Source organism: Chiloscyllium plagiosum, unplaced genomic scaffold, assembly GCF_037043375.1.
Source record: "Chiloscyllium plagiosum isolate Xiang-an unplaced genomic scaffold, Cpla_swu_hap1 HiC_scaffold_39, whole genome shotgun sequence".
In the NCBI taxonomy this organism is placed as follows: domain Eukaryota; kingdom Metazoa; phylum Chordata; class Chondrichthyes; order Orectolobiformes; family Hemiscylliidae; genus Chiloscyllium; species Chiloscyllium plagiosum.
In genome coordinates, this window is record NW_028270177.1 from 14,129,151 (window position 1) to 14,273,329 (window position 144,179).

General features: G+C 41.7%; 3 protein-coding genes across 8 annotated transcripts; 2 read left to right on the plus strand and 1 right to left on the minus strand.

The window, feature by feature from the left end:
* The first annotated feature begins 1,603 nt into the window (after nucleotides 1-1,603).
* Nucleotides 1,604-17,724, plus strand: det1 (DET1 partner of COP1 E3 ubiquitin ligase). 4 transcript variants are annotated; one of them, XM_043677299.2, is made up of 5 exons: nucleotides 1,604-1,696; nucleotides 4,136-5,322; nucleotides 12,303-12,493; nucleotides 14,808-14,999; nucleotides 16,573-17,724. In XM_043677299.2, exons 2-5 carry the CDS (start codon nucleotides 4,237-4,239, stop codon nucleotides 16,760-16,762), a joined length of 1,659 nt encoding a protein of 552 aa, XP_043533234.1. In that variant the 5' UTR covers nucleotides 1,604-1,696; nucleotides 4,136-4,236; the 3' UTR covers nucleotides 16,763-17,724. The 4 variants fall into 4 exon arrangements, with proteins under 4 accessions (XP_043533234.1, XP_043533235.1, XP_087837259.1 ...); XM_043677300.2 differs by having other exon boundaries at nucleotides 1,612-1,696; nucleotides 4,186-5,322; XM_087981133.1 differs by lacking the exon at nucleotides 1,604-1,696 and adding an exon at nucleotides 1,756-1,889.
* An 11,309-nt stretch (nucleotides 17,725-29,033) lies between these two features.
* On the minus strand, nucleotides 29,034-52,923 carry mrps11 (mitochondrial ribosomal protein S11). Of its 2 annotated transcripts, XM_043677301.2 has the most exons (7): nucleotides 52,776-52,923; nucleotides 46,081-46,209; nucleotides 43,411-43,509; nucleotides 38,783-38,912; nucleotides 34,047-34,112; nucleotides 30,242-30,389; nucleotides 29,034-29,259 (listed from the first exon to the last, which is right to left on the minus strand). In XM_043677301.2, the coding sequence occupies exons 1-6, from the start codon at nucleotides 52,841-52,843 to the stop codon at nucleotides 30,282-30,284; spliced, it is 600 nt and encodes a 199-aa protein (XP_043533236.1). In that variant the 5' UTR covers nucleotides 52,844-52,923; the 3' UTR covers nucleotides 29,034-29,259; nucleotides 30,242-30,281. The 2 variants fall into 2 exon arrangements, with proteins under 2 accessions (XP_043533236.1, XP_087837565.1); XM_087981439.1 differs by having other exon boundaries at nucleotides 29,034-30,389; nucleotides 52,776-52,922.
* A 434-nt stretch (nucleotides 52,924-53,357) lies between these two features.
* On the plus strand, nucleotides 53,358-71,033 carry mrpl46 (mitochondrial ribosomal protein L46). Of its 2 annotated transcripts, none has more exons than XM_043677302.2 (4): nucleotides 53,358-53,606; nucleotides 60,209-60,407; nucleotides 62,067-62,243; nucleotides 70,709-71,033. In XM_043677302.2, the coding sequence occupies exons 1-4, from the start codon at nucleotides 53,373-53,375 to the stop codon at nucleotides 70,969-70,971; spliced, it is 873 nt and encodes a 290-aa protein (XP_043533237.1). In that variant the 5' UTR covers nucleotides 53,358-53,372; the 3' UTR covers nucleotides 70,972-71,033. The 2 variants fall into 2 exon arrangements, with proteins under 2 accessions (XP_043533237.1, XP_043533239.1); XM_043677304.2 differs by having other exon boundaries at nucleotides 62,067-62,240.
* Nucleotides 71,034-144,179: the final 73,146 nt, after the last annotated feature.

Below are 144,179 nucleotides of genomic sequence, written 5' to 3' on the forward strand. Positions count from 1 at the left end.
CCCCTCCCACTCTGCCGAGGATATGGAGGTGCTGGGCCTCCTCCACCGCCGCTCCCTCACCACCAGACGCCTGGAGGAAGAACGCCTCATCTTCCGCCTCGGAACACTTCAACCCCAGGGCATCAATGTGGATTTCAACAGTTTCCTCATTTCCCCTTCCCCCACCTCATCCTAGCTTCTAACCTCCAGCAACTCGATCCCCTGACCTGTCCGGACTTGTCCGACCTGCCCAGCTCCTTTTCCACCTATCCACTCCACCCTCTCCTCCCTGACCTATCACCTTCATCTCCTTCCCCACTGACCTATTGTACTCTATGCCACTCTCTCCCCACCCCCACCCTCCTCTAGCTTATCTCTCCACGCTTCAGGCTCTCTGCCTTTATTCCTGATGAAGGGCTTTTGCCCGAAACGTCGATTTTGCCTGTCCTCGGATGCTGCCTGAATTGCTGTGCTCTTCCAGCACCACTGATCCACTTCTCAGATCCAGATGTGACCGCCTTAGGACCTTTTATGAGTTTGTGTAATAAATAGCAAGAAATGGTCTGATCAAGGTAACCAATATTACACAGTATGTTTTTGACAGACCCCATTTCAGCATCACATTTACATGGTGACAAACAGCTCAGGCCCTATTTACAAAGTTTCTGATAAGGCAAACCTTATAGCACATGGAAGTGTAGGATCTCAACATGTTTACTGACCAGTGAAAATAGATTCGCAGTTGGTAGTAGTAGAGAGGTCTCTAGCTGGTTTTCTTCTTGAATTGGTATTCTTGCAAATTATAGAGTCATAAAGTCATAGAAATGTACAGCACAGAAACAGACCCTTCAGTCCAACTCATCCTTGTTGATCAGATATCCTCAATTGCGATCTAGTTCCATTTGCCAGCACTTGGCCCAAATCCCTCTAAACCCTTCCTATTCATATCCAGATACCTTTTAAATGTACCATCCTACACCTCTTCCTCTGGCAGCTCATTCGATATACATAATACCCATTGCGTGGAAACATTGTCCCTTAGGTCCCTTTTAAGTCTTTGCCCTCTCACCCTAAACCTATGCCCTCTCGTTCTGGACTCCCCACCCCAGGGAAAAAAACCTTATCTACTTACCCTATCCATGCCCCTCATGATTTTATAAACCTCTATAAGGTCACCCCTCAGCCTCTGATGCTCCAGGGAAAACATCCCCATCCATCCCAGGCAACATCCTTGTAAAATCCTTTGACAATACGTATCTTTTTTCTTTTATCAACTATTTGAGGAGAGAAATTTGAGCAGGATTCCATGAGAACTTTCTTCCCTCAAGTCCCAGTTGTATGTGATCTGCCATCATTTGACATCGCCAATGACGCACTGTAGTTACTAGCAAAGTATAATATCGTATACCCCAGTGTTTCGAGTGAGGAAAGGAGAAAAGTGCGGTAAAGGTGAAAACTAAGATGCATTGATTTATTCTGGATCCTAAATTATGGGTGTTGGGAGGAGTCCAGCAGCCTGTCAACAGCAAAGTGGGGAGAGGGGCTGGGGCTCCCTCTAAAGGCAGAGAGGGGAAGGTGCAGGGTGAAAGTGTCCGGAAGGGGGAGAGTGAAAACACGGTGCATTGTGGGATAGGCCGCCCGGCGCTGGATGACTCTCTCCCCAGGGGCCGCCGCGGTGCTGTCGGAGCAGGCCCGGGCCTTGCACCGTGTGGATGAGGTGAGTGAGTGACGGAGGGAGGGACGGACGGTTGAAGTAAATGAGTGGGGTAAGTAAGTAAGTAATGCCCTGACGGCAGACATTCGGCTGTGGGATCCATCAGCCTGGGCTCCCGTGTTGGGAGGCCCCATGGAGGAGTGGAGCTGGCCATGTGTGAGCATCATTGATTGTGTGGTGGCTGTTCACTCTCTGTGTAAGACAGTTAATGTTTATTCGCCTTTATTAATCCTTGCCTCACTGGTTTGGCAGCCGAAAACCTACTTGTATCTGACCATTTCTGAATGGTCAAAGTGTTACAATTGAAGATTTGCTGCTCATTTGTGGGGATAAAAAGAAGAGTTGATGCACTGGTAATGTCCCTACCTCTGGGTCAGGAGGTCCAGGTTCAAGTCTTTTCTTGCCAAGTGATGTGTCAGAACGCATCTGAATGGGTCCTTTCAACAATGTGTATATTTTCTCTTTCACCTGCCCTAGATTGGTACAGGCAGATACAGAAGGGGAGTTTTAGAAAAACACATGAATATGCAAGGAATGGCGGGAGATGGAGCAAGGCCAGGCAGAAGGGATTAGTTTAATTTGGCATCATTGAGTCATACAGCATGGACACAGACCTTTTTGTCCAATCAGTCCACGTGGAACACAATTCCAAACTAAACTTGTCTGATCTGCTTTGTCCTGGCCCATATCCTTCCTTATCTTTCCTATTCATATATTTATCCAAATGTCTTTTAAACGTTGTTATTGTACCTACATCCACCACTTCCTCAGGAAGTTCATTCCATATACTAACCACTGATGTATCTGTGCTATACAGGTCTCTATTCTAGATAAAAACCCAGTGACTACTTGGCTGGAGAGGTCCATGAATTTGGTGCACCTTTTTCTCTCATACACTCACATCAACAGAACTGGTTGTGAATCTACCCAAAAGGCCATTCACATGCTGACTTTTGCAATCTTTGGATAAGCTTCTGTTTTGACTTTTCTGCCAAATAGACTGAGTTATAGCATCTCTAGCACAGAGTTAAATTCAATGCTTTGAGGTGTGGGAAAAAGGAAAGGAATAGAAGAAAATCTACTAAAAGGAAATCCAAGTTTCAAATCAGGTAATCACACATAGGCTGAGATGTTTCAGTTGGGGTAGTTGGACTTCGTTCATGGAGATTATTTCAAATAAAGGTAGCTAATATAGTGTTGACTTGGCAAAACTCCCTTAAATTTGTTTAGTGTGGGAGATGCATCTCCTGTAATATTCTTAGTTAATCGTCTGTTTCCTGAGAGTCTACTTCTTGATACAATAGGAAGGGTGTTGTTTGAAGAAAAAGGTGGGCCACTTATTCTAGTCAGATTAAAGGCCATTGGTTGTCTTGATAGGAAGCGATTCAAAGTAATGACTGGGAAAATTGACAATATGTTGGATGTAAGACAACAGCAACACAATGGAGTAGAAGGACTAGGTTGTTTCAAAGGATATTTTAACTTGATGCCACCACTAGTGTTGGACTGTACCCCCTGTACTCATGTATTACACTGTTCAAAATGCGGAATGAGTCCATGTTAAGGAGGACATCATTTGTATTGGTCTTTTTGTTTTTAAATTTCAACTGGGAAAAGTGCAAAATGTCCATACCTGCACACATAGCAATTTATTAAACGCTGGATCCTCAAAATGGTTGCAGTCCAAAGGAGGCCATTCTGTTCATAATCTCTCTCCAAGAACATTTCAGTTAGTCCCACTTCTTTTTTCCCTGTAGTCTTGCATTTTTTTAACAAATAATTATTTAATGTCCTTTTAAAATTCATAATTGAATCTGTTCCCACCAATTCTTAAGCTGTGCATTCCAGATCTGAATCACTCACTGGCTAAAAAATGTTTATCTTTGGTTCTTTTGCCAATCACTTCAAATTGGTGTTCTCTGGTTCTTGATCCTTTTGGATATGGGGTCAGTTTCTTATCAGCTGTTCTGTCTAGATCCCAGTCCCCAAACAATGACTTTCCTACTCCTTGGATGTTGACTGACCTGCTTTGCTTTTCCAGCTTCACGCCTATTAGCTCTGGCTTCCAGCATCTGCAGTCCTTACTGTCTTCCTGTCTAGATCCCTCATGTTTTTAAACATCTCAAACAAATCTCCCCTCAACTTTCTCTAATACGGAACAGCCTGGCTCCTGTAATCTATCCTTATAACTGCAGAGCCTCATCACTGGAACAATATTATTTCTGTGCCCTCTCTAATGAATCAAGCAAAACGTGGACAAGTACTCATTGGATAAATAACTGACAATAATTCAGAGAGAATCCTGCTTATTTATATTTCTTTTTCTTGATATTTTGAGTACTGATTCTGCTTTTCAATATTTTGTGTGCTGGTGCAGAGACAACTTGTGGTTCTGAAGAAGGGTCACTGGACTCAAAATATTAATTTTGTTTCTTTCTACAGATGCTGCCAGACTTGCTGAGTTTCTCCAGCAATTTCTGTTTTTGTTTCAGATTTCCAGCATTCACAGTTCTTTGTTTTACAACATGTGGTGATGGCTGAGAATGGATGATGATGAACCTACCATCAAACCTCGTCACATCGAGAATCAGAATGTTGTTTACCGTCTGGAGCGCCGGAGAATCTATTCAGGCAGGTCTGGAGCTCACTGGTACATGGTGCGTTGCCTGCATCAGAACGTGTTTCCCAACTTCACTGTTGTTAACGTAGAAAAGCCACCGTGTTTCCTGCGCAAGTTCTCTCCTGATGGCCGCTATTTCATTGCGTTTTCCCTGGACCAGACCTCGTTGGAGATCTATGAGTACCAGGGCTGTCAGGCAGCTGAGGACCTCCTTCAGGGCTACGATGGGGAGATCATGCTGAATGGCGCTAATGACTTGCAGTCCATTAACATCCGCGGCAAACTGTTTGAGCGTTTCTTTGTCCTGCTGCATGTCACTAGTGTAGCGTCGAATGGGGAGCACCTGAATCGTGAGTGCAGCTTGTTTACTGATGATTGCCGGTATGTCATTGTTGGCTCTGCTGCTTACCTTCCTGAGGAGCCTCATCCTCTCTTCTTTGATGTTTACCGAAACAACGAGTCTGTTACACCAAACCCTCGCTCTCCGTTGGAAGATTACTCTCTGCACATCATTGACCTGCACACAGGGAGTCTTTGTGACACAAGGACCTTTAAGTGCGACAAGGTCATTCTCTCACACAACCAAGGGCTTTACCTGTATAAGAATATCTTGGCTATTCTCTCTGTGCAACATCAGACCATTCATGTGTTCCAAGTTACCCCAGAAGGAACTTTCATTGATGTTCGAACCATTGGGCGCTTCTGTTATGAAGATGACCTCCTAACTGTTTCAGCTGTGTATCCTGAAGTGCAGGGTGATGCGCAAAATGCCCCATCGCGCCCCTTTAAGGAAAAAACACTGAACTCTTTAAAGCATCGGCTGCTGGTATACCTGTGGCAAAGGGCAGAGAGTGATGGAGGCGCTGCTGCTAAGCGACGTTTCTTTCAGTATTTCGACCAGTTGCAGCAACTACGCATGTGGAAGATGCAGCTTCTGGATGAGAACCACCTCCTGATCAAATACACGAGCGAGGATGTGGTGACCCTGCGGGTCACTGACCCCTCTCAGGTACAGACCACTGGTGAATGGGTTACAGGCTTTAAGTGCTTCAGTATGGTGAGGTTAATGGTGGTGGAATGATACAAACTGGTGCTACACAGGTGTTGGTTGTGATGCCGGGTGAGGAAAGCATAGTAATGATTCCTCCCTTTTTTTTGTCTATTACAGGAAAGCCTAAAATATGTAGGCAAGTTTTATTATGTATATCTTCAGAAAAACTGGAGTCCAACCCTGATTTCACTGACTGTAGGGAGGGAGGTAATTTCTGCAAAGAGAAGTTGTTTTGGAGTAATATTGTTCAAATATTAATCGGTGTATTACTAAACCTGATAGGAAGGATTCAGAGGTGTTTTGTTTCAACTTTTGAGGCGCATTACCAGAATCCTGTAGAACCGTTGATGCTGCAGCGTGTTGTGGATAATTAGCCTCCTGCCTCAGAGATTAAAATTGTTTATTCTTGATCATGTCTTCAGGTTTCTGTCAGCCTCTTTCCGTTCTCTAGCCTGCTCCGAGTTTATTGAAAGTGTTCCACGCTGGGAAAATGTAAGAGATTGTTCGAAATCTAGTGTAAAGTTTGAGTTCAGCCTGTAAAGTGTTACCTTTTCCTAATTTCATGCCTTCTGCTACAATGTACATCTGTGTAAGGATCAGATTGCCCTTGGAAGTGAGGTCACTTGCAATTGAAAAGCCTGCCAAAATTTACTGTTGAGTCTCCTTTTGAAAATGGACACGTGGGCAAGATTTCAGAGGTCATTTAAACAGTAGCCCAGCTGAAGTAATGCTTCTGGTAAAGAGCTTGGGGGAGAAAGAAATCTAAATCACCCCTAATATTTTCTTGATCTTTCTTTATCAGTGTCACTGGGCTAGTAATTCAGAACTCCAGCCTGTCCCTGTGGGAGACTTCAGTGTCTATTTTGAAGACTTGGAAGCACCACTACTGACTACCCATGTCCCCCAGGCAGAAGATGGTAGCACAGTGATATACAATCAGGAGGGCCATTGACTCCAAGCCCCATGAAGGCTCATGACATCAGGCCAAACATGGGCAAGGGCACCTGCTGATTATACCATATAGCTCCAGCTGATGAATTAGTACTCCTCCATGTTGAACAACACTTAGAGGAAGTACTGAGAATGGCTACTTTGCAGATTGTACTTTGGATAGAGGAGAATGGCTCAGTAGCACCAGCTTGATCAAGCTGGTTAAGTCCTAAAGAACATAGCTGCTAAACTGGGTATGCAGCAAATTATGAGGGTGCCACAAAATACTTAACCTCACCTTCATCAAACTGCCTCCCGTGGCTGAATTTTTCATGACAGTAACAGTAGGTTTGACTACCGCACAGACCTGTGGACATTAAGTTCCATCTTCACATTGAAGGTACTGTCCATTGTGTTGTGTGGTAATCTTACCATGCTTAATGAGAAAGAATTCTAAAAGATCCATCAACTTGAGTGGGTATCCGTGAGGTGCTTTGGCCAGCGGGCAGCAACAGATTGTACTCGAGCACCATCTACAACTTCCTGGTCCAACATTATCTCCCATCCTACCATCACTGTCAAGCCAAGAGGTCAACCCAAGTTCAGTGATGAGTGCAGGTGGGCTTGCTAGGAGCAGTGCAAAAGTGGGTACTGCAGATGCTGGAGATTAGAGTCAAGATTAGAGTGGTGTTGGAAAAGCACAACAGGTCAGGCAGCATCCGAGGAGCAGAAAAATCAATGTTTCGGGCCAAAGCCCTTCATCAGAAAACCTTCTAAGATGCTAAGGGCAGTGCTAGGTTTACCTAATAATGAGGTGACCTCCAGGTAACGTCACAGAATGGGACTACTTGTGTGACAAACAGGATAAGCAAGAAATGATTGACAGAGTTAAGCAACTCCGGTGCCAAAAGATCATATGTAAATTCTGCAGCCCACCCACATCCAGTCGTGAATGGTGGGCTGCAGAACTCACCAACTCACTACAGGAGGATGCTTCACAAATATCCCCATCTTCCACGATGGAAGAACTCAGCATATCAGTGCACAGATGAAGCAAAAGCACTTGCAACAAACCTCAACCGGAAATGCTTTTTGGATGATCATTTTGGTCTGCGTGTGTGGTTCCAGCATCACGGGTGTCAGTCTTCAGCTAAGCCATTTCACCCCATGTGATATTAAGAAATGGCTGAAGGCACTGGATTAGATTACTTACAGTGTGGAAACAGGCCCTTCGGCCCAACAAGTCCACACCGACCCGCCGAAGCGCAACCCACCCATACCCCTACATTTACCCCTTTAACCTAACACTACGGGCAATTTAGCATGGCCAATTCACCTGACCCGCACATCTTTGTGACTGTGGGAGGAAACCAGAGCACCCGGAGGAAACCCACGCAGACACGGGGAGAATGTGCAAACTCCACACAGTCAGTCGCCTGAGTCGGGAATTGAACCCGGGTCTCTGGCGCTGTGAGGCAGCAGTGCTAACCACTGCGCCACCGTGCCGCCCACTGCAAAGGATATGGGATAAAGCTACTGGAGTATGTACTGATAGAATAGATGAGGGGAAGCTAATGGACATGATGTATTTGGACTTCCAGAGAGCCTTTAAAAAAAGTCCACCATAATAGATTATTGTGCAAAATCAAAGCATATGGACTTGTTGATAACATACTTGGATGGGTTGAGAATTGGTTAGCTGACAAGGATACTGAATCGGAATAAATGGTTTGTTTTTGGAGAGGAAGGCAGTGACTAGTGGGGTACTGCAATGATGTGTGCTATTCATAATATGTATCAACAATCTGAATGAAGGAATCGAGCAATATGTCCGATTTGATGACACAAAACTAGGGGGCCTGTGGGTGGAGAGGATGAAATGAAGAGTCTTTGGGGTAATTTAGCCAAGTTGAATAAATGAACAGATATATGGCAGGTGTAATAAAATGTGCATGTGAAGTTGTACACTGTATGAAAAATAAAATGCCAGTTTATTCTTTAAGTGGTAAGAGATTGGGGATGGCTGATGTACAAAAAGAACAGAGTTACAGACCTTGTACATCAGTCATTGAAAGCAGGCATGCAGATGCAGCAAATAGGAAAGCAAATAATAGCATTCTTTACAAGAGGGTTTGAGTATAGGTGCAAGGAAGTTTTACTGCAGCTGTACGGGACTTTGGTGACACTGCATCAGGAACGTTGTATGCTTTTCTGTGAGATAAGTTTCTTCACTTCGAGGGTGGTGAATCAGTGGAATTCTCTACCCTGTGGAAGGCTGTGGAGGTGAAATCACCGAGTATATTTAAAACAAAAAGATCTTTAAACACGTAAAAATGTGTAGAGGTTATGGGAAGAGTGGGAGAATGGCATTGTGATAGAAGATTAGCCATAATCATTTTGAATGACGAAACAGGCATGATGGACTGAAGGACCTAATGTTGCTGCTATTTTCTACGTTTCTGTACTTAGCACAAAGGAAGCTGGCTGTAGTTCTTGGAGGTCAGCCATCTGAATTCCCAAGAATCTGCGGGTGTTTCTCAGGATCATGTCCTAGGCCTAACTCCAGAATTAGAGAGCATAGATTTAGGGTGAGAGGGGAAAGATATAAAAGAGACCTAAGGGACAGCTTTTTCATGCAGAGGGTGGTACGTGTATGGAAGTACAAGGCAGTTACAGTCTCCACCTCGAGAGAATCCAACTATCACCATGACATTCAATGCTATTACTGTCACTGAATGCCAACTATTAATATCTGGAGGTTACCATTAACTAGAAACTGAACTGCACTAGCCATATAAATACTGTGGCTACAAGAATAGGTCAGAGCTAGGAATACTGCAGCAAATAACTCATCTCCTGACACCCTAAAGACTGTCCTCCATCTACAAAGCATAAGTCAGGGGTCTGATAGAATGGTCCCCATTACCTGGATAAGCTTCAGTACCACTCAAACTTGACACTCCAGGATAAAACAGCTGTTTAATTGGCACTATGTCCACAAATATTTACTCCCACTACCACCAAAGCACAGTAGCAGCAGTGTGATCAATTGACAAAATGCACTGCAGCAATTCGCCAAGGCTGCTTAAACAAATCCTGAAACCACTGATATCTGGAAGGACAAGGGTGGCTGATACGTTGGAACATCATCACCTGCAAGTTCAACTCGACAGTGACTCAACAGTCTGACTTGGCAATTTCTCACTGTTTCTTTAATGTTGCTGGGTCAAAATTCTGGAAGGCACTTTCTCAGCTGGATTGTGGGGGTTCCGAGAACAAGTTGACTCCATGGTTCAAGAAAGCAGCTCTCCACCAGCTTCACATGGGCAGTAAATGTTGGCACAATCAACAATGAGATATACTGCTGTAACTCGGCAAACCATGCCAGCACTTTCCTGACCTCTACACCTTGAAGAATAAGTACAGTAGATGTGTGTGAATCCTGCCCCTTGCAAGTTCCCTGACCAAGCATTATGACTTGGAACTATCACTGTTCCTTTAGTGTCACTGGGTCATTTGTCCTAGAACTTTCTCCCTAACAATAGAGTGGATGCCCTACACAGAGAATGCAGCGGTTCAAGGTGTTGGACCATCACTACCTTCTTAAGTGAAATTAGGTTTGGGCAATAATTGGCTTTATTTTGCTGTGCACTTCCTGTGAAACAGCTACAAAACACATAAAATGGCATGGTAAAATCACTTGGGCTCCTATGGCTGAAGTGTGAGTTTAGATCTTTTTTATAATTCAGTTATTGGATGTGGGCAAAATTGACTAAGCCAATATTTACCATTCATCCCTACTTACCCTTGAGATGGTGGTGGTGAGCTGCTGCAATCCATTTGCTGTAGGTAAACCCACAATGTCATTCTGGAGGGAGTTACAGGATTTTGACTCGGCAGCAGTGAAGGAACGGCAATATATTTCCAAGAAAATATGGCATGTGGTTTGGAGGGGCCATTGCAGATGTTGTTGTTTTCATGTCTTTCTAGTTTGGTAGTAGTTAATTTTGGAAGGTGATGTAGAAGGAGCCTTGGTGAATGGTTGATTCTCTGATTGGGTCAGGTTTACGCTGTGTTACCATCCAGATTTGGTAGTCTTAATTTAGTGTTGAATTCTGAGGTAAACATTTAACCTCACGCTTGCCCTCCAGCAGGTTTGTTCACTTCTATTTCCATACATTGCTTGTCTGTTCCCCTACCCTGAACTCTTGAAACCCTTGTATATGTCTTCGACTCTTAAAGATTCTGCTGTTTCAATACCATCACCACAGGCTGTAGTAATAAGCATGAGATCTATCTAAACCTAACAGGAGTCTCTGTTATTACGTTGGTTTTAATTTGTTCATCACCTTTTCCCCACAGTAGTTATCTTAAAATCCTTGCTTTTCACTACAAGCTCCTAGAATCCTAAAACCCTCCCCATATAGACTTTTCCTCTGATTCTGGCTTTCTATTCATACTCAATATCACTTAACTATTGATGTTTGCAGTTTCAATTACATTGGCCCTTCCTAAGGTTCTTTATCGCTCCGTCCTGCTTTCTGCCATCATAAATCTTCTCAAAGCCGACTGGTAGCTCTGCATGTAAACTTTCCACTTCATCATGCCATCTCTAATTTCCTCCTATCCCCAGCACTCATCTGTGTAGCACCTTGGACAGTTGGGTCAGTATCCATTGGTGCTTTAAAAAAAAGAGGTGATTTTATTGAAATCCTACTGAACAAGGTAGTTAAAGGAAGAATGTTTCCCCTTTTGAGAGAGACTAGAAATGGGATGTAATTTAAAAATGATGGGTTTCTCATTCGAGATGGAGATGAGAATTCATTTCTCTCTGAATGTTGTTTGAACTCCTTTCCAGAGAACAAACAGCGTAGAGAGATCCTTGACTAACAAAGGAGACATGGATATTGGGGATTGACAGAAATGTGGAGTTGAGGTTATAATCACAGTTGCCATGATCTTATTGAATCTCAAAGTGAGCTAGAGGCTAAATGGCCTAGTCCTGATCCCTACTTTGTTTCTTTGGATGTGCTGATCACGAAATGATGCACAACACAAACTCAAGTTGTTGCTCACCTGTGAACACTTTCTAGGTTTTTGCTGGTGTGAAATCCTGGAAGAGGGAAATAAAAGCTGGTTTGTAATGGGGGAAATTATTGCATTTTAAAAGCAACACATTGAAATGGTTGCTTGCGGTGAACTGAATTGCTTCCACACCTACATCCCAGTTGGCTGGTTTGCAACGCAGAGTGACGCCAGCAGTATGGGTTCAATTCCTGCACTGGCTGAGGTTACCTTGATGAAGAAGAAGAAGAATTTGATTTATTGTCATGTGTACTCAAGTACAGAAATAGCGAAAAGATTATAATGTCGCCTCTCACAGCACCATCTTAGATACAAAGTACCTCGGTATAAATCTCAAATACAAAATAAAGAATTTTTAAAATGTTATATTATCTTACAGTGATTCATAGTATAAGTCAGAAAATAAGCAATAACGTTAAAAGGTTAAACATTATAGGCAGATAAACCGATTACAGAGACACTTTACTTTGCAGTAGGTTAACGCTGGGGGCTTCCATACACTGTCTGCCTGGGCTAGCAAGCTGCTGACTGCCCACACCGGTCCCCAATCCAACAACCATCCTGCTCCACTCTGAGCCTCAAAAGGACCGTCCTTCTCAACCTCTTCCCGTCACCTGAGGTGTGGTGATCCTCCTGTTACACCACCGTCAGTTGTCTCTCAGTGAGAGAGGAGCCTTAAAGTCTGATAACACTACGGTAACTCTACCTTCCCTCTTCCTCCACCTGACTGCACCTGACAATGTTTCTGCTCCTGGTCTGTTTTCATTCTTGGAGCAGATTTTGCACGCCACCAGCTGTGACAGTTTCCTCCAGACCAACTCTGGCATTAATAATTGACTATCTGCAAATGATCATTGATTTGTACCTGGCTGACCTCACATTAACTTTTCCTCTTTGTCCTGTTCTCCTTCTGTTCCCCATAGCCGTCATTCTTTGTCGTATACAATATGGTGACCACTCGGGTTCTGGCTGTTTTTGAGAACACTTGTGATGAGCTTTTACAACTATTTGAAAATTTTTGCGATCTCTATCGGAACGCCACACTGCACAGTGAGGCCGTGCAGTTTCCCTGCTCAGCATCCAGCAATAACTTTGCCAGACAGATTCAGCGAAGGTGAGTCAGCCTGTTGTTGACTGGTTTTTATAATTCACTTGCTGACTATTTATTGTCCTGAGGAAGGCTAACTGCCAGCAACATGTTCTGAGTTCACTTTGGAGAAATTCCCTGATTTTTGCCTGTTGGTGTTTCTCAGGTGAATTCCATAACCTGAAATTGCTGGAAATCTGAAGTTAAAACAGAAAATGCAAAAAATAGATCATTGGGCAATCTGGATCTGTGAAGGGAAGAAGCACGCCATTATTCCTTTTGGTGTGTATCCTTTATTGGAACCTCTCCTCGCTTGTATTCTCCCCCAGCAGACACCACCTTGCATGCACAATTCACAATACAATACAGTGAATTTATGTACGGCACAAAGTTCCGATTGATACAGTGCTGCACTGCAGCAATGCTCTGATGCTGGATAGCTGAGGCTGCGATAGGTAGATGGAGGTGGGGGTACTGGTGATAGGCCGGAGAGGAGGGTGGAGCGGATAGGTGGGAAGGAAGATGGACAGGTAGCACAGGTCATGAGGGTGGTGCCAGGTTGGGAGGGAGAAGTTGGGGGGGGGGGGAGGGGAAATGAGGAAACTGCTGAAACCCACATTGATGCCCTCTGGTTGGAGGGTCCCAGTGTAGAAGAGGAGAAAATTGGTTACAATGAGTTTCACTGTGATAAACAAATGAAAGGTAACGTGGGACAGAGACCAGTGTTGAGTTGAGGAAGTAAACTTTCCAAGATTTGTGATAGAATACCTCGGATAAACTATTACGGTTTTGTTACTTGTAGCATCATTTTGTTTTGATGTTGCACCTGAAAGAAAATGGGCATTCTTTTTTTAACTATGTATAACTGAACATGTTCTAGATGTTAATGGGGTAAGGTTTGTTTCAGTCCCCTGTATGGATGAAGCTAGCGCTGAGGTATTCAGCAGCATAGGGGACATCTTTCAGAACATGATTGACCTGTTCCTTCTCCTTCTGGGAGATTGAGTGCGCTAGGTAGAAGCATACAAGTTAGAAGTAGTAAGATTATATGTGATCTGTTAGTGAGATACTGCTCTGTTGGAGAACCGCAGTTAATAGGCAAGGCAGAGAGTAGGGAGAAGATAGGTAATGTGCTCTCTTGATTAAGATGGTGTCAAAACACCAAAGAAGAGGAAATACTGCTGGTGTCTTGGCAAACGTTCTTAGCTCAACAATAATTGCCAACTCTATATGGATCTATTCTTGGAGATTTGATCAGATGACAATTCATCTGTTATTATACTCCAAAAATAAATGGCCTGTGTTTCTTGCCAATATTTTTCTTTCCTCATTTGGGTTTTTTTTAAATTAGAAATTGTTTCTGATAGTCAGCAAACGATTTGATTTAATGTGATAGTCTTTCAGCTAACTCCACTTATTCCATGTATGGCAGATTTATGTGACACTGCAGTCTACTTCATAGTTCATGGCTTTACACATTCATTGTATAAATAGCAACTCACTGGACATGGGACACTGTCATGGTAACAAACCTTCGAGATAGTTGCCATATTGAGCAGTTCTATGATTTTTGTATGCTTGCATGTGCATATATAAGGGTAGCATATTTGTGAATGCCTGAGAAAAGAAAAATACTGCGGATGCTGGAAGTAAGAAACAAGCACAGAAAGAGCTGGAGAAACTCTGATCTGGCAGCACCTGTGAAGAAAGAAGTAAAGGTTAACGTTTCGAGTCTGGTATGACTTCAGAAAGCAACACCTTCTTCTGAGGAGTCATACAGGACTCGAAACGTTAACTTTATTTCCGTCTCCACAGATGTTGTCAGACCTCCTGAGTTTCCCTAGCATTTTAGTTTGAGCTTGAAAGTTTGTGACATTTGCGATGTGAACTTGTACATTGGAGATTAATCATCCATTCTGGGAGGATTGTTGATAATATTAACTGTTCATAATTTATCTGCTGGTTATGGGATATTGTCTGCACAGTACGATTTGAAACATTTGCCTACACAAGACCATCTTTTGTACATAAAAGCAATTTGATGATTGTGCAAGTGCTTGAAGGGTATAGCAATGATGCAATGCAGTACTGTGTATTCTCATTTCCTCCTTTCTTAATCCTTACAGTAATGTAGCTGCTTTGACTGCTTTTTCTGTGGTAGTAATCAGACTTAACAAATAGAAACATATTTCCATCAAATTCTCAGCACTAGAGAGTTCATATGCTTAATTTTGCTCCGTGCTCATTATGTAAGTCCATAGCCTGTGTCAAAGAGGAGACAAGATTCTTAGAGTTGATTTGGACATTGCGGCACCTGATTCCAATTGTCTTTCATTTGTAGGTTTAAAGACACTATCGTGAATGCCAAGTATGGGGGTCACACGGAGGCTGTGAGGCGACTCCTTGGGCAGTTGCCTATCAGTGCACAGTCTTACAGCAGCAGTCCATACCTTGATCTCTCATTGTTTAGCTATGATGACAAGTGGGTGTCCGTCATGGAACGGCCCAAGACTTGTGGTGATCATCCTATCAGGTAATGTAAACCATTGCTGTTGGCTTAGGGGGAGCATCTGTTTAAATTTCTGTTCCCTGGTTGGATGTTGCATGGGCAAATGCAGTTTTCACTTTTTCCACGGTACGATTTTAACTATTTCAAGTCCATATATTCTGTGGCAAGTTACATGAAGTATGGCTTCTACGTATGGATTCGTTCTCATAAAATTTGGTAGTTTGTTTATTTCAACCCATTGTGTCTGTACTACCTCTGAATGAGTCAACCACTTGATTTTATTCAATTATCCTTTTCTCATGCCCTTTTAGATTTTTCTTCTAATATTTCACCACTACTTTTGAAAAGGTAATTGGTCTGAATCATTCAAAGGTATCTGATTTATCAAATTCAAAGTCACAACATACAGCATTAGCTGAAGGAAAGATAAGATGGTTTTCTCAGGTTTAAAGTGGCTTACTGCAGAGAAGTAAAAGGGATTAGAGCTGCTGCAGATCTGGTTTTTCTTGTAGTTTGGCTAGCTTCTCACTGTCTTATTCACAGTCCAGCCTGTTCATGTACCTGCCAAACCAATCTCAGTTGTTGGCAGCAGATGACCTTTGTCATCGATTTTGTTTTTTCTTTATTAATTTAACCTACTTTTCTAATCAACCTATTCAGAGATTAGATTAGATTAGATTCCTTACAGTGTGGAAACAGGTTCTTCAGCCCAACAAGTCCACACCGACCCTCCGAAGAGTAACCTACCCAGACCCATTTCCCTCTGACTAATGCACCTAACACTGTGGGCAATTTAGCATGGCCAGTTCACCTGACCTGCACATCTTTGGACTGTGGGAGGAAACTGGAGCACCCGGAGGAAGCCCACAGGCACAGGGAGAATGTGCAAACAGACAGTCGCCCAAGGCTGGAATCGAACCTGTGTTATTAGACATCACTTGGACAGGTGGGATTTGAACCCAGGGCTCTCAATCCAGGGGTAGAGACACTACCAATGAGCCACAAGAGGGTCTCAAACTTGACTCTGATGGGACTTGAACTCGCAACCTTTGAATAACAACTCTTTAGCAGTCCAACGTGCTCTCCATTGTGCCACAGAGCTCACCTTTGTCATTGACAACTGGCCCCTAATTCATACCAATCAGCTTCACTTGTGAACATTCCCTCAGCTCCAGTGTGATTTCACGTTGCTGGAAGCCACAGTTACACAACAGGGTTCACAATAGGTATCAGATTATTTGCTTTCAAAACATGCAGCTGTCCTTGAAAATCTCTGCTTTTCAGAACAGTTCTTTTCATTTCAGTCCATTTTAAAGAACACAGAAATAAAAAGACACTGTCCTTATCAGTTGTAGCATCACTAACTCCATACAGTTCAGGAAAAGAAGCTAGAATTTTCTGGTCTATATAGTACAGTACAACGCTGGATGGAACAATTGATCATTTATTACAATTTATGTCCTCCTGGGGGACAGTAAGTTTATTACATTCCAGCTCCATTTATAACTGAACTCTCAACCATGACTGCAACATTTCGAGCATTGTATTGCTAACCTGTTGCTGATGTTTACAAAGAAACTTTTTTTTTTGTTTTCAGATTTTATGCTCGTGATTCAGGTCTGCTGAAGTTTAAAATCCAAGCAGGGCTCCTGGGACGGCCAATTAACCACACAGTGCGACGCCTAGTGGCTTTCACCTTTCACCCTTTTGAGCCATTTGCTATATCAGTGCAGAGGACTAATGCAGAGTATGTGGTTAGTTTTCATATGCGACACACGTGTGTATGATGACAGTGCAATTGGAAGCACTTGTGCTGCTTGGATTTACTGTGGACCATTATGGCCTATCATGAAGGGATCCTAACAAACCTTTGAAATTGCCAAAGGTGGAGTTTTGAACTTTGGTCAAGAGTGGGATTATCCTTGGATTAAAATTATATTCAGACCTCCTATTCATCTTTGGTATCTGACCTGCTACACGATCTTTAATGCAGCACTTGTCTCGGCTAAGAAAGTAAACCTTTTTGTACATTTTATCTCTGTTATCCCAATGCATCTATTATTCATTTTTATTTTGTCATATTTTAAATGCTAAAACAATGACATTTAACTAGTTAACTGCCAGCTGGAAAATGGTGGACTTGGTGCAATAAACTCTGTTTGTAGTTTTGCCATTTGGGGAAGGAAGTTTCATTTTAATTTGGGAACTGTGGATGAATGAGTTTTGTTGGTGATCCTGAGGCAGTGAATGGGATTTTGAGAATGCTGGTAAATTGGAAATAACAACAGAAAATGCTGGAAATAGAAAGCTTTTCAGTTCAGTTTTGAAAAAGAGGAAGTTCAGATGCATGACCTTGTATTGGATGCTTCCAAATATTGGGTTGGTCCTTCAAAGTTACATCCTGATCTTTATTTCCAGCAGTTTTGTTTTTGCTCTCAGTATTTGGTAAGTGAAACTGGCTGTAAACTACCAGCTCTGACCAATTTAAGGTACTGTAGTTTTTTATTTCATCAGTGATGTGAATTTACTGAATCAGAATTAATTTTATTTGGAAATGTCCTGAGTACACTTCAACTCTTCAATTTTTGTGGATAAGAATTATTGTATAATCAATTTCTAATTTTACAAATGAAATGGTACATGGGCTTTAAATTTATTTTTTCATATGAATGCTACATTTGGAAACACCTTTGTATGTATGAACTTGTCACATCAACTGCCAAACTTATTAGAAAATGGTGTGTTTGGTCTTCTGTTCTTTTATTTCATTTATCACAGTGTACATGATGTGGAGGTGCCAGTGTTGGACTGGGATGAACAAAGTCAGAAGTCACACGAAACCAGGTTATAGTCCAACAGGTTTATTTAAAATCACAAGCTTTCGGAGCGCTGCTGCTGCTTTGGTCTGGTGAGGTGGAGGGAAGTACACAGACGCAAAATATGTAGGTGGAGAAACTTGATCTCTGTGTCAATATGCAAGATACATTACAGAAATGGGTCAGGCACTTTAAATGGTATCAGTTATGTAAACAATACTAGAAACCATTAGGTCATTAGTGTACTCTCTTCATTCTTTTTTAATTTCACCATGAAAAACATCACTAATAACTGATTAACTGGTCATTCGGACATTCCTGTTGATGGGAGCTTGTGTGCAAATTGGCTGCTACTATTCTTGCATTACAACAGTGACTATACTTCAGAAATACTCTCTTGGCTGCAAAGCACTTTGTGATGACCCGAGGATGTGGTAGATGCTACGTAAATCAAACTTCTTTCTTTCCACTTTGTAATTGGCATTGAGCAATACCTGGTTACCTAGAGAAGTGATGCTTGGTTAATATTGCCCCTTTGTGCCCATTGAATGAGATAATCAATTTAAATTCGCAATTAGGGTACTTTTGTTCTTTGGTCCATGCTTAATATGAATTGGATTGACCTTGTGTTCATTAACTTGTGATGTTTAGATCATCATAATCCAGCTCCTGTTACCCCTAGGGGTAGATGTTACCCCTAATTCTTTAACTGACAGGCTTACTCATGGGTACAAGTGGCTCATGTGACAAAAGGAGAAACCACAACTATTCTTATTCTTCTGTGGGATGTGGCAATGCCAGTGTTGTTGGCCACCCCTTAGTGGCTCTTGAGAAGATTCTTCAGAGGTCAGGTAAGAGTCAATTACATGACTGTGGGTTTAGAGTTGTCTGTAGACTGGACCAGAGGAGGATGGTAGACTTCTTTCCCTGAAGGACATTAGTGGCCCAGATGGGATGTTATAACAGTCTGATAGTTGTCATGGTCACCATCCACATTCCAAATTTATTGACTGAGTTCATAATCCACCTCGTGCCTTGTGGATTTGAACCCATACCCACTGAGCATTAACCTAGACATCTAGGTTAGCTGTCCAGTCACACCACCACTTTATCATTAGAAAGAGGGACAATACTCCTCAAATTTTGGGTCTGATATATGAATTAAAACACTAGCTATCCTGTGAATATGAACCTGTCCTAATCAGTGTGCTGCTATTAGTTGTAGTGCTCTGATGCACATCATACCACTTCTCTTATATCCATCCTGTTTCCTGCCATGTCTCCATATCCTTTAACAATGACTGGGAAGGGTTCCAGCTTCAGAAAGAAAATTTGAAACCCGGAAGCACGATATGAGAGAGTCAAATTTTTTTTTAACACCATGATTAATGCAAAGTCTGAGGTCTGAAATGAATGAAACATCCATATCCCATAGTGGATTTGCACGTTAAGATTGAATGTGAAAGGTTAAAAATATCAAAATATAAAAAGGCAAATTACTATTTGCAGATTATTTGCAGAAAGGCAGATTATTTTTTGAAGTTAGTTGGGTTGCTTTGGAAATTACAATTAATGCCTATTGCTGGTTCGAGAAGTGAATATAATACATACAGGTGTCCCCCACTATCCGAAAGTAGAGTGTTCCTGTGAAACCTTTCATAAGCCAAAATGGCGTAAATTGAAGAAGCAATTACCATTAGTTTACATGGAATAAACTTTTGGCCGTTCCCAGACCCAAAAGATAACCCACCAAATAACACACAAAACCTAAAGTAACATTAACATAGTAAAAGCAGGAATATGATAAATGATAGCCTGTACAGTAAAAAAATGAGAGTTATAGAGATGTACAGCACAGAAACAGAACCTTCGGTCCAACTCTTCCATGCCAACCAGATATCCCAACCTCATTTAGTCCCATTTGCCAGTACTTGGCTCATATCCCTCCAAACCCTTCCAGATACTTTTAAATGTTGCAATTGTACTAGCTTCCACCAATTCCTCTGGCAGCTCATTCCGTGCACGCACCACCCTCTGCCTGAAAAAGTTGCCCCATAAGTCCCTTTTATATCTTTCCCCCTAAATCTATGCGCCCTAGTCTGGACTCCCCTACCCCAGGGAAAAGACTGTCTATTCAATTCAACCCAAACTCTGGGTCAGGCACGTGGATGACACCTTTGTAATCATTAAAAACACAGAAATAGAGAGCACACACCGGATCATCAACGCCACACTCACAGGAATCTGATTCACTAGAGAGGAAGAAAAGGACAACCAACTCCCATTCCTCAACGTGATGGTACAGAGAACATCGAACGGAGAATTCACCACAAGGGTATACAGGAAAGCCACACACACAGACCAAGTCCTAAACTACGAAAGCAACCACCCCAACACACAAAAGAAGTTGCATCAAGATACTATTCAAAAGGGCCTCAACACACTGCAGTACACCAGAACTGCAAAAAGAGGAAGAAGAACACCTCTACAATGTATTCGCCAAAAACGGATACCCGCACAATTTCATCAACAGATGCCTAAGGGAAAGACAACGGAATGAGGACATGCCGCAATCCAAAGGACTAGCCATACTACCAGACATCAAGAGCATTTCCGAACTGACAGCCAGACTACTGCGACCCCTAGGACTCATAACAGCGCACAAACCAACAGCCACTCTCAGACAACAACTCACCAGAACGAAGGACCCAATACCCAGCATGAGCAAAACCAATGTAGTGTATGAAATCCCATGCAAGGACTGCACAAAACACTACATAGGACAAACAGGAAGTCAGCTAACGATCCGCATCCATGAACACCAACTAGCCACAAAACGGCACGACCAGCTATCCTTAGTAGCCACACACGCAGATGACAAGCAACATGGGTTCAACTGGGACAACACAACTATTATAGGACAAGCCAAACAGAGAACAGCCAGGGAATTCCTAGAGGCATGGCACTCATCCACAGATTCAGTCAATAAGCACATCGACCTGGACCCAATATACCGGCCACTGCAACGGACAGCTGGAACTGACAACCAGAAGCGGCAGATTCAAACCACTACAAATGCCGGAGGAAAGATCACAGAAGCGCTTCACAGGAGGCTCCCAAGCACTGAGGATGTCACCTAGACAGGGGACGAAACGTCTGCAACACAAATTTCCAGCTCGACGAACAGAACCACAACAACACTGTCTATTTATCTTATCCATGCCCCTTATGATTTTATAAACCTGTATAAGGTCACTCCTCAGTCTTCGATGCTCCAGAGAAAATAGCCCCAGTCTATTCAGCCTCTCTCTGTAGCTCAAATCCTCCAACCCTGGCAACATCCATGTAAATCTTGTCTGAATCCTTTCAAGTTTCACAACGTTCTTCCAGTAGGAAGGTAACCAGAATTGCATGCAGTATTCCAAAAGTGGCCGAACTGGTATGTACAGTGTAGTTTTACTCACTAGAATCGGGAAGACAGCGAGCACACTGGAAGGCTAAGAGATGGTGATGATGATGGTATGTTAGGCTGAATTGTTGGAGGTTGGGGTTGTGTGAGGTACAGGAGACTGGAGTGTAGGAGAGAGAGGAAGAGGGTCATCTATTAACACTTCCGGGCAAGGTGTTTGGCGACGCCACTTTCTGTGCGTGCTTTTTCGTAAAAGCGAAAATCTTTTTGGTTGGCAGAAACACTACTAATGTAGGCATTTCATAAAAGCAAATTGGCGTAAAGTGAACGTTTGAAAAGCAGGGGATACCTATACTCGGGTACTGATTTGTATAGGCCAGGTAGCTGGTTCCAGTTCTGGTCTGGCCTTAAAGAAGAAATGTACATGATCTTTTATATACAACAGTCATCCATGACAGAAAAGGCCATTGTAATTCATGATATTAATTCTCCAGTTCAATAACTCCATAGTTTTAAACCTTCACGATTGCTTTTTCCTTGCCAAAATGCAGTTGGGATTCCTGTGAAAATTGCTGATACTGTCTATTTCCACTGTGTCCTTGGACATTGTTCCACACATTCAGCATCTTCCGTATGAAGTAGTTGCTCTGCTGACCTCTTTGGCTCGGATCAGTGTCCCTCTTGGAAAGTTTGTGCCTGTTTCAAATGATAAGGCTTTTTTGAGTTTTTTTCTTCAAAATGAATTGTGTCATGGCAAAGGGAAAGAGAAAACAGTGACAGCAGTTCTCGTGTCAACTGAGGACTTAAAAGAATGATGAAAGATTCTGTTTGGATGACAGACTTAATCGAATCTAATGATCTGAGTGACTAGCTAGATAGCACTTGCTTTTTTTCTCCTGAAGTCAGTGGCCTATTAATAGCTTTACCTTGACAATGCAGAGACATTTAATAGAGGTTGTCAAAAGTATTTATATGCTTCAAATTGTAATGAGAAAAAAAGAAACAACAGATATTGTCACAAAAACCTGGGATCTGGAAAGAGAACAGCAAGGATAACATTTTGGCCAGAGGTTTGTCCCCTTCCAGCTGTCAGAGGTTGCAGGAACGTGTGGTGTTTTACACGGATTGTTTTCATCCTGCTGGAACTGTTGCCATGGTTTTGTGAGAGCAGCATGTCTGGTGACAGTAGAGGAAGGAAGAGATTTGCAATACCAGCAGTTGCGAATGTGGAAATATAAAATTTAATGAAGCCATTGTGTTCCCCAGTGAAGCCTTGGTATGAGCCACTGGCGAAGAAATTTAATGCTGTTAGCTTTAAATGTCATATTGGATTACCTCCTCATCCTTGTGGAATAATTCCTCCTGGAGAAGCTGGCATAGATGAGTGATAGCAGTCCTGTGACATCATTTGCCATCTTCAACATTGTAAGGAGGCATCGGCTATTGTGTCTACAATCGTGTGCCAATGCTTGACATGGTGCTACCCTGTACTGCTTAACTTGCTGCAGCTTCTGCTGTATTTTAAGCATTTTGCCCAGTGTTTTAGCTCATATTAAGGAAGTTAATTTTAGGCCCCCTGCACACTTAAGCTTCCCCTATCCATGAAGCCTCCTGGTCCTGGGAGCAGCATGAGATTTTGCTTTCCTCCGTAACTCTTCTCAAAGTTTGACAATTGAAACAAATTCTGCTTTGTTACTGTGACTTCCTTTGAAGTAAAAATTACATTTAGCAAACTGTAGAATCTACTGCAAAGGAGGGGGATATCGATTATTTAAAGTCTGTCTTCCTGTTAACTCTTCAACTGGAGCTATCTCTCAAATATCCTGTAACAGTGACTGGAGATAAATTTAGCGTTTGAAGAGAAAGGTCTTTCATCGAGGAGGTGCTGATCGTGTAATAACGCATAAATGTGAATAAATCCCTGCCACCTGGCCAAGTGTATCCCAGAACTTTGTGGGAGGCTAAAGAAATAATTACTGGGTCCCTTGCTGAGATGTTTGCATCATTGATAACCACGGAAGAGGTGCTGAAAGACTGGAAGGAAGCTAATGTGCCATTACTGAAGAAAGATGGTAAGGAAAAGCCAAGGACCTATAGACCAGTGAGCCTGACATCAGTGGCGGACAAGTTGTTGGAGGGATTCTGAGGCACAAGATTTACCTGTACCTGTATTTGGAAAGGCAAGGACTGATTAGGGATAATGGAATGGCATTGTGCATGGGAAATTGTGTCTCACGAACTGGATTGAGTTTATTGAAGAAATGATGAAGATTGTTGAAGCAGTGTGGTAGATGTGTATATAGACTTTAGCAATATGTTCGAGAAGGGTCTGCATGGTAGACTGGTTAATAAGGTTAGATCACGTCAGATCCAGGGAGAGCTAGCCATTTGAATATAAAATTGGCTTGAAGGTCAGAGACAGGTGGTGGTGGAGGGTTGCTTTTGTACTGAAAACTTGTGACCAGTGGTGTGCCACAAGGATCAGTGTTAAGTCCACTGCTTTTTGTCATTTATATAAATTATTTGGATGTGAGTATGGGAGGAATGGTCAGTAAGTTCGCAGATGACACTATGGTGGTGTCATGAACAGTGAAGAGAGTTTAGCGCAGAGTACAAATGGGCTTTGATCACTTGGACCAGTAGGCTGAGGAGTGGAAAATGAAGTTTAACTTGGATAAATGTGAGGTGTTGCATTTTGGTAAGGCAAATCAGGGCAGGATGTGTAGACATAATGGTAGGATCCTGGGGAGTATGCTGAACAAAGAAACCTTGGGAGAATCTGTGGTTTCTGACAGGCCTTCTGACTGTTCTGAGAGATCAGGTATGTTTGCTCCTGCCCTGTTGGTGAGGTAACAGCTTTCAGGTGATCCACATTTGTTCAGGACTGTATCAACTACCCGAACTTTGTTCGTCACTGCACCAAACCTGCCTCAAAACAGTACAGGGCCATTTCCAACATTATGGCACTAAACTTTGTCCCCTGAATTAAATTATCTCTCTTGCTTAAAGGAGTTGGCCTTCCTGCTGCCGTTTAATCCTCATCCTCTGGAAACATCAGGTTTGATCTAGTGCGGAGTCTTCTCCCCATCAGCATCTCTGCTGGAGCTATCCCCGTTATTAATTTCACTAGGACAGATCTTTTTTGTGTCCATAGTCAGATATTGTCAGTGGTGTCCAGGAAGTTTAAAACCAAAATGGACTTTTCTAGGGAGGCACCACCGGTGGAGTTTCAAGGCATCGGTATTAGCCATTTGGCTTCCTGAATGGTTTTCTAACTTGTACTGCACGCACTAAGTAGAGTGGCCCATTGCTGAATTCTACCAGAAGCTATGGGTGGCACTGCCTTGTCTTCCTTTAGTAGCCCTAGCAGGGGTTTGTGATCTGTTGTTATGACAAATTCCCATCTGTAAAAGGTACTTTTGGAATTTCCTCACACCAATGATGACCGCCAAATCTTCCTTCTTTATCTGGAGATATTTGCTTTCTGCGTCAACCGAAGGCCAGGAAGCATACACTCTTGCTATTGGGCCACCAGTGAGCCAACATTACCCTAATACCATAAGGAGAGGCATCACATGTCAGCACCACCTCTTGCTTCGGATTGTGGTGAGCTAATACCTTAGATGATAATAGCTGCCCTTTCACTTTTCTAAAGGCTACTTTGACCAAATACCGTAAGACATAGGAGCAGAAATTAGGCCATTCAGTCCCTTAGGTCTGATTTCACCATTAAATCATGGCTGATAAGTGTCTCAAACCCTTTCTCCCGCTGAATCCCTGTAACCCTTGATACTCAACAACCTATCTATTCTCAGTCTTAAATATTCTCAATGACTTGGCCTCCACAGCCTTCTGATTCACCACTCTGACTGAAGAGGTTTTCTCCTTATCTCTGATCTCTTTTTAAAAGGTCTTGCCTTCACTTTAAGGCTTTGCCCTCGGGTCCTAGTCTCTCCTACCAATGGAAACATTTTCCCAATATCTATTCTGTCCAGGCCATTCAGTATTCTGTATGTTTCAATTAGATCTTCCCTCATCCTTCCAAACCCCATCGAATTTAGACCCAGAGTCTTCAAATGTTAAGCTTTTCATTCCTGGGATCATTCTCATGAACTTCCTCTGAACACGCTCCAGGGCCAATACATCCTTCCTGAGATATGGGGTCCAAACTGCACACAACACTCCAAATGTATTTCTTGGCTACGTGACCATTTCCAAGGCTGACCCTTTCTCAATACCAAGTATACAGATGCTAAGATGGAGGCCAGGTTACATATGAATTTTGCGTAGTAATTCACTAACCAAGTAAAGACCTAAACTCCGGTACAGGCATGGGAGCCAGGACACCTTTGATCACCCTCACTTTCTCTTCCAACAGGTGTAATCCACTTTTGTCAAGACTGTAACCTGAGTATGTCGCTCGAGGTGGCAGAAACACACATTTTCCCCTTTTAATTATGTATGCTGACCTAGGTGAAACATTTAAGCACCACACCCAAGTTCTCCAAGTGCTCTTTATTTGTCTATCCTGTTATTAGTATATCATCCAGATAAATGGCACCCTGGGGTAGCTGTTGTAAAATGTTCTCCATGGTCCGCTGGAAAAGGTTGCAGGCTGATGATACCCTAAATGGCAGTCTTGTGTATAGATATAAACCCTTAAGGGTATTAATTGTGTACACCTAGGACTCCTCATCTGGTCGCGATTGCAGGTAGGCGTGGCTCATGTCCAGCTTTGTGAAGGACAGACCCTTCCCCAATTTTGCGTATAAGTCCTCTATGCGAGGGATTGGGTATTTATCCAGCTGCAGGAAGGGGTTTACCATTTACTTAAAATCTCCACAAATGTAAACTCAGCAGTCAGGCTTCACAGTCGGTACGGCTTGTGCTGCCCTTTCTGCAAACTGCACTTGTTTGATGATTTCTTCACTCTTATCATTTCTGCATCTACTTTTGCCTGCAAGGCAAATGGCATTGGGTAGGCCTTGCAACATCTTGGAATTGCTTCTTGGTCAACAAGTGCCTTTGGTCCCTTTCTTAGGCCCAAGCCTTTCCTGAAAAACTGTTCTACTATGACTTCACTGAGGCAGCCATTTTTTAATTGAAAAATGTTGAGTCTTTACCAATTCTGCCCCAGTAGGCTTCAGCTCAAGACTTTTACTACCAGCAGTGTTAGCTGCACCAACTGATCCTCATAGGAGACCAGAACCAAAAGTTGTACCTGTAATCTATAATGGTTCCCCAGTATATACTCTTAGCCTGGCTGATGTCTTGTGCAAACCTAATGGTTGGAATCCTGACTGAATCTTTTAAAGACAGATTCTGCAACCACAGATACAGCTGCGCTGGTATTCCTCCATGGAAACAGGGTAACCATTCACCAAACATTAATTTTTAGCAGTTCAAATTTAATTGTTCCAACCCATGTGTAGAGGTAGAGGGACTTGTGGGATCAGTACTCCCCTAGATACTGATCTACAAGTTTTCTTCCTCAAGTCAGGCCTTGTAGGACTCCTTTGCTGTCTTGAGTCTGCATGCAGGCAGCAGCTAGAATAGCTTGCCGGACAAGATCCTTAAGGACGTTTTAGCCTCTTGGCTGAGGCTTGGCTTTGTTGTGGGGTTTGCTGTGGATTGGCCTACATGATATGCCCTGCGTTAGGCTCTGCGATTGCCTCCACTCAAGTGGTGTTCCGCAAGCTCAGTCAGACAGGAGAGGGAATCCACTTCCATTGGGGTGTCATGTAGCTCCCATCTCCATTTACTGCATTTTCTAACAACAAAGCCAGTCGTAGTGCTTGTTTGAAGTCCAGCTGAGCTCAGCTAGCAGGTGTTTCTGTACAGTTACATCATTGATCTGCATGCCAAATGGTATCTCAGCATCTGATTCAGGGTGAACCCAAAAATCACATGCCTCTGCAAGTCATCTCAACCTCGTCAATAAACCAATATACATTCCTCCCAGCTCTCTAACAGCTTACTAAAACCGATAGCATCTCAGACTTAGAGGAGGTTTGGAGTCATAATATTCCTTAACCTTAACCAACTCTTGGAAGGTTTTACTGTCTGGTGCCTCTGGGAACCATAAGCCCCTTATAATCCAAAATGCTGCAGGTCTGCATGCAGTCAGAAGGATTGATGCTTTTAATCTTCCCCAGTGTCATTTGCCCTGGAAAACACAAATTGCATCCTTTTCACATACTGGACTCTGTTTGCAATGGCAGGGTCAAACGAGTTAGGCTTCCCAAATAACCGCATGATGCCAGAAATGCTGACCCCAACTCCAAGATGACTGTTGCAAGCAAATATTCTTCAGGCAGGTACTGTTTTCTCCCATTGCCACCGAAATAACTTCAGAGAGGCTAGTATTCTGTCACCATGTCACTTTATTTATTTGTGTACAGTACACTGGCTGTGGCCAGCCAGCTCAGTCAGTCCCCTGAACTGAGGAGATTTTAAATTTCCTGGTTATATATATTTTCTTTTCAGTCTTGAACTGAGGAGATTGTAATCTCCTGGTTAATTTTTTTTTCCACATTACAGCATTAGTTTGTGTGAAGAAAACAGAGAAATCAAAGAAAAAAAGTAACAGAGCACAGTTGGTCTATCAAGGAAAACCACCAATGCTGGGAATCTGAAATAGAAGGATACTCACTTTAAAATTTGTGGTACTCGTTTGCGAAATGGGAACTATAAGTATGTTAAAAGCTCATTGACCACAAAGCACCTCCTTTAGTGGATGGACTGGCTGTAAAAATAAAAACTACTCTGCAGTTTTGAGCATCAAGTACTCAAGTACAGTCTGCATAACAAGAGCTGAAAGGTACTTTAATTATAAGGGAATAGACTGGATGGAAAGCTCTAAGTGCACTTTGCTGTCTCAGTAAATTGATCCTCACCCTTCTTTTCTTTCCCTTTTAAAGGCAAATACATGTTCTGAGGGGATCCAGAATATAAAATACAAAGGATTCAGCGAATGAGTTTGTTGTTCTGACTATTAAGCCACTGATTGTAAACTTTGCAGTGAACGTTTCAAAAATGAGTGCTAATTATGCAGGCATAATGCTAAATGAAAAAAGCATGGTACAAACACCAAACACAATGGCTGCTGTGACATTGTTCTTCAGAACCTAATAATGTGAATATCTCTGAACAATTACAATTGCCAGACTACTTTTATAAAGCAGCTGATGATAGAAGTTTTCAAGAACAGTGGAGTTGGGAAGAGGATTGTTTACTTCATCCCTCAGGGGCTGTAGTTTATTTTATTCTTTCAGAAGTGTGGGTGTCACTGTTTGGACTGGAAGTTTGTGCTTATCTCAGATTGTCTTTGGGAAAAGTGCTGCTGAGCTTCTTTCTTGCACTGCTGCAATTCATCTGATGTATGTATACCCTGGGATAGGAATTCTTTGATTTTGATGCTGTGACAGTGATCGAACAGCACTGTCTTTCCAGTCAGCATGGTGAGAGACTCGGAAGGGCTGATCTGTTACATACTGGACGGTATTTCCCCTTTACCAACATCATCGGTTTATTGCTGCTGGGATGATACTGATGTTCTGGTTAAAGTTCAGTTACGTGTGGTCTGACTTTTCATCACAAAGTTCCTCTAATTATGTTTGTGCAGCAGTGCACAAGTTACCACAGAATGAAGTCTGCGTTGTGCCTTCTAAGCTTAAATATACCCATGCGTTTTAACAGGAACATTGTGAACCAAAGTTCAAATCATTTCACGTAGGCCTGTGAAAGCCAATAATACAGAATATTAACCCAAATTATTGCATTTTAAAACTGGAAAATTAACTCTAAGGAAAATAACTCTCAAGAGAAGCTGAGTCTTGGAGAAGAGCAAAATCAACATTTATTCTATTGTTAAATTGGCAATCCAGTCAGACAATCAGCACAGACATCTAGTAGTTTTTGGAACATAATTGCAATAAAAATGTTTTCATCCAGTCTAGTACTAAACAGTAGGTAGCCGTCTGTGGACTTTTCTGCAGCTCGTTTAGGGTCTGGATTAAAAACAGAATAGGCTGGAAATATTCAACAGATCAAACAGCATCTGTGAAGGTGAAAGCAAAGTTAACGTTTCAGGTCACTGACATTTCATAAAAACATTTGTCTGGATACAGCACAGTCTGCAGCAACCACCAGCAAAGAGACCTAAATCAATATAAATTTAAGATCAGCAATTTGGCCCCAACTCTCCTTTGCTTCATTTGAAACAGAACCTAAACTAATCTGCAATTGAAATCATTGTCTGACAGTGATTTAGGTGCTGGAGGAAATGTTCATTAATGTCTTTAATGTATTCATGAAGCTTTTGCTTATAAGTAGCAAATTTGCTGAGTTGGAATGAATCTATGCATTCAGCAGCTCCCCTGCTGAATGCAAAGATGGGCTTTAATTAATATTAAAGGTATTTGATGAACAATAAGCCATTCATACTACACCCTGAAATCAATAAGAATGATGTTGCTCTGAGCTGAATTAGTTCCTCTTACTATTCAAATTGTGCTGGGAGCATATTGGTCATTAACAAATTAGAGCAGAACACACGTACAGGATAGTTAGCTGCAACCAGACTGTTGGATGCACCTTATTTTAATCCATTTCCACGAAACTTGAATTGGTCTCATTTTTTTTCTCTTCAAATTATGAGGAAGTTATAATAGCAACCACTGTTGTTAAAAGGGCTTTGTCACTTTAGTTTTCAGATTTGCCATGAAAGAAATACTGGCCAGCGATTAAACCGGCATCTACAGAATAGAAGAACAGTTGGATGGCTCCAATTTTTTGACATACTTTATGACTACACTTTTGTGATTCCTTTTCTGTGCATTGAGTGGTTAGAGCTGAGGAACCACACACTTTTTTTCTCTTAAGAGCTGTCAATTCAAATACATATAATTGAAACCTATTTCCTCAAGGTTTACACAGGCTTTATTGCTATATTTGCCCTCAAGTAACAGGTTAACTTGAACCCTTAACATCTGGTTATTTTGAACTTGATGACTCTGGGACATCTAGGAACAAATAATTACTTCTATTGATGCCTCTTTATCAATTGCATATTGTGAAGCTTCACATTCTGCGGGCTTTCCGTGGTCGGCAGCCATTGTGAGGAATTGGCGTGTTGTCTGTGAGTGAAACCACCTGGAGGCCACCCATGCTTAATCCTTTTATGGCAGACTGCAATGACAAATGACAGGAGGAAATCAGGAAAACAACACAAAGTAGTGCATTCAGATCCTCAAACATATTTTAAAAATATGAACATCTTATCTAAAACAATGAACTAAGTTTCCTGATAATTCAGTGAGTTGATATGATCAATAGCTCTTCCTCAAAGATCCAAAGTTCTAATCCCTTCTTGAGATGGCAGTAGGAACACTAAATGGATTTTGGTTCCCCTGAACTAGGAAATGAAAGAAAAACCACCAGTTTATACCTCTTGAACAAGATCCAGTGATCTCTACTGGGAAGTTTATATGAGGTTATGTCAGGAGCCTCATTCCTGATGAAGGGCTGTTACTCGTAACGTTGATTCTCCTGCTTCTCGGATGCTGCCTGACCAGCTGTACTTTTCCAGCACTACATTCTCGACTTATGTCAGGAGCAGTCATAATCAAATGTGACGCTCACCAAAACTGTCGCAGGTTGCACTCAGTGTCCCAGTTTCACAATGAAGAGTAAATGTATGTGATGAATTAAAGGGTGAAAATGAGGTCTGCAGATGCTGGAAATCAGAGTCAAGATTAGAGTTGTGCTGGAAAAGCACAGCAGGTCAGGCAGCATCCAGGAAGCAGGAAAATCAACGTTTCGGGCAAAAGCCCTTCATCAGGACTGACCAATTGAAAGATGTGGAACTGTACCCTAGTTAGAGTTTGTGTCTTCAGGATAGGAGAGAGTATTAGATGGGGAGAAGTGTACAAATGAACACAACACAATACCAATTAACAATGAAATGTGGAGTAGCATCAATGAGTAAATCATTAGAGAAGTAACAATCGGTCAAGAGTTAATATCAATGAGAAATGGAGGAGCAGTAACTTAGTGTCTTATTGTTAGACTGATCTCATTAAACTATTAACAAAAGACCCAGGTCAAATCTCACCATGGCAGATGAAATTTGAATTTAGTAAAAGTCTAGAATTAAGAGACTACTGATGGTCATGAAGCTATTGTCAATTGTTGGAAAAACTTACTTGCTTCACTAAATTCCTTTAGAGAATTGTTTTCCTTATCTTGTCTGGCCTACATGTGACTCCAGGCCTACATGTGACTCCAGACCCACAGCAATCTGGTTGACACTTAACTGCCCTCTGGGCAAATAGGGATGGACAATAAATGCTGATCTAGCCACTAACATCCCAGGAATGAACAATAACATTAAAGACACAGCAGCAGCAGCAGCAATCGGAGACAGAATAACGACCATTGAATCGTATCAGAGGTAAGAGTTAACATAACTAGGGTCCACTCGTTCCGCACAGGCCACTGAGATGCCATAGATCAACAATACATTTAGGGTCATGTACCATGCCATGTGGTTTCCTCTACCTCATCCTCAACCACTGTTGGACCTGGCACTGCAGATAGGAATATAATAATTATAGATTCAATCCTGTATCTTGATTACTTGGTAAAACTCCACCTATACTTATATGTGGGACAGAGATCAAGCAAGATGACCACAGTGATTCACAGCCTCAAATTGACATTAACTGATATTAACAATCCAAATATTGCATTATATGATGGACAGTTATATGATAGATATGACACATTCCATAGTGTATATGATGTGAAGACCATCGAACATTTGAAATAATTTTAACTTTGCTTACTTATGCATGGGAATTAATATTCCCTGGAAGAGAATATACTGCACAGGATTCATTTCAAATCCTCTCCCAGCTTTTTGTCCTTTTACACCACAGACAAAAATACAGGAAAATCAAGGTCCATAAATCTAGCTGCAGTTATACATCTGAATAGTCTTCCTCCTCAATTTTTCTTTCTGTCACAGTCTTAATGTTCTCATGCCAACACACCCACAGGGAATTTGATAAACACTTGGAGAAAAATATTAAAAGATAATTGCAATTATAAATACAAATCCCTAAAGCAGAACAAGCATTGGCATAACCATGATGGGCTAAATAGCCTCCTCCTGCACTGAAATTTCTATAATACACAAAGAGCAAACTCCAGTAATTATCCCAATCAGTTATACGAGCAAGCGAGAGAAAATCAAGTGTTTAAAGGATTAAAGCCAGAAGGAGAGGCTAAAACTCAGCGTGGAGACTAACAGCAATGAGACAGCCTAATGTCATCAGCATATGCAACATCAGATCTGGTTTTCCAAATAAATATCCCCTGAGATTAATTTGCTAAGAATTAATCTCTGGGATAATACTAATGAATAACTGTTTGTGTGCAGAATTCTGAGAAGCTATCTGAGAGATGCAAAGAGCAATCAGGAAACAGGCTTGTTGAGCCAAAGGCATTGGCTTTCTTCATGTTTTTTTACAGTAAACTTTTCCACCTTGTGTGGCAGAACCTAACCTATTTCAGAAGTACGCCTGATGACATGGGGAATACTGGTTAACTACTGTTGTGATTCTTTATTATTGTCCCTGAATAATAAATTTCCAATGTTCATAATTTTAAATACTTTTAGTGAAATCATAAATAAGTGAATATATCAGCTACAAGAAATGCTCCTCACAAGACACACATCTGATGGTTGTTTTAGTAATGGTTTCATTTAATTAATACGAAACATTTATTTGAAGAACCAATGCAGACCAATTTTTGTTTCTTTAATTGTCTTGTTTATACCTCCTTACAGCTCATCATTGTGGTTAGTTAACCACTCTGGAAAAGTAGAAAGATTATGGTGCCAAATGTACATGCAACCATGTTACTGGAATATTTTGTTTGGCAAGCTGACTGCTTTTCTGGGTGACGTGATGAACATTATTGTGCACAGGCTCTTATGCTGGGCTGGTAATCCAGTGGCCTGGATTAATATTAACGACGAGTTGTATTTGGTTTAAACATGCCTGTAAATAGAAATTTTTAAAATCCTATAGGAAAGAAAACCCAAGCCTGGTATGATTTGTGTCTGACTCTTCCACACCTATATAGCTGGCCCTCAATTTTTTTCTGAAGTAGCCTGGAGACATACTTCAGTGACTACTTTCTGTGAGGAAATGGTTGCCAGTAATGCTCATATTCTGAAAATTAATGTAGAAATAAATGAGGATATGAATCAAAATCAGACTGTTGGGAAGAAAGTTTCTTCCTGGCTGACTATGATGACTTTCTCAATCTGGTTGTGGTGAAGGGTTCTCCTAAGGCAGACATGTGCCTTACCCACTCCTGACTAATTTTTGATGAAGTCACTCTATGTTATACATGAAAATGATTCCATCATTTCTTCCTTTGCCTAAATAAGCACATAAAAATCAAGGTAGTAAGTGCAGAACTATATTCATTCAAGATAAGTTTTCCTACAAAATCCTAGATATTTGCTATTTTCAATGTAGAACAAGCTTCTAAATATCTTGGCTGTTGTCGAGCCAAGAACAGACATGTGGAGTTAATAGTGCATATTATTGTCTATTGTTGCAGACAGCAATGAGTGTTTCAGAACAATGGATTATTTAAATATATAGCAACAGCTTGCAGAACAAATATACATGGTGATCTCAGTGATCTGCTAGTAAAACGTTTTCCTTCACACTGGAGCTGGTGCATGAGACACACAAAGATAATGCCAATGAAGAGATGCAAAGGCTTCAGCAGGATCTATTTCAGTAACTGAGTTCTGTAACTCACCAGCCTGCCGGGTCCCAAACCCTTCACCACCACACGCACAAAGGATATTCCTCGATCTGTTGCTTTCTGCCAACAATACAAACAGGAATATTTTATTTAGGATTTTGTTTTACACGTAATGATAATGCTTTTAAAGTATTATTTCTTAGTACTGCCCACTACTCTCCTACATCATGGGTGCCACATTTTCTGTTCCCAAACAACCACTTTGTATTCTGCTAAAACAGATCTTGAAATAATCTCCCTGATTTTTGCTCTTACGGCTAAGCAATCTGGTGTTGTCTGCTTAACTCTGGTGGTAGCACAAGGCTCCATCTGGTGATTAAATGTCTCATAGTACTGTTTGAAGAGCAAGATTAGTTTTGTGGTAGCCACTTGGTTGTAGAAGGGAACTTTGATTATCCGATATTCGATGAATCGAATTTTGGATTATCCAAACAAGACGCAAGGTCCCGATGCGTGGCTAACTATGTTATCCAGCGTTCGATTAACCTAACGAAATACTCCCCACCCGTGTCCTTCAGATAATCGAAGTTCCTCTGTAAATGGGTTGCCCTCACTGTGATTGCCAGCATCAGCCTGATAACAAAATTAATGGCAAGCTTTGGGTGTTATGAACATCTTAGATAGGGAGCTCACTATTCAAATAGGAGCTTGGTACCAACAGGCCAAAGTTTGAGAGATCTGCAGCTGTGTAAGGAAGGCAACACACATAAACTTTGTTCAGCCAGAAGATGTAAAATTTTAATTCTCAAAGAATGTCTGGGAGATTTGCATGAAGACATAACACTATGTGATTCACAGATGAAGCAGATTTAGTTTGGTCCAGGATTCTGTTAGTGTTGAGAAAATCAGAACAGCAGTAGGAGAATCTGTGTCAATGTTAACTGAGCATCTGTGCTGGAGCTTACACATTTTATGATACTTGTTGTTAAGCTGTTTTTGTTTATGTACTTTTTATGTATATTCCAAATGACTGTCTTTTCTTAGTTAAAATTAATGTTGGAAGAATCATTTTAGCAGTTAACAAAATGAGCAAGTTCCAAAAGATATTAATTACTCAAAAAAGTGAATCTAGTCTGTTTCATTTCAGATATGTGTGCCAGAGACAAAACATTTGTTTTAGCTGCGTTTTTTTTAAAAAACAAAGTACAGTTCACTGCAGTTGTAACCAATTTGCTTTGAACATTCGCCTTTTAACAGAAATTGATTGCATGTGAGCAAATCAAGAGTTAAACTTATATGGTGAAGGGTAGGGGAATGGGTCTGGGTGGGTTACTCTTCGGAGAGTCGGTGTGGACTTGTTGGGCCGAAGGGTCTGTATCCATACTGTAGGGAATCTAATCTAATCTAAACAAAACGCATGCACCATTAAATCTGCCAGAGAAACTGGATACAGGAAGTGTTGCAAAACATAAATAGGCATACACTAATTCTTAAAAAAAAATTCAGTTACCAGTGAATCATCCATAGAATGCTCACAGCAAATCAGTATATGTTGTTATCGACTAGAATTAAAATTGTATCAACGCATATGTTCCCTCAAGACTACAGGCAGTCTGGGTGAATTAATTCAAACAGTAATTGATATTGAGACTGGGGATCGGACCCCAGTTGTGGTTTGTAATTAAGAGCCTGTAGATATTGTGGATCTAACATTGGATGTTCCAGGAGAGTTTTCTTCACAGTGTAAATGACCGCTTTTGCTCATCCCCAAGCCAGTTAATGGAAGATACAGGTCTAGTGTTGAGAAGAGAAATGAGATTGAGTGAAATAAGCACAATTTGCTTTGATTGTTTACTTGGCATTTGTAAAACAAAGCCACTTAATAATTCTTATTTGGTTTTGTCAGCCAATCTTCAGAAAGACACTTCAGGACTTGGACAAAAGACAAGCAATTCGGTTTTATTTAAACAGGGAATTGGTGAGTCCTACTGTTGTACCCTTGGATTTCAATCTGGTGAAATTACACACTGAGCAGTATTGAGTACACTCCTGATCATTAAACACACCCCATAATTGTATTCAGGAGAACATATATTACAGACCTAGAACTTGTAGTTATAAGTATAGATAGATATAAATTAATATTTCACTGTATTGGTTGTATCTGTATATTTTTGTTCTGTTAATCCATGTTTATATGGTAATAGCACACTCTGCTGGAGCTACTCCTTAATGTGCAATATTAAACATACAGTGAGATGTGTGTGTTAGGGATACTTCTATAAATGGTGCCATTTTCCCATACAAATTCACATACTCTCTTAGCAAACTTTCCAAGCAAGAAAAATTGCTATATTAAAATATCGAACTTGAGATAACTGGCTAGTAGGTAATCGTGCATTGAAAATCGGTTTTAAATCAACTATAAGGCAGAAATAGCAATGAGTTTCACTTTTTTTGCATTAATGTAAAAGCATTAATCAAACTAATTGTAGAGCTAAAAGGCAATTGCTGTTTGGATTTAATAAATCGAATATTTATGACAAATAAAATTGTAATAGCAATATTAAAATACTGCAATGTTTGCAGTAATTTTTGTAAGTAATATAAATTGAATGCATCATACTGGAAAATTAGTTAGTGAGGCTTGACACAGAACAAACACTTTATTACAAACAGACACTATTGTAGGAACAGCATAAAACTATATAGTGAGGACATGAAAACAAGAAAAGGGCTTTTGAGGCAGGCTCTAAGCAAAGTTTTGAAAAACTGGCAAATGGAGCCTTTCACTTCATCAAAAAGTAATTATCATGTTCTTACCAAAAAAAAATCGGATTGCATAAACAAAGAATCAATTTCTAAATTAATTTAAAGCTAATTATCTATAATTGTGGGTTCTTCTCATATTTCCATCTGAGTAATGACATCTCTGAAAAAGTCTGCAATGAGATCTCGAACAATCATTTGTTTTTATTTCAGGCGCATAAGTGACTATGATAACCACTTACTCAAGTTAATCCCAGTCTTACTGCAGTAAACTGAAGATTAGGATGACCTGTCCAACATCACATTTCATTTCAATTTAATTTTTTGCCACCTGACAAGCGTTTTCCTGCAGCTTTTCTGGTACTCTGCAATCAACATACATTTTAAGATTTTTATGCTTAGTTGCTGGTACTGAACAGTGAGCAGAATGCCTGCAATTTGGTGGGGTTGGATCACAGAATATTTGTTCATAGTGAACTCACAGATTGGGTCTTGTAGAGTTAGATAGCCTATTGTGGGTTGCACAATTTAGCCATCTACACAAGTTTAAAGGGCCTTGAACACAAAGCTAAATGGATGCCTCGAAGTACAAATATTGTTTCAAATTTAATAGTTAAGTCTTTAATTTCAAATTTCAAACAAGTCTTTGCCAAGGCTGATTTGGAATTTTAGGGGAAACAGAGAAGTGAAAGGAAACTCAATGTGGAAAGATAAAACTGGTCCTGTGGGCCTTTAACAGCATGATACAACATCTGATTTGGTGTCTGGTAGCTAGTACAGTGAGTCATTTTTAAACTGAGTGTATATCTGTATTGGGTGGATGCAAAGAGGACTGCATTTTTCCTCTCCAGAGAACAGTGCACATTGTTCCCTGCAGCTTGAGATCATCATGTTCAGTACCATGGACAGATACAAATAGATGAGGGTACACTTAAATAATCTACCAAGTCAACAACATCACAGAACCATGTGTGGTTTAAAGACCCTACATTGCACGCCATCATAAGTTATCTGTCAATCTATTGCATATTTGCAGCTCACAGAAGCTATGCTCCAGACAAAAGGGTTCAAATCTACCCTCTTAAGACCCCAAGGTAAATTCACTCACAGGATGACCAATCAGAGAAAAGTCACCTCACCATGCCTGTAAATTGATTAGAAGGAACCAGCAAGGAGCTGCTCCTCCAATCCCAGGCTTGATTTCCCTCGTCTTATTCCTGACAAGCTCACTAGTAAGAGCACCAAACGCCGGAAAGCAATAACTGGTGAATGGAAGAACAGAGAGCAGTTAGGAAAGTAACTTATTGCAGTGAGGGAGTCACTGGTGGAGCCTTAAGCGAGAATGGTGGGGAGAAAGGCAATTGCAAGAAGGCTTGTGGAGGGAGAAGGCATCCAAATACTCCATAAATGAACACAAATATTGAAGCTACTGTTACTAATTGACTGCTTCATCAAATGAATTTGTTTGTGAGAATGAAAATGTAGACACTTGAAAATCACAATGTAATCTTAGGAAAATCTCAAGAGGGTCCCTTGAAAAAAGAAGACTTCTGCATCTCTCCCAGGATAATGATTTCCCAATACCAAAACAATGCAGTAATCTTTACTATACAATTCCAGTTCCTATATCAGCCACATTTGCAACTTCTTTATAATCACCAGTTGAATGTCAAACTGGAGGCAGTTTAATCCAATGGCATCATGTCTCCTATTAAATGGATTGAGATTGCCCAAAATTAGTTTGTGTAAAATCCATGTCGCCAACGGAGAAAAAAAATTATTATTTTCACATTATTTTCGGCTGGCTTGATTCTTCAGCTAAAAGATGACCATTTCAAAATAGTGTACAACTGAGCCTCTAAAAGGTGTTTAATGAATTCTGAAAATGGCGATCAGTAAAGGTAAAAGCAGCAGTGAAAGTGGTTTTAGAAAGTTTTCCAGGTGCTGTGACGAAACACAAAGTCAATTCATCAAATAGGTTTAAAATATGCATTTATAATGGAAAAGGAAAACTGCTTTACCGCTGCTGCTGAGATGCCAGCAGTCTGCGCTGCAATTGGAGTCCCCTTCTTGGCATTCTTAAATCCTTCTGTACCACATGAAGTCCGTACCATGCTTAGTCCATCATGGGTAGTAACCTGAACGTGTGTGCTCAGGGAAAAAAACAACATCTAAGTGACAGAAAAACTGGGGTAGAAATCCCTGAAAATTTGTCAATCAGATTTCAACTTGTACGCATTTAGAGTCATCGAGTTATACAGCAAGGAAACAGACCCTTCGGTCCAACCTGTCCGTGCTGACCAGATATCCTAAACTGGTCTAATCCATTTGCCAGTATTTGGCCCATATTCATCTAAATCCTTCATATTCATGTACCCATCCAGATGCCTTTTAAATCTTGTAATTGTACCAACCTTCACCACTTCCTCTGGCAGCTCATTCCATATATGTACCACCCTCTGCATGAAAAAGTTGTTCCTCAGGTTCCTTTTACATCTTTCTCTAGTTTTGGACTCACCTACCCTGGGAAAAAAGGCCTTGGCTATTCACCATATCCATGCCCTCGTGAGTTTATAAATCTTGATAAAGTCATCCCTCAGTCTCTGACTTTCCACAGAAAAAAGCCCGAGCCAATTCAGCCTCCTCTTGTAGTTCAAATCTCCAATCCTGGCAACATCCTTGTAAATCTTTTCTGAACCCTTTCAAGTTTAACAATGTATTTCCTATAGCAGAGAGACCAGAATTGAATTTAGTATCCTAAACGTGGCCTCATCAAAGTCTTGCACAGCCGCAACATGATGTCCCAACTCCTATACTCAGTGCACTGACCAATGAAGGCAAGCATACCAAAAGCCTTCTTTATCAACTTGTCTACTTGCAACTCCACTTTCAAGGAAATATGCACCTGCACCACTAGATTGGCAACACTCCCCAAGACCCTACCATTAACTGCATAAGCCCTAACCTGGTTTGCCTCACCAAAATGCAACACCTCATTTATCTAAATTGCAAGGTACACCCTAAATTTATATAAATCAAACTCTATTTACCACTCCATCTATTGAAGGTCCCATTGTACTATGAGATAATCTTCTTTACTGTCCACTATACCACCAATTTTGGTATCATCTGCAAACTTACTAAACAGACCTCCTATGTTAATATCCTAATTATTTATTTAAATGACAAAAAGCAGTGGACCCAGTCCCGATTCTTGCGGCACACTGCTGGTCACAGCTCCAGACCACCACCCTCTGTTTCCTACTTGCAAGCCAATTTTGTATCTGATTGGCTAGCTCCCTCTGGATTTCATGTGATCTAACCTTGCTAAGTACTCTACCATGCAAAACCTTATTGAATACTTCACTGAAATCCATATAGACAACATCTACTGCTCTGTCTTCATCAGTCTTCTTTGTCCCCTATTCAAAAACCTCAATCAAGTTAATGAGACAGGATTCCCACACACAAAGCCGTGTTGACTACCCTGAATCAGTTTTTGCCTTTACAAATAGTGTATTCTGTCCCTCAGAATTCCCTCCAACAGGTTACCCTCCACTGATGTAGGCCACACTGTTCTGAGTTCCAGTGGCTTTTCCTTACACCTTTCTTCAATAATGGTACCACATTAACTACCCTCCAGTCTTCCAGCAAATTACGTGTGGCTTTTGATGATACAAGTATGTCAGCAAACGGCCCAGCAATCTCTTCCTGAGCTTCCCACAAAATCTGGGATATACCTGATCAGATCCAGGGGATTTATCTACCTTTATGTGTCTTAAGACTCCCACATCCCCTCTTCCCCAATATGGACACTTTTCAAGTCATCACTATTTATTTACCAAGTTCCCTACCTTCCATGTCCTTCTCCACTGTAAATACTGATGCAAAATATTTGTTTAGTATCTCACCCATATTCCGTGGTTACACACATAGACAATCTCACTGATCTTTAAGGAGTCCTATTCTCTCCCTAGTTACCCTTTTGTCCTAAATGTATTTGTAGGATCTTTCTGGATTCTCCTTAAGCCTATTTGCCAAAGCTATCTCATGTCCCCTTTTTGTCCTCTTGATTTCACTCTTAAGTATACTCCTACTGCCCTTCTACTCTTCTATGAATTCATTTGATCCCAATTGTCGATATTTATCATATGTCTCCTTCCTTTTCTTGACCAGACCCTCAATTTTTTCCTCATCCAGCATTGAAACTTTATTGCTGGAACAGCACAGCGGGTCAGGCAGCATCCAGGGAACAGGAGATTCGACGTTTCGGGCACAGGCCCTTCTTCAGGAATTCCTGAAGAAGGGCCTGTGCCCGAAACGTCGAATCTCCTGTTCCCTGGATGCTGCCTGACCCGCTGTGCTGTTCCAGCAATAAAGTTTCAACTTTGATCTCCAGCATCTGCAGACCTCACTTCCTCCTCATCCAGCATTCCCTACACTTACCAGCCTTGCCCTTCGCACTAACAGGAACATACAGTTTCTGAACTCACATTATCTCAGTTTTGAAGGCCTCCCACTTTCCAACCATCTGTTTACCTGCGAACAGCTTCCCCCAATCAGTAGTTAATATTCACTGCGGTAAATAATGACCGTGTTGATAATCCAGAATAAGTACAATTCCATGCAAACTAAGGATTGCTCCACTTTGCCCATGCCACAGCAGAGCCCAATATTCTGTACTGCACTCTGGCATTTTTCCTATAAACTTTACAATAAGACATGGGTAACATTGCCAATTACTGTCAAATCAGGGATAGTTTAGTGCTGTGAGCAAATTATCATGGGTAATGGGTTGACATGATCCCAATGTCATTTTAGCCAATTAAAGAATTTCCAACTTGAGAGTCTAATCTTAAAAATGAAAAACCAACATCCGCCTCCATCCACCACCACAGTCCTCCCTGTGAAAGAACATGCCAATTACTTTTTAAAACTACAACAAAAGTTCTGCATTTATACAGTACATTTAGCAGTTTAACAAAAAAGTTTCAAAATGACAGAAACAAAAAAGGCGAGGGTTCAGAACAGATTAACCAGGATATTGCCAGGTATGGAAAGTTTCAGTAATAAAGAAAGGCTGGATAAGCTGGAACTTTTTTAACTGGAGCAAAAGAGGTTCAGAGGTGACCTTATAGAAGTTTATAAAATAATGAGGGGTTAATGGAGTTAATGGTAGTTGTCTTTACCCTAGCATAGGGAATTTCAATACCGGGGGCAGATTTTCAAGGTGAAAGGAGAGGCATTTATAAAAGGCATGGGGACAATTACTTTTACACAGGGGGTGGTCCATGTGTGGAATGAACTTCCAGAGAAAGTGTTGGATGTAAGTGCAATTACAACATTCAAAAGACATTTGGATATAAATAGGAAAGGTTTGGTGGGCTTTGGGCCAGGAGCAGGCAGGTGGGACTATTTTAATTTGGGATTACGTTCGGCATGGACTGGCTGGATCAAACATCTGTTTCCGTCCTGTATGACTCTACGACTATGTCTTCAGAAAGAAGGACATTTTAAGAACGATAATCAAATGCAAGGCCAGGGATGAATTTTGAGGCGGGATTTTAATGGCAGAGAGAGGGAGATGTGAAAAGGCAAGAGGCAAAGATGGGAAAAATGAGCACAAATTTAGGTGAGATTACATTCAAGCTTACAGAACAAAAAGATGAGATTGCAATTTTCTGAAATAACATAGGATTCAAGGATGTTTATTTGAATTTAACACTGAAGGTGATTTTAGATGAGTGGAGAACAGCACATCAAAAAGACTGGCAGTTTCTTAATACACTAGACAGTCAGCCTCAATTTCTTTGCTCACATCCTGGAATGGCACTTGAACATAGAGCCGCTTGACCAGAAGTGAAGATGTTACCTACTGAAACGCAGTTGACACTTGAGAGATACTAGAGAGAGATGCGAGTTCAGGAATGGTCCTGAAGGTACCTGGTTCGAAATTTAGCTTATTGGGAAAGAGGAAATAAGAAGCAGAAAAATGATATTATTTTCAACCTAAAAATCATAATAAAATAATGAGCAAATCTAAACATGGTGTTGCTTTCATTAAGGGGGAGTTATTGGTATTTTCAGAAAATGAATTTATGTTAATCTGAATGAATGATTTAATTTTTTAAAAAAAATGTTCATTTAATTTTCAAGACGTCAGGAATTTTTAAAATATAGATCTAATTCTGAAATATGCTTTCTGCATCAAACATGTCAAATTAATTATTGATTTAAACCAAATGTTCACTCTTGTGTAAGATGCTATTTACACTGGATTATCTACTTTAAGGTTGCAACAACACAGTTTGATTTTTTACTGTCATACTTTCTGTCAAAATTCTCCCTTGAAGGCAATGACTGATGCTTGGGCAAGTGGCTTACTTTTTGTTTGAAAACAAGTGTCTCAAAACCATTTGATCATGTAGTCAGTCAAAGCCAAGAAAAATCTTGTCCTCAAGAAAAACCACACTTGCATTTTCTGGATATGGATATGTATATGAATATGGATTAGTAGTCAGTTAACTTGCTTGTATTTATTAACTTGGAAAAGTGAATTATAGTGCCAATTATAGTGTCCAATCAGGTAGTCATCTCAGATTAATGAATCTAGTATCTGTCATTAAACATTGCTATATCAAATACTTACTTATTATATGTTGCCTTGATATGTGCTATGTGTAGCTCTTCAAACTTTTTGCCTCCCCAGCGCAAAGGGCTCTCCTGTCCTAGCATTGGAGGCAGGATACTGTAGGTGACACACAACTAATAATAATTCAACTGTATGAATAATAAGAAAGCTCATATTAAATCTCCTCTTTGGGAATTTCATCACTTTTTTCAATCTCCAATAATCTACTGTGCTGCAATTTTGAGCTTTCTAACAGGGTATACTGCTCCACTTACACAGGCAGCATGTTCACAATGGACCAGCATATTTCCTTGTCCTCCATGATACACTCAGTGGGCCTGAGAAACTGCACCATTTTGTACCAGCTGTGACTATGATCCACCCTTGTCAATTTTAACTGCAGCGAATTGAACCTTCTGACCTTTAAAATAGCTGACATGCTGAGAAGAATTTGGAACTATGAAGTCAATGGGAGCTTCACCATAATCATTGTAAAGCCAACTTGAAAAGTTGACAGTGATTCAGATCATACCACTGTCTGCAAAATTCTTTATATTTTAAGTGCCACCAGCACATAATGAGTCTGCTCAATGCTTATAAGATACAACAGCAAAATCTCTTTCCAAATGTCCTCACTTTATGGAATTGAGTCTTGCTGGAGTATGGTTCTGCAGCCACAGGTAACCCTCTGGTTGTCCATGTGCTTGCCATTCTCTGTAGTGGTAGCTAGGTCAAGTGATAACATATTCCTTGAAATAATAGATAACTGGAATTGAGATATAGGTAAGCCATGAGCAGGCTTGGGGGGCGGAAGGGCCTATTACTATTTTTAGCACACTCACATTTGAATCAGAATTCCACCGTCAACCTTGACTACATAATATTTAACCTCTACTTCTGCATTATCAAGGAGCTGTCTTGGGAATAAAATTATAATGTAAGGTGACCTGTCTCCTCATGAAAATATTAAGGATCCTATGGCATACTTTAAACAGATGGCAGTGAGTTCTTGCCATCCTGTGACAAACATTATTTTTTGAACAAATGGCACCCAAATAATTAACTGGTCATTATTACACTGTTTTTGGAATACCTTGCTCAAACCCCTTGGCATCACAGTAGCCCACAAACCTACCAACACACTTAAACAGCAATTAATGAAACTAATGGATACATTAGATACTACCAGTGAATCTAATGTAATTTACAAGATCCCATGCAAGAACTGTAAAAAACACTATATCAGACAAGCTAGCAGGAAACTTGTCACCAGGATACATTAACACTGACTAGCCACCAAAAGACACGACCCACTAATCACTAGTTTCCATGCATACAGACAAAGAAGGACACCACTTTGAGTGGGACAACACACATATCCTAGGACAGGCGAAACAAAGACACAAGACTGCTTAGAGGCATGGCATTCTAACCAGAACTTCATCAATAAATACATCAATTTCGATCCTATCTATGTTCCCTAGAAAAAAAAGAACCAGATATGACATCATCCGCCTTAAGAAACCAAGACCTATAAAATATAGAGACAGGACATACCACTAGCACTTCACCAGAGACTCTCACTGATGATGTTAGGTAGTATGGTGACAAAACTTCTGAAAACAAATCTTCCAGCTCAACGAGCTAACTTACATACTTATCATCAACCGGAGCTACAAATCTTCTCAAAAATTGCTAACACCTTGCTGTGTATAAACTGGCTGCTGAGTTTGCCCACAGTGGCTCAGTGGGTAGCACTGCTGCCTCACAGCACCAGAGTCCCAGGTTCGATTCCAGCCTCGGGCAACTGTCTCTGTGGAGTTTGCACATTCTCCCAGTGTCTGCATGGGTTTCCTCCCACAGTCTAAAGATGTGCAGGTCAGGTGAATTGGCCATGCTAAATTGCCCATATTGTGAGGTGCATTAGTCAGAGGGAAATGGGTCTGGGTCGGTTACTCTTCGGAAGGTCGGTGTGGACTGGTTGGGCTGAAGGGCCTGTTTCCACACTGTAGGTAATCTAATCTAAACAGTGACAACAGTCTGAAACTAATGTATTAACTACAAAGAAACATGGGATACTCTGAGCACAGAATATAAAGTCTAGTTCTTTCTTCACTGGAAAGTGAATACTTGTTTGCCATTTGAACAAAGAAAAAAAAATCAGAGCAGAGTCTAAACCTGATCTCACTCAAATTCCACTTTCAAATAAGGGTCAACGCAAAGTAAGCCTAAATAAGAGCCTGGCTATTTTATCAGCTATTTTATCTGCTTTCTAACCGAGAATGCAATTGTAGTGCTGCTTACAAAATACCTTAGCTTTTACACCATTAAAAGGAAGTGTCTGAAAAAGCTCTGCCCAATTATCGGACAAGAAAAGGTTAAACACTTTAAGAGCAGCTCAAAGCCAGATGGGCATTTAAAAAAATACTGCATTTCAGCAAGAACCAGTGTGATTTCCAAGACACAAAATGGGTCCCGGCTCCACGTGAAAGGCCAGATCATTTAGCTTGTGGTCTTTATGAAGATCCTGTCTCTGAAAACAGGATTTAATCCTGTTCAGTTTTCAAGCAGCACTGTTTTTGGATAGCAAATCCTGAAGTTGGACCGTGTGGTTCAAAATTAGACATATGGTTTTCCATAAAAAATATTTAGTCTAAAACAGTGCAGCTGAGAAAGAAGCAGGAATACCTGAAATCTGCTGAAGTCTTGCCTTCTGTTCGTTCTGTAGAATTGCTCTCCTTTTCTGCTAGTTCTTGTAACTTTATGAAACTTGTATGTACCAAGCAGCGCTGGCTTTCCACTGAATCAACATGACCACTGGGAGAAGGATATGTAGACATTAGCATGAGTACAAATAAAACGCCACACAGTAAAGGTGAAAGCAAAGATATGTTACTGAATTCAGTTACTGCAATATTCAGAAATCACACTCTGATCATTTCACAGTGGAATTTTACTGCATCTTTATCCTCCAACATGACCAAATTCTAGATTTTAGACTCACTACTTTGATTAAAAATGTGGGGAGGTCAAACATATATATTCTTCTTGATATTATTGCTAAAAGCTGCTGCATTTTTAGAGAAGCTGCCTTTCATTCAGGCTTTAGATAACTCTGGTTTCTTCAACAACACCTTCCAAACTTGCAACTACAAGTACAAGGAAAGCAGATGCACAGGAACCACCTGCAAGCTCCTCTCCAGGTTACACACCATTCTGAATTGGAACTAAATTGCTGTTCCTTTCCTATGACTGGAGAAAAATCCAAGGACACTCCTGCAAGCAGCTCTGTGGTTATATCTATAACCCTTGGACTACAGCAATTGAGGAGGATGGCTCATCACCATGTTCTCAAGGGCAATTAGTAATGGGCAACAAGTTCAGTGATATCATATGACAGAATTAGAAAACATGAGTGTCAAAAATCAGTTGGATGGGGAACAAGAAGGGTCTCCATAATGCAACCAACAATCTTTTCCAAATACTATAGAGTCATAGAGATGTAAAGCATGGAAACAGACCCTTCGGTCCAACCCGTCCATTTCGACCAGATATCCCAATCCAATCAAGTCCCACCTGCCAGCACCCAGCCCATATCCCTCCAAATCCTTCCTATTCATATACCCATCCAAATGCCTCTTAAATGTTGCAATTGTACCAGCCTCTGCCACTTCCTTTGGCAGCTTATTTTAAACACGTACCACCCTCTGTGTGAAAATGTTGCACCTTAGGTCTCTTTTATATCTTTCCCCTCTCACCCTAAACCTATGCCCTCTAGTTCTGGACTCCCCGTCCCCAGGGAAAAGACTTTGTCTATTTATCCTATCCATGCCCCTCATGATTTTGTAAACCTCTATAAGGTTACCCCTCAACCTCTGACGCTCCAGGGAAAACAGCCCTAGCCTGTTCAGTCTCTCCCGATAGCTCAAATCATCCAACCCTGGCAACATCCTTGTAAATCTCTTCTGAACCCTTTCAAATTTCACAACATCTTTCCGATAGGAAGGAGACCAGAATTGCACACAATATTCCAACAGTGGCCTCACCAATGTCCTCTACAGCCGCAACATGACCCCCAACTCTTGTACTCAATACTCTGACCAATAAAAGAAAGCATACCAAATGCTTTCTTCACTATCCTATCTACCTGCAACTCCACTTTCAAGGAGCTATGAACCTGCACTCCAAGGTCTCTTTGTTTAGCCACATTCCCTAGGACCTTACCATTAAGTGTATAAGTCTTGCTAAGATTTGCTTTCCCAAAATGCAGCACCTTGCATTTATCTGAATTAAACTCCATCTGCCACTTCTCAGCCCATTGGCCCATCCGATCAAGTTCCTGTTGTAATCTGAGGTAACCCTCTTCGCTATCCACTTACACCTCTAAATATGGTGTCATCTGCAAACATACTAATTATACCTCTTATGCTCACATCCAAATCATTTATGTAAATGACAAAAAGTAGAGGACCCAGTACCGATCCTTGTGGCACTCCACTGGTCACAGGCCTCCAGTCTGAAAAACAACCTTCCACCACCACCCTCTGTCTTCTACCTTTGAGCAAGTTCTGCATCCAAATGGCTAGTTCTCCCTGTATTCTGTAAGATCTAACCTTGCTAACCAGTCTCCCATCGGGAACTTTGTTGAACACCTTACTGAAGTTCATATAGATCACATTTACCGCTCTGCCCTCATCGATCCTCTTTGTTACTTCTTCAAAAAACTCAATCAAGTTTGTGAGATATGATTTCCCATGCACAAAGCCATGTTGACTATCCCTAATCAGTCCGTGCCTTTCCAAATACATGTACATCCTGTCCCTCAGGTATCCCTCCAACAACTTGCCCACCACCGAGGTCACGCTCACTGGCTTATAGTTCCCTGGCTTATCCTTACCACCTTTCTTAAACAGTGGCGTCACGTTAGCCAACCACCAGTCTTCCGGCACCTCACCTGTGACTATCGATGATACAAATATCTCAGCAAGAGGCCTAGCAATCACTTCTCTAGCTTCCCACAGAGTTCTAGGGTACACCTGATCAAGTCCTAGGGACTTATCCACCTTTATGCGTTTCAAGACATCCAGCACTTCCTCCTCTGTAATATGGACATTTTGCAAGGTGTCACCATCTATTTCCCTACATTCTATGTATTCCATATCCTTTTCCACAGTAAATACTGATGCAAAGTACTCGTTTAGTATCTCCCCCATTTTCTGCAGCTCCACACAAAGGCCGCCTTGCTGATCTTTGAGGGGTCCTATTCTCTCCCTAATTACCCTTTTGTTCTTAATGTATTTGTAAAAACACCTTAGCTTTGGAAAATAGAATTAAGGAGAATCTATCTCATATCCCCTTTTTGACCTCTAGATTTCCCTCTTAAGTATACTCCTACTGCCTTTATACTCTTCTCGGGATTCACTCAATCTATCCTGTCTATACCTGACATATGTTTCAATAGACAATAGGTGCAGGAGTAGGCCATTCTGCCCTTCGAGCCTGCACCACCATTCAATATGATCATGGCTGATCATCCTTAATCAGTATCCTGTTCCTGCCTTATCTTCATAACCCTTGATTCCACAATCCTTGAGAGCTCTATCCAACTCTTTCTTAAATGAATCCAGAGACTGGGCCTCCACTGCCACACAGCCACCACTCTCTGGGTGAAGAAGTTTCTCCTCATCTCTGTCCTAAATGGTCTACCCCGTATTTTTAAGCTGTGTCCTCTGGTTCGGCACTCACCCATCAGCGGAAACATGTTTCCTGCCTTCAGAGTGTCCAATCCTTTAATAATCTTATATGTCTCAATCAGATCCCCTCTCAGTCTTCTAAACTCAAGGATATAGAAGCCCAGTCACTCCAGTCTTTCAGTGTAAGGTAATCACGCCATTCCAGGAATTGACCTCGTGAACCTACGCTGCACTCCCTCAATAGCCAGAATGTCTTTCCTCAAATTTGGAGACCAGAACTGCACACAGTACTCCAGGTGTGGTCTCACCAGGGCTCTGTACAGCTGCAGAAGAACCTCTTTGCTTCTATACTCAATCCCTCTTGTTACGAAGGCCAGCATGCTATTAGCCTTCTTCACTACCTGCTGTACCTGCATGCTTACCTTCATTGGGGAGAAAGTGAGGTCTGCAGATGCTGGAGATCAGAGCTGAAAATGTGTTGCTGGAAAAGCGCAGGTCAGGCAGCATCCAGGGAACAGGAGAATTGACGTTTCGGGCATAAGCCCTTGTGGAGGTGTAGTGGACAGCGAAGAGGGTTACCTCAGATTACAAGATCTAAACGAGATGGGCTAATGGGCTGAGAAGTGGCAGATGGAGTTTAATTCAGATAAACGTGAGGTGCTGCATTTTGGGAAAGCAAATCTTAGCAGGACTTATACACTTAATGGTAAGGTCCTAGGCAGTGTTGCTGAACAAAGAGTGCAGGTTCATAGCTCCTTGAAAGTGGAGTCGCAGGTAGATAGGATAGTGAATAAGGTGTTTGGTATGCATTCCTTTATTGGTCAGAGTATTGAGTACAGGAGTTGGGAGGTCATGTTGCGGCTGGACAGGACATTGGTGAGGCCACTGTTGGAATATTGTGTGCAATTCTGGTCTCCTTCCTATCGGAAAGATGTTGTGAAACTTGAAAGGGTTTAGAAAAGATTTACAAGGATGTTGCCAGGGTTGGAGGATCTGAGCTATCGGGAGAGGCTGAACAGGCTGGGACTGTTTTCCCTGGAGCGTCGGAGGCTGAGGGGTGACCTTATAGAAGTTTACAAAATTATGAGGGGCATAGATAGGATAAATAGACAAAGCCTTTTCCCTGGGGTCGGGGATTCCAGAACTTGAGGGCATAGGTTTAGGGTGAGAGGGGAAAGATATAAAAGAGATCGAAGAGGCAACTTTTTCCATGCAGAGGATGGTACGTGTATGGAATGAGCTGCCAGAGGATGTGGTAGAGGCTGGTACAATTGCAACATTTAAGAGGCATTTGGATGGGTATATGAATAGAAGAGTTTGAAGCGATATTGGCCGGGTGCTGGCAGGTGAGACTAGATTGGGTTGGGATATCTGGTCAGCATGGACGGGCTGGACCGAAGGGTCTATTTCCATGCTGTACATCTCTATGACTATAGAAGGCTGGGAATTACGGATTTTGCACTTTTCATGACCCCCTGGTCATCACAAAATACAGTTTAATTGAATAAATTTATGAAATCATCACTTCCTCAGTACTACACAGGAATGCTTACCTATCAAGATTATTTATTCTAAATAATTGAAACATAGCAATCCATTTGCACACAGCATGATCACACAGACATCAACACTGTTTTATGACAATGACCCACTCTAATCTAAGTCCTACACTAGGACATGAGCAGAAGAAACAAGTCTAAAACCCCAATATGGGAATGAAAAGAGTTGGTGCACTGTGTTGAGGCTTTAAACAGGAGCCCTTTCTGTTTGCTCTGGCAGATGTAAGAGATCTCATGCTGCCACTTCAAAGGAGCTAAAATCTGGCTAATATTAATCTCTTAATCACAAATCATGCTATATGAAGTTTATTACAATGCTGTTTCTGGGAGCTTGGCATGCACAAATTTGCTGCTTTGTTTGCGATATTTAGAATTCTAAATTGACTGTAAAGTTCTTTGACATGTCCAGTGGTAATGAAATATAAATGCTAAGTATTTTTACGTGATAATGGTTAAAGTCCTTCATCAGCAATGTGGGGGGAGGGGGGGGGGTTGCTGAGAGATAAATAGGAGGTACCTGGGAAGATCATAGGTAGATGTAGGTGGGAGGTAATTCTAGTAGGTCAGTAGGGAGGGTGGAGCAGATAGGCCACATTTCCATCCTTTCTGTGTCCAGCTTGTCCCTCAAAGAATGTTAGGTATTTATATGATCTCCTTTCATTCTTTGAAAATGTGGGATATAAATGAATTAATGTTATTTCTGCAAGTATAAATTCTGATACAGAACAGGAATAAGAAAATACATATTCAGCAAAAAGAAAGGATATGTGAGCATGAGACATGAATACAGAACAATGGTGAATATATGGGCAAACAGGAAAACATCTGTTCTCCTCGCTTGTACAGAGACACAGGAACAAACCCTAATTAAAGAGGTCAAAGTGGCCTCTGGATGGAAATAGATGCTGATAGAAGAAAAGATATGCCTAATCAATAATCTATAATAGACTGACATCAAACACCCTTATGGGAATCAGAGATAAGAGTTTGTCACGGACAAAACAGGATAAACAGAAGTTGTGGGATAAGTCTTAAGGAAATGAGTGACGTAAGCGAAGCAGGGAACAAACAATGGAATAAGGAAAACATATGGGAAAAGAAACTGTATAAATTGTAAGGGTTTTTTGGGATATAGTGTGCATTTTGTCATTACCTTACCTGGTAATTAGACAAAGCACCCATCTATAGGTGTACAAATAAATGGCTGATTCAGAAATTAGTCTCGGACTGAAATTATTAAAGTGAGTGAGCTTTTGTTTCTCACAAAAAAGAAACTCTTGCAAATAAAGGCCCAGTCTCTTCAATGCTATGGCATAGGGTGTCTCAACATCCTGGGGATTAATCTGGTGAACTGCCACTAATTCATCTATGGCAAACTGTCATCCTTCAGAAGGGGCCAATTACTCCTGCTGTGGTCTCACCAAGGTTCTATACAATTGAAGCAAAGTACCTTGATCCCTGTGTTCAAACTCTCTTGCTTTAGAGGTGAATATACCATTTTAAAATACACTGCTGGTTGCATCAGCATGTAATACCCATCCCCAACTGCCTTTTAAATGAGTGGGTTGGTTGGGCTATTTCATGGGCAGTTAAAAGTCAACCAAATTGCTGTGGGACTGGATGGGCCAGGCTGGATAAGGGAGGCAGATTCCTTTCTCAAGCTGTATGAGGTTAGTATGAGAAACTAATGTTGAGGTAGATGAGCAGTATTAAGTTAGAACGTTGAAGCAGACTCAAGGGGCTGAAATGCCTGCTCCTGCTCTTATAATTTTGACCTTCCTCCATGGTCATATGTAATATTTATCATTTCAGCATGTGTTTTTGATGCTTTAACCATTATTACTAAAAACAAACTGGCTTCTTGGTTGCTGCTCTGCCTGCAATGTTAGTTTTCGGTGACTTATGAACAAGGACATCCAGGTGCCTTTGGATTTCAAGCGCTTCCCAATCCCCCAAGAGAGGCGAGGAAGCGGAGAACCGTTTTGGAGAGGTGGAGTTCCAGAGACGCTGCTGCTGTCTCCGAGTGGGAGAGACACGGGGAGGCCAAGGGGCTGAACGGCCTCCTGTCAATGTGGTGGGGGCGACAGTCACCATGGAAACGAGGCCTAGTAGGGCAGGCACACCGACTCACCAGCCGCCTCTAGCTTGCAGTAACCCTTGACCCAGCCGCCGCAGCACAACCCGTGGCCCGAGCATCATAGACGCAGTACGAACACCAGCCTTTGCCCCACTCTGGCTCCCAGGCCCAGGCTTGGGCCTCCAGCCACCACCAAACCAAAGGGAGGGATGGAGATATTAATAACTAGATTCTCATTCCTCCTATCAAACCACAGCATAAATTAACATAGCCACATATATAATTCATTTCATGCCTCACGACCATCCAAATTCATAACGACACAATTATTTTTCTGTGTTTTATACGAATGTATGATATGAACCACCCCCAAACATCACTTGGTATCATCCGCCCGTCGACTGTTCCATTTCATTACTTTAAGGGACGCAATTACAAGTTTAAATGAATATGTTGCAGTTTTCTGTTATAATCATGTTGTATTTATAATAGGTTTCGATTTATTGGTGTTTAGTTCTCTGAAAGTGCGTGATGATGATTTTAAAGAGGATTGATTCCCCTGCAGGTGGTGATTGTGCTTTGTTCTCCCCCCTCCCCATTGCGGTTGGTTTCTCCCTATTGCGTGTGACGCAGGCGGTGGGTGGGAGCAAGATGGCGGCGCTGCAGCGCTGTGTGCCTGTGTTCGGGGCCGGAGTCAGGCTCCGGCGGCTGGTGCGATACTCGGCGCTGCATTCCTTCGGGGTGACGGCCGATAAAGGCCCTGCCCACAGCCCGAATCAAGTGCCGGGTTGGCAGTGCTGCGGCGCGGTGTGTCTGCAGCGGGCGGCCGTCTTGTCGCGGAAAATGAACCCGATGGAGAGCGCGTTCGCGCAGCTGCTGGGACAGGCGAGTGCGCGCGTTGCCGCTGGGCGGGAGCGCGCCTGCTGATTGTCAGACGGATCAGAGCAGTGAGCAATTCGAACCTGCTTTATTGTACAGTCAGATCATGGTTAATAGAGTTAAAAACAATGACTGGAAACCAGAGTCTAGATTAGGGTGGTGCTGGAAAAGCACAGCAGTTCAGGCAGCATCCGAGGAGCAGGAAAATCGACGTTTCGGGCAAAAGCCCTTCATGTTGTACACCTCTATGACTCTATCAGGAATAGAGACAGAGTGCCTGCAGGGTGGATAGATAAATGAGAGGAGGGTGGGGGTGGGGAGAAAGTAGCATAGCTTCAGGGCAGAGGAAGTGACCTGGGAGTTGCAGTGGGAGAGGGACTCCCTGAGATTCTTGTAGAGAGAGGAGGAAAACCTCTTCAAGGCAGGCATCCTTGCAAGAGGATTCGCAGTAGGGTTTCATTTATCTCTCTACTCTGCCTCTATTCCTGATGAAGGGCTTTTGCCTGAAACGTTGATTTTCCTGCTCCTCGGATGCTGCCTGAACTACTGTGCTTTTCCAGCACCACTCTAATCTCGAATCTGGTTTCGAGCATCTGCAGTCATTGTTTTTACCTAGTTGATTTTTAACCCTACTGTGAATTCTCTTGCAAGGATGCCTGCCTTGAAGAAGTTTTCCTCCTCTCTCTACAAGAATCTCAGGGAGTCCCTCTCCCACTGCAACTCCCAGGTCATTTCCTCTACCCTGAAGCTATACTACTTTCCCTCCCACTCCCTCTTTATCTCTCCCCCTGCAGGCACTCTGCCTCTATTCCTGATGAAGGACTTTTGCCTAAAACGTCGATTTTCCTGCTCCTCGGATGCTGCCTGAACTGCTGTGCTTTTCCACCATCACTCTAATCTAGAATCATGGTAAATAGAGTCTGTAGTGTCCGTTATTTAATTGTGGATTTCTTGTACCCTTCTTTAATCATTCAAAGTCAGTTTTTGCTCAGAGTGACACATTAGCACACAACTGAGTTAGGAGGTTTTGAGTTCAGTTCTGCAGTGCTATACGGTCAAAGGTGCTATACCTATGATGAGACATTAAATATCACATGACACTATTGCAAAGAATTCCTGTTGACGCAAAGCACCACATCCAATTAATGCCTCATCAGTCTGTTCTTGATCATCAATAAAGTGATAGAAAGGTTCATCAATAATACTATGAAGCAGCAATCATTTAGCAATAGCCTGCTTAATGATCCAGGGGCTACCAGATCCTGACCTCATTACAGCCTTAGTTCAAACATGGACAATAGAGCTGAACTCCAGAAGGGAGTTGAGAGGCCACATTTGACCTGAATTTGGCATCAGAGAGCCCAAGCAAAACTTTGTTATTCGGAATTGAGGGTGGGGAATTCTTCACCTAGTTGGAGTCATATGTAGCTGAAAGGAAGATAGTTGTGGTTGTTGGAAGTCAATCATCTTAGCTCCAGCACACCCCAGTAGGAATTCCTAAAGATAGTACACTAGGCACAGCTATCTTCAACTGTTTCATCAGTTGGTTGGCTGATAGGAAACAAAGAGTAGTGATAAACAGCTCCATTTCGGAATGGCAGGCAGTGACCAGTGGGGTACCGCAGAGATCAGTGCTGGGACCACAGCCTTTTACAATATATGTCAATGATATAGAAGATGGTATTAGTAATAACATTAGCAAATTTGCTGATGATACTAAGCTGGGTGGCAGGGTGAAATGTGAGAGGATGTTAGGAGATTACAGGGTGACCTGGACAGGTTAGGTGAGTGGTCAGATGCAGTTTAATGTGGATAAATGTATAGTTATCCACTTTGGTGGCAAGAACAGGAAGGCAGATTACTACCTAAATGGAATCAATTTAGGTAAAGCGGCAGTACAAAGAGATCTGGGTATTCTTGTGCACCAGTCAATGAAGGTAAGCATGCAGGTATAGCAGGTAGTGAAGAAGGCTAATAGCATGCTGGCCTTCATAACAAGAGGGATTGAGTATAGAAGCAAAGAGGTTCTTCTGCAGCTGTACAGGACCCTGGTGAGACCACACCTGGAGTACTGTGTGCATTTCTGGTCTCCAAATTTGAGGAAAGACATTTTGGCTATTGAGGGAGTGCAGCGTAGGTTCACGAGGTCAATTCCTGGAATGGCGGAACTACCTTATGCTGAAAGACTGAAGCAACTGGGCTTGTATACCCTTGAGTTTACAAGACTGAGAAGGGATCTGATTGAGACATATAAGATTATTAAAGGATTGGACACTCTGAAGGCAGGAAACATGTTTCCGCTGATGGGTGAGTGCCGAACCAGAGGACACAGCTTAAAAATACGAGGTAGACCATTTTAGGACAGATGAGGAGAAACTTCTTCACCCAGAGAGTGGTGGCTGTGTGGCAGTGGAGGCCCAGTCTCTGGATTCATTTAAGAAAGAGTTGGATAGAGCTCTCAAGAATAGTGGAATCAAGGGTTATGGAGATAAGGTAGGAACAGGATACTGATTAAGGATAATCAGCCATGATCATATTGAATGGTGGTGCAGGCTCGAAGGGCAGAATGGCCTACTCCTGCACTTATTGTCTATTGTCTATCATAAGTGGGATGTTTGTTGGTAACGTAATATTCAGGACCATTCATAATTCCTCAGATAGTGAAGCAGTCTATGCCTGAATGTGGCAACATTTGACAATACCCAGACATTGGTGGTAAATAACAATCATGCCATACAAGTATTAGGTAATGATCATCTGCAATAGGATGGATTCTAACTACTGCCGTTTGACATTAACAGAATTATCATTGCTGAAACCCCTGCTATCAACATCCTGGACATTACCATTGACCAGAAATTGAACTGGACCAACTACAAAAGAAAGCAAATAGTACCTAAAATTTTATTTAACTGTTTGCTGCACTTGCTTACTTTTAGTAACTGGTATAAAAAAGTACTCAGGTCCCTATGTATGTCAACAATTCCCGGTGTATCACCATTTAAATATTCTGTCTTTCTATTTTTCCTACCACAGTGGATAAGTTCAAACATCCCATGTTACAGTGCATCTGCCTGCTCACTCAACTTCTTTAAGCCATATGCACACTCAGTTGTACGGCCAAATTCTACCCCAACTCCATTTGCAAGTTTGTTGATGACCCCACAGTTGTAGTTGGATCTCAAACAAAGATGAGACAGAGTACAGGAACGAGATTGCTTGTGGCATGGCGTAAAGAAAGCATTCAATCTCTCCATCAACGTGGGCAAAATGAAGCAGCTGGTCACTGACCTCAGGTAGTGGTTGGAGGCCATGCCCCTGTCCACATAAATGGTGCTGAGGTGGAGATGGTTAAAAGCGTTAAGTTCCTCGGAGTGATGATCACCAGCGGTCTGACCTGGTTCACCCATGTCGATGTAACAACCAAGAAAGTATAAGATATCTCTGCTTCCTCAGGAGGCTAAGGAAATTCAGCATGTCCAAAAGGATGCTTACCAACTTCCATAGATGTACCATAGAAATCATCCACCTGGATGCATCACAGCATAGTATGGCAATTGCTGTTCCCAAAACCACAAGAAATTAGAGTCCTGAACACCGCCCAGTGCATCACGAAGATCAGCCTTCCATCCGTAGACTCAATTCTATACATCCTGTTCCTTGGAAAAGCAACCAACATGATCAAAGACCCCTTCCACCCTGGGTATAGTCTCTTTCACCCTCTTCCGTTGAGCAAAAGAAATAAAAGTTTGAATACTTCTATGAATAGATTCAAGAGCAGCTTCTTTCTGTTATTAGACATTTGAACAGACTGGTTAAATGTTAATGTTGATCTCTCTCTCTCTGCACCTTCTTTGTGGCTGTAACACTGTATTCTGCACTCTTCTTCTACCCTGATGCACTTTATATAGAATCATAGAGATGTACAGCATGGAAACAGACCCTTCGGTCCAACCTGTCCATGCCGACCAGATATCCCAACCCAATCTAGTCACACCTGCCAGCACACGGCCCATATCCCTCCAAAACCTTCCTATTCATATACCCATCCAAATGCCTCTTGAATGTTGCAATTGTACCAGCCTCCACCACATCCTCTGGCAGCTCATTCCATACACGTACCACCCTCTGTGTGAAAAAGTTGCCCCATAGATATCTTTTATATCTTGCCCCTCTCGCCCAAAACCTATGCCCTCTAGTTCTGGACTCCCCAACCCCAGGGAAAAGACTTTGTCTATTTATGCTATCCATGCCCCTCATAATTTTGTAAACCTCTATAAGGTCACCCCTGAGCCTCCGATGCTCCAGGGAAAATAGCCCCAGCCTGTTCGGAGTTTAATTCAGATAAATGCGAGGTGCTGCATTTTGGGAAAGCAAATCTTAGCAGGGCTTATACACCTTAATGGTAAGGTCCTAGGGAGTGTTGCTGAACAGAGAATCCTTGGAGTGCAGGTTCATAGCTCCTTGAAAGTGGAGTCGCAGGTAGATAGGATAGTGAAGAAAGCGTTTGGTATTCTTTCCTTTATTGGTATTGAGTACAGGAGTTGGGAGGCTGTACAGGACATTGGTTAGGCCACTGTTGGAATATTGCATGCATATCTGTTCTCCTTCCTATCGGAAAGATGTTGTGAAAATTGAAAGGGTTCAGAAAAGTTTTACAAGGATGTTGCCAGGGTTGGAGGATTTGAGCTAATCTGCCTGTATAACACACAAAACAGCATTTTTCACTGTCATACGTGTAACAGCAATCAATCAATCAATCAATTAATCAAAACTGCCTTGAATGGTTGTTATATCCTCAACACTCTCAATCCCAGCTAATTCTTTGTTGTCAGCAAACTTGGAAATATATCATTTTATTCCCTCATTCAAATTGTTGATTGTATATAAAGAAAAGCTGGGGTCACAGGTGTGATTATTGTGGTATCACACAAGTCACTGCTTTTCACTTGGTCGGGGGAGAAAAGAGACTCCATGTTTCCTGTCTACTTAAGAATTCCCAATCCATGTCAATATATTGGCATGTACATTGATTTTGTATCTGCATGCCCATTGTTCCCTCTAAGCTGCGTGGTTAGTCTGTGCACATCTGGAGGCTCACTGATGATATTACTTAGTATGGTGACGAAATGTTTGAAAACGAGCCTTCCAAGTGAGTGAGCAAACCTATGTTCTGTGCACACCTCTTCAGCATGTAGACCCATTGCATTCTGGGTCTGGCAATGACTGCCGTGCACAGAGTTTGGAGGCTTGAGCAGCTGGAGGAAAAATTAGAGCGACTAGTGTGGGAGACTTAAGCGCAGATTTCTGAAAATCCAAATACACCCCATCCACTGATATTCTCTGATCTAAAGAAGCAGTATACATTTTTCTTCTAATTTTGTGTTTAGCAGTGTGATTTTGTGATGCAATATACTTTGATCGTCAGGTTTCAGGCTTGTCTGTACTGTTGTTTGATCTTTGCGGATAGGTTGGCATTTAATTTCAAGAGGACTGGAATATAAAAGCAGGGGTACACTTCTAAGGCTTTATAAAGCTCTGGTCAGACCATATTTCAAGCAATTTTGGACACCATACTTTACGAAGGATGTACTGGCCCTAGAGCGGGTCCGGAAGTGGTTCACAACAATGATCCTAGGAATGAAAGGCCTAACATGGGAACATTTGCGGACTCTAGGTCTATACTCGATGGAATTTAGAAGATGAAGGGGGATCTAATTGAAGTTTACAGAATACTGAATAGCCTGGTCAGAGTGGACATTGGGAAGATGTTTCCATTGGTAGGCGAGAGTAGGAGCTGAGGACACAGCCTTCAAGTAAAGGAAAGACTGTTTAGAATGGAGATAAGAAGAAACTTCTTCAGCCAGAGAGTGGTGGCTCTATGGAATTCATTGCCGTAGAAGGCTGTGGAGACCAGGTCATTGAATATTTTTAAGACCAAGATAGATAAATTAGGTTCTTGATTGTCAAGGGAATCAAAGGTTATGGGGAGAAAGTGGGGAAAATGGGGTTGAGAAATTTACTAGCTATGATTGAATGGCCGAGCAGACTTGATGGGCTGAATGACCTAATTTCTGCTCCATTGGCTTATGGTTTTATTGGTTCGCCTTGGTGACCTGGGTCAGATTGGGGATTGGTGGGTGATAATGGAGAAGTCATTCAACATTACTATATGTCATGCAATGATTACTCGTGGGCACAGCCAAATATCTTTCTGACATTGGGTGTCTAGATGCAGAGTTGAAGCAAAGTTACATGCAAGGTGCTTCTATTGAGTCAGTCTCATCAAAATGGAGAAAAAGGTGAGTTTTTCATATGACTGCCTGCATATTCTTATGTAATTTAATCAGTGTGAATGTGGAACCGAAATGCTGAAACCATATAAATCTTAACTGTTAAATTAGAGATCATCGCGATAAAGCCAGTGATGTTATGTTAATTTTTTTTTACTTTCATGTGTAATAGTGCATTCTGAATCACTGTATTGGTTTCACAGTTTTGTTCTGCTTGTGAAACATTTGGCCTGGAGGATACTCCTCCCATAGCCTAATGGATAGTTCAAACCCCATAGGGTTCCTGAAATGCAAATGATCTCCTATGTTTTGCAGGTAGAATTGGAGAAAAGTGTATACTCTGATCATGAGCTCCGAGTCTTTGAAGATGAAGAAAAACTTCGTTGGACTCAGGCAGATGATTATGATTCGGAAGAAGAAGAGGATGTTGGCCAAGATCTTGTGACTGCTCAAGATCTGGAAGATATGTGGGAACAGAAGTTCCGACAGTTTAGAGCTGCTGAGAGAATACAAGGTTTGGGTCCTTTAATGTTACAACTTTAGTGAACCACGTATGTTGAAGAGTGCTCAGTTTTTTTTTGCTCAATTTTGTTTTGCTAGAAATGCAGTATTTTACATCCAAAGTGTTTTTTTTATTGGAAGTGAATTCCATTTGAATCAAATCCTTCACAATTTCAATTCAGTGATTATTATGTGATCACAATTTCCTCATTGCAGTTCATTTTTCCAGAGTCTTAAAACAGTAAAGCTCCTTACTTCCCTCAATCTTGCTTTCCTCCATGCAGTTTTGACTTTTCCAACTTAAGATTGGTGTCATTTAACCACGTTTTTCATTTATCTTGGTGCCTTTCTTTCAACCTTAGTAGTTGGGCAGAATTGTGAGAAATTATTGAAGACATCCAGCAAGTTGGAGTATGTTTTTGGTATTTACAATATTTTGTTTTTAAATGTTAGTGGACTTGAGCGTTTTTGTTACTGTTTGCAGGTAAATATCTTTATTTAACTGAAATGGTCTGTGTATTCATATGTATTTGTAAATAGGTCTCGTCACAAAGAATTTCCACTTTAACAGGCCATTTTGACATTACTGATGAAGAGCTTATGCTTTAAACACCGACTCCTGCTCCTCGGATGCTGTCTTTTCCAGCACCACATTTTTTGACACTGTCTAACTCATTTGTCCTAATTTACCCGTAAGACTTTCATTCTCTTATAATTACAAGCTTAATCCTTCTAATTTTGCTGGAATATGTTGGTGTGGTACAGGGTGCTCCTAACTGTAGTTAGACCTTGAACCTTTGCCTAGGTATTTCTATAATTTAAAAAAAGTGTTGTCAGACAGCCTGGTTGCATTGGAGAATGCAATTTAAAGAGACTGGTGTTCAATAGAATGTGACTTCTGATGTTTGTAATATAGTTACATGTTGTTGAGCATTGCAAACTTTAGATTGCAATCTTGTTGACTTTCTTCATTAATTTCCTGCTGGAATGTACTGTTTACTTTGAGGAACGTCAAGCTTTGAGAACTTGTATGTATCTCTCAGCTCTATTTCTGATACTTGCACATGTCAAAAAAGCATCTTCTAAAAGGTTTCGTGTTTGCAGCCAGTCTCTGCTATCAGCCTGATGTTTGTTGCTGAATATATTCACTAGAAATATACAGTTCATTATTATGGATTTGTAATCTCAGTAAACAAACTGTAACGATCAGTTTTAAAACTGCCTCTGACAATCTCAAAATACTTTTTAATTTTATTCTCTCCTTCAAACATTGTGAATGACTCCATTGGAGCAAGACAAGTGCTATCATTTATTATAGAGAACACATGGTGGTAGGGACATTTGAAGGAGTCCAACGTTATGCACAATTCGAAAGTGACCTTTCTAATAATAATTGCAAATCTCATATGCCTGTTACATCTGTAAACAGTAACACTTTTCCTTCATAATTTTATCTCCTTTAAATGTTTGCTGTCTATTTGTGCAATAACGATAAAGATATATCAGTCTGCATGAAGAAAATTGGACTATTTATTATCCATTTGTGACAAACTTAACATAAATCTATCTTTTGGTAATGGGGATTACTGCAGAGGAGACATTGCTGAATTATGTCCGGCAACAGTATTGGCTGGCCAATTATTCAAGATTTATTTCTTTACCTTTGTCTTAGAAGCTGACAAGAAGAATGACAGATCTACATTGAACAGGCAACTGGATAAGAAACTGATATTACTGGTAAAAGAAAAAGTGGGAGATGAAGAGATTTGGTTGCTGCCACAGAGTGAATGGAAGCCGGGGGAAACCATGAGGCAGACTGCAGAACGTGCCCTGTCTACAGTATCTGGTAGCAGTATTTGATAGCTTTTTACATATAATAGTCTATAGAATTAGAAACATTGATAGTATAGCACTGAAGGAGTTTATCCAGCCCATTGTGCCCGTTATGATACGGGGGTAAACCCTCCTGCTTAATTTAAAACCAGCAACATAGAAACGATTTATCCCATGCAGTAATCTGTAAAACTTCAAGTGGCCGCAAACTGTTTAAAGTAAAAATTAACAACTTTATTTCTTAAAGTATAACAGAAATAATTAATTAACAACTCTGTACAAGTCATTACTCTGTTATCTTTTACCTTCCCTTCTGTAATACTAGTCTGATAAAGCTCCCAATTAAGATTTACAAAACAACACTTCTTATCTCAAAACCAGACAGCTTTCAGTTCTTCTATTTGAATTTTCCTGTGTCTTTTCTTCTCGGGGATTTCTGCTTCACAGGTTACTAATCCAAAAGGTACCTTTTTAAGAGAGCTATTATTCATGCAGTCTGTTTGCATGCTGGATCTTGGCAGTTCTCCTCCTCCCAACTGTTCAATTTTCACAGTCTTATACTCCAAAGCATCGGATTGTGTCATTGGCTTTTTAGATTGTCAATATAGTCAATTCAAAATTGATTGGAATTTGGTATTTTCCAGGGTGTAATTTAAACTGGCCTAATTCAAATCTATTTTTTTTTTGTCATTTCTAGGCAACTAGCTACCCCAGTAGCTGGAGCACATGTTTCATTGTGTCTTATTGAAAACACTTGGTTCTGTCACTGCTAGCTTTTAACTCTGTTAAAAGATATAGTTCACCCACATCTTCATAACACCACCCCCTTTAAGAAAAAATGAACCACCATAATGAAAAGATGGCTTTTTGTTTTCTACTTTTTAAATACATTACCCTAACATACAGATAACTTTAATATATATTCTTCCCATATAACTTCTTCCCATTACCTGAATATATAACATTAAATAAAGACAAATCTCAGCTAAACACTATCCGTTAAATCCGCAATAACGCATCTGCAATTACATTCTTCCGACCCGCAAAATGTGTGATTTTTAAATTAAAAGTCTGTAACATAAGACTTCAACGAAATAGTCTCATATTTTTATCTTTAAAACGTTCTAAGAATGTAAGCAGATTGTGGTCCACGTTCACAATCGTCTCTGACACATTGTTTGTGACATACAAATTAAAACGTTGTAAGGCCAGTGCCAAGCTCTCTCGTTCCTTTTTGATTGTGGAGTATTTCTCTGATGTATGTTGATCTTCTTCGAAAACTAACCAACTGGTAGTTCAGTCCCATCCTCATCTTCCTGTAGGAGTACAGCTCCAACTGCAATGTCATGAGCATCGATGGCGATGTTAAAAGGTTTTGAAAAGTTTGGTGTAGCTAAAACTGGTTTGCTGGTTAATATTAATTTCAAATGATCGAATGCCTCCTGGCATGGTTCTGTCCACCAAAACTGTGTTCTTCTTCAGCAAACCGGTTAATGGTGCCATTACATTGCTGAAGTTTGGAACAAACTTCAGATAGAATCTGCTGAGTCCTAAGAATCAAAGCACTGCTTTCCTTGAGTTTGGTTATGGAAATTCCTCGATGGCCTTTGGTCATGGAAGGTTGAACTCACAGACAGTGTTATGTCCCAAGAACGTAGAGGGATCGAGTTCCGGAACCATGAGGTTATGCTGCAGCTGTACAAAACTCTGGTGTGGCCGCACTTGGAGTATTGTGTACAGTTCTGGTCACTGCATTATCAGAAGGATGTGGAAGCTTTGGAAAGGGTTCAGAGGAGATTTACTAGGATGCTGCCTGGTATGAAGGGAAAGTCTTACAAGGAAAGGCTGAGGGACTTGAGGCTGTTTTTGTTAGAGAGAAGGAGGATGAGAGGTGATTTAATAGAGACATATAAGATAATCAGAGGGTTAGATAGGGTGGACAGGGAGAGCCTTTTTCCAAGTATGGTGACAGCGAGCATGAGGGGGCATAGCTTTAAATTGAGGGGTGATAGATATAGGACAGATGTCAGAGGTAGTTTCTTTACTCAGAGTAGTAAGGGTATGGGATGCTTTGCCTGCAAAGATTCGCCAACTTTAAGTACATTTAAGTCGTCATTGGACAAGCATATGGACATACATGGAATAGTGTAGGTTAGATGGGCTTCAGATTGGTATGACAAGTCGGCAGAACATTGAGGGCTGAAGGGCCTGTACTGCACTGTAATGTTCTATATTCTAACGTCACCTCTGCTTTTGCAAATTCAATTTTATTTATCACTAGTTTTGCTGCTTGTAGTTGTTCAAAGAGCTCTGCCAACTGTTCCATGTGATCTTTCCAGGACTTACTAAAGATCACTATATTGTCCACATAGACTGCACAGTTTGTTAACCCAGCCACAATTCTGTTCATGAGTCTGTGGAATGTGGCAGGTGCGTTCTTCATTCCAAAGGGCTTCACTTTAAACTGATATAGCTCATTTGCAGTTACAAATGCAGAAATTTCTTTCACTGTCTCTGATAAAGTTACCTGCCAGTAACCATGCACTAAGTTCAACTTGGTGATGTAACTGGCTTGTCTGACTTTCTCGATATAGTCCTCCAATCTACGAATTGGATATGAGTCCAATTTTGTAATGTCATTGACCTTCCGATAATCCACGCAGAATCGTTGAGTCCCGTCTGGTTTGGGAACTAAGATAATCAGCGAACTCCACTCACTCTGGATTGGTTCAATGATGTCCTCGTCGAGCATGGCCTCCACCTCCTTCTGGACCTGTATGGCTTTGAGAGGATTAAGCCGATAGGGGTGATCTTTTATTGGGGAAGTATACCCTACATCTGGTTCATGTATAATAGCATTAGTCCTCCCATATGATTCTTACATATGCCCTTGTACTTATTGTCAAATCTTTCAACTTTGTTCTATGCTCCTGACCTACCCCACTCCTCAAGGACTTCATTTTTAAATCTATTTTGAGCCACGTCAAAATCCACATTATCTGGATTTGATTCCTCACTCTGCGCAGCAGTGACTAATACCTGTTTCTCAGTTCTTTCTCTCTGGTATAATACGGTTTCAACATGTTCACATGACATAATCAATACCCTTTTTTTTGATCCAGCATCTTTACTAACTAGTTCACCTGACTCAACTTTTTATCAATTTGATAAGGATCACTAAACCTGGCTTCGAAGGGATCTCCTATCACTGGTAACTGTAGTAACATGTTCTTCCCTTGGGAGAATGTACGAGTCTCGGAGCTTTTATCTGCCACCTGCTTCATTCTAAACTGTGCCCTCCTTAGATGCTGTTTAGCTAACTCACCTACTCAGTTTAATCTCTCCCTCACTTCGATACATAATCTAAATGTGAGATCTCCGACTTTGGTTTTGTCAATTTTTCTTTAATTAATTTCAAAGGGCCTCTCACATCATGACCGAATATTAATTTAAAGGGAGTAAACTGAGTAGATTCATTTGGGGCATCTCTAATGGCAAACAATACAAATGGGATACCTTTATCACAATCATTTGGATAATCCTGACAGTATGTTCTCAACATGGCCTTCAAGGTCTGATGCTACCTTTTTAAAGCTCCCTGGGATTCAGGATGATACTCATTGGATTTAAAATGCTGTATACCTAAGCTATCCATAACCACTTAAACAGCCTAGCAGTAAAATTTGACCCTTGGTCCGACTGAATCTCTCTGGGTAGCCCATGTCATGTGAAGAAAGCTACTAACTCATTTACTACCTTTTTTGCCTTGATACCCTGTAATGGTGTTGCCTTCGGAAATCTGGGAGACACATCCTTTATGGTTAACACATACTGGTTCCCACTTTTAGTTCTTGGGAGGGGACTAACACAATCAATTATAACCCACGTGAAAGTTTCTTCACATGCGGGAATTGGCACCAAAGTTGCTGGTTTTATTACTGCCTGTGACTTAACTACCATTTGGCATGTGTGATACGTACGGCAAAAGTTAACTACATCCCTGTGCATTTCAGGCCAATAAATATGTTTTTGTACATTAGCCTGAGTCTTTCGTACCCCGAGGTGACCTCCTACGGTAGTTCATGAGCTACCCGTAACACCACCTGTATGTATGCTACCAGCAACACAATCTGGTGCACTTTGGCCCATTTCTTCTCTGCACTAACCTGCTGTGGTCTCCATTTCCATTTTGGGATTCTATCTTTCAGATAATAACCCTCCAGAATATTCTCTGCCTCCATTTCAGAGTATGCATCCACATATATATCTTTTATTGTCTTGTCTTGCTGTTGCAAGTCTCTTAGCCTTTCAGGACTAAACACTTCTGTCTGACCCTCTGCCTGTTCAGGTTTTTCCTGCCTTATTATGTCAAACAGGGTATCCGCTAACTGAAACTCAACTCCTTCATCTTTCTCTTTACTTTTTGCTTCGTGCTGTGGACTTATGATAGTGGGGTCTGGTTATCACACAGTCTGGAAAAATACCAGGATATTTCTGTTTAACTCCTCAGTTTCTTGGTCTTCCTTGGGCTTCTCACAACAAGGGGTGTCACTCCCACCTTGGATCCTGCCAAATCATTCCTGAGAACAAACTGAATTCCTGGAACTGAGACTCTGTCAATCACTCCCACTGTAACTTCCCCAGTCTTAAGTTGACACTCCAACCTGATCTTACATTGGGGAACGCTAAATTTCTTTCCATCTATACCACAAATTACCACACTCTCAGATAGGGAGGCACATTGGCTCAGTGGTTAGCACTGCTGCCTTACAACGCCAGGGGCCTGGGTTCAATTCCCACCTCAGGCAACTGTCTGTGTGGAGTTTGCACATACTCCCTGTGTCTGTGTGGATTTCCTCCGGGTGTTCCGGTTTCCTCCCACAGTCCAAACGTGTGCAGGCAGGTGAATTGGCCATGCTAAATTGTCCATAGTGTTAGGTGTATTAGTCAGGTATATATTATAGGGCAGGGGAATGGGTCTGGGTGGGTTACTCTTCGGAGAATTGGTGTGGACTTGTTGGGCCGAAGGGTCTGTATCCATACTGTAGGGAATCTAATCTTAAAAAAAAAAATCAGAAAAGTGCATATTTGCTCATCCTTTACTATCAGTGACTGGGTAGATCCTGTATCTCTCAAAATTATAACTTCTTGTTCTTCTCCCCAGTTTTTTGAGTAAACTTTACCCACAAAGGCGAATTCTTTGTAGAGATCAAGTACTAACTCCATACTCAGCCCCTGCCCAGGCTGTGCACCAGCCTGCAGCTCCCCGGCTCTTCTTGGGGTCTCCTTTATTACCTCCATTAATGCCACTGGCTTAGCTTCTTTTACCACATCTTTTCCCACAGCGCCTTTCTTTAATGATCAGTACTGTGTCTTTACATGTCCTACCTTCTGGCAGTGAAAACCCTTTTTCCCAGTGGCCTTCTGTAATTTTGTGTGTCGTAGTCCATTACAATCAAAACATATGAAGCCTTTCACCTCCTTTCCACCCTCTTGGGCTTCTTAATCATGTGGTAAATTCTTACCAGTGCTCTCTACTCTTGGTTTAATAGTGTAGGATCTCCCCTTCTCCCAACTTCTATCCCTCAGAGGACAAAATCCTGGCTGAAAGCTTGTCTTATACACCAACGTGTACTCATCTGCTAATTCTGCTGCCCTTCTAACTTCCTGAACTTTCTCTTCCTCCGAGTGAATTCTTACTGTCTCTGGAAGTGAGTTTTTAAACTCCTCCAGCAGAATAATCTCTCTTAGAGCCTCAAAAGTCCTATCTATTTTCAAAGCACGCATTCATCGATCAAAATGACTCTGTTTAATTCTTTTGTACTCAACATAGGTATGACCTGGTTCCTTCTTTGTGTTTCTGAACTACTGTCTATATGCTTCTGGTACCTATTCATAAGTACTTAAAATAGCCTGTTTTACCTCTTCATAACCTTTTGACACTTCATCGGACAATGTGGCAAAAAACTCACTAGCTCTGTCTACCAGTTTAGACTGAACTAGCACTACCCATAAATCCTTGCACCACTCCATCTGCTTAGCCAGTTTTTCAATTGAAATAACGACAGCTTCAACATCTTTCTCATCAAAGTGTGGCAGAGTTATGACATATTTGTATATATCGCTCCCCTCTCTTTTAACCTCCATGCTGTTAACTTGACTTTGCTGACTAAGTCACAACTTCTCAAGTTCAAATTCTTTCTTTTTGTTTCTCCCTTCTCTCTCTCTCCCCTCTCTCTCTCCCCTCTCTCTCTCCCCTCTCTCTCTCCTCTCTCTCTCTCCCCTCTCTCTCTCCCCTCTCTCTCTCCCCTCTCTCTCTCCCCTCTCTCTCTCCCCTCTCTCTCTCCCCTCTCTCTCTCCCCTCTCTCTCTCCCCTCTCTCTCTCCCCTCTCTCTCTCTCCCCTCTCTCTCTCTCCCCTCTCTCTCTCTCCCCTCTCTCTCTCTCCCCTCTCTCTCTCTCCCCTCTCTCTCTCTCCCCTCTCTCTCTCTCCCCTCTCTCTCTCTCCCCTCTCTCTCTCTCCCCTCTCTCTCTCTCTCCCCTCTCTCTCTCTCTCCCCTCTCTCTCTCTCTCCCCTCTCTCTCTCCCCTCTCTCTCTCTCCCCTCTCTCTCTCCCCTCTCTCTCTCCCCTCTCTCTCTCTCCCCTCTCTCTCTCTCCCCTCTCTCTCTCTCCCCTCTCCCCTCTCCCCTCCCCTCTCTCCCCTCTCTCCCCTCTCCCCCCTCTCCCCTCTCCCCTCTCCCCCCTCTCCCCTCTCCCCCCTCTCCCCTCTCCCCTCTCCCCCCTCTCCCCTCTCCCCTCTCCCCTCTCCCCTCTCCCCTCTCCCCTCTCCCCTCTCCCCTCTCCCCTCTCCCCTCTCCCCTCTCTCTCTATCTTCTAACTCCATTTTTCTCAATTGTAATTTACGTTTTTCTACCTCTATTGCACTTGTCTGTTTCTCAGATACAACGAATTGTTTATAATTTCAGCTTTACTTTTCTCCTTGGTTAAACTCAAATCTAACCTATTTGCAAATTCTAAAAGTATGGCCTTTTTCTTTCCTTCTAAACTTTCTTGGCAATTTTGAGAATCATCTTCAAATCCCAGAACCTCTTTAGCAATTTTAAGACCCATTTCTCTCATTTTCAATTTAATCAACCACAAGTCCTTGAAATTAAGCAATTTGCTTCACCTACGTTTTATTTAAAGATCTAGGACACTAATCTGCAAGTATTTAAATCTGCTGGGACTTTTCGTACTCCAAATCTATTCAAATCTGTCTAAGCCAGTTCAAATCACGGACCCGAGCCCCCAAACTATTATGACACTGGGTAAACCCTCCAGCTTAATTTAAAACTAGCAACACAGAAAAGATTTATCCCGTGCAGTAATCTGTAAAAATTCGACTGACCAAGAACGACTTGAACTAAATATTAACAACTTTATTTCTAAAAGTATAACAGAGAATACTTAACTAACAACTATGTACAAGTCCTTACTCTAACCCATCTTTTACCTTCCCTTCTATAATACTAGTCCAATAAAACTCCCAATTTAGATTTACAGAACAACACTTCGTATCTCAAAGGCAGCTTTTGGTTCTTCTATTTGGATCTTCCTGTGTCTTTTCTTAGGGATTTCTGCTTCACAGGTTACTAATCCAAAAGGTACCTTTTAAGAGAGCTATTTTTCATGCAGTCTGTTTACATGCTGGGGCTTGACTGTTCTCCTCCCAACTGTTCAATTTTCCCTGGTCTTATACCCCAAAGCTTCGGATAGTGTCATTGGCTTTTAAAATTGTCAATATAGTCAATTCAAACTTGATTGGAATTTGGTATTTCTCGGGGTATAATTTAAACTGATTGGCTTAATTTGATTTTTTTTGTCGTTTCCAGACAACTAGCTACTCCAGTAGCTGGAGCACATGTTACATTGTGTGTTATTGAGAACACTTGGTGCTGTCACTGCTAGCTTTTAACTCTCTTAAAAGGTATTGTTCACCCATATCTTCATAACAATGCCCATACCAGCTCTTTGGTAGCGCCATCTAACTTGTTCCACTCAACTGTTTCTTTCATCAATGTCTTGTACTTCATTTTCCCCTCTGACATTTATGTATTTTTCTGTACAATGTAATTATTTTATCTGCTTCTACCATCCTCTTGAACATTCCATGTTATAACAACTTGCTGTTTTTATGTATTCTTTAATTGTCATGTAGCCTCTGCTTCTTTTTGCTAATCCTTAATCATGCCTTTGTTTTATACCATCAAGGGATATGGGCATTGTTGGCTTGGGCAGCATTTATTGTCCATCCCTAATTGTCCCTGAGAAGGTGGTGGTGAGCTGCTGCCTTAAATTTGCAATCCTTAAAGTGTAGGTGCATCCACTGTGCTATCTATTCGCAACATTTTCATGTTTGCTTTCAATGACAATACTTGTAGTCACCATTTTAAAAAATATCATTTTCTAATTTATTTTGTTCCCCATCTTTTGAATTTTATAGGAAATGAATTGCACGCTGTTTTTCTGGGCAATGCTCCGGCCGGCTTCTATAAATACAAGTATCCTAAGGACTTGCGAAATTCCAGCATTGTGGGGGCCAAAGTGTTTTTCTTTAAAGCCTTGCTGATGAATGGCGATCTCAAGACCAGAAGGAAGGGTGACTATGTATGGGTAACTAAGAGTGAACTGAAAGACTATCTCAAACCAAGATACTTGCAGCAAGTTAATCGCTTCATCTTTGACACCTCAACAATATATGAATAAAAGCTTATTTTGTTATAATGGAATCATTGTAAAAATTAAATTATGTGATGGATTTTGCATTCCTCCTATGTTTCTCAAATTGTTTTGCATAGTTCCTGAGTCAGCTGACTTATTTTAATTAAGATCAAATATTTGACTGGGAATACGTCACTTTCAAGTTCTGGTTTGCACTTAGTCGATTGCTGATGAATTGGCCTTAGTGCTGTTAGTTTGGAAGGGAGGAATCAGCTTGCATCCAACTACTTATCGGTTATGTTGTGACCTCTGCTGGAAAGTATGTCTTTGGGAATCAGATTGAGGACATGATTAAACTTTGCTGTTTAGCTGTTAGAGGAAGGTTTTCTGCTGCCTTTCAAATTGTACCCACATTTGGGAAGAGCAGAAGATAAATGGAAGTGAGTGGGGCCGGTGAGTGTGGCTGGAGGAATTGCAAGTACATTGTTCCCTCCGAACAAAGCTCTCATCATTAAACCTGTCAGGGAGAAGCTATATTCAAAATATCCTCGTCAGTTCCCAGCAACCAATTAGTCCCCCTATCAACAAAACCCTGAGTCTTGAAACTCTATTCAAGCTGAGATTGATTTTAAGGCATATAAATTATTTTAAATGTCATATTATTGGTTAACCCATTAATCACAAAGTTTCCACTTAAAAACTTCCTTTGTCAGAGGTTGCAGATTGGATTTACTCAATTCTGTAGCTCCAGATTCTATATTCTATTGCTATCCTCCTTCATTTTTGTAAAAAGCATTCTTTGTGGATTCATTATCAGTGCCTATGTCAATAAACCTTGAGACCTTTGTGAACCAAAGTATAAATTCCCCTGCCCAATCTGTGCATCAATTTACCAAGATCTCTGGATTGTGGTTGAATTGAAAATTTTTTGCTTTTTGGAATAAATGCCACAAGAACCTCTACTTCACAAGTTGGTAATGTATGTACTCCATCAGACAAATTCTAACTACCAACCAATCAATGAATTTACTTATTGTTAAACTAGTAAGCAAGTTGTATTTAGTGTAAATAATTAACTGTAATTAGAAACTTTTCTTAGCTTTGCTATCTGAAAATTAGGATACAACACCTAGAACATTGCATATAAACTTGATCTTTCAAATATGAATATCTGGTTAGTACATAATCAAATGCATCCAGAGAGCCAAGAACTTTTGCTGATTATAGACAAGATATAGTGAAAGGAAGAAGTTTTAAAAGTGGTTCTGTCAGTTATTTGGTAATTATACAAGATATTTGAATTAAGTGGAATGGCTTGATTCATATTTGAGTACCACAAAAGATCCATTAGACAGTACCTTGTCCACAATGAATGGTAACAATCAAATCAAAGAAAGCAGTGTTCCTGAACTGACACCTGTTTCTGTCTACTCTGAGCATAGTCAATGTGCCATCCAACCTTCAGAAACAATTAACAGCCCGTGTGCATTCTGACTAGTAAGAATACTTTAATAGAAGTATTATAGATATTAAAACATCAGTCTTGATGCACTGCTATCCGTCTCCCGATGCTTCAGGATCTTTGAATGTTTCTCTCGCCATTGCACTTTTGCTTTCATTGAGTTGTTCAGTCATCTAAGTAGCACTATTGACTGGATGTTTGTCACCACACCTATCGTTACCAGTCTCTTACAGTCAGTGCTGCCGGGCTCTGATACCTTCTGTCCAAATGTTAGTTGAACATCTCATTCCCAGTACTGGCACACTCTGGAGTTCTGTTGTGCCCCATGTCTCCTACCTTTTTATACCACTTTGTTAGTTGGCTCAATGTTTAAGAACATTATCAGATCAGAAATGAGAAATTAGGTAATGTATCAAAAGTGTGGAGAACAGCTTTAAAAACTACCATTTAAAAGTTATTAAATGCTAATGAATGAAAAGCAATTCTGTAGGAGTAGTTAGGAGAAACTAATTGAAAGAAAATGGAAGGGAAACCATTCAACTTATCCACAAAATCTTCTAAGTTCTTTTTACAGTTTATCCTCTATAGTGTTCCAAACAAAATAAAATGTCAAAACAACATTTTGCAACACTGAAAGAGATCTTCTCTTTCTTAGTCCCTTCACTAAAGTTAGAGTTGTAGAGTTAGAGTTATACAGCACGGAAAAACTTGTCCAAGCCGACCAGATATCCTAAACTGATCCAGTCCCATTTCCCCATAACCTCCTTAAACCCTTCCTGTTCATATACCCATCCAAATGTCTTTTAACTATTGTAATTGTAACAGCCGGCATCACTTCCTCTGGCAGTTCTTTCCATACACGCATAACCCTCTGGGTGAAGAAGTTTCCCTGCAGGTCCCTTTTAAATTTTTCCCCCCCTCAACCTTAAACCTTTGCTTTCTAGTTTTAGACTCCCCTACCCTGGGAAAAAGACCTTGGCCATTCACGCTATCCATGCAGCTCAAGATTTTATAAACCTCTATCAGGTCACCCTTTAGCCAGAGAAAAAAATGCCCTAGCCTACTCAGTTTCTCCCTATAGGTCAAACCCTCCTATCCTGGGAACATCCATATAAATCTTTTATGAATCCTTTCAAGTTTAACTCCAATTTTCCTAAGTGGGGAGACCAGAATTAAGCACAGAATTTTAAATATGGCCTAACCAATGTCCTTTACAGCCACAACATGATATCCCAACTCCTATACTCAATGCACTGACCAATAATAGCAAGCGTGCCAGATGCCATCTTCACCACCCTGTTTACCTGTGACTCCACTTTTAAGGAACTATGCACTTGCACTCCTAGTTTTTGGCAACACTCTACCATCAACTGTATAAGTCCTGCCCTTATTTGCCTTCCCAAAATGCAGCATCTCAGTTAGCTAAATTAAATTCTATCTGCCACTAACCATTACTTATAATTCACATCCAAATCATTTGTATAAATGACGAAAAGCATTGGACCCAGCACTGATACTTGTGGCACACTGCTAGTCATAGGCCTCCAGTCTGAAAACCACCCCTCCTCCACCCTCTCTTTGCTACCTTCAAGCCAATTTTGTATACAATTGGCTAGTATCCCTGGATCTAACTTTGCTAACTAGTCTACCACGTGGAACCTTGTTGAACGCCTTGCTGAAGTCACTTCTTCAAAAGACTCAATCAAGTTTGTAAGACACGATTTTCCACGCACAAAGCCATGTTGACTCTCCTTAATCAGTCCTTGACTTGCTGTTTTTGATCTATCTCAAAACCCTTCTCTTCAGATGGATTCTCTTTCTCTTCTCTGAAGTGGCTGAGAGTTATCACTTGGTAGATTTTTTCAGCTTGTATCAATTTGTGTCCTTAGGTTAGAACAAGCTTGCCCTTTTTCATTCTGTGAAGTGATGTTAGTGCTTTGTGCTTTATTTAAAAAATCGGGATCAAATCTTTACCTCAGATCAGGCGCACTTTGAAAGGGTTGATTGTGCAATTTAAAGCAGAGAAAGAGCAATGTTTAACTTTGAGTTCAGGCCGCACTTCTTGATACTGTGAAAGTAAAACTAAGACACATTGATGAGTGTGGATTCCTTTTCCTCGGTGTATAGTAAGAACATTTCATTTTTTTATTCCCCAGATGATTTAAACTAATTGGAAGAGGTAGTTAATTATCAGTTCCTCCTGATTAGCTGTTAACTATGCCTTACTGCTTCTCTTCATTTTGACTCCAAATCTAATTTTAAAATCTGTTCCCTTAAATAAGTTATCAATTGTAGTGATAAATGCAACAAAATTGAACAGAATCTTAGCAATGTTTGAGTTAGAAGTGACAATTTGTTTTGTATGAAAATATTTACTATCGTATACCAGTAATTACTCTCTTAGTAGGCTAAGCACTTTGAAACAATAGCTTGCTTTTATCTCATACTTAATTGTAGCAAAATATCTCAGGGTGTTAATTGAGATGTAAACAGACAAAATGGATGATGAGTAGGAGCTCCCATAACTGGGATACACTACTAGAATGCAGTTGCGGCTCAGAACTGGCGGGTTATGGGAGAAGACTGACAGCCTGGAGTAATCAGTTGAAAAATGATATGCATCAGAAGAGGCATCATTTACTGGATCATTGTCCACCTGTTAAAGTCTAAACCCTCAGAACCTCTAAATCCCCTCCCAATACTTCATTCCAAGATGCCTTTCTCATGCTGTAGATCCTGCAGAAATTACAATTACACCATTTCAAAGGCTTCTGGATGGATACATGAATAGGAAGGTTTTAGACGAATATGGCAAATAGCACTAGAATAGTTTAGGATATCTGGTCGGTATGGACAAAGAGTCTGTTTCCATGCTGTACGTCTCAATAACTTTATTTTAAGACTGTCTTGAAGCCTTTCAGAATTCAGAACATCTATCCACTATTGCTATATCTATTTAAATTGAGGTTGAGAGGTGACATTATAGAGGTTTATAAAATAATGGGGGGGGGGAGGGGTAAAGATAAGATGAATGGCAGGTTTCTTTTCTCTAAGGTGGGAGGAGAAATATTTTTCACAGTGTGGTTCATGTGTAGAATGAACTTTCAGAGGAAGTGGTGCATGTGGGTACAGTTACAACGTTTAGAAGACATTTGAATAAGTATATGGAGGGATATGGGCCAAGTACAGGCAGATAGGACAAGTTTACTTTGGGATTATGGTTGGCATGAACTGATTGGACTGAAGGGTCTTTCAGTACCATAATTTCTTTTCGTGTTATTATTTTGTTGACACATTCTAACAGTGACACCTTCAGCTTTATTTAAAATACTGCCATCTACATTACATACTTTCAGTGGGTCACAGCTCCTTTGCAATAATTATCTTTCAGTGATCCTCCATGACGTTGCAATTCTTTCTTGTTCATGTCTTCAGATTCCTTAAGCATAGTCCAACACCATTTTGCCTGTTGCCAAATGTACAAATCTATCATGAAAAACACTTGGAGCCATTGAATACTATTTCTTCGACTTGCATTTTCCCAGATGTATACGTGTGCTTAGGGCTTCTAAGAAAAGGTAAATACAAAGCAGAATGCCATTCTGAGCCTGGCCTCCTGCTTTGTGTGAAGAATGTAAGGAAAATATTTTGAGCCTTGAGGAGACTTAATGCATCTAATGATTTTCTTCTACTCAGATTTAACAGCTTGGTGCCTTACACGTACAAAATGGCTCCTGCTTTTTCTTTTTATTCTGGTTAAATATGGTGGCATTTCAGCTTCTTGATTCTGACGATGTGTAAAAAAGGCAAGAAAAGACATCAAGTAACGCAGGAGGTATTTATCTGCTGATTTTTCTTGTGTGCTCTGTCAGTAATTAATTGGGGCACCAGCATTCTGGCTGTGGAATTAATCCACAATCTGTGAAAGTAGATGTATAATAATCAAAGTTTACAGAAAACTAGTCAAATTTCAAACGTCAGTATCTTAACATGAGTTAAAATTACAATGTCGCACAAGATTGTCTTATTTACACAATACAAAGCACTGGTCTTAGTTTATGGTAAAACATCTTATAACAAAAAAACCTGACTCAACATGAGCAATACACAGGAAATCTGCAACTATGAATAACGAACTATTCCCGTCTGCTGTTGTATAGAAGGAGTCAAGACCAAGGGTAGTCATCAGTGAACTATGTTCGAGACTTGGCAATATTTGGACCAAAAACATGTTGCTATTCACTCTTCATTTTTTAACTCATAACTTCTGCCCTTACTAATAGTTAATTTCAATTTCAATGTTTGTCCACATAGTGGAAACATACATGTAAACTTGTCACGCTGTAATTGTATCCTCCTGCCTGTGCGTGAAGTTGCAATTTCTTGACTAGTGGATAGTGCATTTCGAACATGACAGTTTGTCCACAATCATTCCATTCTAAATGCAAATAGAATAACTTGTAACAGAAACTGTGTTTTTGTATAATGTTTAAATTGATCATATGTAAGCAGTGAACCTTTATAAAGTTGTTCATGGGTATAGTTTAATGACTTTGGTACCAGGTAGTATAAGGGTAACATTGTTAAACAATTGCCAGTTCCTAATGTTAGTGGTGGCACAGTGAAGTCCATACCCATGGTTGCCACATAAGGTAGGGTACTCATGTATTGGCTGTTGCAGTCAGTGATTCTTAAAGCAGAGACTTGCAGCTGGCGTGACTGGCATGATGGAGGCTGTGGCTTTGGACAACAAAGAAAATCTTGAAGTTTTTAATTTCAAAATTATACTATATTCATAAAATCTTTAAATGCATACATAGTCACTAAATCAGTTCTGTTCTGTACAGTCTTTGCACATGGAGAACAAACAAACATTGGAGTTTGTCTTTCCCGATAGAAATGCCTTTGGATTTATTGGAACTTACTTATGCAAAATACTATTTACATGTATTTGAGACACTGGGAGGGTCCGATAACTGAATTGACCCCCAATGAACATTGGCCAAAAGACCTTAGACATGTGGTCTTTGCCTACTGTACCCTGATGGCAGCTGCTCTAAGCTTTATTGCATCCCTCTGCATGGGGTACTGGATCTTGGATAAGTCCTGAAAGGGCACAGATTCAGGAAGCATACCAGGCAGGGTCAACCTGAAGCTCTAACTTACTTGTTGTAGTCGTTGCTATTTGTTTGATGAGCCAGATTATTCTTATGTTAAATATGGGAAGGCTTCTTAGGTGTAGAATCTGCTTTTTGTCAATAAAATCAGTTGGTTAATATGGAACAGTCTGAAGAAATTGCAAGCATACAAATGATAAAAAAAGGCAAATTTACTGCAGTAACCTCGAGCTGAATAGAGGGCAGCAGTCCAGAGATTAATCAGTGTATGGAGTCCAAGTACAAGAGCAATCTAAGTTACCACAATCATTTAATCACTGGTTTAGTATGGTATTTCGAAAGCAACTAATTGTGCAAAGTACTTTTGAACATTTCAGCCCAAAAGTGCAAAATTCAATATGAATGTAAATATTACAATTCTGCATCATAAATGCTTATGATTGACATTTTTGGCACCAGTCTTTAACAAGGTAGACCTCGGTATAAGGAAGACATCTGATTTACAGAATTCTGATTTATTTGTTGCACAGAGATGGCTGTTTGCAATTTTAATGGGTTTTTCCCTGACTGTATAAGTTTACAGACCACAGCATTGTATTTCAAACATTTCCATGTGGAAGGTGGCAAATAAAATATTCCTACACCTCTGCTAACACATTGCTGGGAATATAGGAGCAAATTGGGACATTTAACCGACTCTTTGATAGGCACATGATGATAGTAAAATGAAGGGTATGGAGGTTAGTTTGATCTTAGAGTAGGATAAAAGGTCGGCACAACATTGAGGGCTGAAGGGCCTGTACTGTACTGTTCTGTGTTCTATCTACTGCAGATGCTGGAATCTACAGAAAACAACAAATCCTGGAGATCACAGCGGATCAAACAGCATCCATGGAGAGAGAGCAAGCTAATGTTTTGAGTCTAGATAATGCTTCAGAGCTGAAGTGAAGTGTGTAGGGGCAACACTTATGTTGCAGTTGGGGGAGGGGGGGTAGTAGATGTCGGGTGCTGGGGGAGAAAAGATGTTCAGAATAAGTGATCAGAATGTGAGAATGGCAGAACAATGGTGTGCCTAACTGCCAAACTTGCAAGAGCAGACTCCCACCAAGGTGAGGGGAGGACAGAGAGGGTGACAGAGAATGAAACAAGTAAAGCTGAAAGAAAGGAAAGAAATGGGAGTTGGTTCACAACTTGAAGGTATTAAATCCAGAGGGCTGTAAAGTGCCTAGTCTTAAGATGACGTTCCTCCAGTTGTTCCACTGGAACACTGCAGCATGCCGAGGACAGATAAGTAGACAATGCGAACAGGATGCTGTGTTAAAATGGCCAGCTATGGGAAGGTCAGGGTCAAGCTTATGCACAGACCAGAGGTATTAGCACCACCGCCACACCAGGTCTCTTTGTTCCTCTCCACCCCAACCCAACTATAGCATAAATGCTGCCTCCTCCACACTTCACCTGAGCTCTGATGAAGAGTCATCGAGACTTGAAATGTTAGCTTACTCTCTCCGCAGATGCTGTCTGACCCACTGTGATCTCCAGCATTTGTTGTTTTCAGTACACTCCTGGGCATGCTGTATAAACATTGACACGTCCCCTGAAACCGACTGGCAAATGGGCAAGTTGCTAAATATGATTTAGATTTGCATTCATCAGTGGAAATCATGCTAATAAACCTAGATAATAAATTCTGAAGATCCAATGCTCATAGTGGAGCACCACATAGATATAAATCTAATGACCATGTGTTTCTGGAGGCTATAAATGTAAAATAGTCACTAATAAATCCAAAAGGGACTTAAGCAAATTTCTTTACCAAGACAGTGGTTACGATGTGAAAATCACTATAATAGGGAAAAGCTGAGACAAGCAACAGATATATTGGCGATGAAGCTAAATAAGCACATGAAGGATAAAAGGACTGGACAAACATATTAATCTGATTAGATGAAAAGGCTGAAGGTGAAGGCTGACATGGAACACAAACACTAGTTTATTCCATTCAATCAAAAAAACTTATTTTTGTGTTTACATATTGTGCACCCCATGTTAAAAACCTCCACTGTACGCTTGGAATATAAGTGATGCCCTGGTCTGGATTATTTGCTGCTCAGATTAGTACTTTGCTACATCCAAAATTCTAGCACTCCTTCTTTGCTGTGCTGATCTGCTTACCTCCCAGCTGGTCCTCACTCACCAATGGCTCCTCACCCCTTCTGCATTGATTTAAAATCCTCATCCATCCTCAGAGCATTTACTCTGTCTCAGGTGAGTGATATTATAAATGATCTTGCTGCACAAGACTCTGGCAGGCAGTTATTGAAAACGAGACAATTGGAGTTGTGGTGTTGCTGCTGAAAGTGTCAGCTTGTGGTACAGGAGGAGAGGCTTGCTGTCACATGCTATTAAGGCTGGCAAAAGAAAGAACTAGGAAATTAAAGTGTCAGCCTTGACAGTGCTGCATTCATCTGCGTCAATTGCAGGAACAGTTTGCTGTGGTGGCAACCATGTGTACCATGATTTCAAGACTCTTGATTGAAATGTTCCAATCATTGGTCTGCACCTGTTATTTTCCCATGACCTGCAAAGCTGAGATGGCAGTTCGTGAATTGACAAGATTTCAAGCGTTGAAGGTGGAGTTTTCACATTGCTGCAACCATGTAATGTGGCTGTTGACTGAGCCTGAGTTCATCACCTTCATTCCATTGAGCCAGAAGCCACCTAGAACTATGTAGTGCTATGATCAGATGAGAAGGGATGGATTGACTCATCTTCCCTTATTCCTTGTTTGATGGCTACAGTTATTTTATGAGGCTGCCATTGTGGCCAATATTACTGCTAGGCAGACCACTGCTAAATGTGGGAGTGTTTCTGAATTTGAATTCTGTAGCAAAGTGCCATTTATCAAACAAATCAGCTTATACTAGGTTTAGTAAGATAGGACTTACATAATATTTTCACTCATGGAATCAGTCAGAAGATTGTGTGGATCAGAGTCACACTGATAAACCCTTATATTTGTACCTTCAAAGGGTTTTAGTCTACAGCACCATTTGACATGCTGTGATCTTCTGTTCTGCTTTGTATAATCCATGCCAAGTATGAAAAGCATAGGGTAAGGGCAGAATACTGACACCATTTTCTGTATGTGCAAATGGCTCAGGGAGGCTCTAGAGAATGGCGCGTGATCCTAGAGAACACAGCTCGAGTGGACATAGGTAGTGAAAGAGATTCTCCAGCGATTCATGGATATTGTGAACCAGGACTGGACATTCTTATCCAACCTACCTGTCAATAACGAGCCACTGTATCAGCTGCTATGACAAGGAGCATAATAGAGGTCTTTTGGGAAAATCAAGGAGATTTTTGATATAATTTAGGTTAGATTACTTACAGTGTAGAAACAGGCTCTTCGGCCAAACAAGTCCACACTGACCCTCCGCAGAGCAACCCACCCAGACCCATTCCCCTACATTTATCTCTTCACTTAACACTACGGGCAATTTAGCATAGCCAATTCATCTAACCTGCACATTTTTGGAATGTCGGAGGAAACCGGAGCACCCGGGGGAAACCCACGCAGACACGGGAGAACGTGCAAACTCCACACAGACAGTTGCCTGAGGTGGGAATCAAACTAAGGTCCCTGGTGCTGTGAGGCAGCAGTGCTATCCACAGTGCCGCCGCGCTGCCCAAATCTGGTATTTTCGATCACTATGACCCACAGTGACCCATTGTCATTGCTGCAGATGCATCTACTAAAAGCTATATGCTTTCAGATACAGATGGACAGAAACTGTAGACCAGTTCATGATCCATCCCATTTACTGACAGGGACAGAGTGGAGATATTTAGTGTTAGGAAAGGAAGGATTGACAGTTACTTAGGCTTGTGGCACTTAGGTCCTACGTAGTTAGAAAAAATGCTTGCACAAGTACTAAAATTCAGAATGTGGATGATGCAAAACAACAGAATCATAGAATTTCTACAGTGTGGAAACAGGTCATTTGGCGAAACAGGTCCACACCAAGCTTCTGAAGAGTAACCCATTCCCCTACCCTATTACTGTAAAATTCCCCTGACTAATGCACCTAACCTAGGCATCCTGAACACTATGGGCAATTTAGCATGGTCAATTCACCTAACCTGCATGGCTTTGGACAGTGGGAGGAAACCAGAGCACCCCCACACCGACACAGGGAGAATGTGCAACTTCCACACAGTCACCCGGGACTGGAATCAAACCCAGATCCTGTGAGGCAGCAGCGCTGACCACTGAGCTACTGTGCTGCTCTGTATGAGGTAAACAGCAATGGATGCTTTGCTGTTTTTCTCGCAAGGCATGGACAAGGTGATATCGATTTTATTGACAAGGTAAAAACCTTTACATTGACAACATCTACAACCAGCAACAACTCAGTGACTTAATTAAATCAGAGATGCACAGAAATTGGATGAAGAACATGAGAAACAGATTGGGAAACAGATTTTGGAAAGATGCAGAAGCCACAGGGTAGTAGTCATGGGCGATTTCAACTTCCCAAATTTTGATTGGAACCTCTTTAGATCAAGTAGATTGGACGGGGCGGTGTTTGTGTAGTGTGTCCAGGAAGCTTTTCTAACTCAGTATGTAGATTGTCCGACCAGAGGGGAGGCCATATTAGATTTGGTACTCGGTAACGAACCAGGACAAGTGATGGGCTTGTTAGTGGGTGAGCATTTTGGTGATGGTGACCACAATTCTGTGACTTTCACCTTGGTTATGGAGAGAGATAGGTGCATGCAACAGGGTAGGTTTTACAATTAGGGGAAGGGTAAATACGATGCTGCAAGACAGGATCTGAGGAGCATAAGTTGGGAGCATAGGCTGTCAGGGAAGGATGTCATTGAAATGTGGAACGTTTTCAAGGAACAGATACGACGTGTCCTTGATATGTATGTACCTGTCAGGCAGGAAAGAGATGGTTGTGTGAGGGAACCTTGGTTGATGAGGGAGGTTGAATGTCTAGTAAAGAGGAAGAAGGAGGCTTACATAAGGCTGAGGAAACAAGGTTCAGACAGAGCGTTGGAGGGATACAGGATAGCCAGGAGGGAGCTGAAGAAAGGTATTAGGAGAGCTAAGAGAGGGCATGAAAAATTTTTTGGTGGGTAGGATCAAGGATAACCCCAAGGCCTTTTATGCGTATGTGAGAAACATGAGAATGGCGAGAACAAGGGTATCTGGAAAGACACTGCTTGATTAGGGACAGCCAGCATGGATTTGTGAGGGGTAGGTCTTGCCTTACAAGTCTTATTGAATTCTTTGAGGAGGTGACCAAGCATGTGGATGAGGGTAGAGCAGTGGATGTAATGTACATGGATTTTAGTAAGGCATTTGATAAGGTTCCCCATGGTAGGCTTATGCGGAAAGTCAGGAGGCATGGGATAGTGGGAACTTTGGCCAGTAGGATAGAGAACTGGCTAACTGGTCAAAGTCAGAGAGTGGTGGTAGATGGTAAATATTCAGCCTGGAGCCCAGTTACAAGTGGAGTTCCTCAGGGATCAGTTCTGGGTCCTCTGCTGATTGTAATTTTTATTAATGACTTGGAAGAGGGAGTCGAAGGGTGGGTCAGTAAATTTGCAGACGATACGAAGATTGGTGGAGTTGTGGATAGTGAGGAGGGCTGTTGTCGACTGCAAAGGGACTTAGAAATGATGCAGAGCTGGGCTGAGAAGTGGCAGATGGAGTGTGAGGTTGTCCATTTTGGAAGGACAAATAAGAATGCAGAATACAGGGTTAATGGTAGGGTTCTTAGTAAGGTGGAGGAGCAGAGGGATCTTGGGGTCTATGTTCATAGCTCTTTGAAAGTTGCCACTCAGGATAGAGCTTGTAAGAAGGCTTATGGTGTATTAGCATTCATTAGCAGAGGGATTGAATTCAAGAGTCGTGAAGTGATGTTGCAGCTGTACAGGACCTTGGTAAGGCCACATTTGGAGTACTGTGTGCAGTTCTGGTCGCCTCACTTTAGGAAAGATGTGGAAGCTTTGGAGAGGGTGCAGAGGAGATTTACCAGGATGTTGCCTGGAATGGAGAATAGGTCGTACGAGGATAGGTTGAGAGCACTTGGCCTTTTCCCATTGGAACAGCGAAGGATGAGGGGTGACTTGATAGAGGTTTATAAGATGATCAGAGGAATAGATAGAGTAGACAGTCAGAGACTTTTTCCCCGGGTACAACAGAGTGTTACAAGAATACATAAATTTAAGGTGAAGGGTGGAAGGTATAGGGGGGATGTCAGGGGTAGGTTCTTTACCCAGAGAATGGTGGGGGCATGGAATGCGCTGCCTGTGGGAGTGGCAGAGTCAGAATCATTGGTGACCTTTAAGCGGCAATTGGATAGGTACATGGATAGGTGCTTAAGCTAGGACAAATGTTCGGCACAACATCGTGGGCCGAAGGGCCTGTTCTGTGCTGTATTGTTCGATGTTCTATGTTCTATGTTCTGATCATTGTGTACAGCTTCAAAAAATGACCAGAATTCATTTTACGTAATTAGAGGCATGGTGGCTCAGTGGTTAACACTGCTTCCTCACAGCGCCAGGTTGGATTCTAGCCTTAGGTGACTGTCTGTGTGGAGTTTGCACATTCTCCCCATGTATGTGTGATTTTCCTCAGGGCATTCCAGTTTCCTCCCATAGTCCAAAGATGTACAGATTAGGTGAATTGGCCCTGGTAAATTGCCCTTAAGTCCAGGGATATACAGGGTGGATTATCCATGGGAAATGCAGGGTTACAGGGATGGGATGGATCTGGTTAGAATGCTCTTCAGAGGGTTAGTTTGGACTTGATGGGCTGAATGTTCCTCTCTGAAGGAACTTTATTATTCAGTTCTATGATTCTACAATTCCAACCTCAAACTCGGATCAGAGAGGATATTTAAGTGCTTTGGATAATTTACTCATTTATGGTAAGAGATTGGTATTTGTGAGAACCCTGAGATTTGATATACTGCAATGGTTGTACCAAGAATACATGGGTATCACAGAACTGTTTGGTGGCTGGGTTTCTCAAAATCATGAGAAGGCATGACATTAAGCTGTAATACCTGTTGTATTCATCATCAGAAGACACGAAAACTGTTGTTTTCATCTTCTTTTCCAGCAAGATCATGGAAGCGTCTCGGACCCCTTCAAGTGCAGAGGTAAAATGTTCTCGATAGTTGTGGAATCCTACTCCAGATGGGTACAGTCAATTAACTGCAGGGAAATGCATTTGAAGCAGCAAAGACCTACTGAAGGAGATCTTTGCAACACATGGAATCCCAAACTGTAAAACCTCAGACAATGAACTCTCAGTTCATCAAGGAGTACGTCAGTGAGTTCCCAGCATTATTTGGATTCTTCCAAACTACCAGCTCACCAATATACCTTAAACCAATGGTGAAGCTGAAAGAGAAGTACATAGAGTGAAAGCATTGCTGAAGAAGAATGAATGACAATTCTGAAAGATAGGACTTACATGCCTTAGGAGAGGCAAGAAATGATTAAGGGTTTTGCGCGATGAAAATTGTGTCTCACAAACTTGGTTGCTTTTTTAAGGAAATAAGAAAAACGATTGATGAGGGCAGAGTGGTAGACATTGTTTACTTGGACTTTATTAAAGCCAACTTTACTTGAACCTTAGTAATAAGGATCTGCAGGTGGACTAATTAGTAAAGTCGAATCACATGGGATTCAGGGTGAGCTTGCTAATTGGATACAAAATTGATTTTATGGTAGGAGACAGAGGGTGGTAGTGGAGGGTTGTTTTTCAGACTGTGATAAATGGTATTCCACAGAGATCGGTGCTGGGTCCGCTTTTATTTGTCATTTATATGAATGATTTGGATGAGAATATAGGAGGCATGGTAAATAAGTTTGCAGATGACACCAAAAATTGGTGATACAGTGAACAGTGAAAAAGGTTATCTGAGATTACAAAGAGATCTTGATCAATTGGGACAATGGACTGAGGAATGGCAGATGGAGTTTAATTTGGATAAATGCGATGTATTGCATTTTGGTAAAACAAACCAGGGCAGGGCTTATACAATTAATGGTAGAGCCCTGAGTAGTGTTGTAGAACAGAGAGACCTAGGGGTTTAGGTACATAATTCTTTGAAATTTATGTCACATGTAGACAGGGCAATTAAGAAGATGTTTAGCATACTTGCCTTCATTGCTCAAACCTTTGAGTATAGGACTTGGGATGTGATGTTGAGGTTGTATAGGACCTTGGTGTGGCCTCTTTTGGAATGCTGTGTGCAGTTTGGATTGCCCTATAATAGGAAGGATATTATTGAACTGGAGAAGGTTCAGAAAAGGTTTACCAGGATGTTGCTGGGGATGGGGAGTTTGAGTTATAAAAATAGTCTGGGACTTTTTTCACTGGAGCATTGGAGGTTGAGGGGTGACCTTACAGAGGTTAATAAAATTATGAGGGGATGTATAAGGTGAATAGCAACAATCTTTTCCCTAAAGTGGGAGAGTTCAAAACTAGGAGGCATATTTTATAGGTGAGAGGAGAAAGATTTATAAAGGACATGAAAGGGCAACCTTTTCACACAGAGAGTGGTTAGTGTGTGGAATGAACTGGCAGAAGAAGTGGGTTAATGCAGGTACAATTACAACATTTGGATAAGTACATGAACAAGAAAGATTTGGAGGGATATGGGCCAATGGCAGGCAGGTGCGACTAGTTTAATTTGGGAACATGGTCGGCATGGACGAGTTGGACTGTATGCTAACATGTTGTATACTCATACTAGTTGCTGTATGACTCAATGACTCATTTTTGGGATATTGTTCATTCCAGAATGGTTTAAGTCCATGTGAACTCCTAACGGGAGAAAGACTGAGAACACAACTCGTTACCTGTCCCATGCATTTAAAGGGAAACTGTGGTGTAAGTGTCATGTCTCTGGTTTGTAATTCAACACCCTGGGTTAATATTTGGGGACATTGGTTCAGATCCCACCAGGGCAGGTAAATATTATTTTTAATAGCTCAACAAGACCATGAAAATTACATCATCTGATATGAAAATGAAAGAGTGTCAAGTTAATGGTGGGGAGGGTGGGGGAGGAGGGGGTGAGGAGGGGTGATCTGATTCACCATTTAGTGACTATCTGGTCATAAATTTGTTGTTTCTTATGAATCAATATATTTGCAGAATCAGGAATTTCAACACAAAGCAAAGCTGACCTAGTAGGATCTCCCATCTAAATCCATTTGCCAGCTCTTTCTCTTGACTCATTGATATCATCCTCCAGATGTCTTGACTTTTTTTCTTAAATGCCATGATAAGCAGCTTCAAAGACCACATTTCATATTCCGACACAAGTTGCATGAAACATGCCTTTCATTCTCACCCTCTTCACTGCTAATATTAATCTTGAGTTTATGTCCCTTCTGATATCTCATTCAGAGAGAAGAGTGTTTTAATCTATTTAACTGTTCCAAAATTTTGAACATTTCTCCACTCCAGTGAACAGAAGCTTTGCTTTTTTTAAGCCTTTGTCTTTAACGGTACCTATTCATCCAAGATTGCATAGGACATTTATGTTGCTGTGTTTTTCATCCTACTGCAATAAACTGTCATTTCTTCTTTGGTTCAAATTCAAGCTCTTGACCTTTGTATGAATAAAAGATGTAGTACATTTGAAAGAAAATATATTCTCATGGCTTAATGTATATATTTATTGAATCAGACATACTGAAATACTCCAGGTTTGTTCCCTTGGCTTACTGGTCTGAGCTACCTGATCTCAGAAAGGAACACAACATAAGAACTATGCTTCTTAATGGTCTAGGAGAGAGATAGAACTCACTGAAATGACTTTACAGTGGCATCACCTGAAAGGTGTATGTGTTTGTGAGAATCTTGAGTGACAGCAGGACGGGGCTGTGTGTCTCGCTAAAATCAAATAGTTTTTTAGCATTGCCTGCACCCACCATCATTGACCAACTGAAGAGATGCATAAAGACAGATAAAGAAGGTGAAATAATACCTGAGCAAGAGTTTAAAGGGAAAGGAATATAGAACAATGAGAGAAACAAGTTAAAGGTATGGAGGTTCAAAATCTTACAAACAGTATCAGAGATCATAATTCACACAGAGTTTTCTTTCTAATAAATGAACTTGCTTATCAGTATGTTTGTTTATGTGCACAAACATTTTAGTAAAGCACAATTCATTAACCATTTTAATATTTGAGTAAATCAATGTGTGGATTAAGCCCATACTTGGATGTTTTGTGGAAGATAGGCTCACAGTCCTCACCGATTTTGGGATAACTAAAAATGCATGATTTAATTGGAAACAAAATGAGAATAATATCAAAATGTGCCCTGAGTACTCTCTGTACTTGTTTCTGACTGTGCAAGTGGTTGTGTGAATGTGCCTGTTTCATACAAAGGGCAGTGAAGATTTGATGGTGATTAGTATCACACCTCAGTTAGATTCACTTTTCCACAAACTTGACACATTTTCTTTGGTGCTGCAATAAGCCATGTGGGATTTGCACGTTGGGCATGGGTTTCACTAGTGCACTACAAATGCAACGTATAGAGTTATGAATAATTTACCAGAGAAAGATATTAAAGTAGGCAGTATAGACAGAGTCAAGAGCTGATTGGAGGTGTTTCTGTCGGGAGGAGGGACTGAGTGTGGTGGGTCTAATCAGGCCTAATGTCCATTTACTGCTTTGAATATTCTTCTACGCACATATAACGTATGCAGAGTGTCAATTTATGCTTGTTATCCACATCAAAGCGGGTGTGACGTTAATGGTCCATGATTGTACTAGAATACAATATATGGGTGTTATAAATAGCACAGAGTTACTTAATGGAAACCACTTAAATCTCAAAGTCCGAGGGTAATGCAGATCTCAAGCACTCTGTGGGCTGAACCTGCCATCTTCCTACATTTAGCTGAGTGACATTCACAACCCTTTCCCAGGGAGTGTCAGTTTTACATCGATTCAAAGAAGAAAATTGCCTGACAAATGTACTGATGTGTTGAAGGACCCCTGTCCTTGAGAAAGCGGGAGCTTTCTAACCACTTTTTTTTGGTGTTTCTCTTTTTGCTGAAATATTTAACAAATTGTTGCTTGAATAATTGTCCCATCTTGAACCACTCAATGGTGACCTAATGTGTGGGCTGAATTCCGATTAAGCTGTCACAGAGAGTCCGAATGCCAATCTCAGCCGTTGACCCTGTAGGTGGCTGAGGAGGCAGACAGTTTTTCTGACAAGGTTAGAGTATCCATTCAGGCAAACCTGCAACATTATTTCAAAGTAAGATTAGAAAGTAGCAACTTATATGGGATTGGTGGCAAGTTAATGGGAAACAGATAATAGGTAAAAATCCTTCACTCAGAGCTTGAAATAGTCTGTGCAGTGGAGACAAAGAAAACACAGGAGTTATTCAAATTACAAATGATGCCATTATGAGAGAGTTAATGTGCCAGAACAATGAGTCTAAATAGCCTTTCCTTACACCTGCTTATCCACAAACATCTACCCATTGCTTCTTACTGTCTTTGTGTGAGCATATAAAGATTAAAATGAGTATAGCTGATCTTCACATTTCTCATAGACCAAGCGGTTTTGTATATCATATTTGCTCTCTCCCAACCTGCCAGACACCTCCCCAGCCAGTAATTCACAGTGAAGCGAAGTCTGTGGACGATTAAAAAAAACACACAAGCTGGCTCTCAGGGACAGTAATAACCCATGATTAACGTGCAAGTTACTTAACTGGAGGTCACTTCTCTATACATTTCACTGCACTTAAGAGCATCAGGCTGCGCAGGAACAGAAAAGATCTGATTGCCCATTCCCAAAGATCACAGATTTCCTGCCCCACTTTCTTTCTTCTTCCAAATTTTTTTCTTTCACTCATAACATGGAAATCAGTCCATGAGCACAGAAGTAAACATCACCTCTGTAAAGAACTAACAGCCTCAAGCAAGTTCAAAGATTTGACAAAATAACTTTTTTTTTCCTATAGAATAAAGGACATGTGTAACAGATTAACAGAAAAGGAAGATGATTGAAGAGTCTACCAAAAATTTATTTCGTCAATGTCTCATCGTTTATCACATCCTCTCACAAACGTGCTTGCCTCAAAAATGGATTAACTGGTCATTTATCTCATTGTTGATTTTCAAATTTTCAATCCACACTAAGCAGCTCCAACATTTGCTTCCATAGCAACCATGGTTTATTAACTGTGAACAGCTTTGAGAAGTTCTAAGACTTGGGCATTTTGATTTAACTTTAAGTTCTTTTGTTCTTTCTCTGTCATGGACCCAGCACATACAATCAATCTCCTTCTGCAACCCTGATACAATCTACTCTATTGTGGACTCCATCCACTCACTTAATCTTCTTCCATATTATATATGAAAACTAACTTTATTTCATTCAATCCCTTGAGGAAAGCTTTTGCAAGCCTCACCCACAAATCAAGCAAGTCTCCAGAACTGCTTACCCCATCAATTCTGTGTTGTTCATCTTCATCTGGTTTGTTTTTTTTGTACTTACCTTTTCACGAGACCAGCAGCACAGGGATCATCATTAGAAAATACAGAGTGAGAAATGATCATTCTTCCCTGCAATTCTTCCCCATCCCTGTTTTATTATTCAAGGCCCTTTCGTCCAGCCTCCCATACTCCCATGCTTCAGGAAGATCAAAGCTAGCAGTTTTGTTCGTAACTCTCAACAGACTTCCAAATGTCACTTCATCTTTATTCTTTCATGGGGGATGTGGGTGTCACTGACGAGACCAGCATTTTGTTACCCATTCCTACTGGCACTTGAACTGAGTCAGAAGACTCACAACAATCAATTATAGTTGTCATTCTTATAGTACTGACACTTTTTATTCAGATTTTTATTCATTGAATGTAAATTCTATTAGCCGTTTTAGTGGGATTTGAACTCATGACCCTATAGCATTAGCTTGCACCACCATTGTTTCCATCCCTAATTGCCTTTGAAAAGGTGGCAGTGAGTTGCTTATTCAGACCGCTGCAGTCCGTTTAGTGTAGGTAGACCCACGATTCCATTAGGGAAGGAATTCCAGGTGCTTGACCCAAAACACGGATGGATGGCAATATATTCCCAGGCCAGGATGTTGAGTGGCTCAGAGGGGATCTTGCAAATGGTGGCATTTCCATGTATGTGCTGTCATTATCCTTCTAGTTGTATTATGATTACAGGTGATGATACTACAACATCACCACCTCATTCTAAATCAATCCTAATCCTGAATCAACTCCCTTCCCCTCTCAGGTGTCAAAATAGTTCAGGATGAAAACATAGGCTGAGCTTGTTAGCATTGCTCACAAATCATGGTACCTCCTCCCATCTTGCTTCTTAAATCAGCATATTCTTCTCTCACATGTAGTTATTTAGCAGTCCTGAAAGGCCGCTAAACCATTCACTTTAACTACTCCATGTGGTATCAAGTTCTACATTCTAACTACTCCTTGGATGAAAAAGCTTTTCCTGAATTCATTGTTTGGTTTCTTACTGACTGTCATATTTATGATGCCTAGTTTTGGATTGCTTAAAAGCAGAAATACCTATTGCACACACAAGCTATCAAACCCTTATAACTTTGGAGACCTCCTTCATGTCCCTGCTCACTTCAAGACAAAAGATCCCCAAATGTGAGTACCACATTTATGCTCCCTGCGTACCCTTTTGGGTTATAGATCCTGCTGACATTCTCACTTTTGCCTCAAGCACAGTCACTGTGTTAAGAAGAACGGCTGGCCCATGTGACACTGGCCTCCAGTCAAGGAAGCAAGGAGGAAAATTTGTGGCACAATTATAGAAAAGGTCGGTATATATGAAGCCCAACAAGCTACAGATGGTCCAGTCATTGTTAGTGCAATATTAAACTGACCCAGCTGATTATTGCTGCTCTCTTATGTGTTCTTTCATGTCTGCCTTAATCCCATCAAATTGTAGCTTGGATTGTTAGACATGTTGTGCTGACCTTGAAGCTGTTTATTTGCAAGCATTGGTCTTGCGCAAATAGGAGCTACAGGTGTTTGCTGAAGATAAGCTGATATAAAGTTCTCTACTGTACCTGCGACTAATGCCAACTATGAAATTTGATTAGGGCAAAGTAATTTCATGAGTGCCGGGATAAAGATCATAGATTGTGATGACCCTCGAGTTTAAAAGAAATATGAACAATGAAACTGCTTTTGTCCTTCTCTGTCTCATGCTTATAGAAAATTAAATTAATTGCTTTCTGATCTGTAGTCTCATCTGGACGACCAACCATTATGTCGCAACCTGGACACTGGTAACAGGATATTTGATGGTGGATTGATATTATGGACAAGGTTATACATGTTTTAATCCTGTATCTATTCACTACTGCACTTATCAGCATCAGTCATTAGGCAGTAATCCTGCCTGATTTCCCAGTGCTGTCCTCTGTACACTAACTGGAGTGTCTCCTGTAGGCTTACATTAAGAAGTGCCATTTGACTGAAAACCAGAAATATCTCCAAGGCCTCTATTTGTTACCAATATTTACAGGGTTATTTTTAAAAAGTATGTCTCCTGGTCCCTGATGGTTGTGATACATGAATTGATGCAAAAGAAAGTGGTTACAAGGAAAACAATTGAAAAAAAAGCTACTAAGGATTTTATTTTTCATTCACTGGAAAACACTTTCTTTTGATTAAGAACAAAGACATTCAGTTTCTCCAAGCACAATACCGTGCATATGTTTTCTTGCCTTTGTTTCTTGCCTCTGTGTGAAGGGGAAAGGAAGTGAAAAATGCTTTTTATTCTACAGTCTATGGCTGAGAGTCTATTTTTCCTCCATTATCTGCATTCCTCAGTGTGAACAGCTTGGTCTGCCTGATAACATTTGTGTTGTAGACACATGAGAGGTGAAATGGGGTCTACAATTTTGCTGTAGAGATACAGATGTATGTGAAATAGAGATGTTATGTGAAACTTGTAAGGAACCTTGGTTACAACACAGCTGGAGTATTGTGCACAATTTTGGTCTTCTTTTATTTGGTCAGGGGACGTGGGCTTTGCTGGTTACCTAACTCTAATTGCCCTTGAGAAAGTGATAGTGAACTGCCTTCTTGAACTACTGTAGTCCATTAGTTATATTTATTCCCATAATCCTGTTAGGGAGGGAATTCCAGGATTTTGATCCAGCGACAGTGAAGCAACAGCAATATATTTCCAAATCACGATGGTGAGTAGTTTGGAGAGGAAGTTACAGGTGGTGGTGTTCCCATATATCTGCTGCCCTTGTCCTTCTATATGATAGTGGTCGGGAGTTTGCAAGTGTTGTCTAAGGAGTTTCGGTGAATTTCTCCAGTTCACTTTGTAGATACTGCACATTGCTGTTTAAGTGTCAGTGATGGAAGGAGTGAATATTCATGGATGTGGTCTCAGTCTAGCGGGCTGCTTTGTCCTGGATGGTGTCAAGCTTCTCAAGTTTTGTCAGAGTTACACTTGCCAGAGAAATGGGAAATGTTCCATCTCATTCTGATTTATTCCTTGAAGATGTTCGACAGACTTTGAGGAGTTAGGAAGTGAGTTACTTGCTGCAGTATTCTTAGCCTCTGACCTGCTCTTGTAGCCACAGTATTGTATGGTTGGTCTATTCACTTTTTGGTAACTGGTAACCCCCAGAATGTTAATAGTGGGGTTTCAGTGACATTAATGCAATAGGGAATGTCAAGGAGTAACAGTTATATTTCCTATTGTTGGAGAAATTCATTACCTGGCATGTATGGAGTGTGAATCTTACTTGCCATTTTCCAGTACAAACCTGCTTATTGTCCCGGAATTGCCTTTGGACCTGGACTGCTTTAATATCTGAGAAATCATAAATGGTTCTGAACATTGTGCAGTCATCTGTAAACAGCTCCAATTCTGACCTTATGATGGAGGCAAGGTGATTGGCTGGGTTGTACTTGTCCTGCTTTTTGTGTACAGGACATACATGGGCAATTTTCCACATTGTCGGGTATTCGCCAGTGTATTCAGTAAACTGGGATAGCTTAGCTAGGAGCACAGCAGGTATGGATGCAGCAGAAGTTTGGAGTAGGTGGACTTCATCGTGTATGGATGTGATAAAAACATTCATTTAGGCCACAGAATGGTGGAGGTCAGAGAAGTCAATATTGATAAAGAGGGAAGAGGTAAATTCTCCTGGTGTTTGGAAGTAGGATTTAGAGTTGAAGGAAAATGCCAAGTCTATAAAATAGCCTATTTCAAACCTGAGACACCATGACTATAGAAGGGAAGGTGATGGCCGAGAGGTATTATTGCTAGACTATTAATCAAGAGATCTAGGTAATGTCCTGAGGATGCGGCTTGGAATCCCGCCATGACAGATGGTGGAATTTGAATTCTATAAAAAGAAAATCTGGAATTAAGGATCTACTGATGACCATGAAATCATTACTGATTGTCAGAAAAACCCATTTGCTTCATGAGTGTTGTTCAAGGAAGGAAATCTTCCATCCTTATCTGGTCTGGCCGACATGTGGCTCCAGGCCCTGAACATGGATACTCAAGCAGTCCATGTCAAAATGCAACAAGATCTGGACAATATCCAGGCTGACAAGTGGCAAGTAACATTTGTGCCACAGAAATGCCAGTCCATGACCATCACCAATACAAGAAAATCTAACGACTAACTAGACATTCAATGGTGTTACAATTACTGAATCCCCTATTGTCAACATCCTGGGGGTTATCATTGACCAGAAATTCAACTGGATTCACCATATAGACACAGTGGCTACAAGAGCAGGTCCAAGGCTAGGGTTACTGAGGTGAGTAACACACCTCCTGACTTCACCAAAGCCTGTCCACCATCTAAGAGGCACAAATCAGTAGTGAGATAGAATTTTCCCCACTTGCCTGGATGAGTGCAGCTCCAAAACCACTCAAGAAGCTTGACACTATCCAGGACAAAGCAGCCGGCTTGATTAGCACCACATCCACAAGCATTCACTTCCACCCTGACCGGTGGTCAGCAGCAGCAATGTCTACTATCTACAAGATGCATTGCAGAAATTCACCAAAGATCCTCAGACAGCACCTTCCAAACCACAACCACTTCCATCTAGAAGGACAGGAGCAGCAGATGTATGGGAACACCACCACCTTCAAGTTCCCCTCCAAGTCACTCACCATCCTGACTTGGAAATATATTGCTGTTCCTTCACTGTCATTGGGTCAAAATCTTGGAATTCTCTCCCTAATGGCATTGTGGTCAACCCACAGCAGGTGGACTGCAGCAGTTCAATAAGGCAGTTCACCACCACCTTCTCAAGGGCAACTAGGGATGGGCAATAAATGCTGGCCTAGCCAGCAATGCCCACATCCCACAAATGAATAAATATGAAACAAAAATCACAGGCCTGGTGCAGAAAGATGGGGTAATGCAATGTTGTTTCTCATCAGTGCGGACATTATAGTGGTTGTAACAAGTCAGCCAGGTAGACCTTATGGAATATGAGTCCCCTGATTGGGGCTGTTAACCTGGTCCAATCAGGGAGCCCTGGCTGACAGATATAAACAGGAGTGTTGATCACACAGCACTGCCCTTTGATGTGAAGGGCAGTGTTTGTCACTGGTCACCCCGGGTGTTTTCCTATCTTCCTGGTGGTGGAATTTGAATAAAGATTCGTGCACTTTGTGTCTTTCACTGTGTCTCATACCTGCACACACACACCATGGGTGCTGGGGATAAAATAAGCACTACCGCACTTAGGTGGTAGTGTGGGGAAAGGGAAAAATATAAAAATAAAAAAAAAAGATAAATAAGTGTCGTTAGAGCCCGAAAGAAAAAAAAAACAGGAGTGTCAGAGGTTCTGTTCGCTCTGAGAGTTGGCTCTGAGGGAGCTGGGACAGTGTCAAGTACTATGCATCTGTTAATAAAGAGTGATTTGGTGATGGGATACTGGCTGTTGTGGAGTTATTTCCAGACATGATGGGCTAAATGGCCTCCTTGGTTGTGAATTTTCTATGATTCAGACTGAGAGAATAGAGAACCAAGAGCAGCTTGAAAGCGTAAGCAGGCTTAAATTGTTCAGAGAGAGCAGAAGTTTGCAAAGGTAATTGATCCTGACTCCTGCGACACTTCATAGTGTAAAATTCTAACATTTATGACATGGCTGAGTTGTCCACAGATTGTTCCAAACCATTGCACTCTACGTTGTTGAGGGCATCGCTGAAGGATGCTTTTGTTATCCTTAAGTTTTAGATCCACAGCCACAGACAGCACTCCTGCCCGATCCATGCACTCTGCCAACTCCTGCTATCAGCCTCATCTCTCAGGATGTCACTTCAGTACCTCTAACTCCCATTCATCCCCTGTCCGTGGTCCTGGTGTCTCTTTTATATCTTTCTGTCATCTGAGAGGTGCAGCTCTGTATGTTGTACTTGTTAACTGAAGGTTGTGGAAAGGAGGGAAAAGTGGGAAATCCATATTTTTCTCGTTAAATAAAAGCTCTCAATTTATTTGAATCTCAGACCAAGTGATGGAGTGGCTGCTACTTGACTGTGTCTAGAAACAGTTCCCTCTTGTGGCTGATCAAAAGAAGTGCATGACTTGGATTGATGATCAGGGCAGACATTGCTGGTAGCAAAGATTGTATTTAATACTCTGAAAAACTATTGCTAATTTCTCAAAAAAAAAAGAATTTCCACGCTTGTACTTGCTCATCCATTAGCTGCTTCACCCCCCTCTCTGTGTCAAAGTGCTATTAAACGTTCAGCTGGATTTATTGGAAAGTTTCTGGGAAGAGAATCAGAGAATCAAAATCACATTTGAAATCCTACAGTACAGATAGCGGCTATTTGGCCCATTGAGTCTGCACTGAATCTGTAAAGACACTGACACCCTCTTCCCCCCCCCCCCCCGACATCCAACCTTATCCCTGTGACCCTGCATTTCACGATGGCTAATCTAATTTCCTGAATTTCTCTGGACATGATGGATAATTCACCATGGCCAACCCACCCTAACCTGCACGTCTTTGGACTGTGGAAGGAAACCAGAATATTCACAGCAAACCTACATGGACAGAGGGAGAATGTGCAAGCTCCACGCAGACAGTTGCCCAAGGTTAGAATTGAACCCAGGTTCCTGGTGCTATGAGGTAGCAGTGCTATATTTGAAAAGTTGGTACTGAGGGAAATGATACTCTCTCAGCCGTTTATTCTCACCTTCTGGTGGCTAACTCACTGTTCACTGCTGCAATCAATCTCGCAGAGATCTGCAAAATATCACTCAGGGGTATGCTCCTTATAAATCCTTTCCCTATATTCCATATGATAATAGAGTCAATTCACTTATTTGTACAAATGGATTGGAAATGGAGTCTGAAATGCAAAGATAGATGACACCATTAACTAGGCCTATATGGTCTCATGGGTTATCAGTACTTCTGATTCATCCATCTTCACTCTAACCTGATGATCGAATCCATTAGAGATTGATGGAATTCTGATCCTAGAATTCTTTTTTTTCCTAACATAATCCACCCAGTTTCTTATCCTTTGTGAGAATGTCCTTAACTTTACAAGTTTCTTTTGACAAGTGTAAGTGCTTAATATGAAGAATGGAACTCTAAATAAATTTTTAGAATAGATAAGTAATTGGTAGGCATAGCATTTGTAGTGAAACTCTTTTCTATCTCTCTGGATTCTTGAAGTATCAATCAATGACCTTTGTTAAAGTTCCTAAGTCATAGGGACAGCAGTTAGTATCCTCTTATCTTCTGAAGTGTGGGAAGGTAGGGTCACCATTGTCCGATCAGACCATGTAGGGCTGCTGTCTCATTAGAGAGAGAAAACTGGTGGTGGTTTAACCTGAGGGTTACCATGCCTCAGGCTACGGGAGAGGTTGAGAAGGAGAGTCTTTCATGGTAACCTCAACTGGTGCAGGAATTGTGCCCACACTATTGCTATCATTCTGTACCACAATCCAGCTGTCCAGCCACCAAATGAAGTAACCATCTGACCCACAACCTGAGGTAAACTAAAAGGTGACCTTGAGCTAAAGTGACGGAGAGGGGAAAGGTGACCACTATAACATATTGGTTGTCTACCCTGTATTTGTTGGTTAGAACAGCTCAACTAAACACTTAGCATAGGGTAAGCTACCAATCCCTCGAAATAAAGTACATTAATTAGTGCTTAGAAACAGGGCAGTCCTCTTCAGGGAGTTAATGTCTTTAGATGGAAGATAGACCAAGGAAGATGGTTAACGTATAAAGGAATAGTTACCAAAGAAACAGAAAAAGAAAGTGCTGGAGCAGGTTTGGCAGATCTAAAGATATAGAAACAGTATTTCGACACAAGTATGTCTCTTTTTCATAACTGAAAGGAATTGGAAAATGCAGGCCATTTTCAGAACCTCCTTCAGTTCTAAGGAAGAATCATATCAGACTCAAAATGTTTACTCTGCTTCTCTCTCCACAGATGCTGTCAAATGTGATGAGTTTCCCCAGCATTTTCCCCAGCTTGTTTTAGATTTCTACCATCTGCAGTATTTAGCTTTATTCCTGAAATATAGGCTAGAGTGCAGAATGGTGCCATCACAAGGTGCTGAGACCAACACAATCTGTTCCCACCATCCATTCATTCTCTGGGATCTGTGAACCACTCTCAATTGGCACAGCTTGTATATCTTTCCTGTCTACTTACCTAATGTATCAGATGTAAACTATTGTTCCTTAATAAACCAATAAACTATCTTACAATTACCTTTGAGCCTTTGACCAACCCCTCTCTGCCCTGGGGTATCTGTGGCTCCCAAATCCTGAATTTCACATTATCCCTGGTAATACCTCTTGACAATGGTACATTTAGTCAACTGAGCACCTTCAATCTCAATACTGAGTAATTCATGAGCCCAGGCTAATGTTCTAAGCACACCTATTTTTCATCTCCTTATTTAAAATTGATATCTTTACATTAAAAGCAGTTAAGCAGTTCAGAGAAAGTTCATCCATCTCTTCCAGGGATGATTGGCTAATCTTATGAATAAAGGGTGAACAGTTTGTGCCTTTACCCACTGAGGTTTAGAAGGGTGTGATGTGATCATATTGAATCATATAAAATCCTGAAAGGGCTTGGCAGGCTGGATTCTAAGAAGATGTTTCCCCTCATAGGAGAGACTAGAGTTATAGGATGCAGATAAAGTTTATGAGGTTTTTACTTGAAAATGGAGGCAAGGAGAATTTTTTTTCTTTCAGGGAGTTGTTAGTCTGTGGAATTCTCTCACTTAGAAAATGGTGGAGGTTGGGTCTTTGAGCTTATTCAAGGCAGAGTTAAATTTTTGATAGACTTGTGGGTCAAGGTTATCAGGGGCAGACAGGAAAATGGAGCTGAGACCACACCCAGATCAGCAATGACCTTTCTGAATTGTGAACTAGACACAAAATGGCAAGTGGTCTACTTCTGCCATAAAGTTGTATATTCCTATGTCTTCTAACCACCTCCTGTCTTGTAGTTAAAACTCTGCCATTTAAGGTGCAAATGTTTCTGCATGATCATTCAAACAAGCTGCTGTGCAGTAGGACTTTTACTGGGTCATTCAACAAGCATCTGGATGCCAGTGCGGGGGAGTCAGTGGCCTTGAGTAACAAACACAATGTGCTGAGGATTAGATACTGGAAGGAGAAGTTTGATAGTCCACGTGTCAGCACACAAAGAAGCTAAGGGTGACAGTATCAGGCAAGACATGTTTCATTGATCTCTGGATAGGATTCCAGAGGAACTAATGCGTTGAAAAGCTTTTTCTTGATGTTGAGTTGCTCTCTTTGTAAAGAGTAGGAGGTTTGATTTATGGGTGCAGGTAATCTTTTTCTGCTGAACAAACAATTCTGATGCTAATTTTCCTTTTAAATTAAGATTAAATTACCTTCAGCTCATAAATACTCCACTTCTTGACATCCTGATTCATAATTCACATCGGATATTGGAATTGCAATTAATACAGAAGTCATCATGTGTTATTTGATCCTGGATTACTGTGGAATGACCACTACAGACATGGTTACATGTCCATCTCTCCTGTTTGTCTCTTTATCTCACTAGGTCTCTTTTATCTGTCTCCTCCAACTGTCCATCTGTTTGGCAATGTCCGCCTGCTTCTATGTCCCTCTATTCCTCCATCCATCTATCTGTCTGTCTGTCTATGTACCTGTCTTTGCTGTCTCTATTTGTCTGTCTGTCTGTCTTTCTATTTAACTTTCTATCTATCTACCTATCTTTTCTGTCTCTGTTTGTCTGCCCCTTTGTCTGTCTGTCTGCCTGCCTGTCTATCTATCTATTTATCTACCTATCTGTCTACCTATCTTTTCTGTCAGTTTGTCTGTCCCTTTGTCTGTCTGTCTATCTATCTATCTATCTGTCTCTTTATTTGTCTGTCTCTTTGTCTGTCAACCTCTCTGTATATCTGTCCTCTGTCTGGCTGCCTCTCTGTCTGGTTCCTCAGTCTTTCTGAGTGCAGCTTTGTTTGCTTGCCAACCTATTATCGAGCTCTCGATCTACCTATCAACCCAAAGGGGAAGAAAAAAACACTTGTTAGATGTACAGTGTAGCAAACAGAATGGGAAATTTTAAACTGGTTAGCCCTTGGAAACCTAATCCTTTTCATTCCTCTGTGTGTAACACTTGAAAGCAAAAAGCTATCACACATAACATGAAGCTGTTCACTGCAATACGTTTCAAAGTTTCCTTGTCAAAATGTGTTTGTTCATTGCCTGCAGCTCTCTTCTATAATGCATGGCACGGTTCACAGGATCTATTTATACTCTGCACTGTTTAGATAAAGGAGTTGATACAATTAGCGCAGAAATGTGCAAAAGGATGTACAGCGCTTGGAGGTCCCTGGTGTGGAGTTTCAGCAGATTCATTGCAGCTAAACTTTGATCAATCCAAATACAGTAAATTAATTCTCACACAGCATCTTTTTTTTCCCCCGAATAGGAGCTTAAGGACATAATCCTGAGCCTTTACTTTCAAACCTAGGAATGTTCATAGTCAATGTCACAAATATGTGCTTTATTTCAACTGCAAAGTGACACACAATCTGAAAAAGTGGATCCCAAGAGAAAATAATTCAATTTAGAGTCTGAATCTGGTGACAATTTCTCCCTCTTCCCCTCCCTCTGTTATAGTGGAGTCCCAACTATGACGGTGCTGAAAGAAGATAGTTACTAATAAATCCAATAGGGAATTCAGTATAACCATTTTTTAAATCAGAGAATAGTGAAAATGTTTCTCCTGCTATCTCTGGGTGTTAGATGAGGTGAATGGTACAGATGCAATTACGGGGAATTCAGGTGAATACACAGAATTATAGAATTATTACATTGAAGAAATAGGCCATTCAGCCGATCAGGTCTGTGATGGCTCTTTAAATGAGCAATTCACTTAGTATCATTCTCCCACCTTCTCCCTGTAACCTTGCTGTAGTGATTGGAACCTCATGAACTATGAGGTCCTTGATTGGGGTTGTTAACTTGGGCTAATCAGTAGAGGCCTGGTTGACCAGTATAACCACAATATTTAGAATGTCCTCAGTTGAGGACTGTCTCTGAGCTGGCTGACCATAACCAATGTATTGTGCACAAGTAATAAAGGGTGCTTGGTGACTGGACATCGGCCTCTGTGCAGTTACTCTGATTCCTTGAAGTCCAAAGCCTTATTGATGGTCAATATGGCGCCAACAAAGTCAATAATAAAAATTCCATGCCATAAACATCTTTTATCTCATTAACAACATCAATATATAGTAATGTAGCATCTTTCGTACAGCAAAATTTTCCAAAGTACTTCACAGCAGTGTAAGAAAACCAGATTTGTTATAAGCCACATAAAAAGATATTAGAATAGCTGATTTAAAAAAACGAATGTGACCAAAGAAGGGGGTTTTAAGATGTCTCTTAAAGGAGGAGAGAGAGGTAAAGAGACAAAATTTTAGAGAGAGAATTCCAAAGAATAAATCAAGGTACCTATAGGCATGACTACGAAGGATAGACTGATGTATGCAGGATGCAGAAGACACCAGAATTTGAGAAGTGGAAGGCTTAATGGTTTTGCAACTGGAGACAAATGAAATTTAGAATCTCCTCAGTTGAGGGGATTGACTCCAAGCTGGCTGGTTGTAACGAGTGTACTGTGCACAAGTAAATAAAGAGTGACTTGGTGAAGGGATATTGGCCTTTGTGCAGTTATTTCACCTGCACATTCTTCCTTTTTTAGATAACGATCTAATTCCAATATAACTGTCTCGTGTGAATCAACCTCCATCACATTCTCATGTAAGGATTCCAGACCTGAACTACTCACTGCGTGAAGAAGCTTTTCCTCATGTAGCTTTTCCTTCTTTTACCAATGACTATAAATCTGTGCCCTCTTGTCTTTGATTCTTTTATAAGAATGATCTCCCTCTATCCACCTTGTCGGGTCCCAGATGACCTTGAATACCTCAGTCAAACCTCCCCTCAGCCTTTTTGTGTTCAAGTAAAATAGTCATATCTTATCTAATCTATCTTCATCACAGCACTTCCTCTTCCCGGAACCATTCTTGTGAATCTTGTCTGCTACAGGCTAGAGAAAGGACTGGGGTATGTTGATAGCGTGCCATGAAGTGAATAGAATGTGAGGGGTCTCAGATGGAGTAATGTTGCAAATTTCAGACACATGCAGTTATGGATTTGTCTGGGGCAAAGGACCGCTTGGATTTTAACTAAACTACCCTCAAGATTCTTAACCATAAACCACCCTTGGTAACACAGTTAACCTGTGTTGTCTTGGTTACTGCTGTTAACTCTGTTCCCTTGACGCTATATTTACTGTCTGATTTGAAACCTTTTCCCATTTGAGCCCAAGATGAGGGTTTGTATTTACTCATTCACCAAGACAACTTCATCTACCTCTGGCCCATCACCCTGCCTCCGCTCATCTGCAACTGAAACTCTTATCCATGTCTTTGGTACCTGTCAAGACCTGACATCTCCAAACTTACTCTGGCCAGCTTTCTGTGCATTCTCCTTAAGCTTGAATAAGTCAAGACTCTGTCATTTACTAACATAGAAATTAGGAACAAATAAGGCAATTCAGCCCATTCAGCCTGCTCTGTCATTCAATAAAATCATGGCTGGTCATCCAACTCCCACTTTGCCCTATACCCTTTGATCCTAAGAACAATACCTAACTCCTTCCTGAAAAGGTTTAATGTTTTGGTCTAAATCACTTCCTGTGGCAGAGAATTCCACCAGCTCACCACTCTTTTGGTGAAGAAATTTCTCATCTCAAACCTTAATGGCCTATCCCGTATCCTTAGGCTATGACTCCCAGTTCTGGTTACTTAGCAACGCTGCTGGGCTGGTTGATTTTCATTAGGCCCCTTGTCTGCAAGCAGAGTCTTTGAATAATTTTCAGGCTGGGGTGACTGGATTCTTGCTTAGTAAGGTGGTGAAACCTAACTTGAGGTTATATTCAGGTCAGCGTGATCTTAATAAATGGTGGAGGAGGTGTGAGGGGCTGAAAGGCCTACTCCTTGTTTATATGTATGTTTGTACTCACGGCTTTGTATAGCATTTTGTTTGACAATCCCCCACATGAAGTGCCTTCAGACTGCTCACGACATTAAAGCTGCTGTGTAAATGAAAACGGTGATGTACAATAATTTTAATGAAAGTGATTCAAAATTTCAGCTGATGGAGACCCTGTATTATGAAGTTCAATTTGAAAACACAGCAGCAATCAATTATTTAGAGAAGATGATAACCTATTATGACCCCAAGAAAAGAAAACAAATCATAATTCAGATTAACTTTACGTTTTCTCAGCTACTTCCAATCGATATTGAAAACAGTGACTTTTGCAAGGTAAGTGCTGCTGACATTATTGGGAAAACTGCTCATAAGAGCTATTGATCCACACAACACCAGGGATTTGCTTAAAAATACAGCCTGAGTGACAGAATTGCTGAATCATCCCAAAAAGTTTCCCTACCAGAAAATAGAAAGCTGTGGGGCTGTCAGTGTTTAAAATCACAAAGACATTTAATAGGTTGTATTAAAAGAAATAACCCATATTTGTAGGGGCGCCAAAAAACTAAATGACATAATTGCCAGCTGGTTGCTAAGAAATCCAATAAAGAAATTAAGAAATATTAGCCAGACCGATAGAACAGTGGGAGCATGGTTTCCCAAAGTGGGACTTAGGATTCCAAGAGGGACTCAATGTTTAGAGTTGTAACCTCAGAGGTGCATTGGCCAACCCAGAGTTCTGACTGAGTTATAGTCATGTGTACACTTTTAACGCTAACCACCCTTTCCAATCCCTCCTCATTCTCACAGTTCTCAGTGAGGGATTGTGACCACTTTCCTTGGGGTGACAGTGGGAAAATGCTTGGAAAGCACTGGGTTCCCAGATGGAGCTTGCCAAAGAAGTGGTTGGGGTGAATGAGGTAGATGGACTTCAGGAAATCTAGATAAATATGTGAGGGAGAAAGCTGTGGGGTGTTGAGTGACTAAGCAGAATGGGATGTGGCGTTTGGACTGGAGAGTAACCCAGAGGAGTGGGGAGTGTGACAGGGAGTGGAACAGCCGATGCTAAAAATGTGAGTGAGTAACTAGGCATCAGTGATGGTAGCTTGTGCATGTGCAAATGGAGAAATTACTCTCAACCTATTTAAACATATAATGGTATAGCTATGGAGCAGGTGGGACTTGGTCTCGGGCCTCCTAGCTCAGAGAGAAGAATATTACCATTGCACCATTGAATGGTATTATGATTGCCATCTATGTAGGGTGCAGTGGTCTTTGTGAGCTGACAATGGCATTAGCAAGATATACTCCAAAGTTAGAAAATTATCTTTATTAGGATTCATGTGGATTGTAAATACCTGCACAAACCAGTTGGGCCAAATGGGCTGTTTCCGTGGTATGAAATTCTATGTAATATTAACATTCACAAAACAAAATGCTGCAACTCCCCTGCTGTCAAATTCAGCCAATGACAACAAATAATCTAAGCATTCAACCTTCCATCTTCAAGGATAGCTGGTGACACCTTATTGGCCTCATACAGAATTATTTCAGCAAAGTTTCCTTCTCACTTTTCCAGCAGATATTATAGAAACTCCTCTGGTCTTTAAGAGCTGAAATATTGTTTATACTGCCCAATTGCCTGAATCGTCCATTAATCTGTCTAATAGCTTCGGTCAGTCAGCTGTGGTGTATGTACAAGACAGCCAAATTACAGACTGCGATGCAAGTGGTTGTTGAGATGACATTCTCCAGGAAAGTTAAAGGTTGATCTGGTGACATTGAGTGGTCACATAGTTCAGAGATTGAATGCTCAACACTTATCATATATGGAAATGATTGACATGTGCATGCACTATAGCTCATTGGGTGAGATAGTCTAGTAGTTATGTTACAGGGTTAGTACTTCAGGGACTGGGTTAGTGACATGAATTCAAATCCTGACATAGCAGCTAATTGGATTTAAATTAGGGAGTTAAGTAAACTTGGAATTAAAATGCTAGTGTTAGGAATCTGTTGTTGTAAAAATATTTCTGGCTTCATAGTTCCTTTTGTGGAGAGATAATTAACATCCTTACCAAACTCTCTGAGATTTGAAACTTAGGATGATGTGCTTGACTCTTAATGGCCCTATGAACAAGCCATACAGTTCTAACAAACTGTTTTGGTGGACTGCAGTGGTTCAAGGCCATGGGTCATCACAATGTCAAGGGTAATTGGAGATCAGCAATGGTTTATCAGCAACACCCAAGTCCTGTGAATGGAGAAAAGTAAATCAGGAAAAAACAAAATAAAGAAATTAACTTTATCTGCTTGCAGATACCAACAATATGCCAGTGTTGCACAGCAAGCAATTCATCGATGAAAGAAAAATACTATTTATTCAGCCGTTAATTTTTTTTATTCACTTGTGGAATGTGAGCATCACTGGCTGGGCCAGCATTAATTGTCCGTCTCCAGGTGCCCCTTGAGGCAATGGTGGTAAGCTGCCTTCTTGAATCACTGTGTTATACACAGATCCACAATGTCACCAAGAAGGAAATTCCAGGATTTGGACCCTGAATCCTGAATGGGATGGTCAGATATAGAGCCCAAAATATCTCAGGGAAGGAATTCCACAGGCACTCACTTGGAACAGGAAAACATGAAGCACAGGTGTACGTTTGATAGCAGGGCCTCAGATTTATCACAGACACCATTTCAGGACAGATACTGAAACACTATATTTCTCCACAACGCAATGGCATATTGAAGCATGAGCAACCTTGTTAGGGAGTTGCCTTCTTTCTGATACACTGTTAACCTCAAGCCCTGTTTGTCCTCCCAGGGAGCACTATTTCATAGTGAAGCAGGGCAATGATGCCCTGGCTAACATTTACCATTCAGTTAATGTCACAGGAAACAGCTTATCTGATCAATATCACCTTGAAGTTGGAGGAGCTTTACTGTATGCCAATAGCTGTCATGTTTCCTACATAGCAATGATTATACTTTAATATGGTCCTTTCAGGTTATGAGGAACACAGGAGTGAGGTGAAGGGATCAGCATCTTTGCCCTTTCCTCATTTGATGGCATTTGGTTTGAACAGGAGGTACTTTCCAATTCAGTGAGTACTGAACTGTTTACTTTTTGTGATCATGAACGAACTAAATAGGATAGATTTTCTTGAGTTCTTCATTATGCTTATTTGGGAGACAAACACATTGCCATGACAGTGAAAGTACAGCTCCTTGTTTAATAGTGGAGATTTGAATGAATCGGGGTTGACCTTTAAATACTCAATCTCTTACAATGTGTCTGCATATTCTGCCAACCTATAGTAATAACACTTTTCATAAAGCGGAAATTTATCATTTTCTAGATTCTCCATCAGATAGTGTGCCTCACTGTTAGTAAGGGATGTCTGGCTTTTCACAGAGTTTGTATTTGGACGATTCTGTGCATTTGATTGTGTAGGAAGATAGTTAATCACAATTTGAAGGTCATCATCAGAGTTTCTCTTTCCTGTGAAACTGTCTGATCTATTGGTTAATTCCAGAATTTCTTGATTTCCAAAAACCTACAGTATTTTGTGACAATGGAAAAAATTTTTCCCTGACAGTTTTGGGACCCTGACATAGAGATCTGATGGGGGTCATAACCTTGCAATCTGTGAGGAAAGACCACCTGACAGCAATGGGCGTGGTTTTCCAGAACTGGCCAAATGGCTCTTCAGTCTTGAAAGTTAACTGGCCTGAAGTCCAAGTGAGAGACTGAAAGGGTGCACCTTTGAGTCTCAGTACCTCTATATTTTAAAAGTTTTACATTTAAAAATATCTGCAGCTGCTGCGCCTCCATTATGGAGAAGAAATCCTTCACAGAATAGACTGGGCCCAGAGTTGAAGCCTGTGACCATACTTGAGGCCTGCAACCATATTTGAAGCCTGATCCATATTTGACGCCTGCGACCATAGTTGAGGCCAACAGGCAAAGTTAAGGCCTATGGCCATGGTTGACCTCTGTGGTCATTGCTATGACCACAGTTGAAGCCTAGGACTATATTTGAGGCCTGTGACATGATACTTGGAAGGTGAGGAGAGTCTCAAAGCCTGCCTGAAGCATTACCTCTGGGTACTCCACCCTATTGAATAATGGCGTATGAAAGCATTAATGTTAGTGATGTGAGAGACGATGATCCTCTCAGAGCAGAAGAACAGACTGAAGAGAAGTTAGTAATCACGCAGATGTACAACAAGTTCCATTCAGTCACGTACATGCACAAGTGTAAATAAAGATTGTTACCATACTGAAGAGAGCAGGAGCCTTGCACGAGGATGAGGCCAAACTGGAATAGTGCTAGTTTAGCCTCATCCAAGTGTGAAAATTCCATACCAGTTGTGAATAAAATGGCAGTATCCTTGAAAAAAAATTATGTGTAGATGTGCAGAGAGACAAGAGATGGTACAGTGTGCTCCAAAAGCACATTGAAAGCAACAATCATATTAAAGCACACGTCACTCCTGTCTGCACCCTTCAGGTAGCTTCCCTCATCTCTTTTGCCTGTTGATGGGAGTCTGGAGGCTGACTGGAAAATTCCGGTTGGTTTCTGCTAACATGCATTATTTGGCCTTTCACTGCTGTTCAATGTCCATGGCCAACACCAAGCCTCTGGGAAATGGCACTGACGGAGAGATGGAGTTTCACACTGGAACACCACTGAACACTGTGACCTTCTGAGCCCATCTGACTTTGCCCTGACCCCAACTGTGGCCGAAAAGTCACGGACAAGATTTCAACTGACCGACCCATTAGAGTCGGAGTGGACAGGTCAGTCTGCAAAGCTGAATTTGTAAGAAAGCTGTAAAATTGCTTAAAACTACAGTAAATTGTTTTTCCTTTAATCATTAAGTGGCGAATTATTTAAAACCCCAAACACACGCAAAAAAAAATCCATTCAGAATCGTTGAGGAATAAAGATATTCCGAGATTCATCAATCGCCTGGATGGGTTCAACAAGATGACAAGGACATAGTGGCAAAAAGGAAGCAATGGGACCTTTATGTTCCATATCCACGGTTTCACTGATGTAACCAGCATCATTTGTATGGTGTCAGTGTAATTACATACAATCTCAGGAATGGTGGTGGGGACAGGGGCACTCACTGACTTCTGTAACGCAAAGAACTGATTTATGCAGCCCTGTAAAAATGTAATTATAATGGTATTGAATCACAATCTCAGCCTAAAATATCATATGCAGAGGCTTATTTAGTGTGATTGTTTTCCACTGAACTGAAAAATTGCCTTCATAAAAAATTCAGCCACTGTTCCTCTCTCCACTTCCACTCTCCCAAAGGATAGAGAATCTGAAATGGTGTGAAATATTCCAGCCCTCTGGATATTTACATAGTCTTGCAGGCTCGCCTGTGAATGTCAGGATGAATACTGGCACCTTCTGTGCATGTTCATTTGCTTCATGTGGTTCCTGGGATTTATAGGGCCAATGTAGGTCATCAACATTTTGCTGTGATTCATGAGAGGTTTCTGTGAGAGGAAGGAAGTTGAGGTTCTCTGTTTATGGTGAGCAGCTGGGATTCTTTTGTCGTTAATATGGGCTTGTTCCAGTTTGTTGTACTGTATGAGGGGTTTCTCGACTCTTTGACCAGGATCAAGGAACTAATAGTATTCAGTGAATCAGTCAATGCCCTCAGGACCGAGGTGATCAAAGTCAAGAAAAATGATAAAGCATTCAGGATGAAAAATCTGAGCTATCTATGATTGGCTGATATAGAGTTTACTGTGTACGGAGCACAGTTTGAGGAGAAAGGTGCTACACCTTTAAGAACTGAATGACCAGCGAGAAGGTAGATATGATTAAACAGAACCCATGTAAAAGCCACAGACTGGAAATAATAAAGTAAAATCACCCTGTCCTCAATGAACTTTATTCTAGGTTTTACTTTAGATATTGAATTGGCACAGAACAATTTGAATATTGTTCCACCAAGGTAAAACACTTTTATTCAATCTCTAAGCTTACAAAAAAAGAGTCCCTGCCCCCTACTGCTTAGGATTCCTGTGGGCTAGAGTTTGTCTCAAGTGGTGCATCCCTGGATGAAAAACTTGGCAGCTCTTTGCGCTGGTTGTTCACAGGATACCCTCATAACCAGTTCCTCTTTGGAAGAACCCCAGACCCCAAGCTGGCAAGTTCGACCTGTTCAAAGTGTGTATTTATGAACCGTTTTGACCCTGCCCAGTGAAATTCAATATGAAGTCTTGAATGGATCATCACCTGATTGAGTGGTGAATCATGTCCTATTCTCAGTACAGGTTATCTTCCAGGGTTTGCCAACATTGGGTCTGGGCTTTCTGTATGTTGAGGCGGGGAAAAGGGTATGGATACCTGTCAGCCTGTCCATTGTCCAGGCCACCTGCCGTAGATAAAGTGTCAGTGAGTTTTGGGAAAATTTGTAGCTCAGGTTGAGGTTCTGAATGTAGGTTACATCCAGTAGATAAAGCCTCTTTAGCCAAGTCTCCAACTCAGGGACATGTCTTTTCCAGAGTGTGTCTACTTGATGTGTATTAATTACAAAATTCTTGTTGGCCCTGAAATGACATTTCAATCAAATATTCTTCCCTTCTGGCTCCATCTTCTCACCACAATGAGATGAACCTCAATCCACAGGATACCCTCATAACCAGTTCACGTTCATGACCAGCAAAAAAATGACAGCACGGTTACATGTTTACAAATGATTATTTCTGTACAAAGCTCAATAGTGCCTTGGTTTACAGTGATGATCCAAAATAGCACATTCTCTTTACAAAATCAAGGCTTATTCTTTAACACAAGTTAGTGTGTAGGACCCACAACCTTCATTGATGGGGAAAAAAGGCATGATGCTGTTATGGAATTTAAAAAAAAACCAGATTGGTCAGGAAAAGAAACAGAACCATAAATATCCCAAGTACAAAAGGGTTTACATGGTTCTGAATGAGAGAGAATCAAAATCAATTGAGAATCCTGCTTCTATTATTCTCCATTGAACACTGCCAGAAGTGTGCATGTGCACATCAGTTGGTTTGGGCCTGTTTTACTGTGCAGTCTCAGAGTGTGAGTCTTCTGGTTATGCACAAGGTTAGTGTACTTAAGGCAACCATCCTGCTTTCTTGATGACCTGCTGATCCATGGGAGTTATCTTCCAAGGGTAGTTACTGCATTATCTGGCTCCATCCACTCAGAAAACTGCCCATTAGTTTGTCGATTTCTGCTTTAGGCATTGGGGTACCAGTTGCTACAAAAAGTCAGACGAACTAGTTTAGTCAGTTATTTAATGCATGTGCACACAGCATTATTTAAAGACTCACAGACCCATCTTTATTTTAAGATCAATGGACCCTGGCTTGTGTTATATTTTATGATTCAGCGCACAGTCTTGCTGTGGCTACAATCTCATTATCACCTGCTGAATGTTGCTCAGTGGGGGTTTTGGGAATCCTCGCTTTAGACAAATGGTTCTCAAGATGGACCCGCAGAAGAACATTTAAAGCACCAGGGGTCAATTCAGCCTGTCATATCTGTGCTAGCTCTCTGGAAGAGAAGCTAAGCTCGTCCTGCTTCCAGCCCCTCCCTGTGGCCCTGCAATTTTTGTTTTCCCTTCAGGTCCCTTGTCCACTTCCTTATGAAAGCCTTGATTGTACCAGCTTCCACCACAGTCTTAGCGCATTTCAGATCCTATACCTGCTGTGGGGAAATACTCTTTCTCACTGTTTGCTTCTTTGGCAAAGCATATTTAAATATGTGCCTCTGTTTCTTGATGCCATGGGAATAGTTTCTTCCTACCTGCTCTGTCCAGATCATCCTAGTAATTTTAATATTTCTGATACAACTCTCAACCTTCTGTAAGGAAAACAAGCTGGCCTCTCTGATCAATCCATGTGATCAGAGAGCTTTGTGAGTGGAAACGTTCTAACAAATCCTTTTGGCACCCAGTCAAATCCTGCCTAAAGGGTGTGCCCAGAGTGGGACATAACACAGTAGTTGAGGCTGAAGCAGCCTTATATTGTGGTTCAGAGGTTATCCTCATTGACTTTGATAACCAGTTGTTGACCTTCAGTGTGGAGCATTGGTGTTACATGGAAACAAAACTAAGGTAGTAAATGTTGGCAACCCTTACTCAACAGGATTATATTCCAGATGTGGATCTTTAATCTGAACCAGATCAGGGGAATTAGGCGAAATGGCAAAGAAACAAGAGATTCCCTTCCTTTTTAAGTGCCGTACATCTTAATTTTTTGAACAGGTCAAAAAAAATTCTGTTCCATCCACAGTAGCTGACCGACCTGACGGGGGTTTCCAATGTTTCTGCCTCAGATTTCTAGCACCTGCAGTGTTTTCTTGACTGAAGTGCAGTGAGGAATTCTCTCCTTGATGCTTTAAACTGAAGCTTGGCCTCCCTACATGTGTAAAAGCCCCTGTCATTAATGAGAGAAGGAAAGGAGAGGAGTCTTCCAGCTCGCCCTCCACCAAAATCACGAAAACAGTTGCTGTGGGTCACTTAATTTGTTGCTGTTGGTGGGATCATGCTGTGCACTAGTTGGCAGCTGACCTTGCCTTCACCAAAACAGTGGCCGCAATTCACAATTAACTGCAAAATGCTTTAAGATGCCATTGCTATTCAATGCACCAATGTAGGAAAGTGTGTCAGCCAATTTGTGGAGGACAGGATTGACAAACAGCAGTGACATAAATGATCCGATAATCTGTGATTAATGGTGTTGGTTCAGGGATGAATGCTGACTAGGATTCTTGTTTCCACCTGATAAGGCAGGTCATCTTTAATGTCACATTAGACTGGCAAGAAAATAACATTTTTAAACACATAGAAATTTTTAATATATCATTTTCCTATTAGGAACAGAATTGCATTGAAGGAGTAAATGCCAACATTCCTATTTTAGGAAAACAAGAACCAACTTGGGCCATCAGAATGAATTAAATAACTCATGTTGGTAGACCCTGTGCAATTTATTATTAAACAAGGAGAGAACAATTGAATTTTACTGCTTTGTGTTTCTGTACGCACCGTGTTCCTATGGTGGCAGAAAGTTCTTTAAGAAATCATCAGGGAACTTTCTGCTGTTTAATGTGTGTGTGTCGGCAGAATTCTCCACTGTATGTAACAACATCATAAACTCTCCTTGTTTGAAGCTGGGTGTAGTGTTGCAGCAAAGAACCATTTTTTTTTTGTCTGTCCATATTACATCTCAGTTTATAGCAGTCCATAAATTCCCTCAGATACAACTGTTCTTTAGACTGTTGTGAAATCTGCTGCTGTAGGTCACATCTGCAGCTTTGCTTACGGAGACCGTCGGGATTTTAATGCAAATAAAGGAACAGCATATTGTCTAGAGTAGTTTTAGGAAAAGTCTGAGATTTGATTTTCATCGGAAAAAGACAAAGACATTGTCCTTTAACTGGACTGACCTTTCTTCCTGTTACCAACTCTATCCCTCTCTCTCTTCTAAGTCCAGTAATTTGACAGAGTCAGAGTTGGAGAATAGCATCACTCCTCATGGGATTCGGAGGGAATAATCATGGTGGTGCTGTTGTGATCTGTTATCTATTTTCAGTATCTGTTCTTTCTTGAAAAAAGAATACGGATTAAGTCCTCTGTTGTGAGGCTAAATGAGCAACAGCTAATTGATTATAGATTTGTAAGAAAAATGATACAATAGAGAATCAAGCTGAATAGACAATGTACAGGGGAAATCTAGGAAAAAGACTAAGAATCTTGGTTGGCATGAAACAGTTGGACTGAGGGTCTGTTTCCATGCTATGTGACTCTATGACTCTAAGGGAGAAGGGCAAGAATAAGAATATACGAGCAGCTAATATTAAAGAGCAGATAAATGTGTTTTAAAAACACATAGAACATAGAACATTACAACGCAGTGCAGTATAGGTCCTTTGATTCTCGATGTTGCGTCAACCTGTGAAACCAATCTGAAGCCCATCTAACTTATACTATTCCATTATCATCCATATCTTTATCCAATGAGCATTTAAATGCTCTTAAAGTTGGCGAGTCTACTACTGTTGCAGGCAGCGCACTCCACGCCCTTACTACTCTCTGAGTAAAGAACCTACCTCGGACAACTGTCCAATATCTATTACCCCTCAATTTAAAGCTACATCTCCTTGTGCTAGCCATCACCATCTGAGGAAAAAGGCTCTCAATGTCCACCCTATCTAATCCTCTAATTATCTGGTATGCTTCTGTTAAGTTACCTCTTAGCCTTCTTCTCTCTAATGAAAACAGCCTCAAGTCCCTCAGCCTTTCCTAATATGACCTTCCCTCCATACCAGGCAACATCCCAGTAAATCTCCTCTGCACCCTTTCCAGTACTTCCACATCCTTCCTATAACGTAGCGATCAATACTCCAAGTTCGGCCACACCAGAGTATTGTACAGCTGCAGCATGACCTCATGGCTCTGAAACTCAATCCCTCTACCAATAAAAGCTAACACACCATATGCCTTCTTAACAAACCTATCAAACTAGGTGGCAACTTTCAGGGATCTAAGTACATGGACACTGAGATCTCCCTGCTCATCTACACTACCAAGAATCTTACCATTAGTTCAGTACTGTATATTCCTGTTATTCCTTCTAAAGTGAATCACCTCATACTTTTCTGCATTAATCTCCATTTGCCACCTCTGAGCCCAGCTCTGCAGCTTATTCATGTCACTCTGTAACCTGCAGTATCTTTCCGCACTGTCCACAATTCCACCAACTTTAGTGTCATCTGCAAATTTACTAACCCGTCCTTCTCTGCCCTCGTCCAGGTCATTTATAAAAATGACAAACAGCAGTGATGTCAAAACAGATCCTTGTGGTACACCACTAGTAACTCAACTCCAGGATGAATATTTCAAATCAGCCACCACCCTCTGTCTTCTTTCAGCTAGCCAATTTCTGATCCAAACTGTTAAATCACCCTCAATCCCATGCCTCCATATTTTCTGCAAGAAACTACTGTGGGGAACTTTATCAAATGCATTACTGAAATCTATGTACACATATCAAAAGATTTACCCTCATCCACCTGTTTGGTCACCTTCTCAAAGAACTCAATAGAGTTTGTGAGGCACGACCTACCTTTTACAAAACTATGTTGACTATCCCTAATCAAATTATTCTTTTCTATATGATTATAAATCCTATCTCTTAAAATCCTTACTAACACTTTACCCACAACTGAAGTAAGGCTCACCGGTCTATAATCACCAGGGTTGTCTCTACTCTCCTTCTTGAACAAGGGGTTAACATTTGCTATCCTCCAGTCTTCTGGCACTATTCCCATAGATACTGATGACATAAAGATCAAAGCCAAAGGCTCTGAAATCTCCTCCCTAGCTTCCCAAAAAATCCCAGGATAAATCCCATCTGGCTCAGGGGACTTATCTATTTTCACATTTTCCAGAATTGCTAACACTTCCTCGTAATGAACCTCAATCCTAATTAGTTGAATTGCCTGTATCTCAGTATTCTTGTCGATGATATTGTCTTTTTCCTATGTGAACACTGACGGAAAATATTCATTTAACACCTCTTCTTTCTCTTCAGACTTCTACTGTCCTTAACAGGCCCTAATCTTACTCTAGTCATTATTTTATCCTGACATACCTATAGAAAGCTTTAGGGTTTTCCTTGCCAAATACTTCTCATGTCCCCTACTGGCTCTTCTTAGCTCTCTACTTAGGTCCTCAATGTAGGCCCATAAATAGAGCCATAGAGTTATAGAGATATACAGCACAGAAACAGAACTTTCAGTCCAACTCGTCCATGCTGACCAGATATCCTAAATAAATCTTGTCCCAATTGCCAACATTTGGCCCATGTCCATCTAAACCCTTCCTATTAATATATCCATCCAGATGCCTTTTAAATGCTGTAATTGTACCAACCTCCACCACTTCCTCTGGCAGCTCATTCCATACACGCACCGTTCTCTGTGTGAAAAAGTTGTTTTTAAGTTGCTTTTAAGTCTTCCCCTTCCCACCTTAAACATATGTGTTCTAGTTTTGGATTTCCCCACCCTAGATAAAGGACCTTGTCTAGTTTTATAAACCATGATAAGGTCATCCCTCAGCCTCTGATGCTCCAGGAAAAGTAGCCCCAGTCTATTTAATTTTTCACTGTAACTCAAACCCTCCAACCCTGTAAAAGTTGATCAAATGAAAGGTAAAACTGATTTGGAAACAGGAAGGTTGTCAAGGTTGAGGACAAGGCTGAAGTATTGAATGAATATATTGTGTAATGTTCAATTGTTCTGTGTTTGATTATGCAAGCCTGGTTACTATTAATGCACCCTGTACTAGATTGGTTAAGCCTGGGCTTGCTCTGAAGCATGGAGCAGACATTTTAAAGCATTAAATAAAACCTCTAACACATAGAAACTATTGTCACCTCTGCATAACTCTGAGACATAAGATTTACAACGTTTTGCATCTGCCTTAACTAGAGAAGAGGATGATTCCAACGTGACAGTGAAGGGATGCAGTCGCGATACTGGAATAAAAATGAAAAAAGTAGATGCACTTAAAACGTTGACAGTCCTCAAAATAGAAAAGGCACCAATTCTGAACAGGTTACACCCTAAGTTACTGAACGATGTAAAGTTGGAAATTGAGTGGCTGTATCGTTAGTCGTTCAACGCCCTTTATAAATGCTGGCGGGCACTAGGGGACTGAAGCATTGCAAAATTATACTTGGTTAGAAAAGAAAGACCAGGGTAAACTTTACAATTACAGGCCATCAACCGAATGTTAGCTTTGGGGAAACATTTAAAACCAGTAATCTGGGACAAAATTAACTGGCATTTGGAAATGAGTAGCCTCGTTAGTACAGTCAGCACAGATTAGTTAGAGGTTATAAGAACAAAAGGTGATGGAGAAACTCGGCAGGTCTGGCAGCACCTGTGAAGAGAAAAACAGAGTTAACATTTTGTGGCCATGTGGCCAAAGGCCTAAGCAACTAGGCCCAACATAAAATTGGTTAAACATTTCTGCAAGCAAGGCGTGATGGAATGCAAAGAGGCAGGATGGAACCAAAGGTCAAAAAAACAATTACCTGGCCAAACCTCATTGGGTGCTGTGAGACTCCTGCCTTGTGACCCTATTGACTGAAGTCAGAGAAAGTTCTAGAAGGGCTCAGAAAAGAGGATATAAGAAGGGACACCTGGTGCCCATTCCATCAGCAAAGACTTGCTCAGCGAAGACTTTGTGGGTGACCCACCTTCGTACCAAGAAGACACTAAGCACACCCCTTGACGGATCTCAGTGAATTGAATCCAGCAACCCAATCAGGTTCACCAGAGTGGGCAATACATGTTAATTTCAGGTGGTCAGCCTAGTTTGGGGAAAAGTTAACTTAATTTTTTGTGTGTGAGTTGTTTCTTTAATAAAACTGAGTTTGAACCATAGTTTACTTTTGCCTCACACAGTAAGAGCACCTGAATAAATGCATTTTATGAAATAAACTGGTCAAAGTGTCTGTGCAGAATATTTCACAGGCAACAGTTCTAAGTCAGATATGACTCTGAAGTAGTCCAATTTGACTTATAACTCAAGACCAACTTCAGGACTTATTGGCTATAACAGTGCTCAGTGATTGGTGCACATCAATCAGTGTGCACTGGTGATGGATCGCTTCCAGGGTAAATGGGGGGAGATTAATGGATGGGAGGGTATCATATTGTGACATCACCTGCCAAATCCAAAAGAGGATGGTTGACATGAAGGTAACCACCCATCATCACGGTGACCCATGGAGTAGCTGAAAGATGGTGAACAATGCAATTCAGAAGTGCAGCTAGGCTGACATTAGCTCCCTAATTTGAGTAAGGAACACGTAGTAAAATTGCTACTCAAGCCAGTTCAGCGGCAATCAATCAGAACAAAGCAGGTTTTGTTTTAAATCAATCGAGAGGTGCAATCACTGGATCTGAAAGTGTGTAGGTGGTGAAAAGTGTGTTAAGCAAACCTTCTCTCATCTGCATGTATTTGATTAGCTTCAGTGTTCTGATAACAAAGAAAAATCTGAAACATCATCTTGAGTGACACATATACTGTATTCCACCTCCTTGTGTTTTATTTTGGTTTAAAGTTGCTGAGTAATGTCTGGCCAACCACTGTGAGCAACTGAAATACACGCTGCATGCATTTGACAAACAGCTCGAGTTTCCAGACCATTGTCAGTCATGAGTCTTTATTTCTGAAACTTAAATTGTTTTTGAAGATCGTCATGAAGACTATGTATGCTTTTGAGATATTTACTTCAGTGCCATTTTTCTACACATTTGTCACATATCTCGTGATATATTTAGAAATGCGTCATCTTCTGTCTTGAATATATATCTTGTGGCTGTGCCTCCATAGTCCTCTGGGGTAGAAAATTCCCAAGATCCACCAGGCTTTGAGGGAAGACATTTCTCCTCATCTCAGCCTTAAGTGGTTTCGTGTTATGCTTAGACTGTCTCCCTTGGTTCTGGACCTCACAACAAGAGGAGACTTCTTGTATTCACTCGGGCTATCCCCTTGAAGAATTTTGTAACTTTCTATGAGGACACTTCTCATTCTTCTAAACTTTAGAGAATTAGTAGCTTCAGTCTTAGTAGCTTCAACATCTCGTCCAAGTGCATTCTCACAATCCCAGGACTCAGTCTGGTGAACCTCCGCTGCCTTTCCTGTCCGATAATTATATCCTTCCTTAGGCGAGGGAGCCAGAACTGCACACAGTACTTCAGGCGTGGTCTACCCAGTATTCTGTACAATTGGAGCAAGACTAGATTGTTCTTGTGTCGACAGTGTGTTGCTGGAAAAGCACAGCAGGTCAGGCAGCATCCAAGGAATTCCTGATGAAGGGCTCCGGCCTGAAACATCGATTCCCCTGCTCCTCAGATGCTGCCTGACCTGCTGTGCTTTTCCTGCAACACACTCTTGACTCTGATCTCCAGCATCTGTTGAGCTCACTTTGTCCTGGATTGTTCCTGTATTTAAATGCTCTTACAATAAAGTTTACCTTGTGAATTGCTTGATGTTCATGAATGTTAATTTTCAGTGGCTTAGAGCAAGGACACCTTTCAACACCAATGCTTTCTAATCCATCAAATTCAAGAAACATTTTACACTTTCGAACAGTCTTCTGAAGTTTAAAGCCATACACGTATCCATATTTCTTTTCCAGCGTCAAGGTCATGCCCATTTAATCAGCAGTCTAAATCCCACCCCCTTAAACTTTTTCTGTATCATCATCATTCCTACCAAGTTTATTTTTAATCATGTGCAAAATTGGCAATAATATAACTGATCCCTACACCCTACTCATTGATATAGCTTGTGATACAAGCCCCTGTTTCAAAATCAAGTGATCTAAAAACCACCTTTGTGCTTCATACCAAGGACTGTAGTGGTTCAATTTGGCAGCTGACCACCCCCTTCACAAGTGATGGACAATAAATGCTGCCCACGTCCCATGAACTGAAATCACCTGGTAGTTTTGGATGATCCATTGTTGATCCCATCGAGTCTTGAACAGCTCTGAAAATCTACAAATATAAAAGCGATCGGTTGTCAATATGATGTGATTAACCACCAGAGGGCACTGCAGGTCATCAAATGGCCATAGTATGAGCATGAGAGATGAACCCAATAAAGGAATCAGCAATTTTATAACAATAATAAGCCACAGTAATCTATTCGGTCTGTTCTTTACTCCAACTTATGTATCAGTGCTAATTTGCTTGGAAGTACATTTACCACACAATATCCTGCTGACTCTTTAGATTCATCACACAGGAAATTCTGAACAAGGTTGGGTGGGAGCTGCTGGCCTGCACTATGAGCAAGAGACATTTCACTCAGGGAAGGAGGGAAGAGAAAGTGAAACTATCTCAAACCACTCCAATCTCAGCTCTGTTGCCCCCGATTCCACCTTCACTCTGAGCCCCCCCTCCCTGCCAATCACATTTACCCTGATCTTCTACCCTCACCTCAATCTCCACCCTAGCCTGAAATCTCTTTGCAATCATCACCTTTACCACCCCAAATCAATATTCTCCCACCTTCACACAATTCCATCCTGTCTCCCTCAATCCTCCCTCACGCTGATTTTTACCCCCATCCAACTCCCTGTCTTCATCGTCAACCTCACCCACAATCTTCATTCCCACCGTTCCCTGTCCCTACCTTCAACACCACCCCCACCACTTTTCCATCAATGACCTCACCCTTACTGCTGAAAGAACGGATAAATCCCAGTGGCTCAAACAAGCAATCAAAACATCTGAAGAGAATTAATCTCCAGTCCTCTCTCTCTGTCTCTATATATTTTATTCTGGATGACATTAATTATACATTATCTGAAGCAGAAGGCAGGAGTTAATAGAGCCCTCAGTGGCTGGTGTGAAGTTATTGATGGGACCCGTGAGATTGCAGGGGGAGGTTGATGCCTGACAATGTTCAATTCCATGTCATTGACCTGTTGTGCTATGAGCTGCTGCCTCTCCTTACATATGACTGAGCAGCCCCATTACAATTAAGCACGCTTTCTGGATGATGGTCAGCTTGCTGTGGGCGGGGAACTCGGTTTTAAAATCTTTCTAGTTAATGATGGAGTCCATTTTTGTTTGTTATATCGGTTTCCAGGCTCTGCTTTTTGAGGTTGTTCACCTCAGCCAGCATGGCACCAAATACAAGCCCTGGATGAATTGATAATGACTCAAACTTAACAGAGGGCTGGGCGGAATCGGTCTGAGCTGTCTGCCGGTAATGGTCCCCTCAGCAATCAAACTGCTCAGTGCCTACGGGCTGGCTTCTGGTTCTGGGATCACTTTAATGGGATGCTTTCCAGAGAATTAGACAGGCTAAAATCTTCAGGTACTCTACACAAGCCGGCCTGTAGCAGTTCTGCAGGATTGTAACCTCACATTGTACAGTAGACTCCCATACTTGCGGGGATTACATTCCAAAACCTACTGCGGAAGCCTGAAACTGTGGTGAGGAGCAAATCCTTCCTTTAAATGGGAAACGTGCCTTTCCGGCAGCCTCCTGCTCCCTGGTTCTGAAACGTTCCCTGTAAAATGCTCAGGCCCTGGTAAACCGTGGGTAACTGAAACTGCAGAAAACGATTCCACCGGTACGGGGATCGGCCTGTAATTCGAAAATTCTCCATGGCTGTGGCCTGAGTTCAGCAGAGTCAGAGGTGACTTGATTGAGGTATGCACGCTGAGTTGGCATGGTGGCTCAGTGGTTAGCACTGCTGCCTCACAGCGCCACCCTCAGGTGTGGCGTTTGCATGTTTTCCCTGTGTCTTTGAAGGTTTACTCCCATAGTCCAAACATATGCAGGTTAGGTGGATTGGCCATGCTAAATTGCCCATAGTGTCCAGGGATCTGCAGACTAGGTGGATTAGACCTAGTAAATGCAGAGTTTCAGGGATAGGGTCTGGGTGGGATGCTCTTCAGACAGTCAGTGAAGACTCATTGGACCTTATGGTCTCTTGCCCCACTATTGGGATTCTAAAGTCCTGAGGGGATGTGGAAAAGATGTTTCCTCTAGTGGGAAAAGCTGGAATGAAAGGTCATAGTTTAAAAAATAGGAGTCACCCATTTAAGACAGGGATGAAAAAACATTTTTTTCCTCTCCAAAGTTTGTGAATCCTTGAAATTCCCTTCCTCAAAAGGCAGTGGCATCTTTTAATATTTTTAAAACAGAGGTAGGTAAATTCTTGATTACCAAGGGAACGAAAGCTTATTAGGGATATACAGGAAATAGTAGAGTTGAGGTTAAAATCTGATCAACCCTGATCTCACCGAGTGGTGGAGCGAGCTCAAAGGATTGAGTGGCCTATTCTAGTTCTGAAAATGTGTTGCTGGAAAAGCGCAGCAGGTCAGGCAGCATCCAGGGAACAGGAGAATCGACGTTTCGGGCATAAGCCCTTCTTCAGGAATCCTGGCCTATTCTAGTTCCTTGTTTGTCTGTTCAGCGTTGGCCAGAAAACGATTGGCTGATAAGTCCTGGAGCTTGGTTGGTTCAGGAAAGCAGGTGTGTCCTTGTCGAGATGGCCACTAAGCCAATCTTTCTCCCAATCTCAATTAGTCTCAATCACTCCCACACCAGCAAAGGTCACCATAAAAGGCTCTCCTTCTCAACCTCTCTCGTCGCCTGAGGTGTTGTACCCTCCCCCCACCCCCCAGATTAAACCACCACCAAACGTGTCACTCTGATGAAAGAGCAGCTCTGCGGTCTTCTGGGACTGTGGCATGGTTATTTAGTTTCAATCATCAATCCAAGTCAAGATGAAGTCCATTACATCTAACATAATGTGGCCTGCCCTTCTCAATCTCTTCACTAACCAAACTAGGGAGACACTGTTGAATCCTGCTGGTGTTCTGGTCTGTTAACACTTCATTATTAACTGCACTATCTGGTTAGGACTGAGCCATTCCGATGACTAAGTGATGACAAAGCATGACTGTTGCCAACGGCCAGTCCGCACTAAGTTACTTGATTTCACTCAGTTTTGAGTTGTGTGGGCTGGGTGCAGTAAACATTAATGATAGTTCCTTTTCATGATCGCAAGATCAGGCACAGTGTGTGATGGCTCCTAGAGGCAAATAGTCCACTGAACTCACTGCACAGGCTCAAACAGAAAGTGTGGCCATTCACTCAGTTTATATTCCATCCAGAACTAGTCTCGGCTTTAAAAGCTGCAGGACTCAAATTACTTGGTTACTTCCTGATCAGCACAGAAACCCATCTCCATTAGCATCTCATCTGCCAATTCATGCTGTTGAACAACACCAAAGACTTATGACATAATGAGCATGGGTTCATCATTCATTTCCTTATAATTAACACAGCGTCACCTTGAGGAGCTTGGTCCAATTATGTCACAGAATCTCTACAGTTTGGGACCAGGCCATTTGGCCCATTCGGTCCACACTGACCTTCCAAAGGACATTCTTCCCAGATCCAGTCTCACTACCCTATCCCTGTAACCATGCATTTTCCATGGCTAATCCACCTAGCCTGACATCTTTGGACTGTGGGAGGAAAGCCACACAGACACAGGGAAATGTGCAAACTCCACACAGACAGTCACATGAGGGTGGACTTGAACCCAGGTCTATGGCACTGTAAGGCAGCAGTGCTATCAGAGCAGTTTCGTTTTTTGGATAAAATGTGCAGCTAAATAGTCATTCAATAGTCCATTTCCTCTTATCCTTCCAAAGCCCTGTTTCACTGGAATATTTGCGCCTTTTGGAGCAAGCTCTCTTTTCATTAAGTAAGTATGAGGTTGATAAGTTGACTGGGAAATTGCCATGTTTCTCCACTGCCTGCCATTTTTATGACCTTTTTCATGTTTTCTGGAATTGCCAAGCTGTGTTGCAATGGGCAACAACAACATTCAGTGACATAATCTACTTTTATACTGCACCAGTTTCGTTCCAGTGCTCCAGGCTGCTGGTTTGCCGAGCTCCCACAGCAGCTGGCAACATGAAGGGAAATTCATCAGCCTGGTCATGTAATCCGCTAAAAAAAACACACAGCTGATCCCAGTCCTTCATCTCGGCAAATCAAACAATGTTACTTTTGTGCCCGTGAGGTGGGAGCCAGTGACAGTGCTGTGACAAATGCAATGTAAAGGCAGCAATTCGTTGCTAGTTGGAGTGTCTTTAACATTGAGCACAAATCCTGGACTAGAGGTTTGGACAGAATCACTGAGACCATGGAATTAAAGACTGTGCATTCTCCACGGAGTCATGAATACACAACAAAGCTTCCAGAGCAGATGAGGTTGTGTTGGCTAGATCCTTGGGAAGACCGATTAATGTAGGGGGCCAAAACTTCTGGGCCTTTTTGGATATGGAATTGGACTTATATAAGTGGGGGCTAGGAGTTGGTCAGAGGAGTAGTTGGGAAGAGTATGGTCGGTACTGATTCAGGACAGATTCCTGTGTGTCTATCCCTTTAACTAAAGAAAATGCTGAGGATTTGGAACATGGGGAATGTCTTTGTTCCATCTGATAACGTCTGCTATCCTCAAGCATATAATACCTTGGGGGGCACAGAGAGAGGGAGAGAGAGGGAGATGAGTGAGAAACAAATCCAGGATCAACAAGGGGAAAGCTTCTGGCAATCAGAACCAATCCATCAATCCTCCTGAACCGACAGTGATGAGGGCATCTACCTTCCTCATAATGCAATGTACAATCTTGTTTTGCAACAATGGTAAATCATAGAATCTTGCTTCATGGGATGAGGCTATTCAGCCCATATTCCCTGTGCTGGCTCTTTGACAGAGCAGCCCCAAATAGTGCCAACAATATTCTGCCCTCATATCAATGATTTTGCCGAACTAGTCTCGAGCAAAGTTGCAAATCGTTGATTGAACAAGAAAATTCTGGTTGCATTGACCAGGTATGACTGTATCCCAGAGTTCCCCTCACTTACCCCACCACCACCAACCCGCACAAAACCCTACTCCAACCCCACAAGGAGTAAAAAAGTGCCACTTCTGAATTTGAGTGGAATTAAAGTGTTGCCTGCTCTGTAATGCTATAAACGTTGTCTGCCCTGAGTGTGTAGCGGCTGAATTTGCCAAATCCCTGAAATTTGGCAAGGGATACAGAGAGTTGGGTTTCTTTTATTCTGAGACAGAGCCCTTTGGTTCTCAACCTCATAGCCAGGGGAAACATCCATTCTGCACCTACTGTCTATTTTGTTCAGAATTTTGTAAATTTCGATGAGCTCACCACACCGCCACACCCCAATTCTTCTAAACTTCAGAGAATACGAGTCCAATCTCCTCAGTCTTTCCTCATAGGACCACACTAGGAATGTATCTCTACTACACTCTCACTGTGGCAAATATATCCTTCCTTAGGCAAGGGGACCAAAACTGTATACAATATCTCCAGGTGCAGTCTACTCTGTGTTCTATACAATTGAATCAAGACTTCTTTGCTCCTGCATTCAAATCCCGTTAGATCCGCAGAAGTGATGGGGGAAGTGGATGTTTTCACCGGACTTCCTTGTGGAACATTTTTTGAAAGAAAACCTAGACATATTTCAATGGCAGGATCATATTACCCATACCTTCAGGATGTGCTCAGTAACAGTGCACTTCTTCATTATGTGGCACACTCTCTGTCTCGCTCTTTCCATTTCATCTCAACAATCTGAGTACTTGAAGTTCTCTGAACATATTACGTTGCCTGAAGGTGCTTGGAATTAATAGAGTTTCGACAGTGAACAGCAAAGGTTTCGGAAGCTTGTGTTGCAGGCAGTATTGACTTGGATGATGAACAGACAATCAATCCATTCCTTTTAGTGGGGTGTAGCACACCGACATATATCTGACCCAAAACTTTTGACAACTGAGAGAGCTGCCATCCCTATTCCAATGAATCCACAGTTGCTTAGTTGTATACTAGGTGACACAATGCAAGAAGGTGCCTAGCAACAGAATTACTGCTCAGGGTTAATGTAACCCATGTCACATTATCGTTTTTGGTGCACAATGAACAAGAGAAAGAACATTCAGTAAATACAAATGACTAATATTTTTAATGTTCTCAAAACATTCTCCATTGTCACCGTGAATGAACCATGTGATCATGACGTTGTTGTAGATTCGTGAAAGAGCAGCAACTTATTATCAAGGTTATGGAAACCTCATTGGATTCTTCTAACTCTGCTTATGTCTCAGCAAATGGCTCTTATGCTTCTACGCCACAGAGTTGTGAGTTCACGTCCAACTTGAGGTCTTACATGTAGGAAACTAGTCGAGTGTTGGAGTGCCACCTTTTTAATGCTCTGTTAAACTGAAGCCATGTTCCCTCCCTTTGAGTAGATGTAAAAGATTCTCTGGTAATATTTTGAGGGTGTCATGAACAACATTTATCCCTCAGTCAATGTTACTATTTCTGGGAGCTTCCTGTGTGTAAATTGACTCCTGCATTTTTTATATTAGAGCAGCCAGATTGTTTCCAAGTGATTGATTGGCTATAATGTCTGATAGCTGTGACAGGCACAAAATAAATGCACTTCTTTCTTCTTAATAATGTACAACACAGTCTGTTACCACCCTGAGTTCTGGATTCAAAGTTTACTGCTGACAGTTCAAAATGGCCAAAAGAAAACTAAATAAGTGCCTATTTTATCTCCTGAAGATGCAGCTTGTATGATTTTTCACCTAAACAGTTGAGAACATGATGGAATCCTGCTTACTTGCCTGGATGAGACTTGGGGGTTTTTCCAACATCCAATTCATTAAAATGTTCTTCGTCGTACAGTGGGTGAGAATGTTACACAATCTCTTCCCATGTTCCCTCAGAGAGGGCACATTTGGCAACCCCGGAAGAAGAAATACCGGATCCACTTTAACTTCGATCTCCAGGATGTCCTTCAGCTCCCGTAGTATCGCACTCCAGTATCTCTGGATCTTACAGCATGACCAGTAACAGTGTGTGTGAGTGCCCATACTAATGTTCAGCTTAGCTAGCCTCTCTGGCACCATATGAGCCCTGTGTAAAATCTTCAATTGCACAGCCTGTGTTCTGTTACATATTGAAATTTTCCTTACATTTTCCCATATATCTTCCCATACTTCCAATGAGATATCCTCTCCTAGCTCTCAATTCCATGTCCTACAGAGTAGCTCCACGTCCCCAAAGGCATGTCCCTTCTGTAAATGAAACAAATTACTAACTGAAAGAGCGCCCATACACTGAAGCCCGTACATTTTTTTCTCCATGTCTGACTTGTAAAACTGAGCCAGGAGCGTGGTCCTCCTCTGTATATAATCCCTTATTTGAAAGTACCAGAAAAGATCCCTATTAGACAATCCATTTTTCTGATTTAGTTGGCTAAATGCCATCAAGACCTCCCCCTCGAATAAATCTCCCAAACAAGGGATTCCCTTACTCTCCCGTAGCTTAAAGCCGGAGTCCATTGTCCCAGGTTTAAATTCTTGGGCTCCCACTAACGGGGTAAACGACGAAGTCATAAGCCAATTGCCCTCGTCTTGCCTCATTATCATCCAGGCTTTCACTGTATTTAAAATTATTGGACTCTTACACTGCTTGGTCATGGATTTAATCTTATCCATGAATAATAGATTAACTAGGGGACATCTCGACTGCGAGCCTTCAACCCCAAACCTAATTGACTCCGAATTCCCCCATACCCAGTCACCCACATATGCTAACAGGGCTCTTAATGTCCAGAAAATCTAGCCCTCCCTTACCCTGTGAAAGCTGCCGTTTAATTAAGGGGTGCCTGTGACATCAAATGAAGGATCCGAGCCAACCACTGAGCCTCTGTAACACTCGTCTGGGTAGCAACAATGGGAGCATTCTCATGGGGTATAACAGGTGAGGAAGTACATTAATTTTAATCAGACTACTTGGCCGAGCCATGATAATCCCCCCACCACTGCAAATCCTGTTTTATCCTCTCCAGTAATTGTGCATAGTTGGCTTTATACAGCTAGTGGAAGGCAGGGGTAATACAAATTCCCAAATACAAAAACACTATTGACGACCACCGACATGGGAACTGCATTCCACGCTTCAGATCAGGCACCCCCATTGGCATGGCTTCTGATTTTGTAAAGTTGGTCCTGTATCCCGAAAAACTGCCAAATAAATTAATTGTTTGAATCAATCATGGAATGGAGTCCTCTGGATTGGCCAAGAACAAAAGGACATCATCAGCATATAGGGTGATCTTATGCTCCCCTATTTTCACCCCTGATGCCACGATTTCAGGATCCCTCCTGATAGCCTCAGCTAACGGCTCAATTGCCAAGGTAAATAGCAGCGGTGAAAGAGGACACCCCTGTTGACAACCTCTCCCAATATTAAAGCTATCTGACTTAGTGCCGTTTGTGATGACTGCTGCCTTAGGATCATTTTGCAATATCGTCACCCACCTAGCAAAGGCTCCCCCCAGACCAAAGCGCTCTAGGACCCCAAACAGATACGGTTATTCTATCTGGTCAAATGCCTTTTCTGCATCTAGGGAGACCACCAAACCCAAGATCAATCTTTGCTGGAATACCTGCACTATGTTCAGTACCCTCCTGATATTGTTGGAGGAGCTACGGCCCTTGACAAAACCTGTCTGATCTTCCTATATAATTTAGGGCAACACCTTTTCTAACCTCAGGATAGAATTTTAAAATCTACATTCAACAGTGAAATTAGTCTGTATAGAGTCATAGAGTCATAGAGATGTACAGCATGGAAACAGACCTTCGGTCCAACACGTCCATGCCGACCAGATATCCCAACCCAATCTAATCCCACCTGCCAGCACCCGGCCCATTACCCTCCAAACCCTTCCTATTCATATACCCATCCAAATGCCTCTTCAATGTTGCAATTGTACCAGCCTCCCCACTTCCTCTGGCAGCTCACCATTCATGTACCACCCTCTGTGTGAAAACGTTGCCCCTTAGGTCTCTTTTATAACTTTCCCTTCTCACCCTAAACCTATGCTCTCTAGTTCTGGACTCCCCGATCTCAGGGAAAAGACTTTGTCTATTTATCATATCTGTGCCCCTCATAATTTTGTAAACCTCTATAAGATCACCCCTCAGCCTCCGATGCTCCTGGGAAAACAGCCCCAGCCTGTTCAGCCTCTCCCTGTAGCTCAGATCCTCCAACCTTGGCAACATCCTTGTAAATCTTTTCTGAACCCTTTCAAGTTTCACAACATCTTTCCAATAGGAAGGAGACCAAAATTGCACGCAATATTCCAACAGTGGCCTAACCAATGTCCTGTACAGCCGCAACATGACCTCCCAACTCCTGTACTCAATACTCTGACCAATAAAGGAAAGCATACCAAACGCCTTCTTCACTGTCCTATCTGCCTGCGACTCCACTTTCAAGGAGCTATGAACCTGCACTCCAAGGTCTCTTTGTTCAGCAACACTCCCTAGGACCTTACCATTAATTGTTTAAGTTGTGCTAAGATTTGCTTTCCCAAAATGCAGCACCTCGCATTTATCTGAATTAAACTCCATCTGCCACTTCTCAGCCCATTGACCCATCTGGTCCAGATCCTGTTGTAATCTGAGGTAACCCTCTTCGCTGTCCACTACATCTCCAATTTTGGTGTCATCTGCAAACTTACTAACTGTACCTCTTATGCTCGCATCCAAATCATTTATGTAAATGACAAAAAGTAGAGGGCCCAGCACCGATCCTTGTGGCACTCTACTGGTCACAGGTCTCCAGTCTGAAAAACAGCCCTCCACCACCACCTTCTTCTACCTTCGAGCCAGTTCTATATCCAAATGGCTAGTTCTCCCTGTATTCCATGAGATCTAACCTTGCTAATCAGTCTCCCATGGGGAACCTTGTTGAATGCCTTACTGAAGTCCATATAGATCACATCTACCACACTGCCCTCATCTATCTTCTTTGTTACTTCATCAAAAAACTCAATCAAGTTTGTGAGACATGATTTTCCACACACAAAGCCATGTTGACTATCCCAAATCAGTCCTTGCCTTTCCAAACACATGTACATCCTGTCCCTCAGGATTCCCTCCATCGACTTGTCCACAACTGAGGTCAGGCTCACCGGTCTATAGTTCCCTGGCTTGTCTCTACCGCCCTTTTTAAACAGTGGCACCACGTTTGCCAACCTCCAGTCTTCCGGAACCTCACCTGTGAATATCGTTGATACAAATATCTCAGCAAGAGGCCCAGCAATCACTTCTCTAGCTTCCCACAGAGTTCTCGGGTACGCCTGATCAGGTCCTGGGGATTTGTCCACCTTGCAAGACATCCAGCACTTTCTAAATTTTTCAGGTCTTTCCCCTTCTTTAAAATGAGGAAGATATTAACCTCCCTAAGACAGGGCTGAAGACAATCCTGGGTATATGAATAGCCATACATCCCCAGAAGTGGCTCCACCAACACATTTATGAATTCCTTATAGCATTCACTTGGGAATCCATCTGGTCCTGGTGTTTAGCCACCCTGGAGATGCTTTATTGCTTCCTGCACTTCCTGTACCGTCATAGACGCATTCAACAGAGAAACCTATTCTGAGTTTATACTGGGGATGTCCAGGTTTTCAAAAAAGGACTGCATTCTCACTGCACCATCTTCACTGCCCTCTGACCAATATAACTCTGCAAAATATTCCCTAAATCTAACATTGATCTTCTCCAACTCATGGGTAACTGTGCCAGTCTTCTCTCTAACAAACACAATAGATTTGGAAGCATTTAACTTTCTAGCCAGATATGCCAGATATCTACCTGGCTTATCTCCAAATTCAAACGATCTTTGTTTAGTAAAGGAGAATTTTTTTTTGCCACCTGCATGTGCAATGAGTCAAGAGCCGCCCAGAGGGCCGTGACCTGTTGCAGGTTGACCAAAGAGGGCCTATTATAATGTGCTTACTCAGCTATCTGCAGCCGGGTCTCCAGCACCTGTTGCTGCTCCTCCCTCTGCCTCCTTCTAGTTGTTGAATACGAAATGATCAGGCCTCATAAATATGCCTTAGTGGCCTCCCAATGTATTGCCAGATTACTGGCCGTACCCGAGTTGACATCCCAGAAGGCCCTGAAGTCTCTTGCATTGTACTCAATGCATTTGCCATCCCTTAACAGGAATGGGTCCGTACGCCAGTACCGTGCATCCATTCCACCATCCTTGATTTTAACATCTAAATATACTGGCACATCATCCGAGACAGCTATATTCCCAATTTTGCACGTCAATGTTCTGTCCAAACAATCCGATGGCAGAAAAAACATGTCAATTCGTGTGTGGCACTTGTCTGGGTTGGAATAGAAAGTAAAGTCTCTTCCATTAGGGTGGAGATGCCTCCACACATCCACTAATTCCAACTCCTCACACATGTCCACCAATTGGATTGTGCAGACGTACCTCTCAGGCCCCTTGGCACCCTGTCTACCCCGGATCCATTAGGCGATTAAAATCCCCTTTTATGATCGTGTGGTGCACCAAGACTCATTAATTTAGCAACTGCATCAATTAGAAATTTAAGAGGGTGCTCTGGGAGACAATAAACATTCAGGATGTCATACATTTCTCCATGTATTAGTGCTTTAAGAATGATGAACCGTCCATGTCATTCCTTAAGGTGTTCAGTAAGAAGGAGGTTCCTTCTTACCAGTATAGCCACGCCTCTACTCTTGGAGCTAAAGAAGGTGAAGAATACCCTGTCATAACCTCCTGCTGCAGCTTCAAATATTCCTTATCAGTCAAAAGTGTTTCCTGCAGTAGGGTGATGTCCACCCTTTCCTGCTTAAGGCTTCTGTCTTTTAATGGGGGAATGGCTCCCTTTTACATTCCAGGTGCACCACCTGAACGAATCACTAGCCATTGTCATCCAGGGCAACCCATGGTCTCCCAAGAGGAGGAAGCTTTTCTGAGGGGTGGTGAGCGACAAAGATATTAACTCTATAAAATTGAAAAACTCCTCCTATAAAAACTACTAGAACTAAAAAAGCTAACCACGACATTTAACTGAAACAAACGCCCAAATAACCCCCAATTCACTAGAGATCCCACCCCTTGCCCATAGAGGGCACTCCTCCCAATCCTTGCTACCATCCCAACTCCCTCTAGCTGAGGCTGTGCCCGAGCCCCAGGCAATTCACTGATGGAGAAAACCTGTTATTTACCTTCTGAGAGTGAACAGTGGATGTCCATCTCCCCCCCATCCCCCCCAACCCCCCACAACCACACATCTTAACCATAGGTTTGGCCACACCCCAATCCAAAAAAAGGAAAGCAGTTAAAAAAAGCACCAGAAAATACCCAACCGACTGACATACAAAATAATTCCAATTTATCATCAACACAGCATGTATAAAGCCGATAACCACAAAAAAAAGGAGAGAGGAGAAAATAAGGGGTAATAAAAAATTTTAAAAGCCATATCATTGTTTGTAACAATGTCCCCTCCCCCCACCCATTTTGACCTGAGTCCTTTAATTCAGAGAATTCACAAAGTCCTTTGCCTTCTCTGCAGAATCAAAATTATATACCGTCCCTCCGTGAGCGAAACGCAACACTGCCGGGTATCTCAAGGAATACTGAATGTTCAGATCCCTTAATTTTCTCTGAACTTCATCAAATGCCCTTCCTATCTTAGTTATAGCTCCTGAGTAGTCCTGAAAAAAAACATTATTCCTGAGCCTTTGTTCATTAAAGCCTTTGGATCTCTTCCCAGAGGTCTTGATGCTTCAATCACTAACTGTTTTCCTTTATAATGCAAGAGTCACACCAGGACCAGCGACCCAGACCTGAGCATTGCCATCCAGTGGGCCCACTTCACACTTAACAGGCCCGACTCCAACTCCAGCCCCAGGAATGTTAGGAGCCACTTCTCCAGGAAGGCAATGAGGTGTTCACCTTCCTCATGTTCCGGAAGACCCACGAGCCGTAAGTTTTTCCTTCTGTTTTTATTTTCCAGGTCGTCCACTTGTTCCTGAAGGACCTGATCCTGGTCTTCCAGCTTTTGGATCCTTCCTCCCAAGATCTCCGCCACGGTCTCCGATGCCGCAGTCCTCTCCTCCACTGCCTCTACTCTTCGGTCCAACATTTGAATTTCCTGTTCATGCTTTTCCAGCGTGGCAGATAGTGGTTCCACCACTGCTTCAATCTTTTCTCGGAGTTTGGCAAACTCTGAGAGTAACTGCTGCTGCCCCATTAAATCCAAAGGGGCTGCCCTGGGAGTTTGAGTTGTGGAGTGCCCTGCTTGCTGCACTCCTCTTGGCCCCTTTCCTTTATTTGTCTTCATTATGGTCTTAAAGCTGTTAAACCAATTTTAGCAGCTCCAGATATTCAGTAAGTTTATATTAGCAACTTTTTCTCCTAGAGGTGGTTAATGAGGAAGGTAAAGGTCCACCTTGTCAGGGGGTATGGCACAGAGCCTAGCACAGCAGACCACTCAGACTGCCGCCATCTTGGATCTCCGTGAAATCATTTTTTAAAAAGACAATCTTCACACCTCTGCATTTACAAAATTGCTGTTGTCTTTCAATGTGACAAACTCCAATAATGTCAAGGCAGCTGATGCAATGCTTAGACTCCAAGGTATATAAGATAGTATAGATGGTCACATAGATGCCAGGGGTCATAAGGTAGGATGGATGGTCATATAGACTCCAAGGGACATAAGATAGTATAGATTGTCATATAGACTACAAGGGGACAAGGTAGTATGGATGGTCATATAGACTCCAAGGGACATAGGATAGTATGGATGGTCATGCAGCTCAAGGTGTTCTGTAGCCAGAATAATATTGTTGGCTGCGATAACTGCTTACCATTTCATTCTTCCTTATCTTCTTAGATTATTTTCATTAACTCCTTGGAGGCAGTGAGAGCTAATGAATGTCATGAATCACAATTCACTTTCAGTGCTATATGCTGGGTTGTGTTAAGTCACAGAAAGAGGCTGGAGTCATGGAAAAAAAATCAATGGGCTTATACAGATCCAAGAGATCCTTCAAGCAAGTTAATGTGCAAAGGCTGCACATCATAACTGACCTTTTTAACTTTTATTCCCAATTTGCATCGCCTTGGTATCACGCTGGAACATTACATTTGTGAGAGAAATACTAATTACTGTGATTCCAACTTTGTCTGAGGCAAATACTGATTGAATTTTCTTTGAAGTACTTTTTTTTGGGGTGGTGGAGGGTTGAGGGTGGGGAAATAGTAGGAAAAAAGAGAATTAGAGCAAGAATCAGCCATTCGACCCCTTGAGCCTGTTCTGCCATTCACTATCACTGATAGTGATCAGCACCATCTCATAGCCCCTGATGCCTTTCATAACTAGAAATCTATTGGCGTATGTCTTGAACATATTCAATGACTGACCCTCCATCAGCCTCTAATGTAGAGAATTACAAAATCTCACCACTCTCTGAGTGAAGAAGTTCCTCCTCATCTCAGTCTTAAGTGGTCTCCCTCTTGTTCAGAGACTATAACTGAAGCAGAAATTCAGTAAGTGACTTTGGAAAAGGCAGAAAAAGCAAAGGTTAAGTAGACAGCACAGTATCAAAATATATGTATGCAAACACTAAGAGTATTGTAAATATACCTGATGCCCTGAGAACACAGTCAGACATGGCAAAATGATATTATTGTAATTACAGAAACTTGGTTTAAAGATAGGTAATAATGGAGGGGTGGCAGTGAGGGGCAGCTCAACATCCATGAATATGGAACATTTTACAGCAGGATAGGCAATGGGATTTAAATAAGTGAATGCATAGCATTATTAGTCAAAGAATCAATTATAGCTATGAGAAGGAATGTCAGACTCAATTTTACAAAAAATGGGGCCAAATTGTTTGTCCACTGAAACAAAAAATGGGCAGATACACTGCTTGGAGGGGACGATAGATCCCCAAATAATGGGAGACATTTGGAGGAGCTAATATGTAGGCAAATATCCAAGTGCAAAAGCAATGGGGCAATAACACCTACTGGTATAATTCTTAGGTCTAAAGGGATAAAAGGATATGGGGAGAAAATGGAAAAAGGGGACTGAGTTGGATGATCAGCCATGATCATATTGAATGGTGAAGCAAGCTGGAAGAGCCAAATAGTCTTCTCCTGTTCCTAGTTTCTATGTTTCTATAAGAAGTGTGCAATGCACAGAGGGCACAAAATTATTGACATTCATTCAAAAGAAATTTTTCTAAACCATTATGAAACACACCCAGTGGTAACAGTCATAATTCTAAGTCTTAGGAAATAAACCTGGGCAGGTTGACGAAGTAGCAGTAGGTAACCACTTTGGAGATAGTGATCATAATATAGTCAAATCTAGATCATTGTGGAATGGGAGAGGAGTACATGTTCTAAACCGGGGAGGAAAATTTTACAAAACTGAGTGATGATCTAACAAAAGTGAAGTAGATTTCATTACCTGAAGGAAAGACAGTGGAAAATCAATGGGAGACAGTGAAAAGTAAGATTCTTTGAGCACAATATAGACACATCCTTAAAAAGAAAAAAAGATAGTACTGCCAAATCTATAATCCCCAGGTTATTCAGATGCAAACAGGGAAAATGTCATGGATCAAACCAGACCCACTCAAATATTTTAAGAAAGTAGCCTAGACACTAACTTTTTCTTTTTTAAAAGCAAATGTAAAGTGTCTGTTTCTGATGCAGACTGTGCAATGTTCAGCAAAACACAATTTATTTAAACACTATAGTTAAAATACAAATAAAGAGGAACTTAAAATAACTTAAATCTATTGGAAAACCTAATAGAATAATAGATACAGTAACTGTTACTAATTAACTGTTCCAATATAATAACATCCTGTAAACACACCCCTTGGCAAAAAAGGCAAATTCAGACACAGATTCTCACATGCAGTTCTCCAATCCAGGAGGAAAATGTTAAGAGAAAATTCAGAGAAAGTAGCAGCCCAGAGGCGTTCATGAAGCTTCCAACTATTTTGAGACCCCAGTAGCTTCTGATGTTAATCAGAAATGCTAATCTCTGAGAGCTGGCCACACCCATTCAGGCTGAATTTAAAAAAAAAACCAAGGCCTCCCAAGCTGTTTACATGAGTGGTCTTAACTAGCCAGGTCTCTACCTTTGCTTTACAACCTCTCTTCAAATAAAACCCAAGACAGATTAACCTCTTAAAGTGATAGGACTGTCACAAAAGATCAAGTAGATAAGTATCAAGTCTCAAAATAAATCTTACTTTAGGAAGTTTAGCAGAGCATATACAGTACAGAGGTGAAGTGAAAAATGAAATTAGGAAAGCAAAGTTATGGAAAAGAATTGGTAAAATCAATGAAAATCCAAAGATGTTTTATCAAAGATGAGTAAGAAAAGAGCAGGGCCTTTCAGAGTTGTACATAGTAACCCGGTGGGCATGGATACGGAAGATGTGGACAGAATTCTTAAGGAGTGCCTTGTATCTGCTGTTATAAATGGGAGGGATGATGCAGACGTTATAGTTGAAAAAGAGGAATGTGAAATAGTTGATAACATAACTGAGGACATTACCTCATCATGGTGACGAAATGTCTGAAAACAAACCTTCACGATTAGTGAGCTAACTTACATACTTATCATCAACCTGAGCTACAAATCTTCTCAAACATCACTAATGATGAGAAAGTATTGTACTGGAGGGAATGACCGCTTCCAAGGTGGATAAGTCACCAGGGATGGACGAATTGCATTTTAAAAGCTGCTAGGGAGGAAATAATGGATGTTCTGGGGATCATTTCCCAATCCTCACTAGATTCAGGTGAGGCACCAGGAGATTGGAAGTTTGTTAACATTGGACCATTCTTTTGTTGTGAGGAAGGATCACTCGACCTGTAACATTAACTCGGATTTCTCCTCACGGATGCTGCCAGTCCTGCTGAGCTTCTCCAGCAATTTCTGTTTTTGTTTCTCATTTACAGCATCTGCAGTTCATTTGGTTTTTACCATTATTCAAAATAGGTGCGAGGGATTGGCTAAATAATTATGGAGTGTTCCATTTGACCTTGATCGTGGGCAAATTACTGGAATCAATGCTGAGAGATTAACAGTTATTTAAAAATCTGTGGATTAGCCTAGTGAACCTGCACTCCCTCTGTGGCAAGCATATCCTTTCTTCCCCAGGTACACGAACCAAAACTACATTACCCGCGTGGTTTCACTCAGGCCCTGTAGAATTGAAACAGGTTGTTTTTCCTTCCATAGTCAAATGTTTTTGTGATAAAGACCAACATATCATTTGTCTTCTTTACTGTTTGCTGCACCTTCATGTTAACTGTCAGTAACCATCTCTCCACTACAGAAATATTGACCTGAATCTTCCGAAAATAGCTTTCGCTGTTGGATCACATCTTTTTTTTATTCTGAGTCTGACAGTGCAATTCTGGGACCGACCTCTGTTGCCAGAGACCTCAGAAATGTGCAGCGTGCATTCTCTGTCAGAGAGTCAGAGAAAGCCAAACCATGTGCCATTCTTTAAAACAGCATTAATTCCTCTGGCTGTTCCTGGCTAACTATTCGCGTAAGTATTCAGAACCCTTCAAAGTCTCCAATTCTAACTCAGAGTTGGGGACTTTTTCAGAGGGTTCCAGTCACGGGATAAATGCCTATCAGAAGTTTCAACTCGCCTGCAATTCCCACATCGTCAGTGCATCAGGATTTACACATGGTCCCGCAAGTTGACTTGCCAACCAATCAGTACCCTTTCCTCCTGTAGTATAAGTTGTTGGGGTGTTCAAAATTTGGCATTCTTGCATGTGTCCTCATGAGTGCAAGAAGAAAAGCTTTGGCAATTTGCCTCTCAGCAATACATAGATACCAATAAACATTTCTGTGAAACTTTGTAAACCAATAGACAGTCATGGCAGGTAGAGTTCTCACATGTTGTCCGTGCATCGTATTTTCTAATTCATTTGTGGGATTTGAGTGTCACTAAATAAACCATTACTTGTCCTGGAGAAATTGGTGGTGAGTTGCTTTCTAAACCCATGGTAGTCCTTGGGGTTATTCAGGACTGTTAGAACACCATTAATGGGTTTTCAATGCGGAGTCTTTCATCCCATTAGGATACTGCTGATGATGCAATCTGGTCAGTTAATTGCTGTATATTACTCCTGTCTTATGCCCTAAACATCAAAGTATTTAGTTTCTACACAATGTTCTTTGCTCATTTTTTTATTGTCCTGAATTTTTGCTGATTCCTTCCATTTCCTTCAAATTAAAAGGTTACTCACAGCTGACAAGAAGTACAGTTATCACTGCATCACACTTCATTATAGAGAGGCACATTTAAAATACTTTGGTGATGTGTGTATAGCGAGTTTGCTGAGACCTGTTAAGGGACAGGCTAGAATAGAGAGGCACCGCGGAACATATTATGCATAGCCTGTTCAGCAACAATCTCACGGGGCCAAATGAAACTTCATCATATCAGTTCCCATGTTTTGGATAATTGAGGGCAGCTATTGAAAGTGTCAATCATAACTGTTAGAATATGGAAAGTTTTGAGAGTGAAAGTTTCCACTTAGATAGTGTCTTTCATGTCCTCAAGACCATCCAATTGTTTTACACCAAATATTCACATGAAGAATTTAGCAGCAAAGGATTTTTAAAGATTTACACTTTATTACAAATCTATATCATAATGCAAATATCAATTTTCACCTTTCCCTGTCAACAAACCAACATTCCACTGGGGAAGAATGAAGCTCTTCAGTATTAATAATATTTATAACCTGCCCAGACATGGTAAGACATGACCTTGGACACCCTTGGTGTGCCACAGATCACCCTTTCTGGGTATGGAGTCAGAGGTAGGCCAGACTGGGTAATGATGGCAGATTTCCTTTCCCTAATGGACATTCAGAAAGAAGATTGTCGTTTTCTAATGACACCAGTGATTAGCTTTTACAGATTCCAGGTCTTCTATTGAATTCAGTTTAGCCTGGGGTTCTGATTCACTAGTCCAGTCACATTATCACTATGTCATGACCTCCCCTCCAGAGCACAGCTCTTTACTTTTAATATAGATGCAACACAAAATTAAAAGGACACCGAATCAACAAATTACAAACATTGTGCACCAGGGGCAGTGTCACACAAACCAAAACAAAGTGGAGATACAAGGGAGGGGTCTAAATCAAAATGATTATTAGTGAAAATAATGCACTCCACACTTTGTGGTGCCTAACTCTGAGTTGCACATTTTTTTGTAAAAAGACAAAATGCAGTCTGTGCAGTCCTTTGCAATGGTAGCTGCTTAAACAGTATAGTTAATCGGCTGTAGTTACTTGTGTGAAAGTGTGCAAACGTTATCACAATGATATGCAATGGCTTAGTGTCATTATCACTAGACTGTTAATCCAGAGATTAAAAATGTGTTGCTGGAAAAGCGCAGCAGGTCAGGCAGCATCAAAGGAACAGGAGAATCGACATTTCGGGCATAAGCCCTTCTTCAGGAATGAGGAGGGTGTGCCAAGCAGGCTAAGATAAAAGGTAGGGAGGAGGGACTTGGGGGATGGGTGTTGGGAATGCGATAGGTGGAAGGAGGTTAAGATGAGGGTGATAGGCCGGAGAGGGGGTGGGCGCGGAGAGGTCGGGAAGAAGATTGCAGATCAAGAAGGCGGTGCTGAGTTTGAGGGCTGGGACTGAGAAAAGGTGGGGGGAGGGGAAATGAGGAAGCTGCAGAAATCTGTATTCATCCCTTGTGGTTGGAGGGTTCCTAGGCGGAAGATGAGGCGCTCTTCCTCCAGGCATCGTGTTGCCATGGTCTGGCGATGGAGGAGGCCAAGGACCTGCATGTCCTTGGCGGAGTGGGAGGGGGAATTAAAGTGTTCAGCCACGAGGCGGTTGGGTTGGTTGGTCCGGGTGTCCCAGAGGTGTTCTCTGAAACATTCCGCAAGTAGGCGGCCTGTCTCCCCAATGTACAGGAGGCCACATCGGGTGCAGCGGATGCAGTAAATGATGTGTGTGGAGGTGTAGGTGAATTTCTGATGGATATTGAAGGATCCCTTGGGGCCTTGAAGGGAAGTGAGGGGGGAGGTGTAGGTGCAAGTTTTGCATTTTTTGCGGTTGCAGGGGAAGGTGCCGGGAGTGGAGGTTGGGTTGGTGTGGATCTGACAGGGAGTCGCGGAGGGAGTGGTCTTTCCAGAACGCTGATAGGGATGGGGAGGGAAATATATCCTTGGTGGTGGGGTCTGTTTGGAGGTGGCGGAAATGACGAAGGATGATCCGATGTATCCGGAGATTGAAGGGGTGGTAGGTGAGGACTAGTGGGGTTCTGTCCTGGTGGCGATTGGAGGGGCGGGGTTCAAGGGCAGAGGAGTGGGAAGTGGAGGAGATGCAGTGGAGAGCATCGTCAACCACGTCTGAGGGGAAATTGCGGTCTTTGAAGAAGGAGGCCATCTGGGTTGTTCGGTATTGGAATTGGTCCTCCTGGGAGCAGATGCAGCGAAGGCGAAGGAATTGGGAATATGGGATGGTGTTTTTACAGGGGGCAGGGTGGGAAGAGGTGTAATCTAGGTAGCTGTGGGAGTCAGTCGGTTTATAGTATATGTCCGTGTTGAGTCGGTCGTCCGAGATAGAGATGGAGAGGTCTAGGAAGGGGAGGGAGGAGTCTGAGGTGGTCCAGGTAAATTTGAGGTCGGGGTGGAAGGTGTTAGTAAAGTGGATGAACTGTTCAACTTCCTCGTGGGAGCATGAGGTAGCGCCGATACAGTCATCAATGTAGTGGTGGAAAAGGTGGGGAGTGGTGCCAGTGTAGCTGCGGAAGATGGACTGTCCCACATATCCAACGAAGAGGCAGGCATAGCTAGGGCCCATGGCTACTCCTTTGGTTTGGAGGAAGTGGGAGGTTTGGAAGGAGAAGTTGTTAAGAGTGAGGTCCAGTTCAGTCAGTCGGAGGAGAGTGTCAGTGGAAGGGTACTGGTTGGTTCAGCTGGAAAGGAAGAAGCGGAGGGCTTTGAGGCCTTCGTGATGGGCGATGGAGGTGTATAGGGACTGGATGTCCATGGTGAAGATAAGGTGTTGGGGGTCAGGGAAGCGAAAATCATGGAGGAAGTGGAGGGCGTGGGTGCTGTCCCAAATGTAGGTGGGGAGTTCTTGGACTAAGGGGGACAGGACCGTGTCGAGGTATGCAGAAATGAGTTCGGTGGGGCAGGAGCAGGCTGAGACAATGGGTCAGCCGGGGCAGTCAGGTTTGTGGATTTTGGGCAGGAGGTAGAAACGGGCGGTAGGGGGTTGTGGGACTATGAAGTTAGAGGCGGTAGATGGGAGATCACCTGAGGTGATGAGGTTATGGATGGTCTGGGAGATGATGGCTTGGTGGTGGGAGGTGGGGTCATGGTCAAGGGGGCAGTAGGAGGAGGTGTCTGCGAGCTGGCGTTTAGCCTCAGCAAATTCAAGATCGGTGCGCCAAACTACCACCGCGCCTCCCTTGTCTGCCAGTTTGATGGTGAGGTTGGGGTTGGAGCGGAGGGAGTGGAAGGCTGCACGTTCTGAGGGTGAGAGATTGGAGTGGATGAGAGGGGTGGAGAGGTTCAGGCGGTCAATGTCACAGCAGCAGTTGGCTATGAAGAGATCGAGGGTGGGTAAGAGGCCAGCACGGGGTGTCCAGGTGAATGGGGTGTGTTGGAGGCAGGAGAAGGGGCCCTTTCCGGCCTATCGCCCTCACCTTAACCTCCTTCCACCTATCGCATTCCCAACGCCTCTCCCCCAAGTCCATCCTCCCTACCTTTTATCTTAGCCTGCTTGGCACACCCTCCTCATTCCTGAAGAAGGGCTTATGCCCGAAATGTCGATTCTCCTTCTCCTTTGATGCTGCCTGACCTGCTGCACTTTTCCAGCAACACATTTTTAAGCTCTGATCCCCAGCATTTGCAGTCCTCACTTTCTCCTTGTTAATCCAGAGACCCAGTTAATGTTCTGGGGACTCTAGTTTGAATCCTGCTAGATTCAAACTAGATGGTGGAATTTGAACTCAGTAAAATCTGGAAGTAAGAGTCTAATGATGATTGTGAATCTAGAGTATATTGTTGGAAAAAAAACCATCTGGTTCACTAATGCTCTTTAGGCAAGGAATCTGCCATCCTTAACTGGTCAGGCCTACATGTGACTCCAGACCCATAGCAATGTGGTTGACTATTAACTGCCCTCTGGGCAATTAGGGATGGGTAACAAATTCTAGCCTGGCCAGTGATGCCCTCATCCCGTGAATAAATAAAACAAGACTCCAGGGTGAGTGGGACTTAAAACCAGGGCCTTTTGATCGCAAGGCAAACACACTACCACCGCATCACACAATCATCTGGGAATTATGGCTGTTTTTTTCTCATTGTAGAAATTCAACCAGCAATTCAATCACTGAATCACCTGAATTAAGAACTGAACTTTTACTTTAAGAGCCCATGAGCCAATTACCCAATTCAAAAATTACAAGCGTTCTCTTGTGTGTCAGTGTAACTTCAACAAAAACAGGAGGGGAGTCCTCAGCCTTTTTAAACAATAATTCTATCTCAGGAGCAGATGGGACTTGAACCCAGGCCTACGGGCACAAAAATAGGGACACTACCACTGCACCATAAGATGACAGCTCTGACATGCAAAGGTCTATCAGTTGGCTATCAATCAATTCTGGAGCCTCTATTTGAGTCTTAAAGGGACTTGACTTGTAACTCTGACACTTTACAGTGAGTGAAATTACAGTATTTTCATTGCTGTAATGTATAAAACAAGGTGGCCATTTTGTGCATAGCAAGCTCCCACAAACAGCAAGTGTAATTAGATCATGTGTTTTTTTAGTTTTGGTTCATGAATTAATATTGGTCAAAACATCTGGAAATCACTCCCTCTGCACCCCAGACCTTTGCCAAAATAATGTCATTATTAGACACTCTACAGTATGGAAACAGGCCCATCAGCCCAACAAGTCCACACTGACCATCCACAGAGTAACCCACTCAAACTCATTCCCCTACCCTATATTTATCCCTGACTAACATATCTAATGCTATGGACAAATTAGCATGGCCAATTCACCTGACCCACACATCTCTGGATTGTGGGAGGAAACCGGAGCACCAGGAGGAAACCCATGCAGGAATGGGGAGAATGTGCAAACTCTACACAGAGAGTCACCTGAGGCAGGAATCAAACCCAGGTCCCTGGTGCTGTGAGGCAACAGTGCCAACCAATGAGCCACTGTGCCATCCGATGACTCAGTAACTGCCATCCCGAAGAGCAAAGCGGGTCTCACTTTGATGTCTGATCTCCAACAGTGCAGCTGCCCCTCAATCCTGCTCTAGAATATCAACTTACATTGTGCACTCAAGTCTCATGACGCAGAATCTAAATTGATTGGGCTCTGACTTGGAGGTGAGAGTGCTATCACCATGCTGTGGCTGGCTAATGGACTCAATCTCTAAGCACACAGACACACATCAGGCAGTAAAGGTTCAGGAGAAGGGGAAGTTAAAATGATAAATCTGTATAATCTAACAGTAGCACACCACGCATACAAATGCCACTTTTTTCTTGTTGTGGGAACTCAGGCATCTGGATATCCCACCATTTATCTAAGTCAAGCTTCTTCAGTGCAGATAAGAGCCCCATTTGAAATTAACCCATGCTACTTGGCTTTCCTGAAGTTTCTCATTGAGAGCGTGTGCTGCTGTCGCCTCAGGATTTGTGTCCTTTAGCATTCCTTAACAGCCAACGAGGAATGCGAATTCTGCTGCAGGCACCCTGAGGAAAGCTTAAGACTTTCTCATGGTCTGGTCCTCAGCTCTTCTGACTGCAGACATCCCTAAAAAATGTCTTGATTGACAACTGAATGCTCATCTCTGTGTTATGAGCTTGCAGGCCAAGACTCCAGCTAGCAGTGTGTCTTTATTGAACTGCTGGAATATGGATGTAGACATCCCATGGCAACAGCAAGTCAGGAGGCACGAGGACAGTATTGCTTTTCTATCTCACTCTCCAGCACTTTACGACCATCAGAACCCCCAGCCCAATGACAGACCTGATCATCCCTACTCTACCCTACATCCTCATAGCCAGCCTTGTCTCTCTCCTACCAATTGGAGTTCTCTCCCATTTACCAGCCTTGTTGCCAATTTGGGAGGTGAAACTGTAAGACGAGCTGTAAAGCTACAAGATTCAAATGAGGTAGGACCTTCATGACCTTGACCTTGTTGAGTTCTTGGATTGTTTTTGGCCTCAGCCACATCTTTCCCGTAAATATCTCGGTCAACGTCTGAAAAGTGCATCATGCAATTTATTTCTTTTGAAGCTCAGCTCTGGGTTCACATCCTACTGTTACAGCTAGTGGAACATAAATCTAATTAATTAATACATTGAATTAATAAACCTGGAATTGAAAACTAGTATCAGGAGTGAGGACTGTGAAACATTCATTAATTGTTTTAAAGACCCATCTGTTTCAGTAATACTGCTCAGGAAGGGAAATCCTAGCTGTCATATAAGACATTGGTTCTGAATGGGTTAAGTTGTAAACCACATTAAAGCCCCACCCAATTTATTTGTCACCAGTGTCTCCTGATTGGCTTATCATTCAGGCGACATGGACTTTGCTGACTGGGCCAGCATTTATTGCCCATCCTTAATTGTTTTTGAGAAGGTGGTCCTTGAGCTGCCTTCTTGAACTACTAGGTGTAGGTTGACCCTGATTGGAAGGGTGTTCCAGGATTTTGACTCAGTATCACAGAAGGAATATATTTCCAAGTGAGGATAGTGAGTGGCTAGGAGGGGGGTTTGCAGGTGGTGGTGTTCCCTTGTATCTGCTGCCTTGTTCTTTCAGTTGGTAAAGGTGATGTTTGGAAGGTGCTGCCTTAAGGACCTTCAGTGAATTTCAGCAATGCATCTTATCGCTGGTACACATTGCTGTTACTGAGTGTCGGTGGTGGAAGGGCTGAATGTCTTTGGATATGGTGTCAATCAAACAGGCTGCTTTGATTGGATGGTGCCAGCTTACTGAGTGTTGTTGGAATTGTACTTATCCAGGCAAGTGTGGAGTGTTCCATCACACCTGTGCCTAGTAGATGGTGGACAGACTTTGGGGAGTCAGGAATTGACTTACTTGCTACACTAATCCTAGATGTTGACCTGTTCTTGTAGCCACAGTATTTATAAAGCTATCTAGTTCAGTTTCTGGTTAATGGTAACTCCCAGGATGTTGAAAGTGGGGGAATTCAGCTCTGGTAATGTTCTTGAATATCAAAGGATGATCATTAGATTCTCTCTTGTTGGATGCTCTCTTCAAGACCTTATGCTCGAAACATCGACTCTCCTACTTCTTGGAGGCTGCCTGACTGGATGTGCTTTTCTAGCACCACCCTTTTTGACTCTGACCTTCAACAACCACAACCATCTTTCAGTGTGTTACATTGTTCAGCCACTGCTATCCAAGCAGGACCTTAGACCTCTATTATGACACAGCAGTGATGTCCCTACATCTGGCCCAGTGGGTCTGGG

Coding starts and splice junctions, on each gene's coding strand:
- mrpl46 (XM_043677302.2), top strand. CDS start 53,373: ATGGCGGCGCTGCAGCGCTGTGTGCCTGTGTTCGGGGCCGGAGTCAGG. Junction 53,607..60,208: donor TCGCGCAGCTGCTGGGACAG/GCGAGTGCGCGC, acceptor TATGTTTTGCAG/GTAGAATTGGAGAAAAGTGT. Junction 62,244..70,708: donor CCTGTCTACAGTATCTGGTA/GCAGTATTTGAT, acceptor TGAATTTTATAG/GAAATGAATTGCACGCTGTT.
- mrps11 (XM_043677301.2), bottom strand. CDS start 52,843: ATGATGCTCGGGCCACGGGTTGTGCTGCGGCGGCTGGGTCAAGGGTTA. Junction 43,510..46,080: donor AAGACTTCAGCAGATTTCAG/GTATTCCTGCTT, acceptor TGTCACCTACAG/TATCCTGCCTCCAATGCTAG. Junction 38,913..43,410: donor ATCAAGGCAACATATAATAA/GTAAGTATTTGA, acceptor TTTTTCCCTGAG/CACACACGTTCAGGTTACTA.
- det1 (XM_043677299.2), top strand. CDS start 4,237: ATGGATGATGATGAACCTACCATCAAACCTCGTCACATCGAGAATCAG. Junction 5,323..12,302: donor GGGTCACTGACCCCTCTCAG/GTACAGACCACT, acceptor TGTTCCCCATAG/CCGTCATTCTTTGTCGTATA. Junction 12,494..14,807: donor GCCAGACAGATTCAGCGAAG/GTGAGTCAGCCT, acceptor TTTCATTTGTAG/GTTTAAAGACACTATCGTGA.